The sequence below is a fragment of the Abramis brama genome (assembly GCF_963993115.1).
Source record: "Abramis brama genome assembly, chromosome: 25".
Classification (NCBI taxonomy): domain Eukaryota; kingdom Metazoa; phylum Chordata; class Actinopteri; order Cypriniformes; family Leuciscidae; genus Abramis; species Abramis brama.
The window spans coordinates 22,483,463-22,607,332 of NC_139987.1; the positions used below are offsets into that span (position 1 = coordinate 22,483,463).

The window sequence follows — 123,870 nt, forward strand, 5'->3', positions numbered from 1 at the left end:
GGTTTGGAACAACATGAGGGAGAGTAAATGAGGACAGCATTTTCATTTTTGGGTGAACTATCCCTTTAATGGCTCACTGTCATTTCTGAACAAAACTCCCTTCGTCCTTTGATTCATCAATGAAAGAGACATTTACATCCTGTCAGACACTGAATGCATTTATCACACCTTACCACGTATGAATGAAATAAACCTCTACCTCAGGTAAAGCATAGTTTTCCCAAGGCCTATTCATTGTGTGAAAATGTAGCTAAAAGCCCATCATTTTTTTCTCATTCTCCATAAAAAGATCCATTAATAAAATTGATAAACATGGTCTTGATGTTGATCCTCAAACGCAACAAAAAAACATGTGCGTGCGTGTATACACACAGAAATATATTTTCCTTTGTTCTCCAGAAAATCCAATAAGTTCTTAATTTTTGATAGACGTGAAGTTTTTAATCATATATATATATATATATAAACTGTACATAAAGAAAATAACTTCTGGTTGATGCTTCAACTTTCAAGTCAAAGGATGAGGATCTGAGTTCAAAGGATGATTAATATTAAGTTATGAAGGAAGAGTCAAAGACAAGACATTTTAACAAAGTCTTTATCATGTAAGGGATATACAGTGAATATACAGCAGATTGTTATATAGCAAAACTAGTATATCCACGACTACAGATTGTAAAAGTGCTTCAATGTTTTCACACCAGATGGTGTGGATGTGACCGTCAGTTACTTTCAGTCCATTCCAGCCCTGCTTAGAAACGTCTACAGTACCTTAGGTTCAAGAAAAGCACAATATCAGCAAAGACACATTATTCTCCAGCCATTTTTACCTACATAAGGCCTCAACACAATTCTGTCACAAGGTTCTGGATATTCTGCCTGCTTTGAGACTCAAAAAGGAAGTCAGTACTACAAAAAGCCTAAAACCTTTGAATAGTCTCATCAGCTGCTCCCTTATACAAAAATACAAGTAAACAGAGAGCAAAGGTGCAGTCACATTTAACATTGCACTGCAAAATTTTGCAGGTGAATTCTATTCAATTCAATAGGAATGCGTGTGATTGGGAGTTTTGCGTGAGGGTGAAAACGTTATGTTCAAGTTGGTCACGTAAATTTGCAGCGCCAACCACCAGGAAGTTTCTTGGTTTAAAAGTGACTTCTATTCGAGTAGTTTCATACATGCTAGGTAACACTTTATTTTAAGGTGACATAGTTACACGTTACTGCATGTACTACATTCTATAGGGTAACACTTTATTTAACAGTGTCCTTGTTACACGTTACATGTAGTTACTGTAGTAATAACTATAAATTATGCATAATTACATGCAACTAACCCTAACCGTAACCATATAGTAAGTACATGTAGTTAATTATTATTACACAGTACTTAAATGCATTATTACACTGTTACACAGACACCTTAAAATAAAGTGTAATCTTCTATAGTAATAACAGTAAATTATGCATAATTACAAGTTACTAACCCTAAACCAAACCATAACTCTATAGTAAGTACATGTAGTTAATTGATATTACTCAGTACTTGATTTCACTTAATTTAAGTGAGTACATTGTAACTACGTCACTAACTAATTGTAACCCATCGCTTTACTATTGATACTGGAAAAGGAACTTTTTTGCCTGCAAAATTTTGCCTACATTTCGCTAACGTGACCACACCTTAAACTTCCTTCATTTTCACATTTTACGTCCTTTTAATACTGGACTCAATGTAGAAGTAAGAAATAATTTACTACATATGATATAAAAAAGCTTGCGTAAACCATTACAAAGAGCGTCAAAAAAGAAATGGATGAATACATGTGGGTAATAGACCTCTATATCATAATCGAAAGATGAAATCGCTCTCTACGTGTCTGGTGGCGCGATGCAGAACATCGGAGTGAAGTGGAGCTAAAGTGCTGTGGAAACACCAGATGAGGCGTCACGGGGGCTGAGGTAGTCGTCTCACGATAGACTACGCCAGATTTGTCACAGATACGACCAGCAATGGGGCGGCAAGAAGGGGCGCTCGCAACATTCTCAAACATTAAGGCTTTCCCAAAGGGCCCCGAGGTTGGAACGGGGCCGCCAGGAAGGGGTCCATCACCGCTCGAACACCTACCGTCCAGGAGTGAAGGGGTCCGACGGGGACGGAGCTCACGGCTGCCTGCTGGCCCACGCTGGAGACCACACGATGGGCGGCAATGGGCTGCTGGGGCATCGGAGCCTCTGCGCAATAGGGAAACCGGATTTGACTGTGCACAGGTGGATGGGGCAAGATGGGCTCGTTGCCATTCGAGCATCTCGTGAGATGTTGTGGATCATTCTTCCTGCAGAAGGGCGCCTGGAGGAAGATGTCAGGCTGCGTATGGGCTCGTTGAATTTGGGGAAAGGGAGCACTGGAGAAGATGTCCCTACCGTCTCGCCCACATCCAGGGAATGGGGCACTTGAGAAAACGTCAGGAGAGGATGATGGTGAGAGTTTGAGAGCGGTTGTGTTGAGGAGTTTGGAGTCCAGCAGTAGAAGCTTTGAGCCACTGCACGTGTGCAGAACCTCTTCTTCTTCTTCTGAAGGAACCTCTGAGCTCTGGACGTTACCGGCTCCCGATGCCAATGCGTAACCATTCACATTAGGAAGATCATCTGCAAAAGAGAATAAGAGCACAATAAATTAAAGCAGAGAACGCTTGCTTCCTGGCAAGTTTGGCTGTACTCGCTTGTGATAATGTTTTTTTGAAAGAGAATGACGTTGTTTATGACTAAGATGAATTAAAAAAACAATACGTTTTACAGATTATACTTAAATTTACAGTTAAAAAAAATACATTTAATTAACTAAAACAATAATATTAATATATAAAATAACTGGATTCTGTTTAACTTAATATACTGAGAATCATCTTAAATACACATGAGGTAAAGAGAAAGCCACACGATGAACCAAAGTTCATCACAAATCCACAAACTGAGGTAAATATGAGTAGAATAGAAGTTGCACAGTGTCATACACAGAAAAACAAACCACCACCACTGTAACACAATTAAAACTAAAATAATGAAATATACATTAATTTTACAACATAAGATAAAACTCTAATGTATATAACTGATAAGAAAAAAACTAAAAAGAAACTTATTTCAATGTCCAATCCTGCTTACTGTCCTGCAGAGTTTAACTCCAACCACAATTAAACACTCCTAAAACAGTCAATCAAGGGCTGTGTCCGAAATCGCCCCCTATACCCTTAAATAGGGCATTATTTGAGGGGACAGCCATTTGTAATGGTGTCCGAAACCATAGTGGACATTATCGAGTGCACTCATTCAATCCCACAAAGCACCGCAATACAACCGATGTAAGCTCAACGGCTAGAGAATACCCATGACGCACTATGAGAGTCGCGTGCTGAATGAATTTCCATGTCCTCCAGAAGATGGCGCTGCAGCTGAATCATCCATCCACCCATTAATACATTTTCCAAACCGCTGGTCCAATGTGGTTACAGCGTAATATCATACATGTATAATATAAGGCTCATGTTTAATTAAGGTTTGTACATAGTTTCAATGACAGCATCTTTGCATTACTACTGGAGTTGCCAGTTTGCTATGGTTTAAGTTATTATTAACCAGCAAGCACAAACTATGGAAAAGCGGCAACCCTTCCGGTGAACTCAGTTTTCAGTTTTGAATTCACTCACCCGGTTTCATTCACTCCCTCAAGTGAACTACACGTATATTATTGGACTAATGTAGGGAATAGAGGGTGATTTCGGACACAGCCACAGTCTTGCTAGGCAGACTAGAAACTTCCAGACCGATGTGTTGAGGCAAGCTGGAGCTAAACTCTGCAGGACAGTGGCCCTACAGGACTGAGTATAGACACCACTGATATTGAGGAAATAGATAGTTCACTCAAAAATGAAAATTCATTCATTCAGTCATCATTTACTCTGTATGAGTTTCTTTCTTCTGCTGAACACAAAAGAAGATATTTTGAAGAATGTTGGTAATCAGACAGTTGACGGTAGTCATTTACTTCCATTATGGGAAAAGAAATACTATGAAAGTCAATGCCTACAGGCATTCTTCAAAATATCATCTTTTGTGTTCAGCAGAAGAAAGAAACTCATACAGGTTCATTACAATATACAATCATTTTTTACGAAAACCTTCATCACCAGTCGAACCAGACCATTCAAAGAAACATCATCTATAGAGGTCCAAACAATGTGAACATTTACATGATGACCACATTTATCATCTTCATCAAATTGTTACCCATTTCACATGCAAAGAGGTTAGGCAATCACAAAACAGGTCATTTGAATAAGAAGCATGAGAAACTGCTTGTGAATTCTTCAAATGTGTAGATAATCAAGCCTTTGAGGAAGGCTGTTTTTGTGTTACTGAATGCCAGCAGGAAATTCACAGCCTGAAGCACAGTACCAAATTAGGCTACTCTTGCTTCAAAGCCCTAATTTATTCATGAACTTGATGCCTTAAGAGGTCAATTAAAGTCTCAAGTGATTTTAATCGAATGAAACTCCATAAAATCTCCTGAAAAGGCAAAATAACTACAGGCATCCTGGCAAGTCTAGCTACATTGACTTGTAAAACACTATGCTTGAAAGAGAATGATGGTTAATTTATGACAAATAATAAGAACATACCTAAGATAAATATTTAAAAGGTTAAGGCTGATTAAGGTCTGGAAGCATACAGATCAAGGCTTCTGCAACAAGTAGAACTAGGACATAAAACCAGAAGGTACTCAGGCGTCCATGAATAATGTTTTGTAAGATGCGCCCTAATGGAGGCAGAGAGGCCAATGGTTTTGTCTTGTTTTGTGATTCTGCAGGTTTAGGATTAAGTTCAGCCTTGCAAATTCTTGCACTACCCTTGGCCAAAAAGACTTTTTACGCCTTAGTCGTATAGTGCCATGTTTTTGTGTGAATGTGCAATTCTATTATACAAGTGAATGCTCGAATGACAAAGGAAGAGTGAGAAAGAATACAACAGTGATGAAGAAAACTTACCTGGAGAAGACGCGGCTATGTCAGCCAGACCTCCAGCAAGAAGTCGTAACGTGATAAGAAAGAGAGAACTGTTTTACACCCAAGTAATCCTTCAATATATTATTAAATTTGTCATGCCCACAACATGACTGCAGTCTTACAGGAACAAATAGAGGCCTGAGTCACAAAAAGAAGCTGATAAATATGTTGACCTTTCTAAAAATATTAAAAAAAGGTGGGTATTTTTAGCAATTCAAGAGCATCTGTATAGCGCATTTCACAATAAATATTCACAGAATATAGTTAACAGTTTTAATATTTCAATTATTTTTTTTCTACATCCCCCCCTGGCCATTTTTCTATTTAATTTAAAAATGTAATTACTAAAATATAGTTTAAATAATCGAATTACACATCAATATGTAATGTATAATACAATATAAATATAAATATAAATATAAATATAAATATAAATATATATATATATATATATATATATATATATATATATATAGTTCTCTTATTACAACAGCATTTCATATTTATATATTGGATTAGTATTAGTATTATTCAACAGTGGTTCACATTTAGAAGATTTAAAGTGCACAGTTTCAACAGACAAAAAAAATGAACACCGGCACAACTTACATTCACATTTACATGTTTATTTACCACCCCTTTCTTTGTTTATTGGTTTTGACAAAAATAGAAGGTGCACATGAACCCATTACTGTTCTAACACTGGGCTGAGGGTGTTTGCTACAGAGACCAATGAGGTTCCAACTCTGGGGATAAACATGGTCATAAATATTGTTTTTTCTCTGAACAAAAACAGCACATAAAAGGAATCTTTGATTTTTGCACAACAACACAAGTCAAACACTACCCGCGGGGCAAAGACCTCTACTGAGAACTACAAGATGAAGCATTAGGATTGCATAGGTTAACATGAGAGTCTGCAAACGGCTGTACAGAGGAGAGGCGAGGATATAGAAATCTCAGAAATCCACACCGCCAACAACAAACATCAGTAACGGAGACCCAGCAGCATCTCTTCCTCTGCAAGAGCATCATTGACGTGCAGTGCTATTCTGTGGGTTTTCACCAATGCCTCAACAAAATGCCTCATAAAATATCCCAAGCTCAAGAATTGTTTCTTTTGTTTTTTGGTTTCATTACTGCACTTTAGGGATGGGCGGTATGACTAATATCTTATATCTCAGTGTTATATAACGGTATATAAGAATATATTTATTAGATGGAAATCCAAAAAAAGTTGTGCATGTGCATATATATATACTTTTGGTAATGTTTGTTTTTAAACCGGTTAAATACAAAAGAAAAGGTTCTACATTTGATCTCACTAAGATAAGATTTGTAATGCAAGGTTCACACTCTCACTCACACACTCAAAAATTTGGGGTCAGTAAGATTTTTCTTTTTTGAAAGTAATTAATACTTTTATTTACCAAAAATTAATTAAATTATAAATGTTACATAATTTCTATTTCAGCATTGATAATAAAAAATACTTTTTTTCTTGACCAACAAATTGCAATGAAATAGGAATAAATTATAGTTTAAAATATATTCAAACAGAAAACGGTTATTTTTAAAATTATCGTAATTATATTTCACAATATTATGGTTTTAACTAGGGCTGCACGATTTGGGGAAAATGTCATATTGCGATAATTGAGGTCAATATTGCGATTACGATTGCGATATGCGATATAATAAACAAATGGTTTCATGAGTCAGCTTGCTTGGTTCTCAAGGAAAATAAATGCACACACAGATTAGTGATAATCAGCCTAAAGAAAAAAGTTCTTTAGTCAAGAGCAGTGAGTGTTTTTCTCTGTTCCCTTTGTTCTTTGATTAACTTTAGGACAGATTTTTTTTTTATTATTGCATTTTAACAAGAACAAAACATAATTTACATACAAGAGTACATATAACCATACATGTCAGGGGTAAAGAAAAATAAAATATATAGAAAAATAAAAAAATAAAAAAATAACTTTAGCGACAGATATAATTAGTGGCTACTGTGTACTGTCCGCTGTCAGAGACGCGGATCTCACACGCGCCTCATTCTTTCACGAGTCATCACAACTCTTCATGTTCATCATAAGACTACTCTTATGTTATGAAGACACTCGACAAAAAGACATTTTGGCATAATTGTGTGTGTTATTGTTTGTTCAAGCTCGAAAGAGAACTATATTCTGTCATGCTGTTTTGTGCGCACGCACGATATTAGCGTGAGTCTTTCTGTCTGTCACAGTCAGGACATTCACAGGCAGCGCGTTCATTTTGGCATACATATGTGTTGTTCGTTCTACCGCGAAAGAGAACTTGATACTGGCGCGCGTCTATCTGTGTGTGCGTGTGTCAGGAGGACATTCACAGGCAGCTCGTTCTTTTATGTCTTATCGCGCATGAATGGTTTAAAAGCATTTGCATTAATAAGTGCGTTAACAGTAGGGCTGGGTATTGACACAAATTTCACAATTCGATTCGATTTCGATTCACAAGCTTGCAATTCGATTCGATTTCGATTACGATTCGATTCAATATCGATTATTTTGGATGTCAGGTAAATTTAAATGGTGGCTGTCATAAAAAACTTTCCAGATTTATTCAAACATGCATTAAATATTGAAGAACATTAAAAATGATAATGAATATGTAATATGGTGCATATATTTAAGAAAATGCTCCTCTCTAGAGTTAATTTTTCTAGCTGACTAACGAGTTTATGGTCACATGTTTTTTTCTGAGGTAAATGTGACGTTACATATTGTTTATTAACGTCTTTACACGGTTGAAACACAGACTGAGCGATTCCATGTGACATGATACGGACTTCGATAAGTTGTACTCTATCTTTTAACACACTTTCAGGTGCTCATTCATGTTTATTTCGCGCTGTAACTGGTGTTATTAAGGCGGAAGAGAAGATCATGTGCGCTCCGCGTTGCTGCTTCTCTAGAGCTGAGCTGCGCCAGAGCGATCTCACGCCACAGCGCCAAAACGGTATTTATGTTTTTGAATTTCGTAAGAAAATGGACGTAATTTGAAATCTGATACTTTGTTTCATATCAATAATAACAAAGCACAAAGATTATTGCGATTTATTGGATGGGATGCTCGCTACAATGTTCCATTCATTCATCAACTGAAAACAGGATGACTAATCGATTCTTGGGATTTAAGAATCGATATCGTTTCGTAAAAATGAGAATCGATTAAAATCGAGAAATCGATATTTTTTACCCAGCCCTAGTTAACAGCGCTAATTTATTTAATATAAAATCGCAGCAGTTTGCGTCATATAATCGCGTAGGCTTGACATCGCGATTGCGATACGATTAATCGTGCAGCACTAGTTTTAACTGTATTTTGGATGAAATAAATGCAGCCTCAGTGAGCATAAGAGACTTTTCAAAAACAAAAAAGGCAACACTTCACAATAAGGTCTCATTAGTTAACATTAGTTAATGCATTAGTTAACACAACCTACCAATGAGCAATATATTTTTACAACATTTGTTAATCTTCGTTAATGTAAGCTAATAAAAATGTTCACAGAACATTAATGTTAACATGTACAACTTTTGATTTTTATAATGTATTTGTAAATGTAGACATTAACAGATTAATATGTTTTGTATAAGTATTGCTCATTGTTAGTTCATGGTAACTAATGCAATTAACTAATGTTAACCAATGAAACATTATTGTAATAAAGTGGTACAAAAAAATCTCACTAACAATTAATTAATTCATAAATTATATATATATATATATATATATATATATATATATATATATATAAACGTATGTGAATATTAATATATATTAACATATATATTATTTACACACACACATATATATACGCACACACACACATACATACACCTAGCATCAAATGTAAAAAAAAATAAAAAAAAAATTCTTTAAGTCAAAAATAACAAAAAAGATTCAAAACAGTAAAATTAAACCAGAAACATTTCTGATCAGATAAGCCAAATTTGACAGCATGGGAAAAGCAGTTAATATATTATAGCCATGCAAATATATCTAAGATGATATAAACCGCATAGCAAAATCTCTATCAGACCGCCCAGCCCTACTGCAGTCGCTCTTACGCATCTTGTGAAATGACAACCACCGTCTCAAACTCGTTTCAATGTCATTTACAGATTCCACAATGTCAAAAAGCTGATTTTATTTTATGATTACAGAACGATTACAGCTCTTCGTACAGCGTTACGAGCATTTTCCCTGCTCTCAATCAGGTACTTCAATGTCTAAAGACTCAGTGAATGAGGAGAACCTGTGCTTGAAACCGAGGTGCCCTGCTGCGGGTCCTTAAACCATGTCAAAGACAAAACCACCTCACCACTTTCAACAACTAAGACTAGCTATTTATTTACCTCACGTCCACACATACACGCACACACATACGTACAGTACTGATATGAAGATTGGCCACAGACATGTCTTAACTTCATATTCATAATAGCTGCCATGCTTCGATATGCGTCTGATTCACAAGAACTGTGCAAGAAAGCATGGCATCGGGCGGTAGTTCGGAGGAGGGAATGGTATACGTACAGATTTTCCTCGAGCCTACAACCTGTTTTTGTTGATAAATGTCTTGAGAATAAAAGGCAATGAAAATCGAAAACAAATCCAGCCGATTTGCTCGCAAATGGCGTCAAACCGAGTCACGATGCTTCGAGATTGTCCTCTTTTCTTAACCGACTTTGATCAGCGATGGCCATTGAAGATGAAACCGACAAATTTACATTCGCAAACACGTCTCAACACACAGAACAAAGAGATAAAGTTTCCTCTTAAATAGGTTTCATATACACATATCTGCATTTATATATGGATACTCGATTCATACATTCATTCTCTAACACTCTATTCATATTCACATATAATCTTAACCTTATATGAAATATTTCTTTTAAATTATTCTCCATGTATATTATGGGGTGAGACAGGGATCTCTGAAGGAATGGCTGGACATTTGGACCAGATGCTTTATACACAGGAAGAACAAATCACTTTCGAGGGCGGGAAAGTCGAATACTGCAGATATACATCAATTTACATAGCTTCGAGCCAACGTACAACATCAATAGAGCTATTTACAAAGAAATAACAGAGAAATGATGGTCTGGAGGTGATGAGATGGTGAAAACCGGGGTACCACTGATGGCAATGAGGAGTTTCTGGTCAGCTTTACACAAAGTGTTTAGATCTGTTCGTACTATGCGCTCAGTCTGGATGAAGATAAATTCTTACAAGCTGTGTTTGCCTACCTGCAGATCTGAAAACATCCAGCAAAAAATATTCCTGTCTGTAAACATTTGGTTCCCTTGTACTAAAACCCATGTGTGTTTAATCTGGAGACGAGCTTCCTGAGTGCCATTGAATACACAGATAAAGACTGAAGAGAAGAAGGATCGGGCAAACATCTGATGTTTGAAGCTTGCACTCTTGAATGAGAGGCAGATGAAATGCGTGCCCAAAGGAAGCACAGATATGGATGCCAGAGGAAATCGGATTTTGAGCCTGTAGAAAAATGTCGCGCTAAACTCAAATGAAAAAAAGCTGAACATAAACTCATCAGGGAGAGAAATGGCATGGTGCAGGGTAGGAATGTTGAATACGTCAAATCAAATGAGCGATGATGGTGATGATGACGACAAGAACTGAAGGAATAAAGTGACAGGGAAAGAACATAAAACGTAAGATGTGACGAGCAGGAAGAATGGAAAGATGAAGAACTGATTAAAGGAGGAAATGGACCATGAAAGAGGGTGGAGGATAGGACATATGATAGCAGGGGATTCATGATTAAAGGCAGAAGACTACAGCGGTTGACGTCATCTTCAGCACAGCAGGAATTATCTGTAGGGTCTAGAGGTCGATGAGCTGGTCCACCAATAGCAGGGAACGGGCCAGGTTGGGCAGGCTGGACTCAGAACTGCCACTGTTACTGCGAGAGTGACCTCCTAAAAGAGGCCAGATGGACAGGAAGGTTAGGGGAGGAGGGAAGGGAGGACAGTCAAACCGAGACAAAGAGAGACCGAGGAAGGGGACAGCAGAAGAGAGAGGGAGAGAAAGACACAAAGGTAAGTAGATGTTCACGAAAAGTCAAGAGAGAGTGTTACGAGATCATGCGTAGGGTTGGGAATCGAGAACTTGGGAACTGATTTCCTTTAAACATACTATAAGCTAAATATAGATCCCAAAAAACACGTGAAACATAAGGTTAATTTGCTCATTTTTAGTAGTACCTCTACTACTAGAACCACTACTGAATCTACAAGTCAAGGTAAAAAACGTAAGCTCGTCTCGTGTCGTTATTGTTAACTAATGTCTGAATTGATACTGATAAAATCAAAGAACACAAAAATGCATATTCCTTTTTGAAAGTCCTCACTTGTTATACATATATATATTGCAGCCAGTGTAATCTGATTTGGGGAAGAATGACACTTTTGTGTCAACAATAAATCACAAGTAATATCTTGTACTATGACTGAAACTTTGCATTACTGGCCTTCATAAGATGAATCGCTTTTTGTATTCCTCAACTCTAAGTCGCTTTGGATAAAAGCATCTGCTAAATGAATAAATGTAAATGCACGCAATTACTTTTGTCATGTCATGTGAACTTTGAACTAGTTACACTATTATGCGTGCATGAGGCTTAAATCTGTGAAATCATGGATTGGTGTTTCAAATGACAATGTACAGTTGAAGATATTTATCTTATAAGATATTATAATAAATCGTAAAGTGGAACTGGAAAAATAATTTCTATTCGATTCCCATCCCAAGCCATATGAGTGCAAAATGGCTCATCTGCCTTGAACAAAACATCTCAATTCGGAATTTTCGCAACTGCCAAAAATAAAAAACGTGTGCAAAATATACAGTTAACACATGTACTAGCTGCTGGCTTTCATTACAATGAGAGTGAGAAGGGTCATTCCGTGTCAAATCAAACTAATTTCAGAAACTTGCTGGCTTTCTGTACAAAAAGACAAACATAATAGTGATGAAAGCCAAAATATTAAATGTTACAGATGCACTATTTTGTAGAGGGGGGTCAAAATGACAATTTTTACCTGAGATTTGCAGCCAATTTACAGGATGACAGCATCAATATTTTTACAGAGATTGGTAGGTTTATTAGTAAAATATGTTGACTTTAGCAATCTTTATATCATTAAATGCCAACGGCGATTCAAAAATGGCAAAAAGCACTTTTTGTGTTATTTTGCCTCAAGTTTGCATGCCTAAGAATATTAAGATATCTTTAATACTTTGAGTTACAGGCATGCAAAAAAAAAAGAAAGAAAGATTGCTAAACAAAGATTGCTTAAGTCAGCAGATTTCACTAATAGACTTGCAAATCTGTTTAAAAAATAAATGCTGCTGACATCTTTCTAAAGTCATTTTACACCCCTCTAATTTGGCTCCAAATCTCAGGTGAAAATTGTCATTTTGACCCCCTCAACAAAATAGTGAATTACTCAGTAAATATACATCTGTGACATTTAATATGTTGGCTTTCATCACTATTTATGTTTTAGCCTGGATGCCAGCCGAACTTAGCCCCGCCCACAAAATTTTTAGGTCGGGAAGTTCGGTCTGGACTCGATCCGTTGAGGAGCTATTATGCCCGAACAAAAATTGTTCGGACCAATCAAATTGTCAGGGCGGGCTTTATACGATGATGGACAGATGAGCAACGTAACGTAATCATCCACGTCACCAACGAGCGCTTGGGTTGAATTCGTTTACAACAAAGATGACTGCCGCTGGAGAATTGTTATTTCACGAGTTCACACTTACAAATAAGTCAGATAGAATAAATGCATATTTGGCGTGGTGTCCGAGGAGAGGCTCCGGGCTCGGTATTCGGCCTGAACCCAAAGTACTCCCCCTGTAGTATTCCAGGCTGTGGAAGAACAGGCCGAGAGTGAGTGGAGGGATGCTGAAAACTGTCAAGGAATGTTGGGTGAGTTGACAGAGTGAATAAATATATGCTTCCTCTCATGCTGATAGTGTAGACCGTAGACGGTAATTGTTTGATGACAAGTTGATTGGATTGATTATTTGAACGTGCTCCTCCCGAACTTTGTTTATAAAACATTATGTGTAGATTCCGCCATCACGCGATCTGTTATAGAAGATATCGACAGCGCATTAATTTGAAAAGAGGAACAGAGAACTGCGATCAAGGCATTTGTCGATCGGAAAGTTGAATGAAGAACATACGTCACTTACTCCGTTGCTCTGATTGGTTGTAGGTCTATCCAATTGAGAGCAGAGGCATTTTCCTTCCTGGTTCGGTTGAAACACGCCCCATAATCAAAGCTCAATGGAGCAGTATCAGACTCACATTCTGACTAGAATTTGAGTATGACGACGTCAGGCTATTTATGTTTGTCTTTCTACAGAAAAAATATGATCAAAATCAAAAATTTGAGCCGGGGACCTCTAGTTGGGTTGACACGGAATGACCCAGAAGCAAATTGCTCACTCATTCTCAGAAACAGGATTTGGTTCCTCAAAGCTTTTACCTTGGGAGTTCTTGGAGACCAATACTGGTATGGGGTCAAATTCATCTTCATTGGCTGTCTCAGCGCCCGGAGGCTCAAAGCCTGAGATCAAACAGGAGTCTGCAGCTAAGAAGTGATGAAGGTTGGGGCAAATGACAGTTTATGGGTAAAAGATTTAAGAGGGCGGGTGGTAGGGAGAAAAACAGATGGGTGCGAAAAATACAGCACTGTTAGCATGATGTAAACCCTGAAACTTTAACATTAATGTTTGTGGCTGACACTTTACAAAAGCTAAATGAATATCAAGAAAGACCATATGGTTTGTAAATAATAATTACTTTTCATTTTTTATTCCAGTAAAATGTTCAGTGTTGTCCCCAAGTTATATGCTGCACCAAGGCACATAAGCTATAAATGCCAGAAAAACAAAAACTGATTGGTTGTACCTGGTATGTTCTGGGAGAGGCCTCCTGAGACAGCTGCAAAGTCATCCAGACAGGAGGCGGAGCCAGAGGGGAGTGAACAGCCAAGCAGGGAGTCCTCACCAATCAAAGGGTCTGTAGTGCAGTGCACAGAAACACCAGGGAAACACACGAAAATACTAAATCACAAAGATGCAAACTACATAAAAAATCAGGGGGTTATATTTTATTTTATGTTTTTTGATTAACTGTTTTCATTAACTGCTTAAGGTACAACATTCTGTATCCTTAATAATGTGGAGGGGAAAAGGATTAGGGTAGCAGGATTTTTAATGTGTGAAATCAGTCATAGCCTCAGGCACTCTCTCCGCACAAAGAAAACATTCTGTCACCTCTGAATATCTGACAGGGTGTTATAATGCTAGGCAGAGGCTCTTCTGCCAATCTCTGATGCTTATTTTTACCTGTCAGTGCCGATAATACTGGTTCAGCCTCCACGGGATGCAGGTGAGCCTGAGGGGGCTCCAAGCCAGGAATCAGAGAGTCCAAACACACGTCTGTTTTGACTGGGAGTAAGAGAGAGAGGAAAGTCAAAGAAAACAGATGATGCCACAATCTACATTTTTTAGAACATCATCAAACACATCACTGGCATCTTTTATATCACATTCAAACCATTTTTCTGCATGACCTTGATCACAGTGACTCACTGGACCCTGTCTATTCTCTCAACAATGGACATCATAAGAACTTTCTTTCGCTACTTTGAGCCCTACATGATGAGTAGATTCTTCAAGGTATCTTGGAGAGGAGGGGTGTGCAAGTCATATAAACTAACTACAGGCGTGCCTCAGAGTTCGGTGCTTAGCCCCCTCATCTTTTTTTAAATACTCAAGCCTTTTGTGTTGATTTCACAATGCCAATACAAATTGTATGTGGCAAGAGGAGAAAATTGCAAGCTATCCCAAATACAGGGACTGGATGAATATAAAAAAATATCCTTTGTCTCAGAGAATAGGAAAGTGTTTAGAATAGCTTTTGTTAAAGGAGCAAGCACACAGAAAGACAATCAGTGAGAGCTTACCACCTCTGGTGTCATCCATGGAGCTGCCGAAGGGGTCGGCCATGGACAGCAGATCAGGCAGCATGAGAGAGGTATCTGGAGACTTCAGGCCCTCTATCAGCTTCTCTGTAAGTCAGCCAGTGGAAACAGCGAGCGTTAGCCAGAATAAACACCGAAGTGTAGCCAATGCATAAACAGAGAGGAAAGGGAAAGAACAATGGAGGGTTTGAAAGCAAGACTGGTGATTAGAAAAAAGTAACTTGCACAGAAGAAAATAAACCGCAGAAGAATTATCGATGGGTCTAAATTATACATTGCACAATTTAGGCCAAATGCACAACGTAAAAGACACACTATTTTACCCACTCTTGTAAAAGACCCACTCATAGTCATAATCAAACTTCAGATCTAATATTGTCATATGGAATCGATGTTGAGAGCGTTGAAATTCTGCAGCAGAGCAATGACATCTCAGATCATTATCTATTCTCGTGTATATTCCATTTAGCCAAGGCTGCAAAACCAACTTCCTGTTACAAATATGGTAGAACTATCACTTCTACCACTAAAGATTGCTTTATAAATAATCTTCCAGATCGGTTTCAACTCCTCAGCATACCAGATAGCTTAGAAGAACACGATGTTGCAACAGAAACTATTGACTCTCTCTCCAGCACTTTAGACAAAGTAGCTCCTTTGTACTTAAAGAATTTTAAGGAAAATAGTCAGTATGTTTTTGTATTTTTGAGGATTTGTACATTTCTAAAATATTTTTCTAAATTTCAACATATGCTCTCAATGACAAATACAGAAAAGTTAGTTCATGCATTCATGACCTCAAGGCTAGATTATTGTAATGCTCGACTGGGTGGTTGCCCAGCACGCTTAATAAACAAACTCCAGCCGGTTCAAAATGCAGCGGCTAGAGTTCTTACCAGAACCAGGAAGTATGACCATATTAGCCCTGTTCTGTCAACACTGCATTAGCTCCCTATTAAACATTGCATCCATTTTAATTTAATTCTTGCTAATTACTTAAAAAGCACTAAATGGTTTAGCTCCTCAGTAACTGAGCGTCTAATGCAATCTCAAAATTCTGGCCAGTTGATAATATTGATAATAAGAATATTAAAATCAACTGCTGGCAATAGATCCTTTTCCTATTTAGCACCCAAACACTCTCTTTAGCCTGGCATACACATAACACATTTTCACATTTCGATAATTCACACCTGTTAAAGGATTGTTAGGCTGGATAAATTAGGCCAAACAGGGAGCACTTCCAATAACACCCGATGTACTTGTTTCATCATAAGAATGATCTATGCTAATATTAGTCTCTCTGTTTATCCCGAGATTACCGTAGTCAGCCGTATCCGGTCCGTATCCAGATCAGATGTTGGACCTGCACCTAGACACGACCAAAACGCAGCCCTGAAGGTCAAGCAGAGTTTCTGCCAACTAGATAATCCCCTGTGAAGGCCTCGTCGACACGACAGCCATCGGCACAGATCCTCAGCAAAGACCACAAGAACCAGAACTAGGTAAGTCCTCCGCACAGACCTATGACCAGCTTCGTCTCCATACTGGGCATGATGCCTCTGCTTGCATGCATTTGTGCTCAAATTACCTTCTTTTGTTAAAATGACCATTTTGGCAAGGTATTAATGTAAGCGTATTTGGCTTGCCTTAGTAAATGCAAAAAAGCAGGACAAAAAAAATAATAATCAAACAACAACCAAAAGTTCAGTATAAAAATAAATCAAAAGAAACTACAGCAGTTTTTCAGTTAACAGCATCCAATCAGTATTAAATATCAAATAATCTTGCCGTGAAGACTACAGCAATTATTTCAGTATTTTCCTTTTATATTTGATTTAAAAAAAAAATCTAATTTCTAAATGTCTACTTGAATACTTAATATTTTTTAATGATATCTGATAAAGCTCAAGCAGCTTTATATAATTATAATTTATTTCTTTGTTCCACATTTATTCTATTGCTTTTCATTTCTTTGTTCTTAAATGTATTATTGAGAGTTTATTTAAAAAATGACTAGAAAAGCCTAAAGACTGTGAGTCGGGATTAATTTGTTAATATTATTATTTTTTTGTAAAAATATTGTTCAATAGTACAATAGTGTCCGCTTTGGTATAAAATGTTTTATTGTGCATCACAAAATTTCAACAGAATAGGTATTTGGTATTGTGACAACTGCATGTGTGTGATGAGTACTAAGGTGAGCACAGCTGGCATGGACCTCTGCATTACCTGGCACAGCTAGAAAACCAGCTCCCGTTTCCAAGCCCAGAATGTCAGTAGGTCTTTCAGCTGTATGAGAGCAGAGAAAGAAGATGGACATAAGGTAGTCAAGAAGAGCTGGACATTAACGGGAGTCATTAAATGCTAAGCCTCCGTGTGAATAGAAGAAACACACAGACACTGACAAGCAGCTCAGCAGGGATGCTGAGGTAAGTGGTGGGATGTGATTCAAAGGGCACATCGTACTGGAGTGTTTCATCTTAATAGGAGTCTCCTGCTGATTCTGGAGACCAGTTTGACTACCTCTAGATATACTGAGCATGTGCTGCCATTTAGCGAATGAGGCTAGGAATGGTATCGAAATAAAGAGAGGGACTGGCACTCTCACGCGTACGGAACAAGAAGCAAGGATGTCACAAATAAGGGGATTTGCAGTTGATTAGGGACTTGGGGGGATTGGCAGTGATTCATATTTGCTTGAGAGTTCAATTCACTCAAATATCTTTAAGAGTGGAACATCAGATTAGGGCTGATGGTACACCTACCGGGAGGTGGAGGAGCAGGTTCTGCAGCCTCCAGGTCGGGAATAAGACTCTCAGTAGCAGCAATCAGAGGTTCAACGGGTTCTGCAAACAGCAAAAACAGTTACATTCCCCACTAAATCTGGCTCCATTTGAAAACACTTTTTTTTTTTTTTTTAAGAAACTCTCCCAAGTGGATAAATCTGAAAACGGTATTTGAAACCGATGAAGCATGTTTAGTCATGCATATTGCACCGATAGATATCTCTGTTTACACTGGTTTGTGCCTGCTATGTGCTATTCACTTTCAGTGTTGTTAAAGATAAATGTTACGTTGTACAATCTTCATTACATTCTTGCAAAGATGACAGAAAATGTACTATGCAAAACATAAGAGCAATTGCATTTTGGATGCACCAGTAAATGGTGGGATATTTTGCTAATAAAATGATAGGGTAACACTTTATTTTACAGTGTCCTTGTTATATATGTTACATGCACTTACCATAGTAATAACAGTAAATTATGCATAATTACATGCAACTAACCCTCAACCAAATCCTAATCCTACCCTAACCCTATAGTAAGTACATGTAGTTACTTAATATTACTCAGTACTTAAATATATAATTACACTGTAACAATGACACCTTAAAATAAAGTGTAACCAATGAGAGTGCCAAAAGAACACCATAAGAAATGTATTATGTTTGGTCTCTCTGTATCATCTCAGTGAGTTTTTCTTTCGTTTTACGCATGCACAGTAACATGATTTTGCCATTTTTTTACATTTCGTGTGGACAGAGAGCGTTTTTGGATGAATCTGGATTTATGTAGATGTAGCCTTTAAAACATTGATAACTGCATTCTGCAAAGTGTGTGAGCATGCAAAGTTACCATCAGCTAGCTTGGTGAAGTCTTTGTTGAGCAGGTCCTCAGCCGTGAGTTTGGAGAAATTGTCGTCTCCGAAGGGATTCCAGGTAGGCTGGACCGGGGGGCTTGTCAGGGTAGCGGCTGAAGCAGGAGCTTGGGGGACAGAAACGCTGCCTTGCTGGGCAGGCTGGTACACACTCTGCTGGGAGGACTGGGGAGAGTTGGAAGGGGTGGCACTGGCCGACCTAATTGTGTCCAAACAATGGAAGAAGTGTTCATATATTAGTTTAAGTAGGTTCGAAGGTGACAGAACACTTCTTCTTGATTATGTAGTCTGTATAATGGCAGTGTCACATTGCAAAGGGCTTAAATTCTATCTTTATAGGTTTGATTTCTCACTTTGACTTATTAAGGCTGGCTTCTGCGGTGGCCGCCTGCAGCTGCTGAGTGGACTGGCTGACCGGCACTCCGAACATAGCACTGTGTGTGACATCACTCTGGATGCGCCTGTGCCCCGCCTTCTGGGCCGTCCTCGGGGACGATGGAGGAGTCTGAGATAGGCCAGGGACCACAGGCTGAGGAGAAGATGAAAAGACAGGAGGATGAAGCAACTAAGAACTCATAAGATACAGAGAAATTAGAGTGTGACATGCAAATGAAATTTAAATGCAGCGAAATGGCATGAGTTAAAAACAAAATGAAAACAAAAGGTGATTGATCAAGTGAATACAGATATAAAATAAAAATATAACCAGATGACTTCCAAAATGACTTATCTATGGCAAGATAAATAAAATTCAGACAGGTAGTAAAAATTTGGCGTATCAGACTCAAAATCATTTGTAGTAGTAGAAAAAAAAAAAAAAAAATTATAAACCCAATCCGAAATCACATCTCTTTGTGGTTTGAAATTTCAAAATTGACATGTACCACTAGAGCTATACTACCATTCAAAAGGCGAAATTTACGAAATTAATACTTTTCTTCAGCAAGGATGCATTAGATTGATCAAAAGTGACAAAGACATTTTTAATGTTACAAAAGATTTTTAAATAATTTTTAAAATTTTAAATTATTTTACAGATTTCGACATTTTGAATGGTAGAGTTTATATAGTTTAAAGTAAATGTGAAAAATAGTGTGTAGTAAATGACTTCTTTTGTCCCTCTTTGCATCATGACACTGAAATCAGTATCTAATTACACAGGAGATTTACTACACTGTCTGAACAAATGGCTCTGATTTCATCATTTATTTTCCTTACAAACAAATCAGATTTGAATGCAGTGTAAATGAAGCATAAACACCATTTGATTTTAACTTCATCAAAACGTATTGTTTTAACAAAAACATTGTCCGTCACAGTCTTCAGACACTTTTCAGAGCAAATAAACCAAAACGGGCAAATATCCGTCACACAAACAATCAAAACCATCTACGCTGATCCAAAATAAACCAGGGATGGATGGATGGATGCAAAACAATGGATGATGAGGCACAGCCCCTGCATGAGGTGCTTCAACAGTGAGAGTGAGTCTGCCAGCTCTTTGACAGGACAGGACAGGACAGGACAGAGCAGCATGCACAGGATGGAGGTGATTACCCTCTCCTCTGCGTTCTCTGGGCTGATCTGGGATTGAGGCGCTGGCTGCTGGACAGTGGGCTCTGCCTGTGCTGGAAGCGGGCCACCAGCCGGCTGAGTGGTAGTGGGCTGGACGGGCATGGGCTGCTGCTGAGCCGCTGGCGCCTGCTTACGACGGGCGCTCCGTGCCGGTGCGGTGGGCGGCGCAGGGCTGGATGGAGGAGGAGTGGCAACAGCTTTCTGAGGCGCAGGGTTACCCGCTGCTACTGGAACGCCCCCTCCTCCTGCTGCAGCCGCTGCTATGATGGAGACCGGCTGCACGGGCTGGTACACAGACAACTATACCATGATGCAAACTGTAAATGTGACCTTCACACCCCAGACTGTAGGTTTAATTTAATACATGCAATCTACCGGCTGGAATAGTCATTGAAATCAATTAAATGATGTGATGTCATATAGATCTGACTCTCATTTCTTTTTATCCAGACTTCACTACTTTCTACTGCTTTCGTAGGACTTAAACCCAATATATAGATTAGAAAACACATGCAATAAGATTGGCATCTCTGCCATCAGGGCTATATGTCTGTCCTACCAACGAAAGATGGAAATAATGTTCACAAAGCCTTTTGGAAATCAGTTTGGAAAATCATATAATTATAATTTATTCCTTTTGGAAATCATTTTTGCAGTCACACTTGGTGATATTAGATGCACAGAAATTACACATTCTTCCATGGAGTTAAATGTAATAAAGTTAAAATAGAATAGCATTACATAGCTATTTTTCCTCCATATCTCAGTTATCCTCCATATCTCATTCTTGTTATTTGTAACAATGACATTCTTTTATAATATATTACGCAATTAAAAAAAAGGGCTGTGTATTGTGGGATTGGATTAGTGTAGTGAAATACAGACAGAGTGAAGACACTCACCGTTTTATGCTGAGGGGCAGGAGATGCCAGGGCTTTTTGAGACTGAAGAGCTGCAGCTGGCTGAGCCAAGTTCACACTGACAGCTGGGAAACAAAGAGAACAATGGTGTGGAGTTAGTGGATAGATGTGGTGCATTTTGATATATTTTTATAAAGATAAGGATAAAATGTGATATATTTATAATATGATAAAATGTTAAATTAATAATGACACGAATAAAAACTACAATAAAAAAAAATATTTTATTAAAGATATATATATATATATATATATATATATATATATATATATATATATATATATATATTAGGGATGGAAACGGTTAATCGATTATCGATTAATTGTCGACAAGAATTTACTCGATTTAATTAAATTAATTGTCGGCTAATTGAACATTGCGAACGTGACACGAGATTCTCGCGGGCGGCGAGAGACCCGACACAAACCTGAGGCGGCAAAAAAGAAACCAAACATGAGGCGGTCAAAACGGAGCATGGGAGCATTTCAAATTTGAGGCGAAGGAGGACGAAAAGTGCCACCATTGCGCATATGCTTCAGTTATTGTGTGTGAGAGAGATCTCAGGACTGGTGGGAGCATACTGGCTTTAAATATTGGCTTTAACGAGGAGCAGTGGGTCTGAAATTTTGTTGTGTACAACAATATGTTGTGTCAACGTTTGTCCACATTCCTCTCCTTTCCTACGACGACATAACGTTTCGTCGGGTCATCCGTCCCTTTGCAGATGCGCGTCGGGGTTTCTCTCGTCATTAAACCGCGGAGACGTTGCCTAATGCCTCAGAAAATCCGACCTGCCTGTTTACATGACAGTCGCATTGGCACATATCCGATTTATTTCCACATATGAATGAGGCCTGAAACCGATCTCGATATATCCGAATGCATGCGTTTTTTTCCTGTTTACACTGTCATAGAACACATCGGATCTGTCACATGTGAGCAAAAAACGGAATTTGGTCACATAACGAGGGACGCCCTCTAATTTTACTGTCACCTTCCTCAGGGATGATTTAAGTTGTGTTCAGTTCTATATTTGAAGTTTCCAGGTCTAGTAATCTTACTGTTACCTTTCTCAGACCAAGGGGGATTATAAGTGCTGCTGCTGCTAATGTTTCAAGTTTTTCATTCAAGTAGTTTACCAGATAGATTATTATATGTAGGCTTAATATTGTAGGCTAAGCCTACCCATGTAGATTTTTATTTAAAATGTATGTTTCACATGCAACAGGTGAGCCAGTGCACAATTATTTTTTATGTATTTTAATTTTCTGTAGATAATTTATTTTGTTAAACTACATAAATGCCATTATCTGTACCGTATCCCAACTGTTACAATAAAACATCAATTGAGCAATATAACATGCATTTTTATTCAGTAGCCTATAAGCAATATTTAGCTTTTTATGTTAAAGACACTATTGATACCGTGAGAAATTTACATTCTCAGGAAAATAGCCGCTTATCAGGTAATCGTTAATCGATCGATAAGGTCAATCAATTAATGATTAATGAATTAATCGATAATTTGCATCCCTAATATATATATATATATATATATATATATATATATATATATATATTCATGCATTCATGACCTCGAGACTAGATTACTGTAATGCTTTATTAGCCGGTTGTCCTGCATCCTCAATAAACAAGCTACAGTTAGTCCAAAATGCAGCCGCTAGAGTTCTTACTAGATCAAGAAAATATGATCATATAACACCGATTTTATCATCACTACATTGGCTACCTATAAAGTTCCGTATTAATTATAAGTTATTGCTACTGACTTATAAAGCCCTAAACGGCTTAGCTCCAGTCTATTTAACGGATCTTCTATCGCCCTATAATCCATCGCGCTCTTTAAGATCAATAAATTCGAGGCTTTTGGTCATACCTAGGATATCCAGATCCACCAAAGGAGGGAGAGCATTTTCACATTTGGCTCCGAAACTCTGGAATAGTCTTCCTGATACTGTTCGTTGCTCGGACTCGCTCTCCCAGTTTAAAACTAGATTAAAGACGCATCTTTTCGGCCAGGCATTCATATAATATTGTTAATCTTACAGTTCAAACTACAATCCGGCCTCTAGTTCATAAATGCCAGAGGAGAACTGGCCCCCGACTGAGCCTGGGTTCTCCCAAGGTTTTTTTTTCTCCATTAGGTCACCTGATGGAGTTTTAGGACACCATTAGGTCACTTGATGGAGTTTTTTCGGTTCCTTGCCACTGTTGCCTTTGGCTTGCTCAGTTGGGGATATTTTGGGGATATTTAATTTTATTCTATCAATCAATAAATTCCAGTAGAAACAAACCTTGTTGTATTATTTTATTTTAATTTAATACTGTGAAGCTGCTTTGATACAATCTGTATTGTGAAAAGCGCTATACAAATATACTTGATTTGATTTGATATATATATATATATATATATATATATATATATATATTTTTTTTTTTTTTTTTTTTTTTACATTTAAGCTATATATTTAAAAAGTTTTACATTTAATATTTATAAGTATTTAATGTATGTTTATTATAAATTTGTTTATGACAAAAATATATATTATAAATACCAATGTTGTCAAAGAGTTTTTTTTTTACAAAATCCTCAAAATGTAATTATTTTCTCTGCTTCTGTTGGCTATATCTAAACACTGCACGACAATAGCACTTCTCAGCATCACCCAGCTCAATATTTTCCTTCACGTTCTGAATAGTAAGTATTTTATGAATGGGATTTTATGTTCATGGTAAAAGCACTGTTTGCCTTTACATTACATTTTGTGCTAACACACAGAGAACTGTGATGAATATTTCATCATATTTGTACCTATTGGCTGGGCAGCTCCGGCTGGTAAGTTGGCTCTTTTGCGTGGGGTCAGGGCAGCAGGCTGGATGGGCAAGATGCCTCCTAGTGCCTGAGACTGGGATTGTGCTGCTTTGGGCCGCTGGCGTGGGGTGATGGAAGTTTCAGTTGTGGGAATGGGGTCTGTAAGTCTACGGGACAAAAACAGAGACAAATGAGACCAGGTCAAATTCACAGACCATAAAGCACTATGGAGCCTCTGGACACGTACCTCGCCTTAGTCTGCGTTTGGCTCTTCTTCGCGGCTGCTTCGCTCGCTCTGATTGGCTCAGGAAGTTTAGCAGGAATGGGAGAATTCTAGGGGGACATATTTCAGATTAGTTTTGTTTTTATGATTTCAGGCATTCCTGCAGGCTGACGCACACAAGCACCCCAATCCAACAACTGATCCCAGAGGTAAAAGTGCTGACCCAACAACAGGCCGAGAGTGACCCTGGAGGAGAGGAAGGAAAGAGACTAACCTTGACGTTTTGGACAGGGCAGTCCCGCCGGCCCAGTTTGAAAGCAAAATAGGACACCTGATAAATGTCAGGCCTCTTATCAGGGTCTGGTTCCAGCATGTACCCTGATAAAATCACCACCACAAAGAGAGGTAAAGAGGAGGGAGAGTGGGAGGAAGAGAGAGAGTGTCACAACGTGACAAAGGAAAAAAAGAGGAGAGTGGATGATCGGTATAAGCGTTCATAAGTTGAAGGAAAAGTACATCCAAAAAGTCTTCATTTACTCACTATCAAGTTGTTCAAAACCCATTTGTACATCCATGAAACACAAAAGGAGAAGGTTTTAAAAAAAAAAAACTCCATGCCAATCTTTTCCATGTAATGGGCTGTCAAGATCCTAAATGACTAACAGTGCCACAAAACTGATGGATTTGTGTGAGCAACAGACTGAAATTTTAATTCTGTCATAATTTACTCATGATCATGTTGTTCCAAACCTGTATATCTTACTTTCTTATCTGGCTCCCATTGCCTTCCATTGAGTGAACAAAAAATACAAAGGAAGTCAATGGGAACCGAAACTGTTTGGTTACCAACATTCTTTAAAAAAAAATAGTATTTTATGTTTATTAGAAGAAAAAAGTCATACAGGGTTTGGAACAACATGAGAGTGAGTAATGACAACAGAATCTTTTTTTTTTGGTGAACTGTTCCTGACCTGTATTTAAATTTTCACTTCATTAAAGCTCTAAAATGGACTATCTTATGCTACGTTCACACTTTCAGTCCAAATTTGATTATCTGTCCTATTGGAATCTGATCTCAAATTATTGACGTCCACATTGTGTATAGCAACGTTTCAGATCTGATTTATATGTCTATGCCACTCTTTCATTTTCCGTGGCATAGACATATAAATCCTATGGCATCCTATGGCAATAACATTGCATTGCTAGGCATGCACCAAAAACAAAAAAAACACCATCACCCGAAACATAGATGGCTTTGCAATACAGATGTTGTCTTATATGTTGTCTTATTTACAACATGACACTGTGCGTCTTCTTCCCAAAAGAAGGGAAGATATTTTGTGTATTTTGACTTTGTAACTTCCATAACCTTTAATTAATGACTAGGATTTTCTTTGTATATTCCTCATTTGTGTTCCACAGAAGAAAGAAAGGACTTGAGGGTGAATAAATGATGACAAAATTTCAGTTTTGGCCCTTTCAAGTGAGACCCACAGCCATACTGAGCCAGTGGTGAGACGGAAACACACCTGATGCGAGACACGAGCAGCGACAGACAGATACTTACGGATGAGACGGTGCATGTCCTGTGAGTAACGGGAATTGTCTGGAATGGTGAAGTTGCCATCACAAATGGCCACCTGACTCTCACCAAAGGGCAATGTGAAGAAACAGATTTTATAAAGCAGACAGCCCATTGCCTGAAAGAACAAAGAACCCACGATATTGTAAAGTACGGGAAAAAGACACTCGATTGAGGTCATAATATAATGTATAAAAGCCTTGAATAAGGTTAATTAAACAGTCTTATAACTTCTGTTCTTTTTTGTTTTTTGGAACAAAACAAGCATACATTTAAAATTTACCATACTTATTTTTTAAATACACATTCTGGTCTTATTGCAAACATTTTGTAATCTCTTCTGGAATGACTTTCTTTATCTACTGACGTTAATATAACCAATAAACTAACAGCTATTGATTTAGCAAACTTGCTATTAGTCTGGTGAAAGACAGATTCGAAAAGCTTAAGAAAAGCCAATGACTTTAAAATATCTTCTGATTGGCTGTGATATCTTTAATATATTTACTTACCCAGATATCTGCTTTAGTGGTGATGATTTTGCCGTTGTACAGGTTCACCATTTCAGGAGCACGATAGGATAGTGTTGTGTACCTAAACAAAACAGACAATTTCATAAAGCTCTGCATTATAATTAGTGTTAATATTATCACCTCAAAAGAAATTTGTCATAATTTGCAATAAATACAAGGAATTTTTTAATGGCCGATTTCACCTCAAAATTCTAGGCTGAAGGATGAACAGTACAGACTTATATTATATTATAGACAATATTATCCATCATAATGGTTATTGGCCATCTATTTTAATGTATTTAAAATGTTATTTTTTTCTGGTGATGTCAAAGCTGGATTTTCAGCATCATTACTCCAGTCTTCAGTGTCACATGATCCTTCAGAAATCATTCTAATATGCTGATTTGCCACTCAAAAAACATTTTATGTTTTATAGTTGAGCTGCTAAATATTTTGTGAAAAATGTGTTAAAAAGTTAAAAAGTACAGCATTTATTTGAAATAGAAATCTTTTCTAGCATTAATTTATAATGTCTTTATGGTCTCTTTTTACCAATTTAATGAGTCTTTACAGAAAAAAAGTTTTCATTCCTTTAAAAAAAAATTATATGATCTGTCTCTAGTCTTGATTAACAACATTTTATATTTTTTCTGATCACTCACCCAACAACTTGTCAATAATAGGAATATTAAAGGGATAGTTCACCCAAAAATTAAAATTCTGTCACCATTTACTCACCCTCAAGTTGTTCCAAACCTGTATAAATTTCTTTCTGCAGCTGAACACAAAACAAGATTTTTTGAAGAATGTCGATAACAACACAGTTGATCGGCCCCATTGAATTCCGTAGTATTTTTTTTTTCCATAGGGTGAGTAGGTGATGACAGAATTAAAACTTTTCATTTTACGAGTAAACCTCCTCTGCCTATTTACAGTGGTTATAAAACAAACTGAATTTCACAGAAACAGGCTGATTGGAGAGAATTACTTTTTAATTTCGTCCTCCACCACAGTCACTCCTTCGCTCTGGGGGTTCTGAAACTTCATGGTGGCGCTGCCAAAATCGCACAGTACATAGTGTCCTCTGTCATGAAGCAGGATGTTTTCCACCTACAAGGAGTCATACACAAATTACACTATTATAAAACGGTTAGTTCCAATCCTTGATTCTGATTGGTCAATAGCTGTGCTTTATTCACGATAAAACGCGGCTATGACAGCTTCACCCAACTGTTCTATGTATCACTACACAACACCCCTAGCAACCACTCTTAGCAACTTAAACACATGTTTGATCTCATTGACATTGTTCATTGAAGCTATAGTAGAGTATTGTGAGAGATCGAGTAAGCGAGTGTACCTGCATTTACAGTAGATATAGCATTTTCCTTCAGGTCAGTCATATTCATAATAAAAAAAAAAAATCTGTTTGAATGTCCGCTGCCATATCTTGTCCTTTTAACAGTTCTTTGCCGCCATCTATTGGCGAAATAATGTATGTAACTTTTGTTGCTGTTTACGGTCAGGGACTATTTTTTCCAGCGGAAGGAAGGCTTTTAGTGATTTTACTTCATAAAAGTTGCATAGATCCATGTTTTTCGGCTTTAATAGTTGTATTGTGTGGTAACCGTTTTATAAAAGCAATAAGGTACTCAAGACAAGTGCTGTATTGTACATAGCACTTGTCTCGAGTACCTTATTGCTTACGTACAACATCACATCTTCAACTAATGAAATAATGTTTTGAGAAAAAACAAGAGGAGTCGACCTCTTGATCAAGTGTTCACTAAGTAGTTTTACCAAGGTAACAATCAGTCACAAACAGCTGTTAACTGTGACTCATGTAATCAATGAAACCAAACTGAAACACTTTTTCTTGGAAAAAAAGTGCTGCTCATAAGAGAAGTAGAAAGGAGGGGCAGAAAAAGCTAAGCAGAAAATAAAGGAACCTTGAGGTCTCGGTGGATTATGGGAGTTTTGAACTGGTGCAGACGTGCCACAGCCTCACACGTGTCACAGAAGATCTGGAGCGCTTCCTGTTCGCTGAAGCCCGTCTGCAAACGCTGGTTCATTAGGTTCACCACCTGACCACCTGCACACACACAAACATAGAGATGTAAAACACTACAATACTTCAGAAACACCAAGAAAACCAGGATGGTATTCAAAGCGTTGCGATTGAGAGGTTCCCCAGAGGTTCTTGAGGAGAATTAAAGCAGAGACACTATGTGAAATTAGAACAGTAAATCCACGGTTCAAATATAAACAATTAATTAAAAGTGTTTCCCTAGACATTATATATCTGAACACAAGAACCCACATGTCGGCCTTTAAATCCATCTGTAAGCATTTCAGAAGTCAATTAGCCAGCAAAACGTCAATTTGCCTTCATTTGACTCCCTAGCGAGCATGTTTAAATTTCAATCAATATCTTGTAAATATCAATATCACATGATGGAAGCTCACTGTGAAAGCCGCATTCAATACATCCAATGGGTCGGCCTTTTGTGAAGACTCAAAAGAAAGAAACAAGCTCTTTTGGAATAATGAAAAAAATCTATAATCTTTTCTGGGCTTTACAAAAATTCTAAGGATAACATCTTGCAGTAAATTAACCAATCAAGACATACTTGGAAACCCTTTCAGATGAGGACACTGGAAAAAAAATTTCCAGTAATAAGGATTAGTCTTTTGTGTAGGTGCTGTTAGGAGATGACATACCGGCCTTACACAATTCGAGACTTTGAATTGCTTTCTCAAGGTACAAGAAGATTAGGATATAAGGCCAAGTCAGGCTGTGATGGAGGTCTGAAATCTATCTAAAGAGCGCCTCCTGGTGGATGAATTGTATAAATGGCACAAACACCTTGTACAAGAGGAGACACTGTATATAAGGCCCTGTATACACCTCGTATTAAGATGCGTTTTGGTCGATCGGATCACATGTAGACGAAGAAGACACATTCCCGTTCACACCTGGTGTTTTAATCCATCTCTTTTGTCCACTTTCAACCACTTCTGTCCTGATTTCTTCGAGGGGAGGGTCTATGGGCGGTAAGTTAGTACCATCATCCAAACCCTGGTGCGCACCAAACAAGCGGAGCGAGACCCCTGAAAAACTGCTTCCAAATAGAGATGCACCATTCGACCAGCCAGAAATCTTTTCTTTTTCTTTTTTGTGGCGAGCAGGACGAGACCGAGGGCCGTTGGAGAACGGCGCGAGGAGAGAGAGACAGGCCTGGACTGGTGTTGTGTTTGTTTTATTATTATATGTGACAGCATATCTCCAAAGAAGAGAGCAGATGCGGCAGCAGAACATATACTGTACCAAGCTAAAAAAGTTTACAGTTCACGACATGCAAAATATAGGAAGTGTACAGCGGTAACCAAAGAAACCCCATGTTGCCGCTGTTCTATAAGCGCAACTTACTGTCAGAGAGTGAATCTGCATTTTCAATTAGCCAGCAATTATGTCAATTTGCCTTCATTTGACTCGCTAACAAGCATGTTTATCTCTCAATCAATATCTTGTAAATATCAATATCAGGTGATGGAAGCTCACTGTGAAAGCCGCATTCAATACATCCAATGGGTTGGCCTTTGTGAAGACTCAAAAGAAAGAAACAAGCTCTTTTAGAATAATGAAAAAATCAATCACCTGTTCTGAGCTTTACGAAATTCTAAGGATAACATCTTGCAATGAATGAACCAATCACATTTCTACATACACAACGAGCACATTTAGCCCAGAACACAGCATTGTTTTGGATGTCCAAAGTTCCTTTGCAAAATATAAGTCATAAAAGCGTTTTTCTTTTTTGAATCTTTAGGTTCAGTGTACAAAAAGGACAGTTGGAACGCTAAGTGAACCAGGACTAAATGTACCATTTTTTGCTTTGGTCCGGGCCAAAAGAACTAAACTACAAGTGTGAGCAGTGAACACACACTAAATGAAAGGAAATTTAATGAGACATTTGAAAAGAAGAGCTTATTAGTTGTTAACTATTCTTTGGAATGACGCTTAACATAAACATTGGAGTATTTTTAGCTTTTAGTCGCATCTCTGTTTGTCTTATAGGTGGTACAGTTGTCTAATCGGTATTTAAGTTTACTCTACGTCAAATGTATGTTTGTTTTCCCACACAGAGCACAAGGCGGCTGTGCACAGAGGCATTATGGGTCTGAAAGGCTTACCTCTGCAGAAGTCCATGAGGATAAACACCTCCCACACGTCTCCACCTCCTACAGCCGTGATGCTGGAGTCCAGGAACCCAACGATGTTCTTGTGACCGTTGAGATCCCGCTGGAATACAATCCACAAAGAACAGAAAGTGTATGAATGAATCAGACGAGATGAGCTCAAGCAGGCACACGTCACAAAAAGCTCAGATTTTTTAAATACTATATTAAATTAAATATTGTATGGTACCTGCCATTCAAAAAAATAAAAAAATAAATTACAGTCTCTTATGCTCACCAAGGCTGCATTTATTTGATCATAAAAACAGTCATATTGTGAAATATTATTACAATTTTAGAAAGTAATAATGCAGTTTATTCCTGTGATGTCAAAGCTGAATTTTAGCTCCAGTCTTCAGTGTCACATGATCCTTCAGAAATCATTCTAATATGCAGATTTGGTTCCACAAATATTTTTGTGCAAAACATGATTCTTTTATGAATTGAAAGTTCAAAAGAAATCTTTTGGATCATTATAAATGTCTTTACTGTCACTTTTGATCAATTTAATCTATTCTTGCTAAATAAAATAAATAAAAACCGTACTGACCTCAAACTTTTGAACAGTAGTGCAAGTCATGTTTTTACAGTATAACATGTCTCAAATATAAATGATCTTATCAGTGTTAAAGCACAGAAGACATTTCATCATGCTCACCATGATCTGGATCTCGCGCTTGCAGACCTGCAGGTCGTATTCGTTGTTGACGTACATCCTCTTTAGTGCACAGCGCACCCCCTGATTAGTCCGCACTAAGAAGACGATAGCAAAGCCGCCTGCAAAGCCAAACACACAAAGTTTAAATGCTTTTGCTGAAAACAGATTCAGATTCAGATGTGCCATGTCAGCATTCAAAGCTATTTTCATGGCAAAAATTCAATTACAAAAATACAAATATCATATAAATACAATGAAAACCAAACAAAAACAGCATCATATTATTATACAAGATTTTTTTAATTTTCCAAAACCTTTTCAGGCATAATCTTACTAAATAAGTCCTTAAGTGAGGTAACTTCATAAAAGAGCATTCTACTTGTATTAAGTCCAGGACAATCTAATAAAATATGTTTAACAGGGGAATCTTACAAAACATGCATAAAGTTGGGTCTTCACCTTTAAGCAAAAAAGCATGGGTCAAACTTGTATGACCTATACGACATCTGTTGTAGACCACTTGATCAAGTCTAGTTTTGAGTGATAAAAAGCCTGTTTGTAATTTCATATAGCTTATTATTCTTGCACATATTCCACTCTTCTTGCCACTTATTTAATATGTATCGATTAATAATCGGTCTGATATCTGAGGGAGGAATTTGACATTCATTAACTTCCCGATTAAGAGCTTCCTTCCTGAAAGTCCAACATGGCCTGGAACCCAGCGAAAGATAATACTGAAGAACTGATTTAGTAGATAATCCTTGCAGAAAACAAGCATGAGAACTAAGGAGTGCGCTGATATTTACACAACATTGCCTCCATGTGGAAATCAGCGGAATTTTAATTCTACTTCTTTAGTTTAACTTAGAATTTTATTTTCTTATTATACTATTATAATATATAACTTTTTTTTAAATAGATCATTTGTAATAAATCAAAACAGAAATAATAATAAATGATTGATATTAATATGATTATTTAAAGTCCACCTGCAGTCAATTTTATCCATTAAAACTCATCTTTGATCACCAAAATTACTTATTTAAACGTTTTTTCCTTGAAAAAATGTCTTCATGCCTTAGACTAGCTTGAAAGTAACTCTAAACCCTTGCCTCATTTAGTTCTATGAATATGCAAATTAGCCCCGCCTCCACTCGCTCAACCAGCTCAGAGATCCACCCGTTGACGATCGCACGTTGATGCGATTGGTTACAAGGTAGTTTGTGACATCAGGAACACAAACGATTTCAAACCGCGTTTTTGAGACTGTCTTTGGTTCACTGCAGTTTTAAGGAGAAATACTCAGCAATGGTGTTGACTTATGAATTTGCACTTAGTCTGTCTTAAACCATATTAAAAACACCACATAGACATATAAACAACATTAAAAGCTTGATTTTCACCACAGGGGGACTATTTGTGGTCAAACACTGGTGACTATAAGTTCACTTAAAAAATCCATTATTCATATTTTTGCATGCAAGCATTCAATTGTGTTTTGTTGAGCCAGACATTTTTAGTGGAAGCACTGGGAACAAGCGTATGTGAACAGCATATAGACACTTAGTCTAAGCATTTACACATGGTGTTATTGTCCATGCTGATGTGTCCTGACATCAGAGCCTGTATGTTTGCACTCAGATTTTGCTGTGTTAGCATAATGAGTAGCAGGGTGTTATTCCTCAAAGCAGGCACAGGGGAAACTGCTGGGGGAAAGTAGGACACAGATATTTCTAGCTCTATAGAAACAGTCAATTTACAGTCATACAATCAGTGAGATTATCTGTGTTTCGTTTTTATTGCAGAGCTGAAAGATGCTGAGAGGTGTTTGAACAGCACAGATGAGTCTGAGATGCACCAGGCCTGAGAGCCTATTCGCTTCGTTACCAGTTCCATCTGTGAACTGGAAATTCAATTAAACAGAGTAAACAACTGTTTCCTTTACAACACTGATAACACACGCAATTCATGACGACGCAATGAACGCTCGCTCGCTCACTCAAGCAATTTAATGCTTTCTTCTGAACACCACAAAAGAGGTTTTAGACAAGATTTTCATATTGCTTTTTTAAAAAAATTAAGCTTTCACAGCACATGTAAATGCGTACCTTGAAATGCAATGTAAGTCGCTTTGGATAAAAGCGTCTGCCAAATGCATAAATAAATGAAAGTAAATGAAAGAACATGAGGTAGAGTAAATAATGACAGATTGTTATTGTTTAGGTGAACTGTAAATTCCTCGCTAAAAAATGGATCTTTGAATCAACATTAATATATCAGGTTAGAATTAACACATACAGGTTTGGAGTTAGAAAGATTTTTAAAGATATTTTAGAAAGAAGTGTCTTCTACTCACCAAGGCTGCTTTATTTGATCAAAAACACTGTAAAAACAGTAATATTGTGAAATATTACCATGTAAAATAACTACTTTTCTATGTGAATATATTTTAACATCTAATTATGCAAAGCTGAATTTTCAGCATCATTCCTCTAGTCTTCAGTGTCACATGATCCTTAAGAAATCATTTTAATATTCTGTGTTCAAGAAACATTTATGACTGTTATATGTTTACAACAATTGTGCTGTTTAATATATTTTGTAGAAATGGTGATAGATTTTTTTTCAGGATTAATTACTTGATAAATAGACAGTTCAAAAGAGCATTTATTTGAAATAATATTTTCATTATAAATTATCAAATGTCTATACTGTCACTTGAACAATATAATGCATTTTTGCTGAATAAAATAATGTTAATTAATCATTTATATAATAAAAAATATTACTGACCCTGTACTTTTGAATGGTACAGTATATCTTTTTTACACAATGTGGCAAATTAATGTTTTAAAGTACAAATGCTCAATATAGTCTCACAATTATTAGAAAAACTGCATTATAATAATGATAAAAGAATCAATGAAATGCTTAGATGGAATATAACATGTCACACCGCCGGACATGTCAACACCCAAGTACAGATGAGCAGGGATTTCCAAACAAAGGATTTAGGCCACTAAATAAAGCAGCCAGAGGAGCCGAGAAGAGCAGAGGTCTGACCAGTTCACCGGCAGGACATTTGTTTGGTGGATTCAATTATCTGTAACCAGCTGGACTATAATACTGAACATCAAGAAAGGATTGAAAAGAAAACATTAAGCAGTGACAGAGCAATATTTTAACGAGAATAACTATTCAATATTTGGCGATTTTGAAATGATCAGCATTGGCCAATGATTGGCAGAAGTGCTACTACCTGCCCCTTTAAGTCCAAAATTAAAGGGATAGTTTGCCCAAAAATGATATTTAAGCCATGATTTACTCACCCTCAAGCCGTTCGAGATGCATATGTCAATCTTTTTTCAGACGAACACATTTTCAGTTATTTTAGAAAATGTCTTAGATCTTTCAGTGGTTATAATGTGAAGCAATGGGGTCCACATTGTTGAAGTCCGAAAATGTGCATGCATCCTTCACAAAAGTAATCCATCCGGCTCCAGGGGGATAAACAAAGGCCTTCTGAGGGTAATCCGTGCGGTTTTGTCGTAAAAATATACATATTTAAAACTTTATAAACGAAAATAACTGGCTTCCGGTGGCGGTCGACGCGCGTTCACAGAGATGGATGCTGGCGTATGACGTAGGACGTAGCGCAGGAAGCGTCGTGACGTAGAACGAACGTAGAGATTTGTTTTGCTCTGCTCTCTGGCTGCGCTGTCACGTTTGTTCTACGTCACGACGATTCCTGCGCTACGTCCTACGCCAGCATCAATCTCTGTGAACGCGCGTCAACCGCCACCGGAAGCCAGTTATTTTCGTTTATAAAGTTTTAAATATGTATATTTTTACGACAAAACCGCACGGATTACCCTCAGAAGGCCTTCGTTTATCCCCCTGGAGCCGGATGGATTATTTTTGTGAAGGATGCATGTACATTTTGGGACTTGAATGAGGTGGACCCCATTGCTTCACATTATAACCACTGAAAGATCTAAGACATTTTCTAAAATAACTGAAAATGTGTTCGTCTGAAAAAAGATTGACATATGCATCTCGAACGGCTTGAGGGTGAGTAAATCATGGCTTAAATATCATTTTTGAGCGAACTATCCCTTTAACTGACAGCTTTGGCAATCGAATTACAACATTAAAAGAGTGAATTTTGAGAAAATATAGCGTAAAATAATTATGTGCATTATTAATTTGTGTGTGGTTTATATATATATATATATATATTTTTTTTTTTTTTTTTATTTTTTTTTTTTTTACATACATATTATATACATACAGTATTTCATATCTATCCATCTATAAATTCATTACTTTTCTATTAATTTACCAAACTGCTAACACTTTTACAATTCCCATGATATTTCCAGCTTTTCCATGACCACAGGATGACCTTGTTGGGTAAGTTACCCTAAAAAAGTAATTAACTACTAGCTACTAATAATTACATCTTCAACAGTGTAATTAGATTACTGTACTAATTACTCTCTCTAAAAAGTATTACATTACTTATTACTTTCTAAATCCCATATCAACTTCAACCAGTTGAACAATCCAAGGACAGACATGAAACTGCTCTTTTAATTCCTTCAAATAAATACAAAATTGTAAAAATATGACCAAAGTATTTAAAGGTTACATTAAAAACATACATTATAATTATAATATATATAAATAAATATAAATCCACTATTGGTTTATATAGAGTTGTTCTATAGTCTATACAGCATTTAATGCAAATACATCAGAAGTAACTAATTAAATAACAGAAAATTAAGAGTAATCCCCATTACTTTTTCATGGGGAAAGTAGTTCAATTACAGCAATACTTTGTAATGCATAACACTTGTCCACAATCATCTATAAATGACAGTCACACTGTTTTTGGGGATAACTAGATTGTCAAACCTGGATAATGTTTGGAGCTCAATCTAATTAAATTCACCCAGTCTAAAAAAAAAAAAAAAAAGAATTTTGATTCCCGTGATGTTGATTATGGTGTGGTTAGCCGAAGATCTGTCCTGTTAAGTGAAAGGTTGTAGGTTGAAAGGAAATATCAAACATCAGCATGACGTACCTTCTGCCAAAGTTTCTTCTACAGTGACCTGGTGTCTTCCGACAGTGAAAGCCCGACCGATGAAATTCCCACCAGCTCCACTGCTGGATCCAGAACCTCCAGCTCCACCTCCAGAACCGGGTCCAGAGCCCACCAGCTCCCTCCGGGAGTCAAAGAACTTCTTCATGATGTGTCAAAGATCCCTTAAACACTTATGCAAGTCTCTAAGAAGCTGAAGTGGGAGGGTTGGTTGTTCTGGTGCCAGAGGTCTAGATCAGCTGAGACTGTCAAACATGGACTTGCTGCCCAACTCTGGTGCTGACCACAGCTTAAATGAACCGTATAGCCACAAAAACGTACAAGTAAATGATTGTAAACAGTATATGTACTAAATTAAAGCATCACAGTTGAGAATATCCAAATAAACAGCATCAATCAGCGGTGGCCTGATATGATTAATGTGTTTGTCTAGTGTCTATACGTGTGACACGAGCCCATATCACGATATAAATATTTAAATCCAGCTGAAATCGATGTAAACATTCAGGCCCAGTTGAAAACTGAACCTTCAGATGTCAAGTCAACAGAAATGATTGTTTGGATGGATGAAAGTCAAACTCTCCATCATCAGCCAGCTGTGCAGTTCATTAAAACCTCTGAAAAAGCACCCACTTTTCACAGAAAAACAGATGACATGCGGAGATTAATCAGAATGATAGATCATTTCATAAGTTAAACGCCCATAATCATATTAACTCGTCTCTTGACTGATGAAAATATAATAATTTAAATTCAACATATAATCAGCTAGGCGCTAACGCTAGCATTCCTGCAAAACCCACTCAGACGCGTTTCGCATGTCATCTGCGCGCTCCCGTCGGTGGCCTGCAGGTGAACGGTGAACGGATGCGATTTGATTTAAATCAGACAGAATCGAATTCATGCAGAAATGAGCGTGTTGTTCATGGCGATTCTCGTCTGCGGCTTCGGATGCTGCAGATGCGCCAGCTAACCGGAAAACACACCGGAAGTGTGAAGCCAGGCAGCGCTAAAATAACTATAATAAAAGTCCAAAACTCTTACTAGAAAAACTCTTCATTGTATTGTATATAGTTTTGCAACTCAGTTATCAAAAACACACATAAAATACACAAAAAATACACTATAATTACATATAATTACATATATATTTGACAATGATGTTGAATTCAAATATGACATATTGTAAATTTACTTACACACCAAAAAATATTTATCCATAAATGTAAATGGGCATCACAAAAACCTACTTTTACTAATTTTAAAATATAAATAGGTCTCTACCTTCATACTTTATCAGCAACAAGAAAAAACAAATGCAAAAAGATTGTCATTCTTTTAATCTATTAAATCTATTCATCTATGTCAGCCTTAAATCTATTGATTGATTGATCGATTGAGTCACAGTGCACAACATGTAACCTATAACATTATTTTTGTTCTCTTCTATTAACATTCTTATGATTATCTCAGTGTTTGATTCGCACTTGAGACCCACGAATAGGCATTTTGCTTATGTAGAGGACATTATATTTTAGTGGATTTATCTGACAACGTACATGTCATAGTTTTAAGTTTGGATGTTCTGTAAAAAGCACATTCAGGGCTTTGCAGAGTTACTAAATGTCTGGAGGATTCAACAGGACGAATCCCTCTCCTTGGTCTTTAAAAATGACTGAATGATCAAATTTAGCACTCTTATGGAAATATGATATTTTTAATAATCATTTAAATCTGATTAATTTTCAAATTGTTTGTCAGAAATCAACATCTCAGGAAAATGTTTTAGGGTTTCAAACCAGAGTGACTTTGCATCACGGCATATCATGCATTTTGGAGAGACAAGTGAAAAAATATAAGGATAAGTAGCCTATAAAAAGTTGTACAAATTTTATTACAGAGACAAATAACAAAAGACTTTCTATTTTGTCAAGAGGGGGTCCTATAACTTAAAAATTATATGCAAACGATTGAAGAGACACTTGAGTCAACAGTTAGGGGGTTATGTACAAACAGGTACACAATTACAAAAGTACTTATTTGCTGCAATATGTATAGCTAGCTGCTTTATTGGGTCCCCACGATGGATCGTGCAATGCGATTAAAGGGATATTTCACCCAAAATTTTTAATTCTGGCATCATTTACTCACCACGGAGTTGTTCCAAATCTGTATGAGTTTCTTTCTTCTGTTGAACACTAAAGATGATATTTTAAAGCATGTTGGAAACCAGACAGTTGACGGTAGGCTACCCATTGACTTCCATAGTATTTTTTTTTTTTTTTTTTCTACTATGGAAATTGGTGCCATTAACTGTCTGGTTACCAACATTTTTATAAATACTATCTTTTGTGTTCAACAGAAGAAAGAAACTCATACAGGTTTGGAACAACATGAGGGTAAGTAATGACAAAATGTTCATTTTAGGGTTTCCCGCTTTAATTTTACTTTGGGAAAAAAACCTACTTAAAAACATACACGACTTTAAACGTTACCACAAAGTTTAGAACAAACAGCAATTAAAGACAGTGAATTGGCTATATTGGTTAGCTGACAGAGCTGACATTTGACAGCTTCAGTAAGCATATCCTATAAGTCAACAAGTTCAATCATTAATCTCAACGTAAAATAAAGAGGAGGGGCCGTAAATGAGGAACTGTAACACGACTCAAGCCAACACCCACTAAAGTTGGTAACAAAGCAGAACTCCGAAACATTCTCGCAGATCTCCACACATCCATTTAGAGTGACGGGTCTCGCGCATCTCGTTGAATCCAGCGCTTCAGGTAAGACACACTCAATAGAATTTACAGAATTTAATAGAAAACTTTGAGCGCTTTCATGTTTACCGCGACACTTTCCGCTCTATAATGAACGTTTATAGACGTTCATTTTGTCATTTAATAGGCGAACAGAAATCATGTTATGGAACTAAAAAAGTAGTCGTGAATTGAAGTTTGTAAAATGAAGTGTTATCATAACGTTTTTGCGAGAGCACTAAACGCCCATATTCCTGTCACGTGACTGTACAGCTCATGATCCTCCGATATGTGGCTTTCATTAAAATACAATGAGTCATATTGCTTTGCATTGCAAATAAATTACACCACATGTTTTACAAATACATGACAATGACCTATCTCACAGGAAAGAAAGAAAAATCTGACAATTCAATATGAACTCAAACATTTCTTATCTAATAGTCTAATTCTTCTTGTGTCAAAAGTTTCTGTTTTAATAATTTTGTTTTGATAATTAGTTGATGAATCATAACTTGCAACTGAGCTATCTTCTGAGCTCTGGGCACTAATTTGCAGAATAGACTACACTGCTAGAAAGATGCTGAGATGTCTCAAATACTGAAATATGTTGTGAATGTCAATGAATTAGTGCGACTCAAAATCAAAAGAGGTTTCTGAATCGTGTCAAAGTTGCTCTGCGTGTGTCAACGGGCCCTTTGGATGTAGAGCATGTTGAATAAATTATTAAAAGATCATTAAATGATGCATTATATCGTCATAGAGCCAATGTTAGAATACAATGAGGCGAAAATTGAAAGACTGTCAGCAGTTTCTGGGTTTTAAATGGGGTCTTTTGGGGTTTGCAACAAAACCTTATAACAAAAGGTTGTAAGTTGATTGTTTGAATGGGGAAACTGATACAGAGCAGAAGGCTGTTAATTACCGGTTGAGCCTCTTCTGTTTAATGAGCTGAATAGTAAAGTGGAAACCATTTAGCTTGAGGCATCCTAAGTTATTATTTATTTAACAGTGTCATTGACCTTGTTATTAAGAGCTCAGTCCCACTTATTAAATTTCAAAAACCAAACAAACTGGGCTGGGTTTCCTATAAGCTTTGCAAGTCTAAGTAGATCGCAGAAACCACTGGCACAAACGATCGATTTAGGATGCTTTTGGGAAATGCAGTCTTGGTTCCTTTTAATTATTCTAGCAAAAAGATTACAGACTTTGTCACTTTTCCGGTATGTGTCAAAATAAACCTTTTTTTCTTTTTGCTTTGTGAATGTTTGTGGATTTCAAAATCTATTATAACCAATCACTTTGACAATTTAAAAATGTATTTGTGTTTTATATGCAAGGTTGCCTAATGACTTTAATGCTTATTTTTTATTTCTTGCCTTTAGTGTTCTCATCTCTTCATCTCTTCATCAAACCTTTCCTCCATCACAATGGCAGCGGTAAGAAAAGTATTTTGAATGTATAGAGAGATTTAAAATTTCTAAAATTAAATTGCACATCTACCATTACATCTCCCATATGGGCAGTTATAAAAATTCCGTTACCGTCATCTTGTTATTTACCATTTGCATGAGCACGTCTGAAACACTGACGCGTTTATTCACGCTTCTAGCTAATTCAAAGGCAATTTATTTGATCACATATTTGTAGTCAAATAAAAGTTGCTTTCTCTCATTTATTCTCATTTTGCTTTACAAGTCAAAATTCTGGATATTGTAAACCTTATGATATAAAGGCTTTTGCTTAAATGCGTCAAATTAGTTTTGTAGACAAAAAGATATTGTGTAAATTTTCTCAAATAATGGAAAATAGTTATGTGGAGAAACATCACAATAGAGAATGAGTACACTACTGTTCAAAAGTTTGGGGTCAGTAAGATTTTTTTAAAGAAATTAATACTTTTATTCAGTAAGGATGCATTCAATTGATCAACAGTGATATTAAAGACATTTATAATGTTACAAAACGTTTCTATTTCAAACAAATGCTGTTCTTTTGAATTTTCTATTCATCTAAGGATCCTGAAAATATTGACTATTGACAATAATAAGAAATGTCTCTTGAGCAGCAAATCAGCATATTAGAATGATTTTTGAAGGATCATGTGACTAATGATGCTGAAAATTCAGCTTTGCATCACAGGAATAAATTACATTTTGAAATATACTAAAATAGAAAACAGTTATTTTGAAATTGTAATAATATTACTGTTTTTACTGTATTTTTGATCAAATAAATACAACCTTGGTGAGCAGAAGGGACTTAAAAGCATTAAAAAAATCTTAGCAAACCCAAACTTTGTGTGTCCAAGATTTTGAGTGATACTCTTAAATTAAATTTTTCACACTTATGTTTTTCCCTTTGACACAATCTGATCTTAAAAATATCTAGGTGTCAGTTTACACTTCTCTGTGTAAAGGTGTGGTTCTCTCTTCTTTTTCTGTAGTTGGGCAATCGTGGAACCGTGACTGAGGCATCAGGCTTCAAGCCAGAGGAAGATTCCCAGAAAATCTATGGTGCTATGAAAGGAGCTGGTAAGTGATCAGACAAATCAGAACCGGGCTTCGAGATGAGCATATTTACATGATCACATTTTCTTCCCATTTGAATAAAATAAGAATCACCCCCTGGTTGCATTTTAAATGGTGTCTAAGCATTCATTCCTCATTAAGTGTCTTAACAGGCAGATCAGAGAACTAAATCTCTCTTTATTTCCAGTTAAAATTGCAAGCTGTTATCAGCACTGACACCTCAGCTGGGATTTGATCAAAAAAAGACAAATCTCTTGGCATTTGTCCTGTAACCGAAAAGGTGTTTCCTCATCGGTTTAGACTAGAGCTTGGAATTATGTTGAGAATGCAGCTTTTTAGTTTAATGGACATCAGCTGATTTTAGTGTGAGGAACATGAGGAACTCACACTCACACTGGAGCTGTTTGTCAGAGGCTCGCTTGTTGACCTAAAGTGAGTTATGAGGAACATGCGATTTTATACTATAAATAACAGTGAACATATAATTCTGAAAGTGTCAAAAATGTAAAATGCAGTGCAAAAAAAAAAGTATATCTTGCAGTTTTACAATCAAGCATGTGATTTCCAGCCTGAGGCCTTCAGGGTAACATATAATCCGATACTCTAAATACCAATAAACTTGTAATTCAAAAAGTGTCAAAAATTTATGCAGAAATGAAAATTGTGCAATCACTTCCATGGAACATGAAAGTAAAAGTAGAAGTTCTGCAGAATAAACAATTTAATGTATTACAAAACCAAAAATAATAAGGACACCCTATTGGTTTTATGTATCAGGAGATAATAAAAAAAATCACTTGGTCCTTGGCAGGTCTTAAAATTAAGTAAATACAACCTCAGATGAACAACAACACATGACGTTTTACACTGTGTCATTATTTATTTCACAAAAACTAGGCCAAAATGGAGAAGCCATAGGTGACAAACTAATACACCCTTACTGCTCCATAGGAATTAAGAGGATAAGTAGCCGTCAGGCACAGCTAATCAAATGCATTTTATTAACTGATCATCAGCAAGTGTGATTACTTCTACCTTTTTATTATTAAAAGCAGGAGTTTGGGCAGTTTGCTGGTCTAGAGCCTTTAGGTGTGTGTTAACATAATGCCAGGGAGGAAAGACATCAGCAATGATCTTAGAGAAGCAATTGTTTCTGCCATCAACCTGGGAAGGGTTATACAGCCATTTCCAAACAATTTGAAGTCCATTATTCTACAGTAAGGAAGATTATTCACAAGTGGAAAAAATGAAGACAGTTTTTCCCTTCAACAAAGCGCCCAAACCTTATTTAGTTTAGCGAAAACCAAACACAGTCTCAGCACAAACGCCACATACAACGGTCAAGCACGGTGGTGGAGGGCTGATGATTTGGGCTTGCAGCCACAGGACCTGGGCACCTTGCAGTCATTGAACTCCTATGTATACTAAAGTATTCTAGAGCCAAATGTGAGGCCATCTGTCCAACAGCTAAAGATTGGTCGAAGTTGGGTCGTGCAACAGGACAATGATCCCAAGCACACCAGCAAATCTACACTAGAATAAAAAAAAATAAAAAAAGAATCAAGGTGTTGCACTGGCCCAGTCAGTGGCGGTCTTAACATAGAGGCATAGGTAGGCGGCTGCTTGGGGCCCCCTACCAGCGGTCGTAGTAGGGGGGCCCCCAACAAACCTCAAAATAAAAAAAATAAAAAGGGGGAAAAAAGGCCCTTTATCATCATGAATGCTTCAAAAGCAAGGTACATTTTATTAATAAAAAGAATAAACAGTGCTGGTTTTCCTGGCATTTTAGCAAATTTTGTTATCTGAAACCTTATTCTCTGTTGGGTTCAATCGTGACTATTAGTTTGTGTAGTGCTACACTTTGTGTGTTCTCTGCTTTCCATCTTCATTTTGGAGTAAAGAAGTGTATGCAGGGTTCAAAGGGGAAGTTTTTTTTCTCCTCTCCAAACTTCACTTCCCCGTAGATTAGCTTTACCTGCCTATCCACCATTCCGTCTTTTTTTTTTTCGCTCTCTTTTAAAAATCGTATGGGGGGGGGGGCCCATACATACCTTCGCCTTGGGCCCCCAATTTGCTAAATCCGCCACTGGGCCCAGTCAAAGTCCAGACCTCAACCAGATTGAAATGCTGTGGCGGGAACTTAAGAGAGCTGTGCATAAACAAATGCCCACAAACCACAAAGAAATTAAGCAAAGTTTTAAAAAAGAGTGGTCAAATTTCTCCAGAACAATGTGAGAGACTGACAGTCATACAGAAAATGATTACTTCAAGTTATTGCTGCTAAAGGTGGCTCTACAAGCAATTGTTTGTTACTTAGTTTGTTACACATGGTTTATCCATTTTGGCTTTATGACACGGTGTAATATGTTATGTGTTGTTGTTCATCTGAGGTTGTATTTACCTAATTTTAAGACCTGCTAATGACCAGATGATTTTTATTATGTCCTGATATTTGAAACCACAGAATTCAAAAGGATATCCTTTCTTTTTCACATGAATTTGTGTATGTACAGTGAGGAAAATAAGTATTTGAACACCCTGGTATTTTGCAAGTTCTCCCACTTGGAAATCATGGAGGGGTCTGAAATTGTCATCGTAGGTGCATGTCCACTGTGAGAGACATAATCTAAAAAAAAAAATCCAGAAATCACAATATATGATTTTTTAACTATTTATTTGTATGATACAGCTGCAAATAAGTATTTGAACACCTGTCTATCAGCTAGAATTCTGACCCTCAAAGACCTGTTAGTCTGCCTTTAAAATGTCCACCTCCACTCCATTTATTATCCTAAATTAGATGCACCTGTTTGAGGTCGTTAGCTGCATAAAGACACCTGTCCACCCCATACAATCAGTAAGAATCCAACTACTAACATGGCCAAGACCAAAGAGCTGTCCAAAGACACTAGAGACAAAATTGTACACCTCCACAAGGCTGGAAAGGGCTACGGGGAAATTGCCAAGCAGCTTGGTGAAAAAAGGTCCACTGTTGGAGCAATCATTAGAAAATGGAAGAAGCTAAACATGACTGTCAATCTCCCTCGGACTGGGGCTCCATGCAAGATCTCACCTCGTGGGGTCTCAATGATCCTAAGAAAGGTGAGAAATCAGCCCAGAACTACACGGGAGGAGCTGGTCAATGACCTGAAAAGAGCTGGGACCACCGTTTCCAAGGTTACTGTTGGTAATACACGAAGACGTCATGGTTTGAAATCATGCATGGCACGGAAGGTTCCCCTGCTTAAACCAGCACGTGTCAAGGCCCGTCTTAAGTTTGCCAATGACCATTTGGATGATCCAGAGGAGTCATGGGAGAAAGTCATGTGGTCAGATGAGACCAAAATAGAACTTTTTGGTCATAATTCCACTAAACGTGTTTGGAGGAAGAAGAATGATGAGTACCATCCCAAGAACACCATCCCTACTGTGAAGCATGGGGGTGGTAGCATCATGCTTTGGGGGTGTTTTTCTGCACATGGGACAGGGCGACTGCACTGTATTAAGGAGAGGATGACCGGGGCCATGTATTGCGAGATTTTGGGGAACAACCTCCTTCCCTCAGTTAGAGCATTGAAGATGGGTCGAGGCTGGGTCTTCCAACATGACAATGACCCGAAGCACACAGCCAGGATAACCAAGGAGTGGCTCTGTAAGAAGCATATCAAGGTTCTGGCGTGGCCTAGCCAGTCTCCAGACCTAAACCCAATAGAGAATCTTTGGAGGGAGCTCAAACTCCGTGTTTCTCAGTGACAGCCCAGAAACCTGACTGATCTAGAGAAGATCTGTGTGGAGGAGTGGGCCAAAATCCCTCCTGCAGTGTGTGCAAACCTGGTGAAAAACTACAGGAAACGTTTGACCTCTGTAATTGCAAACAAAGGCTACTGTACCAAATATTAACATTGATTTTCTCAGGTGTTCAAATACTTATTTGCAGCTGTATCATACAAATAAATAGTTAAAAAATCATACATTGTGATTTCTGGATTTTTTATTTTTTGATTATGTCTCTCACAGTGGACATGCACCTACGATGACAATTTCAGACCCCTCCATGATTTCTAAGTGGGAGAACTTGCAAAATATCAGGGTGTTCAAATACTTCTTTTCCGCACTGTATATATATATATATATATATATATATATATATATATATACACACACACACACACAGTGATAATAAGATAGTGTAGTGATAATAAGATAATGTCTTTATATATAAAGATTTACAATGTTACAAAAGGTTTCTATTACAAATAAATGCTTTTGAACTTTCTGTTCTTATTCAGCACAACTGTTTGATAATGGCAACATTGATAATAATAAGAAATTCTTTTTGAGCAGCAAATCATCATATTATAATGATTTCTGAAGGATCGCGTGACACTGAAGACTGGAGTAATGATGCTGAAAATTCAGCTTTAACATCACAGGAGTACATTAGATTTATATTTATATAATATATATATATATATATATATATATATATATATATATATATATATATATATACATATATATATATATATATATATATTCAGAATGTTTTAAAAAGTTATTTTATATACTAATATTTCACAATATTACTGTATTTACTGTATTTTGATCAAATAAATACAGCTTTGGTGAGCATTTAAGAAAGACACTTTCAAAAAATGCAACATTATTTATTATATATGTAATAATTATTATATAACGTTTTTTATATATATTTTATAGCATATTAAAAACCACACTATTCTTTATCAATGTGTTTTGGTGAAGATGACAAAAGGTGAAAAGGATGCAGTTATCAACTTAACGTACTGCGTTAGATTAAACTGAGAGGGGTCATAGCACTTGCATATTGTTGTCCTACTGTTAGTTTAGTTGCTTCTGTTGTTCTCATTTGTAAGTCGCTTTGGATAAAAGCGTCTGCTAAAATGAATCAGTGTAAATCAACTTATGCTGATAATCTCAAAATGGTTAAATAATTGCTTTGAAATTTAATTTTTGCATTAACTGTTTCTTGAAATTAACCACTTTCAGGAACCAACGAGGCAACTATCATCGAGATCATCGCTCATCGCACTATTGCACAAAGGCAAAAAATCAAGGAAGCTTTCAAACAGAGCGTGGGAAAGGTAACATACTCCATACTTTAACTTTTGCCTCATTAACAGCCATCATTCTCTCATTTGCAAAGGGCTTTATGCCAAACGTTACATGAACAATCAGGAAAACGGGTCTCTTCGCATCCGCTTGTCAGAGAAAGTGTTAACAGTATGAACTGACGGCAATATCTATGGTATTTTAAGGAAACCATGCAGCTAACCTAGCTAGTTTTTTTTAATCGTTGGCTATTTATTCAATTTTACTATCTGAATGTTAGTGAGAAGAAAAACATTTTTTTTTATACCAATCAGCATATGCGATGGACGTTGGTTTTGCTCATCTTTGCTCGCTCCTTTGAAGGCATCTTGAATAAAACAGCGCTATATTTAACAAAGCACATACTAAAGAGGTAAATTCATTTACACCGGAAGCAATGCAACCATTTTTTTGTGCATAAGAATATAAATAACAGTAGTGGCCAAGCATTAACAGATCTCACTGTGGACCAGTAAAAAAAATTTTGGCCAAAATTAGGGAAACTTGTTGTTGCTATCTTATCTTTGCGGAAGGTCCTAATGGCAGGGACGATGTGAGCAGCCATCAGGCTGTATTTACATCAAACACACGGTTCACGAGGTGATTAGATAACAGTGTTGACATTACTTGATGATTCTATAGCCAGAATTAAGATAGACAAAGCAGAGTATGTGTCACTGATAACAAATGCTGTCAACCGACTTCAATCATTAACTCTTCATGTCAATATACACACTGAGGGAACAGAGAGTCCATGCAATTTACAAACGGTGTCTTTCACGAGACACCCCTGCTTTATGACTGTTATCGTAACGGAGTATAAAGAATGCAGCACTGGCTTTTATTGAGCTTCCTTGTCCTCTGTTAATCTGTAAACCCTCAGTAACTCGGTCAGTGAAAGTCAGAGTCAGGTCTTGATGCGTATGTTAATGGAAACTTTGAGTGACTAAAGCGCTCTCTGTAGAGCAAGAAAGTGTGAGTCATTGTGGGGGAAGTTCTGGACGGTGTTCAGGACGGTCTTGTGGACTCGGCATGCCTTCCCCACCCAGCTCCCTGTTGGAGACTGACAGCAGATATTACACAAAACACCATTTCCCAACTTCAAATCCATTTGTTTCTTTTTCCTTCTGGGATGTTAGATTTGTAACCAAGTGGAAATTAAAGCATGAATGAATGTGTCTGAGGATAAATATTCTAATTTTAAGCTTTTCTGCACTGGAATTTTTAAAAGCTTGTGGTAAATAACAGTATATTTTAAACCCTCATTCAGGAACTGCTTGACTGCCTGAAGTCAGAGCTCACTGGAAACTTTGAGTCGGTTGTGGTCGGCTTGATGATGCCCGGCCCGGTGTACGACGCATATGAGCTGAGAAACGCCATCAAGGTTAGTGAGGATACAGGGGGGAAATGTGCTGTGCTTTATTTCCAAAATAGTTGGAAAATAGCATGGTTATATGAGTTTTGGACATGTGCCATGGCATCGTTTAAAAATGCATTAGTGTACTGACCATGTAAAGTGACTGTGATTGTTCTAAGTTACTATGAATACTACAAAATACTATTTAAGTCAGTCTATTTTAAAATTTCACTTTTAATTCAATGTGTTATATGCAGTTTCATATTCAATTTTCACTCAGAAATTTCTCAAATAATTACAGAATAACAATTTTGTTTAAACACATAAATGAAAAACATTATATTAAAAAATTAGATTGTTTTAAGCTATTTATAAAGTCACAAAAATCTGAGTCCATCGCAATCTTGTTATATAATCTAAAATGTATATATTTTGTATATATACAGTACTATGCATGTATATTTATTCTATATAATGAATTATATTATAATGCAATATAATCATATAAATTTCTATGCTATTATATATTTTATATTGTTTTTGTTATATTACATATTTATATTTTATTTATATTAATTTATATAATTTTATATTTTCATTTCATACAATATTTTATTTTATATTGTTTTAAGATATTGATGAAGTCACAAAAATCTGAATTGACTGCAATCATGGAGACCTTCATATATATATATATATACAGTGCAATGCATAAGTGAATACACCCATGCTAAAGTTGACTAAAAAGAGGAATAAAAAATCATATTTTGGAAATTGAACTTAATGCCTTAATTTAAAAAATTAGGAAAAATCCAACCTTTAAGGACACCAATTTTCTTTGTGAATGAATAATGTATCGTAAATAAATAAATGTTCTTCCTTAAAATACATGGTGCATAAGTGAGTACACCCCTATGTTAAATTCCCATAGAGGCAGGCAGATTTTTATTTTTAAGTATTTTTTAAAAAAAATTTTTAGGATACTATGCATCCTGATAAAGTTCCCTTGGCCTTTGGAATTAAAATAGCCCCACATCATCACATAGCCTTCACCATACCTAGAGATTGGCATGGGGTACTTTCCATAAGATCATCTCTCAATGCAAATCAAACTAGCTTTTAGGCTAACTGAAATAAAATCATGCCAATCTCTAGGTATGGTGAAGGCTATGTGATGATGTGGGGCTATTTTAATTCCAAAGGCCAAGGGAACTTTATCAGGATGCATAGTATCCTAAAAAATCTTTTTTTTAAAATACTTAAAAATAAAAATCTGCCTGCCTCTATGGGAATTTAACATAGGGGTGTCCAGACTTATGCACCCTGTATTTTAAGGAAGAACATTTATTTATTTACGATACATTATTCATTCACAAAGAAAATTGGTGTCCTTAAAGGTTGGATTTTTCCTAATTTTTTAAATTAAGGCATTAAGTTCAATTTCCAAAATATGATTTTTTATTCCTCTTTTTAGTCAACTTTAGCATGTGTCATGATTCCTGTCCTGTGTTTCCCTTGTCTGGTGTGCATTTTTGTTATTTCCTGTTCTGTGCCATGTTTTGTAGTCCTTTGTAGTCTTTCTTGTTTATTAGTCTCCCCAGGTGTTTCAGATTAACCACGCCCCCTTGTTATCTTGTTTAGCTTGTTAGTCTCTGTATTTAAACCCTGTATCTTGTTTCAGTGTTTGTGGGTTCTTGTTTGTGTATGTTGGCTGTTTGGTTCCTGTGTCCTGTTTCCCGAGTCTGAGTTTGTCTAGTTTTTGGTTTATTAAATAAAGTTTGCTGCATGTGGATCCTGCTTCCTCCTATCATTCAGCCAGCAGCGTTACAGAAGAAGAACCCACCACTTAATGGATCCAGCAGCAGCTTTGGGGAGTCTCCAGCCAAGATGGCGGCCACGTCTGATTCTGGTTCCCAGGATGGCCGCCACCACGTTGTCTGAGAATCTCCAGCCAAGAAGGCGGCCACGCCTGATTCTGGTTCCAAGGATGGCCGCCGCCACGCTTCCTGAGCCTCTGTCTGTTCCTGAGACCGCATCTGTTCCTGAGTCTGAGCCTGTTCCTGAACCTGAGCTTCTTCACGTCACTTCTGCTGATCCAGAGACTGTTCACGTCGCTTCTGCTGATCCAGAGACTGTTCACGTCGCTTCTGCTGATCCAGAGACTGTTCACGTCGCTTCTGCTGATCCAGACACTGTTCACGTCGCTTCTGCTGATCCAGAGACTGTTCACGTCGCTTCTGCTGATCCAGAGACTGTTCACGTCACTTCTGCTGATCCAGAGACTGTTCACGTCACTTCTGCTGATCCAGAGACTGTTCACGTCACTTCTGCCGATCAAGAGCTTCACGCCAGCTCAGAGCCCTCTTCGCCGCTGGTCCTGCCCAGCTCAGTGCCCTCTTCGCCGCTGGTCCTGCCCAGCTCAGTGCCCTCTTCGCCGCTGGTCCTGCCCAGCTCAGTGCCGTCTTCGCCGCTGGTCCTGCCCAGCTCAGTGCCCTCTTCGCCGCTGGTCCTGCCCAGCTCAGTGCCGTCTTCGCCGCTGGTCCTGCCCAGCTCAGTGCCCTCTTCGCCGCTGGTCCTGCCCAGCTCAGTGCCCTCTTCGCCGCTGGTCCTGCCCAGCTCAGTGCCCTCTTCGCCGCTGGTCCTGCCCAGCTCAGTGCCCTCTTCGCCGCTGGTCCTGCCCAGTTCAGAGCCCTCTTCGCCGCTGGTCCTGCCCAGTTCAGAGCCCTCTTCGCCGCTGGTCCTGCCCAGCTCAGTGCCCTCTTCGCCGCTGGTCCTGCCCAGCTCAAAGCCCTCTTCATCGCTGGTCCAGGACTCTTTACCGGGGAGCCTCCCCAAGAAAATTTTGGGGGGGGGCAATACACCTCCGGACCAGCCCGATCCGCCAGGACCGCCAGAGGGGTGGTCTCCTGTTCCGCCCTGGCCGCCCGAAGGGTCGTCTCCGCCGTGGCCGCCCGAAGGGTCGTCTCCGCCGTGGCCGCCCGAAGGGTCGTCTCCGCCCTGGCCGCCCGAAGGGTCGTCTCCGCCGTGGCCGCCCGAAGGGTCGTCTCCGCCGTGGCCGTCTCCTCAGCCAGCACCGCCCTGGCCGCCTGCACAGCCTGCTCCGCCCTGGCCGCCTGCACAGCCTGCTCCGCCCTGGTCGCCTGCACAGCCTGATCCGCCCTGGTCTCCCGTTCTGCCACAGTCTCCAGGCCCTCTGCCGTTCCATGGGCCTGGCCCTCCATCCCGCCCCCGGGTCCGCCTCCGCTCCACCACCCTCCTGAACTATTTCCTGAGGAGCATCTGGAATCTGCTCCTTAAGTGGGGGGCTATGTCATGATTCCTGTCCTGTGTTTCCCTTGTCTGGTGTGCATTTTTGTTATTTCCTGTTCTGTGCCATGTTTTGTAGTCCTTTGTAGTCTTTCTTGTTTATTAGTCTCCCCAGGTGTTTCAGATTAACCACGCCCCCTTGTTATCTTGTTTAGCTTGTTAGTCTCTGTATTTAAACCCTGTATCTTGTTTCAGTGTTTGTGGGTTCTTGTTTGTGTATGTTGGCTGTTTGGTTCCTGTGTCCTGTTTCCCGAGTCTGAGTTTGTCTAGTTTTTGGTTTATTAAATAAAGTTTGCTGCATGTGGATCCTGCTTCCTCCTATCATTCAGCCAGCAGTGTTACAGCATGGGTGTATTCACTTATGCATTGCACTGTATATATATATATATATATATATATATATACACTACAATAAAATATTTATATATAAAATAAAAAAAATATTAATTAATATAATAAATGAAAATAAAACGATGTATAATATATAAACACATAAAATAACTTTATATATTATATATTGCTTTTTATTTCTTTTATATATCTAGCTATTGAAAGTCACAAAAATCTAAATTTATAGCAATCTGTCCACAAGATAATGATACTCAGCGCAACATAACAGGAAACACTTACACACAGATCACCTGACCTGTGGCAGTTATTAATGGTAATGGGCATAATATCGTCCAAACCTTTACCTTCATCTTCATCAGCAATATTCCCTATGAACTTTTCCTGTGTATTGATGCTTTAGGTGAATTCTTCATTTTCTTTTCTTTTGTTCCCCGTGTCCAGGGTGCTGGGACAGAGGAGGCCTGTCTCATTGACATCCTGGCCTCAAGAACCAATTCTGAGGTTAAGGAAATCATCGCTACTTACAAGAGAGGTACATGCTAACATTTATGGATGGAAACTGACAGTTTTTTCCATTGAAAGTTATATTGTGAAAATATATATTTCTTCCCATATTACACTATTTTCATTGACTTTTCTTTCGTCGTTATCACAGTGCATGACAAGAGTCTCGAGGACGACATCTGCGGAGACACGTCTGGAATGTTCCAGAGGGTCTTGGTGTCTTTGCTCTCGGTAAATAAACAAATCGGCGTATTATCTTATTTGTGAAGAAGATTCTTTGATGCCTTCACTCATCAGCTCTTCTGTTTGCCATGCAAACCTTCGCCGTCCACAGTGTCCCACAGGTGTGACCCCTGATGGTTTGCCATGCTGGATTGATAGATATTGTCTTTTCTGCTTTGTTTACAGGCTGGGCGTGACGAGAGCACCAAGGTAGATGAGGCTCAGGCTGTCCAGGATGCAAAGGTGAAGATTTTGACGTGGTTTGCTGTAGCTTTTTGCCTAATAAGCTCGTTCGATTTTTTGTGACGTAATGGGTTTTGTGTATATAGGGTGAATTGAGGTTAATTGGGACACTTTTTGCCATTGAGATGATGGGAAAAAGTGTCCCAGTCAACCTGAATTCCTGATTTCGTTTCCATTTTTAGTCTCTTTAAGCAGAACAAAAAACTATTTGGGGGAAAAGAAACAATTTAAAAAATAAATAATTTTAATTTAAATTGAAGTAATATACAAACAATAAAAATGCACAAAAAAAAAATATATATATATATATATAAAATACAACTGATAAAACCCATAGCGTTCAACATTGTGAAATGAACATTCAGACTACGTTGGTGTTCGCGCTTTATGTTTTTGATTCACCAAAAGATCCGATTCATTAAATTAATTAATTAATTTCGGACTGCACTTGTCGCGCTGATTCAGCATCTGTGATAAGTGTTCTTTTGCTGCCTTCCATTCCTTAAAATAAACACCGCTTGCTTTGATATTTTATCTAACACAGTGACATAGTTATATTTTATATGTGTGGCTGCTGAGGTGTGCAAATACTTCGAATGAATGGGGCTGCTGTATTCTCCATATTTACTATTATTCATGGCTGTGTTTCTGTATAATTCAGTGAGCTGCTTTTTATTGTGTGTGGTTCAGCCTTAAACACACAACAGTCATGCTGATGTTTATTAATCATTAACAGTTAAAAAGGAAATTGCTCAGGTGAAGTTCTCTGTTGTTTATCCCATAGGACATCTACGAGGCGGGCGAAGCTCGATGGGGAACAGACGAGGTCAAGTTCCTCACTGTGCTGTGTGTGAGAAACAGAAATCATTTACTCAGAGGTATCTGTGCCACCAGATAACAGCAATCTTCCCTCCCAGTTATGTGATCGTTCTTATGTAATCTTTGAAGGCAGCATGGGGGAATAACCCTGGAACTCATTGCTTCCACCTTGTGGTGACATAGTTGATGTAGGCCTGCTTCTCATTCTGTCTATTTAAATTATGTGCAGTACAGTGCTATTTTACTAGTGTGTGTGTGTGTGTGTGTATATATATATATATGTGTTTAATTTATTTCATTTCAGTTCACTAAAAAAAATGAAAGTGAAAAATGAATTAAAATGGTTAAACACACACACATACATATACATACATATATACATTTATATATGCGCTATATACAATCAGTGTCCATTTATTTATTTGCCAAGTATCATATTTTGCAATAATGACAAAAATAAAAGGCAAAATTGTCCGGCCAGTACTATTGTTTGAAACCTTTATCACTGCATATTGTTTCACACATCCTTTCTTTACGTACACTGCAGTATTACATCCAACATTTTCTCAAGCCCTGTTCTTTTCCCAGTGTTTCAGGAGTATCAGAAGGTTTCCGGACGGGACATTGAAGACAGCATTAAGAGAGAAATGTCAGGCTCCCTAGAGGATGCATTTCTGGCAATAGGTCAGTTGTGAGTATTGCAATATTTCTGTCATTTGTATGGTTTCAATTGCCTACTTGGATATAAAAAGCATCCGTTTACCTTTGCAGTGAAATGCATAAAAAACAAGCCGGCATTTTTCGCTGAAAGGCTCTACAAGTCAATGAAGGTAAATGAAAACACCAATTGATCTAATATTTGCACACGATAGGGATACGGCCGGTGCTAAAGTAATCATTTCTCTTGTTTCTCTTAGGGTTTAGGCACCACAGATAGCGTGCTGATCAGGATCATGGTGGCTCGCGCCGAGATCGATATGCTCGACATTAAAGCAGAGTTCCTGAAGATGTATGGAAAGACCCTTCACTCCTTTATAAAGGTGGGACACAGATGTTTCACTGAGGACATTTGACTAATTTGACTTAAAAGCCATTAAAGGGGCAGTTCACCCAAAAATTTTAATTCTGTCTTCATTTACTCACCCTCAAGTTGTTCCAAAACTGTATGAGTTTCTTTCTTCTGCTGAACACAAAAGAAGATATTTGAATGTTTGTTACCAAACAGTTGATGGGCTCCATTAACTTCCATAGTATATAAAATAAAACACTATGGAAGTCAACGGGGCCCGTCAACTGTTTGGTTTCAGACATTCCTCAAAATATATTCTTTTGAGTTCAACAGAAGAAAGAAACTCGTACAGGTTTGGAACAACTTGAGGGTGACTGAGAAAATGATGACAGAATTTTACTTTTTGAGTCCCTTTAACAACAGATATTACAATAACTTTAAAACAATCCATGATGAATGAAGCGAAACCAAACTTTTAATTTGAGCTGATTTTCCAGATACACGTACACTAAAATCCCATATCAAAAGTACTACCCAGTGGTTTTCTCAGACCCTCAAATATGATCATGCTGATGCGAGGGCCCCCATCCTAAAAATTAAAAGGCAGCTACTGTATAAATTATTATAATATATAATAAAAAGTAAAAAAAATATATGTGAGAAATTTCATAAAATATACAATATATTATAATGTAATAAAATGCATAAAATATTATTTTATTTCTATAATAATTTTATATTATTATGTTACATTATTATTTATTTATTTTTATAGTTTTTCTCTAAACTTTTCTACAGACCCAAGCACTCCGCTGGTTTAACCCATGGTGAAACCCTGTTCTGTTTGTTTTCTAGGGGGACACATCGGGTGATTACCGGAAGATCCTGTTGGAGTTGTGCGGAGGGGAAAAGTAACACATCTGGCACGTTCATTAGTGTGAAACGCTCTCCCTCACACCTGGCCTCCGCACTTCAAACACATTCCTTGTTTGTAATACCAATTAAAAGCAAACAGTGACGTTTCAAATGAGATTTGTGATTTTTGTTGTTTATTGCCTTGGAATTTATGGGAGCCCTTTATAGGTTGGCACATCTTAAGAGTTTGTCAAATAAATAAAAGGAGAAAAGAACAGCCCATATTGACTGTATTGATCTTTTGTTGTCTCTCTGGAAATTTTTTTCATCTCAGCACACTCATTGAGGTCCATTTGTTTAATTACTCAGAGTATAATTTGTTTAATGTACAACATCTATGTGTACTCGGCCCAATTATACTAATTGCTCATGGTTGCTTGCATCGGCATATGAGATCTCATATGAGACTCTATTTCTGTGTTCTTCTAGATTCTTGAAGTCTCACAGACTACATGCCTCAATTTAATCAAGTGCAGCATATGAATCACATGAGGCTTGGTAGAATTATGGGGAAATTACTGACGAAAAGCAGTGTATTTACACTTTTACCACTAAGTGGCACTGTGCACAAAATATTACATAATCTGTACAGTTTAAAAAAAAACATTTGTTATTTTTCTAGCAATAAACACTAAATGCTAAGACATAAAAAATTAAACTGAATGACTTGAAAATAAGTATTGTTTTTATTTATTTAAATCCTTTTTCTTGGTAGTTTGGTCATTTAAAATGAATAATAAAATTGAAATAATTAGAGTTAACTAAAACTAAAAACATAAATTGTTACTTGAAATATAATAAACTTTAACTGAAATCAAATTAAATTAAATATTATTAAAAATAACTCAATTTATTTCAGCTACAACATTTTTCATTTTCATTTAGTGTAGCTTATTGCAATAAAATAACTTAAAAATAATAATAATAAAAAAAATATATATATATATATATACATTATAAATACATATACTACATATACTAATAAACTAATATACTTTAGTATACTATAATATACTATAGACATATACTAATAAAAATTACAAGAACACAACAAAATGACTAAACCTGTAACTAAAATAAAAATCCTAAATATGAATAAAAACCATAATAGTATCTCAATGCTACTAAAATAACACTGATTTGAATAGGCTACTGTTTGAATATCTGTTATTTTTCTAGCAATAAATACTAAAACAAAAATGTCAGATTAATGACTTTTGTTTGTTAGTTTGTTTATTCTTTTTTTCTTGTTTTTTTTTTAGTTTGGTAATTTAAAATAAATAAAAGTAATCGAAACAAGTTCATTTCAAATTTATGACAAAATGATGCAACCGGCCCTATTGTATGATTTAAATATTCATATACACAGAAAATGTGAAGACCAATTTTTTTGTAACATTCATGGAAAGTGTTTGATACAGACAGATAATGGCAGCCATGATGCCAGCATGTGTGTGTGTGTGTTGGAAAATTCACTCTCAATTTTGAATCGTGTCTATAATCTTGGGCCGTGTGTGTTTGATCAGTGTTATCTCGAGTTATAGCTCGTGTTCTACAGCAGATTGTCTGGCCCTGCAGATGTGTCCAAGTTTTAAGATTTTTGTAGTATCAGAGATGGACCAACATGGAAAGCAATTTCTTCCAAAATTGACAAATGAAAGGCTTTGTTCAAAGATTCTGCAGTGGAAGACAGTCTGAAAACCAAACATCCTGACATGAACGAACGGTATCCAAGCAGCACAGCAACTCTGACAGAAAGCGCTCTCTCTTTCCCGGGCTAAGGATGGCCCACAGCATAAATAAATCTCTACCACTTAAGGCCATGCGATTTTGGTCAAGATTTTGTAGTCAATTTGCAAGAAAGTTTCAGATTTTTTTTTCAGATTTCCTACTTTTATCGGTATCATCGGAGAACCAAAGTAGCCCAGAGAAACAAACACACTCCGTATATGTGTGTGTGTGTGTGTGTGTGTGTGTGTGTGTGTGTGTGTGTGTGTGTGTGTGTGTGTGTGTGTGTGTGTGTGTGTGTGTGTGTGTGTGTGTGAAATTGCGAGCGGCAAACTTCCCCTGAGGCCGGAGTCCATCAATGTCAAGCTAGTGTTCTGCACAGCCACTATATGAATTAAATACACATCAGAATCAAAGAATACTTAGCAAATGATGCTCCCAAAAACCTTTAACATGTTCCCAAGTCAGTTTTCTGTATAAGACAGTTTCGGTAGCCTTATTAACATGGACATCCCGACAAGCCATCTGCCATTCTGTGATATTTTCCCCGTAAACCCGCTCTAATAAACAATCTGTCAAAATGTAAATCGAAAACGTTGTGAAATGTTGTGAAACTCTGTCAGGACTGCCAGAGGGCAGAAGCAAATGAATGATGGGTAATCTGTCTGACAAACATAACTGCGTTGTAGCATCACCATCTACACTCAAAAAAATGAACTAGGAATGTTGTACACTTTACATAATATATTTATATTTAGTTTACTTATAATAATTGTGTTTGTTGACTTGAAATGTTTTTTTCTATTAAGGTCCACGTAATTATGTCTCAACTTAACAGTACAAAATCCTAATGTGTTGTCTAAACACAAACCATTTATGTTAAGTAAAAAAATTCTTACATCCAGAGGGTGGCAGTATAGTGCGACGCCAACTGCCATTTTGCCCTAACTTAATTTGATTGTGTTCAATCTGCTTAATATGTCAAATTTAAGTTTACTTAATCCGTTTGTGTTGGATTACATGAATGATTTGTGTTGCATTAACTGAAACTGGGCAGTGCTTGTTAGTTCCCAGCATGCTTTGCATATGGTTGAATTAAGAGAGAATAAATGTTAAAATTAAGTGTTATTTTATGTTTTTTTGAGAAAATGAGAAAAGGGGAAGACTTGATAGTGTGTAATTGTGTTTAATGTTCAATTACGTTGGAATTATTAGAACCATTTAAAATACAGTGGGTTACCATTGTGGAGAAGTGTGGAGCATTTTGTTTGGCTGTGGACTGATTTGGTTACTTTTAACTGCTTTGGTTGAAGGAGCATGTAAATCTTGCTAATATGCTAATATGTGCTACTGCTAGCAAATAGCTAGCTATAGTATATTCATTTAATTATGTGTCACTAAAATAAATAAAATATGAATGAGTGAATGAAAATAACAAACACATACGTTGAATGCAAATTAAGTAAATTAGTTGGGCTGACACTATTAAATTAAGCTGTGTCCAACCATAGTAAATAAGTTGAATCAACCTTAATAAATTAAGTTGACCCAACGTAAGTACATTAAATTGGAATAACAGAATTGCATAATGCTGAAATAAAGCAAGTTAATCACGTGGAAATCATTTCCATGATTTTTTATGTTCATTCAAAGAGTTATTTTTTTGAGTGTATATGCTGTGAATCTAGAGTAAACAAAACCTAAACTAAGATGCAACAACACAGGAAACAAGAAACTTTCTATAACTAAGTGTAAAGACAGTAACAGCAATGTGTTGTTGGTTGATTCAAGAGTTATAAAACATACACTTTAAAAATGATATTATCAATAAGTTATGACAACATATGTTTTTACATTGCTTTAACTCATCAAAATAAGGTAAGCAATTTTCAACTTTTTTAAACGTTAAACAAGCTCATTTTTTAAGTCAGTTTGATGTAATTTAAGTTTAAATGACTTAAACATCCAAGTTCAATGTACTTAAAAATTTTAGGCAGCTCTTTTTTTTTTATAATGACTATAACAGAAATGCATAATTGCTATCTTTTTTGGTCTAATTATTTAACGAACAATGACATTTTTGAAAGCAATGCTCTCATTCACCATGTCCTTAAAGTACTTCTGTAAAGGCCATTCTGCCACAGGAAGTTGACAATACGGTGCCCGCCACAAACCACATGTTTGCATCCTTCTGAACATAATGTTCACACAGGCGTGGGAAGGTGCGCGGAGCAAGAGTGCACATTAACAGAAGATAAGAGTTTACAAGTGCAACTTCTCATCAAACGTAAATTAATCAAGATGATTTGATAGAGGAAGTTCTTTCTGGGTGAGCTGGCTGAAATTGCTTTATTACTTTATATCAGTTGGTTTCATTTCAACATGGAAATATTTGAAATAGGTATGTAGCAGCAGCTTTGTTTTGGTGTAAAGATGATTCATAAAAAGCAGAGTAGTGCATTAAGAATTGAATGACAGTAGCAATAATGGAAATAGCTGTACATACCAAGAATGTTTACAATAAAAGCATCAAAATATGGCAAAAATCATGCATTATGGGTCAGGAGGAGGAAGTTTGAATAAGCTGGCTGAAATTGCTGTTACTTTATAAAGGCACCAAACTTTCCACATCAGTAAGTGTCTTTTCAGCGTGTAAATACGTTTTTTGAAATAAGTAAACGGCAGCAGCTTTGTTTTTGTGAAGTTTTTTTCATAAAATGCAGATTAGTGCATGAATAATTAATAGATGAAATTAGCACAAATAATACATTATGGGTCAGGTGGATATGTGATCATCCCAAATGACCAGTCTGAAATTGCTTTATTACTTCATAATGCATAAACTTTCCACATCGGCCAGTTTCATTGCAGCAAATATTTTGCAGCTTTGTTTTTGTGACCTTATTCTGCATAAAATGCAGAGTAGTGCATTAACAATTAACTGACATCAACAATAATGAAAATCGCAGTCAATTTTAAGAAAATAATACAATAAAATCAATAAAAAGTAAAAAAATATGGCCCATATATTGCATTATGGGTCATGTGAACATCTCAAATGACAAGAAGTCTGGGTAAGCTAGCTGAAATTGCTTTATTACTTCATAAAGGCATCAAACTTTCCATGCCGGTCTGTTCATTTCAGCACATAAATATGTATTTTGAAATAAGCTGCTGCTGTGTTACATTGCATAAACTTCAAAGTAGCACATGAAAAATATTATGATATAAGTTAGAAGGAGGGGCAAGAAGTCTCTCAAAGCTATATGTTAACAAACAGTTCGCCTACCCAGCAAATGCTCCTCCTAGTGCATGAAGACAATCAGTCTTGCCCAGTTACTTAACTTGCAGTCTGGGAGTTTCCACGCAATTATCTCTCATGTATATAAAGCCTATGAACTTTCGAAATTGAGTAAGCCGTTGATATCTCCATCTCGATGGTGGAAACGTTCCGTCGTTGTTCTTAAATGTAAACTCACCTGGAATCTGTTTCTTACAGGACATTAACTCAGCACGCAAAGGACGACAGATTTTTTTTTTTTTTGCATTTTGCATTTTGGGATTGAAATTGTCCATTTCTCTTTTTCACTGAAAGCTTCCTCTCAGGATGAACGCCGACAACTCCAGCCTGGTTTCCTTGTTCCCAAAACCCTTGCTTGTTCTTCCTCTGGCGCTGGTCATCTTCCTCACGGTGATGGGGAACCTGCTGGTCATCCTGGCTATTGCTCGCAGCCCTCAGCTCCACACAACCACCAACGTCTTCATCATCTCCATGGCCTTTGCGGATCTCATCATGGGCTGTGTGGTTCAGCCCTTGGGCGCCAGCATGGTGGTTAGCGGGAAGTGGCTGTTGGGCAAAACGGTTTGCGACCTGTGGACGTCCGTGGACGTGCTTTGCGTCACGGCAAGCATCGAGACGTTGTGCGCCATCGCCGTTGAGCGTTATGTTGCAATCACAAGACCCCTCGAGCATCAGGTCCTCCTGGGCAAGCGCAGAGCCTGCTACATCGTATGCATAGTGTGGATGGTGTCGTCTCTAGTTTCCTTCGTGCCAATCATGAACCATTATTCTCGTGCAAAGTCCGACGATGCGGTACACTGTTACAATAGCGAAGAGTGCTGTGAATTCCATACTAACTCGACCTATGCCGCCATCTCCTCAGTGGTGTCCTTCTATGTGCCCCTCGTGATTATGGTGTTTGTGTACGGGAAGGTGTTTGCCATCGCGACCAGACAGCTGAAACTCATCGATAAGGACAGACTGCGCTTTCTGAGCACAGGCATGGAAGATTCTAGTGAAAGTATTTCTGCAAGCAAAACAGCTGGTGGTTATAGGCGGAGGTTGACGAGGCATTGTGCAAAAGAACACAAGGCGCTCAAGACACTGGGGATTATTATGGGCATCTTCATTTTGTGTTGGCTACCCTTCTTCCTCTTCAACATCATTAAGGTCTTTAAACCATGGGAGCTCCTCCTGTTGAACTGGCTCGGCTATGCCAATTCGGGCCTGAACCCAATCATCTACTGCCACAGTCCCGAGTACCGTAACGCCTTCCTGAATCTCCTAGGGTGCAAAAAACTGGCTAAGAGGCTATATCGCGACTCCATGCACAAACATCTACAGAGCCTCACCTCATACATCCAAAGCAACAGTCCTGTAAGGATTGATTGCTTGAGTCACGAAGATCCGACTGCAGAGGGTGGGAACATGTGCTCTGACACGTGTACAGTTCTTGAAGTACAAGAGGTAGCAACTCAGCCTCTCAGTGACTGAAATGTGGCACGGATCAATGTAGAAGAGACGTTTAAGGTAAGGGCGAAAAAACTAAAAGTATTAAATTTGAACGATGCCTCAACCCGTTCAAGTTGGTGATACTTATCTAAGGGATCTTCACCTTGAGGATGATCAAATGGCTGGGGGGGAAAAATCCCATTAACATTTTAAACACCAAGAATCCCTAAAAACTGCATAACAACATGCTAAAACTACTCAGAACACCTTATACCAATGCTCTGGCAAGCATTCGCAACACCCTAGCATTACGGCACTGAGTTCTGAAGCAGCACTCAAATTATCTTCTGAATATTCTACACATTTACTAATGCAAAAGACCCCTAAATATATGATCCCGAGCTATTTATTCCTCCTTTACAGTGTGATATAAAAATGTGATATTAAAAATAAAATTATAAAATGATATATTAAAAAAAAACTCTTTCACTGAACTGAAGCCAAGAGCAATGATTAAAATATGATCTGGAAAATATTATGATTAATAATAAATTATTATTATTAATAATTCAAAATAATTTTCCATTAGAATTATTGGTTCACAATAGAGCAGAAATGTATGGTTTTGGTTTAGTTTAGTAAACTAAGTACTGAAGTAATAGTAAAGAATGAACGGTAACACATTATTTTACAATGTCCATGTTACATGTTACTCGTACTTACCATAGTATGCATGCAACTAACCCTTAACCAAACCCTAATGCTACCCTAACACTATAGTAAGTACATGTAGCTAATTATTATTCAGTACTTAAATATATAATTACACTGTAACACGTTAAAATAAAGTGTAACCCTTTATTTTAAAGTAACATACAATAGTTACGCTACTACATGTACTTACTATGGTAATAACAGTAAATTATGCATAGTTACAAGTAACTAACCCTAAACCAAACCCTAATCGTAACTCTATAGAAAGTACATGTACAGTAGTTAATTACAATTACTCAGTTCTTATTTGAGTAAGTGCAATGCACCTTAAAAAAAAAAGCTGAACCGAATGAACTCTAACAATCAAGTTTATCTTTGAAAAAGCCACATGAGACACTCTCACGCTCTATACTGTACCATTTCCATGTGGATGCTGATTGTGGTTTGTAAACTTATCACTTTCACATTCATGTGAAAGCATTTTAGTGTTTCACTGAACTTCCTCTCTGATTAATGATATGCACAGATCAAAACAACTAACACCTCTAACTCAAGCTAATAAGACAAGTGTACTCAAAAGTGAACTCAGAAATGTTCACGGCTTGGGGACCTTTCCCTCTCTACCGCTTCACTTCCTGTCAGTTCTCTTCTAGCATATCTCAAGGCAAAAAAACCCCACCAAAAATAAATCTTTCTAAAAAACATTCTATGGTCATATTCAATACAATTTGATGTGCAAAAAAATCAAATACAATTTGCTGACAAAACAAACAAGCAACCACACAAAAAATTTTTTTTTTTTTTTTTTTTGTGGCTTCGCAGAATTAAATGGGTCACAGCATGCCACATCGTTTCCATGTACTATTATCCTGGATCTGGAGTACGACGGTGATGATTACACAAATTAGGACATAAATCTATACCTATTCCTCTCCAAAAGAGAACCAGAGTAGCAGCCTTCAAGATTTGTCCCACAATGCATTTCATTCCAATCTTGATAGATGTAAAAAGTCCCTCTTATCCTTTACCTCATATCCTTTAAAATACTCCTCGGGTGATATCTGATTAGAAACTGATCAGAACAACACAATTCAAGATGTTTCTGAAGTGGCTGAAATGAGTTGGCAGAGACATTCTGAAGTGTGCGTTGTGAGCATGTGTGTGTGTGTGTGTGTGTGTGAACACTTAAGGGTGAGAAACCCATGGATCTTAAGTGTTCATTAACCTCATTAATGTGAGATAATAATAGCAGACTAGAGGTAGTGCTGTGACTGTTTTCAAAGACTTGAGCGCTTACGTGATGAGCTCATATGTGTTGTATTTGATTATATAGGCTACTATTTTAATCTTTTGTACATCTAAGCTTCTTTTTTTATTTTTTATTAGGCTAAACAAGATTTCTACATTTTCTGAGAAAAAAAGGGAATAGTGATTACTTCGACTTAAATAAAAATGTTAAACAATCATTTTAAATCTGGTCGGTAAATCTTGTGTTTCCTACATATAACAACAAACAGTGTGAACTGTGATACCGATTAGCAAGCAAATGACTCTTATGAACCGGTTCTTTTAAGATTCACGAAACAGCCTCTGCTTGTGAGTCAGCAGTCTCCTAAAAGCATTGTGAGTTTAAATTTTTCTGTAATGTCCGATTTGATATAAACCAGGAACAGTTACTGTGATGTATATTTAGGTTTGTGATACACTACTGTGAAAAAGTTTGGGCTCAGTAATTATTTTTTTTTTTTGTATTCAGCAAAGACACATTCAATTGATCAAAGTGACAGTAAAAACATTTCAAATGTTACAAATTATTTCTATTTCAAATAAATGCTGTTCAAGTGAACTTTCTATTCATTAAAGAATTAGGCAGCAAAATAAAAGATAAAAATACAAAAATAAAAAAGAATTCAATAGAATATAATAAATTTTTCTTGAGCAGCAAATCAGCATGTTAGAAGGATCATGTGACACTGAGGACGGGAGTAATGATACATCACAGGAATATATTATATTTTAAAATATATTCAAATAGAAAAGTCATTTTAAATTGTAATAATATTTCACGATATTTGTTATGTTTTTACTGTATTTTTGATCAAATAAATGCCTTGGTGAGCAGAAGAGACTTCTTTCATTGAACTAAAAGATTAAAAAGTTTTTAAACTAAAAACTCAAATTAAAAAATTAACTTAAAAAATTACAAATTTCAACAAGCCATACCTGTCAGTCACTTAGAAAACGAATATAACACCTTCAACAAGCTGCATGATTTTATAGATATCATTGTCTGTAGTACAATGTTGTGCACCAAAATGAAATAATTAAAGTTTGGGAATGAGCAATAGCTTTAACAAGCACAACTAATAAATGATTAATATAAGCGAAGAACTGAGTGAACAGTACAGTACAGGCAGCAGAATCTGGCACACATATAATATCTCTGTTCTGGATCAGAATTATGGTTCAGTTTGTGGTTGTTTTAATCAACAACATAAATCTTATGCCACAGGGGATTAGACACAAGTGTACGTGAATCACATGTACTTATGGTGATTGAAAAGAACACGAGACACTGCAGACACAAACACATCTGAGAAACATTTCAGCATGATCCCTCTGATGTCACAAAAGACATGTGTTGATACAGAAAAATACATATTGTGCGTAAACAACGAACATGTACAAGTACCAGGGCGCACAGAAACGCACGCACTAGCTCTCTGTTCATCTTCTCCTCCAGATCAAATGTCTAATGATTTCATAATTATTTTCCTCCCACAGGGACATTGAAGATTGGAAACAGATCCTATGATTTTCAAGGGAATCAACTGTACTCTGACGTCATGCTGTTCAAGCGGACCCCGACTGTATTACATGCACACCATGCGTGAAGGCAAAATAGACCAATTTTCATAGTAAAGAGCAACAAAGCGGAAAAATGATATTGAGAACAAAACCGTGACATAAAAAATGATCACGCAGAGTGTTTTTTGAAGCCCTAAAATGCCATCTCTTTACGTTACAAACCATCAGAAAAACAAACAAATTTGTTGTGCATGTGGACAAAGTTTCTTCCAGTTCAATTGGCCTCCGGAGATGAATTTGAATGAAAAATGCTCAGGGTCCAAAACATGAGTAAAGACTGCCATTGGTGATTAAATAAATTAGAGAGCCGCTTGCCCATTGGTCGGAAATAATAGGAACATAATGAGCACATCGCACAAGCATGTAGTTAGTTGGGTTATTTTTCTTCATTTCAAATAGCTCCAAAAATGGTGCTATAACATTTCCAATCTCAGTGGAAAAAGGATGATTGGGATAACACTTTTTCTCCAGAAGTACATGGAATATTCCTTGCAATAAATCACCAAAACGCACACGTGCCACAATGACTGGCCAAAAACAGACAATCATTCAAATTTTTCAATTCTAAATTACAGTTTCATGGAAGGAAATATTGATGGTGATTTTTTTCATCAGCAAGTGTGGCAAAGCATTAATCCTGGATGCTACACACACTCTGGAGTGGATCAGATTGACATTTCACTGGCTGTTCTGTGCCACATCTGTTCGATTTCAGCACTTCAGCACCAAACTAACAGCCCAGATGAATGCAGTGCCAAAGCTTTTGGCTTATAAACACGGCCAAACAAATCATGACAATTGAACAGTGTTTGGTTTTGATCAAATGTGCATGCAAGCTGGCATCATCAGTGTGGTTGGTGGCGAGAACAAACTTCTATTCATCTTCTGATCAGAGCACCACGAGTCGCCTTTACTTGCTTCTTTGATCCTAACTCTGTAACTTTTATCCTCACAAAAAACCTTGTACAGAAATTGGAAGCAGAATGAATAAATGCATGCACATTGTAATATATTTACAAAAATGTATCTATGTTCAAAGTCTTCATGTGGAGTGTTTTTCACGGAGCAATCTTGAAGAGCTACGTGGAAATATTTGATTTTCGAATAACAAGCTGTTTCTTCACGTGTTTTTATCAGTTCAAATCAATGCCATCACAAGGGAAATGAGTCATTTTAATTGAGTCTGTTCTCTCCGCTTGTCATTGTCTTGTGGAAAACATCAAATGCATTAGTTTGATAAAGCTCAACTCCACAACTATTCAAATGGTGGAAGCATTGTAATTAACTGCAATCTCACAAAAGGTCAGAACATCATTTGCAACTTCTGCCTTTAGTCTTTTCCACGGCTGTCTGACACATCCGTCTGAAATGAGCATTCTGAGGTTTTATGAGGACCCTAATATAAAAAAGAATGTTTTTTTGCTGAATAATAATTTTTACCTTCTGGAGGTTTACGCACTGCCGGCTAGTATGCTAATCCAATGAAAAAACACCTGCCGGAGGAACAAGTTTGAAATGGCACAATATTCATATTATTTCTGCATGCACTGCAATAGGTATACTGCTTGCATTATAGGGATTTTCTTTATGCAAATTATGCAGAACTGAACAAAATACTATATCCCACAATATGTGCATTATATGACTTTTCATTTTATGTGTTATGAATGAACTGTAAGTAAAATCAGCCATGTTTTCACATCTTTTGTTTAACTTATTAAATTGATTTGATTAATTGATTTTTCTTTGCTGAATTTTTTTTTTAAATTACAATTCTGATTAAAAATGCAAAATAACTGTATTTATAAAAATCAAATAAAAGGATTTAGTAGAACTATACAATATAGAAAGGTACTGTTTCACATACTTTTGTTTGTATTATTGGTAGTATACAGGCTACTGCGCAGTATGCAGAAAGCAGTGTGCTATTCCATTCTCGTCTGAAAGTGTACATGAGAAGAAACACACTGACAACTGCAAATGCAAATGTGAAAAATGTACCATGACTTTATCCAAACTGAATTAATTTGTGTCATGCTCATGCATAATAAAATGTACATCCCTGAAATTTCAAAGCAATAGTTTATTACGAATGCACTCTACAAAAAAAGCCAAAAATGTAGTTTTAGCATTAATCATGAGCTAGCAAATGCTACTCTTCCAGCATCATATGGCATTCCCCGACATGAGTGCTACTAAAATAGGCCAGTGGTTGAATCACAAGAAAATATAGACAGCATAATAAATAGCATCAGCTTTCAAATCTTGCAGAGTCCATAACACCGTCCGTCTGGATTCGCATTGAGCAGCTGCAGCAACTTAACAGAGTGAATAAGGTCAAGAATTTAGAAAACCCACTTTTGCCAACCTGCTTACCGTAAGCTGACTAGTGCACATTTGTTACATTACAAACACACTATTTAACAATAGCTACATTTTTTGGATACACACTGATAAAAAGGATTCTGTGGTGAAGTAAATAGGCAAAAAAAAAAAAAAAAATTCTACTAAAATAATTAGTTCAGGCAAGAATAAAAAATAAAAAAAAAAGTAAGTTCTATATTAGTACTCAATTCAAGCTTGTATAATAATGTCCCCATCATGCACTGGGGCATGAATAATTAATAAGGTTGAGTTAATTTTCTTCTCAAAAATTATCCATTGAATGTTACTGTTATTGTGTATGAAGTATAGGGCCCTGAAATCGTTTTATTATATTCCCAAATTCTATTGTAATTTATTTATTTATTTCAAATTCCGTTTTTTTAAAATTAATTATAAATTGTATTAATCCAAAAACAAGTCTAATTATTTGAAATCATGTAACTTATACAATTTAACAGCAATTTGTTAAAACTTTATTTCTTTACCAAATCCGGTGTTTTCCGTTTAAATTTTTCTGGATTCCATTTGAGTAGTTTAATTACATTTTAATAAACAAAAGCATGTCTAATTAATTGAATTCACAAAACAACTTAATTTATCAAATTTTCTTTATATTTGTATATTAGTTTTTTAACCTTTTAAAACTTAGTTAAGTAGATTTTACTTAATTATACTACGTATATGTCTGCGTACAGAAACTTGTAAAGAAGAAAAATTAAGTACATTTTACCTATTGTTTTTTTTTTTTCAGTGCATACTGTATAGCTATGATGAAATATGAGGTTTAATAAACATGAAATGTGAGGTCGATAAATTAATTTTCAATTAAATGAGATTCAGGGGCGATTCTAGGATTTCAATATTAGGGGGGCTCAGCCCCCAATGAGGGTGATAAAAAAAAAAAAAACATTTATATTATTGTTTGTAATGTAGCCTATACTAGGGTCCAATACATACAGTAGGTTCACTGCCTTTCAAGTCAATCCCTGAATATTAATTTCATTTCAAATCATTTTAACTAACCAGATCTTATTAATTAATATACATTTAGATTATAGATAAACCTTATATTGGACAATCTCAATGACATTCTGTATGCGGCTGACCAGTGCAACCTCTGGTTTGAAATGAGGCACAAATGTATTTATTATTTTAGAGAATTGTTCAACACCTCTAAAATCACACCGGTGATGACATGAAAGCCATGCAGGCTATTGTTTTTTTGCGTCATCACAATGTGATCGGTTTATGTGATAAACATGTAGAGAACCATCAATCGTTGCATAGGAAGTGATTATCGGGTGATCGATCAAGAGCATCCTTTAAAAAGTCTTTTTTATTATATTTATTATAGTATTTTCAGTTTTACAGACAAATAAACAGTACAATCACAGGACAGGACCAAAGACAACTACACGCGTAAAAACAACAAAACAAAAAAAATACCTGTTAGATTCAGGTTTGCAGTTAACCACAACACTAAGCATATGCAAGGGAGGTCAAAACTGATTTTTGCCCAATGTGACATTATGGACAAGGTGAAATTGTAAAAAATGGACCAAATGAGATTTATAAAATACGTAAAAAATACGTTAAAAAAAATCATTATTCTTTTAACTCTGTTTCCAGACACCAATGCCACTAAAAAACTTCACCTTCAAACTACAATTCTAAAGCAGCTTTCCCATTTATTTCATTATGATTATAGATAGACAACATGTAAAAGGCATGGTACCCTTTTAGAGTGTTAGCTTCCTATAAGTTGGGCTATTTCACAGACACATTTAGTCTGAGCTGACATGATGTTTAATAAAATATTGAAAGAGAAACCTGCCTCTCTCTCTCTCTCTCTCTATATATATATCTCTCTCTCATCACTTTAGTTAGGCCTGTGTAGCCTAATGTTTGCTTTAGAGAGGAAAAAGCTTCTTGAAAATTACTCTCGCTTTCTGCAAAATGCATATATAGCCCAGGCATAAAAGCCTGTACAAACCACAGGCGTGATTGCTCCTGAGAAGCAGGCTGGTGGTTCCAGCACAATGCTTCCTTATCACAGTAGAGCCCTGCTCTCGTCATCACTGATTCATACTCCCGATGCACCAGCACTGCACTCGCACAATACACTGCACTCAGTCAGCATATCAAAGTTGTCAACAGTCTGTCTGTCTAGAACAAATCCAAAGAGTAAAGATTGGCTATGTAGTTGACTGATTTTTCCAAAAAAATGTCAAATTAAATGCATTTATGGTTCATTAATGCCCCCTTCAGGTTGTAATAATTCTCATCAGCTGTCTCAGTGGTTATTACAGTAATATTCGTTAATTTGTCCTTGCCTTAATCTTTGGATAATTACATCATATGCCTCTCTTCAAAATAACATGATAAATAGTGTTTTATGTAATTCTCATGAAAACATGGTGTTGTTTCATAATGCATTTATATATACATAAATACATACATACAAACATATATAATAAGGAGGAAATATATAAATATTAAAATAGTATAGCCTATATGATATATATCAGGGCTCGACATTAACACATGTCCAAGTTTTTAAAGAGGCAAGTGACCAGACAACTATAGGGAAGCATCAAAATGCAAGAATGATTCTGATTTTATTACATTCAGTGAGCCGTGTACAGTTGTGGTCAGAATTATTGGCACCCCTGCATGGTAAATATGATCAAAGATGGCTGTAAAAATAAATCTGCATTGTTTATCCTTTTGATCTTTCATTCGAACATTTCCAACCTTTCACTGCAGTAAAATAATTGAAAGTGGAGGGTAAATCACATTATGAAATAAATGGTTTTCTCCTAAACACGTTGGCCATAATTATTGGCTCCCTTTTATTTAATACTTTTTGCCACCTCCTTTTGCCAAGATAACAGATCTGAGTTTTCTCCTATAACGCCTGATGAGTTTGGAGAACACCTGACAAGAGATCAGAGACCATTCCTCATCAGATCCTTCAGATTCCCAGATCCATGTTGGCGCTTCTCTTCAGTTCACTCCACTCATTTTCTATAGGGTTCAGGTCAGGGGACTGGGATGATCATGGCAGAAGCTTCATTTTGTGCTCAGTGACACATTTTTGTGTTGATTTTGATGTGTGTTATGGATCGTTGTCCTGATGGAAGATTCAACCATGGTCCATTATGAGATTTCTAGCAGAGGCAGTCAGTTTTAAATTTTTTATCTGTTGGTATTTGCTTGAATCCATGTTATCATGTATCTGAACAAGATGTCCAGGACCTCCAGCTAAAAAATAGGCCCGCAACATTAAAGATCCAGCAGTGTATTTAACCGAGTATTTTTTTTTTTATCTTTGTTTGCACTAAACCCATCTGGTGGGTTTGCTGCCAAAAAGCTCTTTCTTTAGTTTCATCTGACCATAGAATCCAGTCCCTTTTGAAGATCCAGTCATGTCTGAAAACTGAATATGCTGGAGTTTATTTTTGGATGAGCGAGGAGGATTTTTCTTGAAACCCTCCCAAACAACATGTGATGATGTAGGGGTGTTTGATTATATATATTTGTAGGCTTTCTGACCCCAAGACTCTCTGCAATTCTCCATCTGTGATCCTAGGAGAGTCACCCTGGTGTGCAATCTTTCTTTTTTTATATTAATGGGAATATATATATTTCAGAGATATTTTACTCATCAAAATTTCTAGGGGTGCCAATAATTGTGGCCAACCTGTTATGGAGAAAATCATTTATTTCATAATGTGAGTTTCCCCCCACTTTCAATTATTTTACTTTAATGAAAGGTCCATGAAATCAAATGAAAGGAATGAAAGATCAAAAGAATAAACAATGAAGATTTAATTTTTACAGCCATCTTTGATCATATTACCAGAGGTGCCAATAATTCTGACCACAACTGTATACGTATGTATAATATAATATATAATAAATAATTGTATTATATAATATATACAATGACATATTGGGTGATATATTCCTGTAAATTGATAACCAACAACCTTCAATACTTCTAAATCATCAGCAGAGACTGATATAGGGCACAGGTGGTACCTTCTCCTCTATTAACTGCCTGAATTCAGTCTATCAAAATAATATCATTTCACCTGCTATTTTTGCATGCATGTGCCTATTTCATTGATGCTGTGTTCTTTGAATAAAGCACATGCCTGCACAACAAAGACGCAGGATAACAAGAACAGATGCAGCTCAAGGTGTGCAGGTTCATCAGGAAAACAGGTAAGAAGAGTTCAAGTGAAGAGCGCTCACAATGCACAAACCTTCTGATCATCCATCCAGACTTCCATATACTCAGGAGTAAAGGAATAAGCAGAGCTGAGATGAATGATGTATGTGGAATGATGGAAGAAGGCATTTCTTGCCCCCAGGGAAGATCTATTGTTATGATGCACAAGCAGCAAAGCACCACACCCCAACTGTTAGCTACCACTCTCTCTCTCTATATATATATAATGTGTGTGTTGTGTTCCAAACCTGTATGAGTTTCTTTCTGCTGTTGAACACAAAAGAAGATATTTTGAAGAATGTTGGTAACCAGATGATTGACTTCCATAGTATTTTTTTCCCCTACTATATTGAAGTCAATGGGTGCGGTCAACTGTCTAGTTACCAACATTCTTCAAAATATCTTCTTTTGTGTTCAACAGAAGTAAGAAACTCATACAGGTTTGGAACAACATGAGGGTGAGTAAGTAATGACACAATTTGAATTTTTGGGTGAACTACCCCTTTAAAGTAAAAAGTTATGTTTTTCCTCTTCAATCACAGTTGATTTAAACGGCTGCTGATATTCTAGACTCCATCTTAGCCCTAATAATAGCACAATCACGAATTCACACGTACATGAAATCAGATGTAGTAATTTATGCGTATTTGGCGTGCTGTCTGGGAGAGGGCTCCGAGCTCGGAATTTGGCCCGAACCCAGAGTACTCCCCATTTTGACTGGGATAGAAAACCACCAGCTTCCTCTTGTGCTGATTGGTTGATTACCTGATCGTGCTCCTCCCGAACTTTGTTACATTAAAACGTCATTTATAAGGCTGGAGTGTGAACATATTACCCAGGGGACAGTGCTCTAACCTTCAAGCATATTCCTGCATGCACCTGATTGAGATTTAATGAAAGGGCCAAAGGGGAAAGTTCATGCCATCAATATTTCACCTTTTCAATGTTTCAAAATCACACCAGATCTATGCAATGCACACATGAATGCAGGAGAGGCAAATCTGTGTTTGTGAGAGGAGAAGAGAGAGAGAGAGAGAGAGAGAGAGACAGAGCGTTCATTAAAGTCAGCATTTCGGTATAAACTTCTCCTGTCGGATATATTCCTCTTGTTACATGGAGGAAACGCCGTAGGCGCCGTGGCAAGCGGAGCAGTCTTGCAATTAGACTGAAAGCTACTTTGGGGTATCGTGGCAACCGTGCTGTTTGGCGCATTCAGGAGGTCTCTTATCGATGGGTTCATCCTATGCGTTCCCGGGATTTTCGATAGGACTTTGCAGTACTCTTTTTTCCCGGACACGACGCGATGGAGTGAATGCGCAACTTCTTCGCTCGCTCAACCGTGGAATAAAACCTGTTGTGGATCTTTGCGTCTGATAATGGCATTGCTAAATGTTCGATCGTTGCTTAATAAGACTTTTATTTTACATGACTATTTTACTTCACATAATCTGAACTTTCTCTTCACGACCGAAGCTTGGACAAAAGATGGCATCCTAAGTCCGTTTACCGACCCCGTCCCCCCATATTGTACTTTTATTAGCACCCCTCGGATGTCTGGTCGCAGAGGGGGTCTAGCGGCAGTTTTCAAGGACAACTTCCATGGCCGAATCATTCCACCTGAGGCATATGATAGTTTTGAGCTTCAAATGGAAATAGCAGCTGATCCTGTTCTGTTTGTGATCATTTACAGACTGCCACAGTCAAACAGTGTGTTTTTAAATGAGTTTGCAGATTTTCTGGGGGGTATAGTAACAAAGTTTGAAAAGATTTTGTTACTGGGTGATTTTAATATTCATATTTGTTGCCCCACAAAGTCACTCTCCAGCGATTTCTGTAACCTTACAGACTGATTACATTTTATGCAGTGGGTGCAGGGATCCACGCACATCAAAGGTCACACTCTGGATTGGGTTTTTACTCATTGCTTTTTTATTTCGGACGTTAAAATTGGTGAAAATGACTTTTCTGACCACAAATCTGTTTTATTTAATGCCACCTTTCCTGGACGATCTGATATTACTGCCCCACCAGTCCGATGAGAAGTTTGCTTCATCTTATGCAGCAGCTCATTTCACAGGCTTAACGGATTCACCGCCCAGAATACAACATGCTGATGAGTACCTCTGTACTTTTAACAATACCTGTCTGAACATCTTGAATTTCAGTGCTCCTATGAAGGCCAACAACATTTAGGTCATAAATGTTTTTATAAATGCGTCTGAAACTACATGTGAATTTTTTTTAACATTCTTTGTTGAGAAAGCGATTAAGCTGAGACCACAAAATTTCCATTCTAATTCGTACATCTATGACACACCATGGAGCCCTGCTACTTGGTCCTCTTTCGATCCTATTACTCATCCTACTTGCAAAAATACCATCAAACATTTAAGACCCACTGTCTGCCTCTTGATGTCATGCTTGCTCACTTTTTAAAGCAAGTTGTAAATATTGTTGGTGCAGATGTACTATTTTTTGTAAACTTGAGTTTGAGCACTGGAATTGTCCCTGATAGTCTTAAACATGCAACAACTGCTCCAATGTTAAAGGCCCCAAATTCAGACACATCTGTCTTGGCACATTTTAGACCAATCTCTAACCTACCATTTATGGCCAAACTGTGGTGTTATTTCAATTACAGGCCTTTCTTAGTACAAACCATATTTATGAAACTTTTCAATCTGGTTTCAGAAAATTACATAGAAATGAAGCCTAGCGCAAGTTCTGCCAGGAAGACTCAATCATGCTCGTCACTTATTACCTTCTCATCTATCCAATCATATCTTACAGTTTTTTCTGAATGCTTAAACCCTAACCGTGATTCTTATAGCACAATTTCTAAAACTATTAATACTAGCAAAACCACTCACTGAGTTTGCAAAACTAAAAGCACAAACACTGCTTTGAACTCAGTTTGCAATTTTGTAACACACACTTTGCAAAACTGTAGGTACAATCCACTGCACAACACTCTTTTTGCGGAACTGTAAACACAACTCACTGCTTTACACTCAATTTCCAAATGATCAACACACTCCTAGCAAAACTATACAAATGTATGGCTATTATTTACAACTATTTTGCCAACTGTCTGGCACACTGTCACATGTGAAAACTGTTTTAGATAATTAGTTCACTTTGCAATCAGCCTAAGCCACAGGTAAGCTGTCCGTGTGGAGTACAATGGAGGGAGCAGGAAGAGTGAGAAGAGTGAGAATTAGAGGAGGCAGAGGAAGAGGACGCGGAGGTGAAGAAGTAGGAGGAAGAGGACGCAGAGGTGAAGAAGTAGGAGGAAGAGGAGGAGGAAGAGGACGTGGAGGTGAAGAAGTAGGAGGAAGAGGATGCAGAGGTGAAGAAGTAGGAGGAAGAGGAGGAGGAAGAGGACGTGGAGGTGAAGAAGCGAGAGGGAGAGGACGACAAGGACAAGGAGGTGAAGTTAGAGGAAGAGGACAAGGAGGAGCAAGAGGAGGGGGAAGAGGAAGGGTAAGAAGAGTAAGAAATAGAATTACTGATAACATCAGAGCTACAATAGTGAACCATGGAATGACCCTGAGGGAAGCTGGCCAACGGGTTCAGCCTAACTTGAGCCGCTACACTGTAGCAAGCATCGTAAGGACATTTCGAAATGAGAATCGGTTAGTACAGTCACTTTGCATTACGTTTTGTAGCACTGCCATACTCTAATGAGAAACACAGCAATACCATACATGTAAAAATACTGAAATTGTTACTTTACAGAATTGCTAGACGTCCAGATGCTGGGGGCAGAGGAAGAATGTTCACTGCAGAACAAGAGACCCATATAGTCAATATGGTAATTGCAAATAATTCCATAATGCTGTGTACTTTCCCGCAACAGAATCCGAATGAAACAAATCTAGAGTCCCTTCTGAAAGAAACAGTGAACGTGTAAAATAACTGCGTTATGACTATGTGCAGGTAAGCTATAGTATCATATAGTATCATTGGTACTGAATCTGGAAGTGCATACTGTAGTAATGTGCATGGGCCTGCTGTGCTGCATTTGTTTTGTCTTGTCCAGAGAGTGATGGAACTAGAGGCAAATGCCATGGGTCATGAGCTGCTTTTTGTGGATGAGGCCGGTTTTAACCTCACTAAAACAAGGAGACGTGGCAGGAACATTATTGGACACCGTGCCATAATCAATGTCCCAGGACAACGTGGTGGTAACATAACTATGTGTGCAGCTATAAGTCAAAATGGTGTTGTTCACCATCATGCAACCCTAGGCCCATATAACACTGCACACATTATTACATTCCTGGACACCTTACATGACATGCTCACTAATGTTCAGAGACCAGAGCAGACTAGATACGTCATCATATGGGACAATGTTAGTTTCCATAGGGCTGCTTTGGTCCGCAACTGGTTTACAGATCACCCACTCTTCACTGTACTCAACCTCCCCCCATACTCTCCATTCTTGAATCCAATTGAAGAGTTCTTCTCTGCCTGGCGCTGGAAGGTCTATGACCGTCATCCCCATCAACTCATAGCCCTTTTACAGGCAATGGAGGAGGCATGTGGGGATATTGACCAGGCATCATGTCAGGCCTGGATACGGCATTCCAGAAGATATTTTCCCCGGTGCCTTGGACTAGAGGACATTGCATGTGATGTAGAAATTTTGTGGCCGGACCCAGAGAGACGACACGATGTAGACTGATTTTTTTTTTTTTTTTTGTGAAATTACTATTTTGTTTTTTGACTTGGAAAAAAACACTTGTGTTTGTTTTGATGTGTGTAAATAAACACCAATACTTGAAGTTTGGATCCCTGTATGTTTACAGAACTATGACAAAAGTATGACCTCAAACTGACATAGCCTACCTTGTGCACAGAGAAAGCAAAAGCCAGATGTGTTTTTTATTCATACCATCAGTGTGTAGTTGGCGCATTGTGTGCTTATTAATGTGATGGCTTGTGTTAACTGTTTGATACGAAAATACCATTTTTACGAAGGTTTGAAGAGTTAAGCAAGGTTTATTAGCTTTTGCAAGAGAACTACAATGTTTTGCTGATTTGGTGAAAGGTTTTCTTATTTGTGTGTTGAGTTTTGCAAAAATAGCCAATAGTTACAAAAAATGTGCTTAAGCCATCAGAAAAAACTGTAATAGCCCAGTATAAAAGGGTGGTACTTACACATGTCTGAGTTCGCAGATGCTGTCGCTTCAACCACCTCCATCCTCCCCAACCACCACCAAAGATGGGACCTCTCCTCCATCCCCCCAACACCACCATGTTGGGTCCTCCCCTCCATCCTCCCCAACACCTCCAGACGGGCTCTCCCCTCCATCCTTAAGCCGCCAGGATGTCCTCTTCCTCCTTCCACCCCACCACCACCAGATGGCCCCCTTCCTTACTTCGCAGGGGGAGGGCTGCGCCCCTGCCTTTGTCTTCAGGCAGGATATGCAGATTCCGTACCCTCGGAATGCGAGTTACGGACGGGGCCTACGCCAAAGAATTTGATTGTTTGCTGAGCTCTTAAATAAATGTTCATTGTCACAGTATTAATTCTCTCCTCTTTCTGGTAGAACTGAATCTGCTCTACTAAAAGTCTCAAATGACATCCTATTGGCTACAGATGCTGGAAATGCTGTTGCTTTGGTCTAACTAGATCTAACCTTTGATATGGTAGACCATAATAAACTTATCTCTCATTTAAAAAATTGCATTGGCCTTAGAGGTATCACTCTTGAATGGTTCCGGGCCTTCTTAAGTGACCGTAAGATTTCTGTTAGTATTGGACAACATACATCCTCCACTGCTTCTTTGACTTGTGGTGTCCCTCAGGGTTCCATTCTTGCTCCGATTCTATTCATGATATATTTGCAGCCCCTGGGTTCAGTCTTTCATAAATATGGGATTTCTTTTCATTTATATGCTGATGATGCCCAGTTGTATCTCCCTTTACAATCTAATGATAAACATGCAATGGGAGCTCTGATTGATTTTGTTCAGGAACTTAAATTATGGTTAACAAATAATTTCTTGACATTAAATGAAGACAAAACTAAAGTGATTCTGTTTGGGCCTAGTGATGCTGTTAATGCCAGTATTTATGACCTTGGTTATCTAACCCAATGGGTCACCCCGTGTGCAAAACAATTTAGGCTTTCGATTTGATTCTGGTCTTAAGTTTGATAAGCAGATCAATGTGGTAGCTAAAGTCGCCTATAGCTAAAGTCAAATCTTGAAAAAGTAATTCATGCATTCATCACTTCCCACTTAGACTATTGCAATTCGCTCTATTATGGGATTAATCTGTCATCTAAGTATGGGGTGATTACAAATGGTCCAGAATGCAGCGGCCAGGCTCCTGACTAGTTCACGTAAGTTTCAGCACATCACTCCTATTTTGATATCATTGAAATGGTTGCCGGTAAAATTTAGAGTAGAATTCAAAATATTAACCCTGGTTTTTAAATCCTTACATAATCTTGCACCAGTCTATCTTGCTGAGTTGGTGCATTCACACAAATCCACTCAGATCGGGACATTTAGGAATGTTGTCCATCCCTGGGTCCAGACTGAAACACTGTGGTGATCAAGCTTTTTCTATGCTTGACCAACACTCTGGAACAAGCTCCCTATAGCCATCCGAACAGCACCATCTCTTTTTGTTTTAAAATGCTTAGATCCTATTTTCTTGAACAGATGTTGTCAGTCTAGAATATGTTATGTAGTTGTATTTTATTCCTTTGTAAATTTGTATGTACAGCACTTTGGTCAACCCATGGTTGTTTTTAAATGTGCTTTATAAAGAAAGAAAGAAAGAAAGAAAGAAAGAAAGAAAGAAAGAAAGAAAGAAAGAAAGAAAGAAAGAAAGAAAGAAAGAAAGCAAGAAAGAAAGAAAGAAAGAAGGCTGGACTTGATTTTATCCATTAGGAATTGATTGAATCACTATAAGTGATTTGGATATAGCAAATCATTTGAATGACTTTTTTATAAAGAAAACTGCAAATTTAAGATCTAGTATGTTATCATACCCTAAGGATTCACCTTGTAATAATGTGAAGAACATTATGAGGAATAAATCTTGTTCATTGACATTTGGTACAGTTAAAGAGGAAATTGTTGAAAAGATGTTGCTCTCTCTCCCAGAGGAAAAAACTGCAGGTATAGATCACTTGGATGGCAACATTTTTAAAACTGTTGCTAATATCTTGTGCAAGCCTATCAGTCATATTTTTAATAGATCTGTGCTAAGTGGGGTGTTTCCGGAAATTTGGAAGCAGTCTAAAATTATACCTTTAGTGAAAGATGATAGATTAGGTCTCACCGAATCAAATTGTAGACCAATTAACATTCTCCCTATATTGAGCAAAATATTTGAAAAGTTACTTTTTAATCAAATGCTGCAGTACTTTGTATCAAATAATTTGCTCTCCAATTCACAGCATGCTTATAAGCCAGGACACTCCACTAACACTGCATTGGTACAAATGGTAGACCAGTGGCTAACTTTTATGGATGACAAAAAGCTTGTTGGTGCTGTGCTGCTGGATTTCACAGCAGCTTTTGATGTTATTGACCATGACATTTTACTGTCTAAGCTTAAGTATGGGTTTTCACATCAGTCTGTGTCCTTGATATGCAGTTATCTCTTTGGTAGAAGTCAGCAGGTATTTTTTAATGGGAGCTTTTCTGATTGTAAACAGTTGTCATGTGGTATTCCTCAGGGCAGCTGTTTGGGTCCATTGTTGTTTTCTGTGTTTGTTAATGACCTGTCACATGCTGTTTCAAGAGCAGATGTTGTACTTTATGCAGATGATGCTACAATGTTTTATGCATCACCTACAATAACTGACATAAGTTGCACCTTGCAGAATGAACTTAATGCCATTACAAATTGGGTGAAACTTAATAAATTAGCTCTCAATATATCTAAAACTAAATGTATAGTCTTTGGTACTAAACGTATGCTTGGCAAGCCTTGCAACTTAAATCTAATTATTGATACATCTGTGGTAGAGCAGGTGAGTCAGACTAAACTCTTGGGTGTGAAGCTGGATAGTCAGCTCTCTTGGGCTGATCAGATTGACCACATTGTGTCTAAAATGGCCAAAGGCATTGCTTTTTCCCGGAGATGTTCAGTATATTGTCCACCATCAGTTATGAAAACAGTTGTCCAATCTTTAGTTCTGTCACATCTGGGGTACTACCCAGTAATTTGGTCCAGTGCTGCACAGGGACATCTGAAAAAATTACAAATCGTTCAGAACAGAGCCGCAAGAGTAGCCCTTGGTTGCTCTTTTCGCTCCAGTGTGGATAAAATGCATACCTGTTTGGGCTGGCTAAAGGTGGAGGACAAACTTAATATAAGTCTTCTCTGTTATATGCACAATGCTCTATTTAAAAACAATCCAAAATCTTTTGTAGATAAATTGGTTTTTAGTGGGTATTGTCACGGACATGTTACGCGTCAGGTGAGCTCAGGTGTGTTAGTATCTGCAAGGTCCAATTGTATGACAAGAACAGTTTTAGTTAGATCGTCATCTGCTTGGAATAAATTGGACTTAAGAACAAGGCATATATCCAACATTATGTAATTTAAGAAGACTCTAAAACAGATGACAATTAATAGTATTACACCAGTTAATTTGTGACTGTTATAGGTACTGACATTTTCAAATGCTGTATGTGCGTGAATGTGTATATGTGGATAAATGTATACATGTGGTTATGTTATATGTATGTTATATTTGTGTATTTTAACTGTACACACGTTTTAGTACTTTTATGGGCCCCAGGAAGACTAGCAACCACATTGTGGAAGCTAATGGGGATCCAAATAAATAAACAAATAAACAAATAAGTGGACTCTATATGAGAGCCCATTTATATGATTTAAGACAACACACACGGATGAACTGGTCATAAAACGTCAGGAACATGCATTTAAAAAGTACTTATAGCCAATTTCAACATGTTCCCCTCTTTTTAAATGTCCTCTTAGAAACAGCTTAAAATAGCTTAGAGTGAGACAAGATAGACCATTTTGCCACTAATACATCCGAATAACCTTGTGTTTAATGCAACAAGCAGAAATGGGGAGTCATACTGGGAAAAACAGACTAACCCTTTCAGCATCAAAGTCTACAGCTGGTCAAAATGTCTTTTCAACAAAACAGCATCTGAAAATGTGTATGAAAGCACGTACACCCTATGCTGTACTGCTCATTGTTGACTAGAGGAAGAGCATCATGCCTTACAGGGTTAAGAGCTTCACTCACGCTCATTAGACGAAGTGACCGTAAAGGGAAATCTGCCCTTAAAGGCATAGTTCATTCAAAAATGCAAATGCTGGTATCATTTAGGCCTATTCATCTTCATGCTGTTCCAAACCTGAACAAAAGACTTGCAGGTTATGGGGGTTTGGAATGGCATGAAGGTGAATAAATGATGACAGATCTATACTTCCACAGAGAAAACAAATGCTCTGTACAATTTCACAAATAATCTGTTTTGATGGTCAAGCTGAGCAAATTAATTATAATAAAACCCATGTGGCATTCAGAGCAAATATAAAGACATGCATTTTATTCTCCGCTCATACTAAAATGTGATCATTTCCCATAGCAACAAGCAAAAGGCTGATCATTAAATATCATTAAGATTTCAGCATCCACAAAAATGTTTTCGATGCTTTTTAGAGACCTTTAATCGGAATCTCAACTGTGACGCAACGAACTGGCGAACACAGAAGAGAGGGAAGAAAAGAAGAGGAACGTGGGAATGAAGTGAAGTAACAAATAGAGGTGGTAGTAATGAGAAAGGGAATTATGTTGTGAGGGAGTGAGGACAGCTGGGAGCTGGTCACTAAAAGCAAAATGGATGCGTTTTGTGAGGAAAGATAAAGTGCACTTTAAACACTTTCTTACAACAGAACTGATGCCATGTTTTTTATATGTCAAATTTATCTATCACCCTTTGATGCCTTCTAAAGAAAACGTAAAAAATAATGTTCTTCTATACAATAACAAGACAAATAAAAGCCATTAACAACCAGAAAAGACACACATCTGCTGATGCCATGCAGGCTAACAGCCAGACAGCAGGATGGTAATTGGCTTGAACATATGGAAGCCACTGAAACCTGAACAAATAAATCTAAATTAAAGGCCAAAGTCACAATTATTCAATAACGATGATAAATGCCAACTGATTTATACTCCGAATATTTCATTTAAATGGCAGGGATAATCATGAGTCCACTAGAACTCTGTGATCAGCATCCTGCTTTCAACTTAAAACTACTATAAATATATCTGCATACATACAATGTACTCACATCATGCCTGTCTTCTTCTAGGAACATGTTTGAAAGCTGTACAAGTAGCCCGACATCTTAGTAGACTAATCTTAGTAGACTAAAACATATTATAGTAACGTCAAATGGGAAATAATATGTGCAATATGACACAAAAACATACAAGAAGATTATAAGCCATTTAGACGACTCTCATATAATGGAATAATGCAGCCTCGTATACATTAGGGAATCTGTTCTGAATATGATGGAGGCCATAAATGGTGTGCTATTAATTTAAAATTATCTTGTGCGAGTAGAAGCTCGTCCTATGATAAAGTGCAGCAGACCAATCTGATATTAATTCAGCTTGTGCTAACGCCACTCACTAAAGACGTCATGCGTCGCATTATGTTTTCCCCTCAAGCTAAGTTGTGATACAGAATGTCCACACACAAACAAAAAATAATAATAATATTTCCCTGAATGTCAGGCCTGTGTGGCTCCTTTTCAAGTGTTTTGTTTATCTCTTCATTACAAGCATGCTATACAGCAGTGGGTCGTTTACTGTTAATAAGAACGAGTCGGAAACCTGTTCAGCGAAGATGTAGAACATTAAAGTCACCATGAAATCAAATTGAAATTTTTTTTTTTTTTAAAGGAATATTGGAGTATTTATTATAAATGATTCCTCCATACTAGGGCTGGGCGATATGACCAAGATATGGCCTAGTATTTGATCTGGATTTCCCCCTTGGGGTTAAAGTGCAATCAGAAACAACAAGCCAAAAAGACAAGATGGCAGGCCCTGCCTTTGTAAACAATGAAAATGTAACATAACATAACATAAAATGGGTGGATTGGGATTGGGGGGATTAAAAAATAATAATTTGCATCACAATAAGTGTATTGTGATTGTCAAAACATTTGGTAACTAAACAGAAGTTTAGTGACTACACAATGTTTACATGGTACAATGACTGGTATGCTACTGTTTTTATTATTGCTTGACACAAATTTCACAATTTCAATTCAATTCAATTCTTGTGATTTGATTCTGATCTTGATTCAATATCAATTCCTAGATATTAAAGAGAAAAACGATTTTCATTCAAACAAGTCGACAAAAACTACACATTCGAGTTAATCGATAAAATCTATTTATCGCCCAGCCCTTCGCCATACAAATCTTTTTCTTTTTTTCATATACCGGCATAATTTTTAATCAAAATTACTTCCCCCCTCCCTCTAGCAACTACATCTCTTCTCTGATGATGCGTTTACTGGCGCAAGGGCGGGGCAACCTCTCACATGACATCACAGTAATGGCAAACTACAACGATCCAATCAATTTCCGATGCCAAAATCACATCCCACCCTACATTTTTTTCTTGTTCGAGAAGCAGTTACCACTCACTATAGTACAGAAAAGAGACTATCACAACTTCCATGCTGACTTTGCATGGAGTGTGAACATCCATAATTTAAGATGCACTAAATAAAGCTGTAGTCTGTAACTTTGTGTTCAAAATTTATATAATAAGCAAGTACATCATGAATCTATTTTCCAAACCATGTTTTTGTCTTATCCTGAATCAATTAAAGTGTTTATATTCTGACTATTTTAGACTGGTACCGCGGAGTAGCCCAGTACCTGTGTCGTCATACACAGAGAGAAGTAGATACACACAGTTCTGTTTATTAACCAGGAGCATGTCTATGTTCCCACAGCCCTATGTTCCCACAGCCCTAACATACCTAAACCTACCCCTCACAGGAGGGAGACTTGTCTGGGATGTTATTGGGCTATCCCTGTACCAGTACAAACACTAAAACCTACCCTTCATGGGGGAATTAGGCTTGATTGTTTGACATACCTAAAACCTACCCCTCACAGGAGGGAGACTTGTCTGGGATGTAATTGGGCTATCCCTGTACCAGTACAAGCACTAAAACCTACCCTTCATAGGGGACATAGTTAAATGAGAGAACATAGGACTGTGGGAACATAGGGCTGTGGGAACATATGGTTGTGGGAACATAGGGGGGCTGTGGGAACATAGGGCCTAATTTTAAAAAATTTAGGTAAAAAAAAAAATCTTAGAAATGTGGGAACATAGGGCTGTGGGAACATAGGGCTGACCCCTATTAGGGGCTAGAACACCAAAAGTTACGGACTGCGGCTTTAAACTGATTAAAACGTAGACGACTGAAAATAATCACACCAAATGGCAAAATGTGTGATAAAAGCACTTGCAACAAATCAAGTATCAGAAGCTGAGCAAATAAAAAAGAAACAGTGCTGCTAAATGGTGGTTTAATTTAGTTTTAGTGTTTATATGTCATTATTATTCTTCAGAGCAGTTGCAGGTGTTTGTTACTGGCAGCACAACACAGCAGATTTCTGGCCTTTAGGCCGTAGAGCTCATCATTTAAAACTAACCACATAAGTGTGAGAAAATTAATACAAGCTCATTAGTTTGCTTGTTATTTTGACCTCTGGGCTTGTATCAAATTAGCATTTTTCCAATTTTACTTTATTTTTTGGATTGGTGGTGTGTTGTGTCAGTGGTTACTGTTTAATGCTTCTTTGCCTGAAAGAAGAAGTTCAACTTTACCCCAAAATTAAAATTCTGTCAGCATTTACTCACCCTAATGTCGTTCCAAAACTGTTTTCTTACACAAAAGGAGACGAAGAGGTTAGTCATGGTGCTCTATCCATATTGATCACTATCAATCAGTGTTAGACAGTTTCATGTGAAAGCTCTTTTATATGTGTTAATCGACTGCAGCTCCATGGCTTACATGACGTCAGATGTAAAACTTGAGATCCACAAAAGCTTTGCAGAAGAGATAAATTGCAAAGACCATTTTTTTAATTAACAGCAGACAGAAGGGCAGTGTACTAAGTATTCAATGACTTTCATTTCGGCGACTTTTTATATGTCTGTAACTGTCAGTACATTTCTGTTCATGGTGTTTGAGGTTCGTCTCGCGCAACCAAATTGTCTTTTGGCACCACTAGCGGAGGTAGCTTTAAACAAAACAAAAACTGTCCACATTTGTGATGTGTAAATTTATAATATAGCCTAATAATCAATTTTGTCAAGGAGCGAGCTGTTGCCTCCTCAGTGGATAGGCCTACCTTAAAAACCCTAAAGAAAAGTGCATGTATTTTGTGGAAGAAACTGTGTTGTGACTGTAAAGATAAATATTACCCTTAGAGAAGCCTGTTAGAGAGCCACGTGTCAATTTATCTGTTAAATAAAATACCTTACTCACCTGTTTAGTAATAAAAACGCCATCTCCATGTCCTTTTTCAACGTTTCAAATCCCTCAGTTCTCGCCATCTCCGAAAAGCCAAGCCAATGTTGATTCTGGTTTTATTAGTGTTCAGTCACTTGCCAGCAGACTTTTTTTTTTAAACGGGTGATTCCCTGGAAGTTATCTGCTCATTAGCTGCTCCATGTCAACATTTCTCTGTCAGTATGCCCTCAATTTTTCTGTTTACTGATACAAGGAGACACGCACGCGGTGAATGACTTAAGTATGCAATTTCTCGCGAAAAATATCACGATATTGGAAGAAGGATATGATGCATTGACTCATTATTTAAATTTTGTTTACTTGGGGGGAAAACTCACAGTGGCCTTTAAAAAACTTTAAGTAGGTAGCCTATATTCTAATTGATAAAATAATCGTAACCAAAACCGTTTCCTTCAACTCCTTTGATGAGTTTCGCGCCTTATAATTATACCCCTTTTGTGGATACAGCGTTGTTTAAAAACGTTGTCGAGTATCCTATATATTCTTATTAAAAAAATTAACCAAAAGCTTTTTTCTTCTTCTTCTTCTTTTTTACCTCCTTTGACGAAGTTCGAGCTTTAATTAGACCCACCCACCCCTCCCAACCCTTCCATTCGCACCCGCAACGGTCTTCACTGACAGGGTGACAGAAGTTGCTAGGCTTCAGGTTTGCTTGAGTAAACGAGTGGCAGTTGTGGAGCACTTTTTCCTGCAGCACATTCGGTCTTTCTGATTTGTGTGGTTTGATTCTCGGAGCAGAAGCTGCGCATCAGATTTTGAGAGACACTCGGAGAACCACACCGGGGAAACGCTGCTTTCACACACTTCTCAGAAACAGTATTGTGTCTCAGGTAATGTATTGTTTTTTATTCTAACGCAAATATCCTGAAGTCTCGTTGATCTAGGCTACTGTTAATTTGACTCTACGTCGTATGTTCTTATTAGTCAAATTATATTTAAAGTATGCATAGCTATATATTTAGAAGATCCCGGGGCTAGTTGTCACTCTCCCCGTCACACAACACAAGGGCTATATCTCAGTAACTAAGGTTTTGATTAAAAAAACAGCATTGGCTCTGCATGTTCGTTTCAAGCATCATGTGGACACGAGAATATCTTTTTAGTTCAGCCCTGAAATAAAATAAAAAAAACATAAAAAAACCAACCCTGCAAAACTTAACAATAGATATGTAGTTGTGATAGCTGTATTATTGATGGATTGATAGATAGATTTTTTTTTTTTTAAGAATTTCACCATCAAATCTACATTTTGGCTAGAGGTATCAAGGATGGATCAAAGCTGTGCATGTTTAATTTAGCAGTTTGTGTGTGCTAGAATGATTAAATGTAAAAAATAAAATACCGTAAATAGAAAAACACTCTATGGATGTAACCGAGAACAGAAGACTTTATTTCTGACTGGTGAAGAAAGTTATATTATCAGCATTATTACACTGACAGTAAGAGAATTATGGTATTGCAGATTCTCACCCATAAATAACATAATTACCATGTCTGGTACTAATTCCTTCTCAGACCATATAGATCCATATGACATGACCTTTATTCTCATGTATAGTCTATATTTATTCAAGTAGCTCTTTATCTGCTATCCTCATTAGATGATTGCATGTGATAAGATGCTGTCCTGATGAATATGATGAAATTCTGTGATTCAAAATGTCTTTAGAGATGTTAATGAACTCCAAATGTATGAATTTTGAAAAGTACAAATATTCCATGCAACCTCTCAATTAACATGATCACACAGCCTGCATGCAAATGAATGATAGAAGAATAGTAAAATTCAGTTTAAAACAGTTTAGCCTGTTGCACTTCAAGAGATCTCAACTTTCTAAAATAATTGAATGTCAACTTAATAGACATATCTCATAATTCTTCCCATATCCACCATGGATGTTTGAAAGGGGGTATTTTATGAAACTGCAAATGTTTCATTTTTGCAAAACTGAACTCAGCAAGAACAGAGAACACAATGCCGATTCATCAAAATGACTGGCATTTGAGTTTAAACTAAACCAATTTAGCATTTACACAGATGACGTGAGCGCAATATTTGAATTTAAGAAGCGTTTACCTGCTACGTTTTGACATTCATCATTCTTGTTTGTCTGACTGTGAAAGTAGATTAATGTAGGAAGATTACAAAAACCCTTTTGAAAAATACATCACTGCAGGCACACTGTTGTGTTTTAAAATGCTGGGATGCTGGAACAAAGTGAACGAGAAGCTTTTTTACGACCTTCATTTTCTATAGTCGCTTTCAAACAGGTACATTAAAGCACTTTGATTCATAAATGAGCAGCCAGTTATGTAACAACATATTCAAGACTGAGTGCGACCTTTGAAAAACCCTTGTGTTTTCATCCAGCAGGTGGAGACAGAAGTGTTTTGACTGAAGGATGGAGGGTTCTGGTTGGCAAGGTGGAGAAGAGCCTCCTGGAAGCCACGTGTACGAGGTGACGGTGGTCCAAAACACCACGGCCCCTCACAACTTTCCCTTCGCCGACGTAGCCCTGCTGCAGACCTTCAAGCCGCTTATCATCCCCTGTTACGTTCTTGTGCTGCTGGTCGGCGTCTTTGGCAACTACCTTCTGATCTACGTCATCTGCCGCACGAGGAAGATGCACAACGTCACCAACTTCTTCATCGGTAACCTGGCCTTCTCGGACATGTTGATGTGCGTGACCTGCGTCCCTTTCACGCTGGCCTACGCCTTCAGCACTCACGGATGGACGTTCGGACGCTTCATGTGCTACCTGGTGTTCTTGATCCAGCCCGTCACTGTATACGTGTCCGTTTTCACTCTCACGGCCATTGCCGTCGACAGGTGAGTGAGGCCACCGGACCTTCTAATGATCTCAGTAATGGCTCAGATGCTAGATATCTAAGCTGAGTGGGGTTAAAGTGGGTCAGATCACTTGAGATGAAAGGATGTCCAAAGGATGTGCACTGAATGATGGTTCTTTTGAAAAGGGTTTTGCGTCTTTGGAGACCATTAGAGGTCTCTAAAGTGAAGTCTGCAGTTTGAGAGAAGGTCACTGTCCGTGCTGTTTCCCCACTACTGCTTTGATGTTTGTTGACAAAATTGAATTGTTTCTTGCTTTCGTAACTCAAAAAATATGTCATATTTCACTCGATAAATCGAATACAGAAAGAAATAATTATATTTTATAGTAGAAAAATTAAGCCTATTTTAAGATATTTGCATTGTGACATTATTTCACATTTTCTCATTACCATAATTAAACAAATATTCTTACTATAATCTCAAAAAATTGTAAAAATTATAATAATATTAATTGTAAAATACTGTTTTTATATTTCATTTAAAAATTTTGTAGTGAATTAATTTATGTTGATTTAAATACATAAAAAACAATCTATTACTGCTTTATCACCATAGTAAAAATATAACTATATTGATTATTTTGAGAATTAAAATGATATTTTAATATAAATTATGATTATGAGAATTATTTATGCATTATTCTTTTAATGAGATTAACAGGAATTAAACGTAAAATGTCCAGAGGAATGACAGTAATAAGAATTTGAATTTAAAAGTGCTTAATGGTACAAAAAATATTAATATGTTCTAAAAACAGGCTTCATTTTCTTTATACAAAACATAATACTTTTTTTTGGGGGGGGGGGGGGGGGTAATTTTTGAAAGAAAAAGACTAAATAAAATAATGAAATATATTTTATAATATAATATAAAATCTCTGTGTTGTAACAGGTACTACGCTACAGTTCACCCTTTGAAGAAGCGAATCTCAATGGCGGCTTGCGGTTACATTCTGTCTGGGATCTGGCTGCTGTCGTGTGTGCTAGTCGTTCCCGCTGTGGCCCACACGTATCACGTGGAGTTCAGAGAAGAGGGTCTGACCATCTGTGAGGAGTTCTGGTTGGGCCAGGAGACCCAGCGGTTGGTGTACGCCTACAGCACACTGCTACTGACCTACATCCTTCCTTTATCCGCAGTCTGCGTCTCTTACTTCTGCATCTCCGTCAAACTCCGGAACTGCGTGGCCCCCGGACACCGCACGCGGGACCAGGCCGAGGCCCAGCGGGCACGCAAGCGGAAGATCTTCAGGCTGGTGTCTCTAGTGGTGGCGGCGTTCGCCGTCTGCTGGCTGCCCATCCACGTGTTCAACGTCCTGCGCGACATCGACATCCGCCTCATCAACAAGCGCCATTTCCTGTTGATCCAGTTGTTGTGTCATCTGTGCGCCATGAGCTCGTCCTGCTGCAACCCGTTCCTGTACGCGTGGCTGCACGACCGTTTCCGCGCAGAACTGCGCAAGATGTTCACCTGCCACCGTCGCATTGGCATTCCCGCCAACCACTGCGCGACGGCGAGCGTCGTACTATGACGTCACTGTGGGCTTCAGAAAAGATAAAAACTCGTGACGTGCCATTTAATAAAGGCCAACAAAATGTAAATACAAGAAAAGACGAGATGGATGGAAACACTTGAGGCCCCTCACAGCGAAATCCTTTTTCATTCTTCACTTAGGGGTAAACAAAAAGTGCAGCGGTATTCAGTTAGCGAGAGTATTTCCACATCAAAGACGGTGGAGATGCAGAGCCACACCTACCTATTATGGTGTCACCACGGACCAATGGAAGTTCAAAGGTGTTTACTGGCCGGCACGAACTTTTCTGGAAAGTTCGCTGTTCCGAACTCCCAAAACTAACTTTGTTTTAGCGTTTGTTCGAAATAATGTCACACCAGTTCGTTCTTCAATTTTGCTTGTGGTCTTAAAGGAATAGTTCACCCAAAAATGAAAATTAGCCCTTGATTTACTCACCTTCAAGTCATCCTAGGTGTATATGACGTTCTGCTTTCAGACGAATACAGTCGGAGTTATATTAAAAAATGTCCTGGCTCTTCCAAGCTTTATAATGGCAGTGAATGGCCGTTTCTGTTTTGAAGTCCATAAAAGTGCATCCATCCATCATAAAAGTAATCCACACGGCTCCAGGGGCTAATAAAGGCCTTCTGAAGCGAAGCGTTTGTGTATGAAAAATATCCATATTTAAAACTTTATAAAGTAAAATAACTAGCTAAAAATATATATATATATATTGCACCACTGGTGCGTCACTATTCCATGAATGGTCTAAAACACAGTTGCCCTCATGTTTTGCCACAGGACGGCAATCTTTTGTCATCTTTGCAGGAATGTAATATGAAGATTGTACAAAGTAAAACATTTATTTTAACAATACTATGAAAATGAAACAGCAGGCACAACAATGCCGGTATAACCATAGTTTTGTGTTCAAGCGTGAATTGTATTATTGACTACTATTTTGAAGTGTTGTGTAATGTTCACTAACTTGTGTGAGGTTCGCTACTCATGTCTTGTGTGCTTTCTTGCTGCTTACTAAGGGGCAGTTTACACAAAACCATTTTCAACTAAAAGCTGAAAACTTTTAATGCGTTTTGGCCGTTCGTTTACATGACAACAGCGTTTTGGTGGCCTGAAACCCAAACTTTTGAAAACAGATTTTATACGACAACGATGCACTAAAAATGGAAAAGTTTTTCCTTTGAGTTTTTTCACATACAGTTAACAACGTTGTCAAAACGATCCCCAGTCACACAGATCCACAAAAACGATTTAAAAGGCTGTAGTATTCATTCCTGGCCAGTAGTTGGCGATGTCACTTTGTAAAAAAGTCCTCATGATAACTTTCGTTAACTTTACATTAAGGAAATCCACTTCAAAAGCTAATTACTCATGGACAGCAATGCCATAGAAATATACAGAGCGACCGCAAAAAAACGGAAGTTAAAAGACAATGCTCTAAAGATGGCGGCGCCCTCGTTTCTCGGGCACATAAGGTCTATAGACTGAACACATAAGCATGATGTCACAGTTTTCACAAATTCGTGTTTTTGTAGTTTACACGGAGATGATAACGGTATCGCTTTCAAAAACTTGCATTTGAATCCTGTTTCCAAAAGTTTGTGTTTTCAGGCCCCCAAAACGCTGTTGTCGTGTGAATGAACGGTCAGAAAGCATCCTTTTTTGTTGAAAATGGTGTTGAGTAAACGGCCCCAAAATGCAAGTTTTTGAAAATTATACATTATCATCTCTGTATAAACTACAAAAATGTGCATTTGTGAAAACAGTGACTTCATGCTCATTTTTAGTCGTTCTCGCGGATCCGTGTGAATGGTTATCGTTTTGAGAGCATTGTTATCCTTAACGCAAAAAAAACTTTTCCGTTTTTTGTACATCGTTGTTGAGTAAACGTACAACTCCTAGATATCTACTGTAGGGGTACAATATGCGTCACATGACTAAACGTGTCATCGTATTCAAATACCTGTTTTCACATCTCACACTACAATGTGAAAACAGCATGTTCAAATGATTCACTTGATTAGTGTGGACATAGCCTTAATGTAATTGAAGAATACTCCATTAGGATGGCTGTGTTAACTCGACTGATTCATTACTGCTATTTATTGACATTGTAACAAATGATTCTAACATTGTTAGGCCGTTGAAATCAACATGAAATGGCATTCACAACCAATTTTTCTTCTGCAATGTTATGTTTTTATGAGTGGAACAGGAAATTCAATGGATATTCATCAGGGAAAGTGTCTCTGGTGACTTCAGCTATTACATTTTACTGCGAGATGACATTGCAAAAAAAAGCTCTTTCTTTGAAATAATACACAATAAAACCAGAAACCTTTCATGTTGACTTTGAGAGTCCAGTAATAACTACTTTTTTGCCATTCACTTTTCCATTAGCAATTTCCTGCTTAAGGATTTGTAATCATTCAATGCACTAGAGCTCTGTGAATGTGCAGTGCAACGTCATCAATGTGATGCATCATGATGGAAACCAACAAAAAAGTAAACTGATTCATCTGTGCTTCGAAGACAAAGCTTCTGCAACAAGCTGTTTAAATTATTGCATGCTATCCATTAAAGAATAAATAAAGATTTCCTTTTAATCAATTGGTGTTTTGGTGATTTTTGGATGTTCAGTGTACACTACTATAATAACCAGACCCTGACTTGATGCTAAGCACTTTTCCACATCAAAGACCGTTTTAATAAATCTGAATGTTGGCGTGGATTTCAGTGTTTGCACAACCTAAAATCAAATCTGTGCGTACGCACGCTTTAGAAATGGGGCTCATGCATCAGACATCAGAATACAAGTCCTTGAATGAGCTCCAATTGCCAGAAAGCCTTTTACTCAAAGCAGCTATTGATCTTAAACGAAAATATCTCCTGAAGGAGCACACAAATACGACAACATAATGAGAACAAGCACTTTAAATCATTGCCATAGTCAAGTAGTCAAGATCACACACCTGCAGGACATTTTAAATGGTCTGTATCACAGCCTCAAGCAAATGAAAGAATGAGAACGGCTGATATTAATGATTCCATCACACACACGACGTGAGCAGGAACAGCTGTGACTTGGACGCTAATAATATCAAGGTCTCGGAAATGAACTATCCTGGAATAATACATTCGATGGACGATGGCAAAGGAAAATCTATTTGTTTTGGACACCTGTTAGAGGCTGTTATTTACATCAAAGGCATCCAGCGCCAATCAAATAATATGAAATCACAGGCTCCGGCAAGATTATAAACTACTTCCTGCACAAGCAGCTATTCATAACAGCACTTATTCAAACCAGGATAAAATGGCATTGCTTTGCAATCTAAAAACAGTACAAAAATAAATCAAAAATAATAGAGAAATATATCAGTTCAGACAAAAATATTTTTATTAATAAAATTTGTAAGATTTACAAAACAACTAAATCCATGTAACAAAAAATAAATAACAATGTAACGAAAAACGAATCAGCAGAAATTAATTATGCGTAAACGATATGACAATTACTCTTGCTTTAGCTCCTTCTGAGCCTTTAGATACAATTTAATCTCACCCGGAGAGCGAATGTATGATTCAATTTCACTGTCCGATATGTCTTCGTCTCCGGTCACTTCCAGCTGTGGAGCGTCCGCCCTCTGCCGCTTGCGACTCTTCACGCAGGGGGGTAAAAACAAGTGCCTTTTACCCCAGTGGCTCGGTGGTAGTTGACAATCCGTAGCTTCTTCATCAGCAGGGTTCTCGCATTCGGCCTGGTCAGAGCTCTCTGAGGAAGGCGGTTCGCAGCGGTTCGGCTCTGATGGGTCGTCGTCACGTTCTGTCGTTTGGGTCTCTGGGAGTTGATTTTGCAGCTGTTGTTGGTATTTTTGAACGGCCCTCGAGAGCAAAGCCCTGCGGTGCTTCAGGATGTCCTCCACCAGTGTGGTCACGGTTTTGGGCTCCACTGGGACGCCCCTCAGCCACGGCAGCTCTCGGCCCAGTTTACACAACACCTCCAGCAGCTCGCTCACACGCTTCAGGGCCGTATCTCGGCTTCTGCGCCACGACTGCTCCGGTGCTTTTCCAATCTTGCAGAACTTAGTGAAGGAGTATTTCATGCGGGCCTGCAAAAGATTAAACAATCGAGAATAATTCGATCAACATTTCCCTGCAGGAAAAACCTGTGTAATGTTTATGCTTTTTTTGCAAAAATAAAATTCACTTTCTATTCGTCACAGTCACTCAAATAGAATAAATGCATGTTTACACTACCATTCAAAGTGTGGGGTTGGTATGTTTTTTTTTATGTTTTTGAAAGTCTCTTATGCTCGCCAAGGCTGCGTTTATTTGATCAAAAACAGTTTTTTTTATTTTAACATATTTTAAAATATAATTTATTCTGTAATTTTCAGCATCATTAGTCCAGTCTTCAGTGTAAGGAAGCCCATTTCCACCACATAATTATGACAAATTGAAAGTGACTAATCGAAACTGACTAAAAAGTCAAAATTACCATTTAAAAACTTAGAAATGGAAATACTAAATTGAAATTATGAATTAAAAATTCAATTATGAGATAAAGTCGAAACTGACATACTTGCTAAATTTAAAATGTCGAATTTGACAAATCAAAATGAACAAAAGGTCAAAACCTAGCATTTAAAAAGTTTTATTAATTTAAAATTTAAATAGTAAACTGAAATTATGAGATAGTCGAAATGATCACAGTCAAATTTATGACAAATAAATAATGAAACGAGTCAAAATGACACAAAAAGGTGAAATTAACATCGAAATTGAGATTAAAAAGTCAAATCATGATATGACTAAAAATTAAAATTATGACATCGAAATTATGATTGTCAAAATTGTGATAAATCAAAATTTATTTAAAAATAATAATAATTATGACATTAAAATGTGAGATTAAAGTCAAAATTGTGACTTAAAAGGTCTATGAGATAAATACAAATTCTAAATTGTCTAACTAAATTGAAATGACATACCAAGTCAAATTTATGACATTGAAATTATGAGACTAAAAAGTCAAAATTGTGAGACAAAATTGACAATTTCAAACTTAGTAAGTCATAATTATAATTTACCAAAGCATGATTTTTTTCCCCTTATGTGAAAGAAATGGGCTTCCATATCAGTGTCACATGATCCTTCAGAAATCATTCTAATATGCTGATTTGCTGCTTAAGAAACATTTCTGATTGTTATCAATGTTGAAAACAGTTGTGCTGCTTAATATCACGTTATATACTTTCAACAAAGAACTTCAACATTTATTTGATATCTTTTGTAAAATTATGAATGTCTTTACTGTCACTTTTGATCAATTTAAAGTGTCCTTACTGAATAAAAGCATTTCTTTTAAAGGGGTGGTTGATTAAGATTTCACTTTTCTAACTTTAGTTAGTGTGTAATGTTGCTGTTTGATCTGCAAAGTTACAACACTCAAAGTTCAAAGCAAAGGGAGATATTTGCTTTTAAAGAAATTGCTTTTTAAGGACTACAACAATCGGCTGGTTGGGACTACACGACATTCCTCCCGGGTTAGTGACATCACCAACCCTAAAATTTAAATAAACCCCGCCCCCGGAACATGATTTATAGATTATCAAGACAGAATATGCTAATCAATGACTAGAAGATAACCACATAAGCTACATAAATTCATCAACTAACCATTCAGAAATGTAATCGACTGACTCCAGTTTGAACATAAACATTGACATTTTCAGTGCATGTCTGTGTGAGGTAAAAGGACACGAGCTGTTGTAGCTCCGCCCCCTGTGCTGAGAGCAGCAGCTCATTTGCATTTAAACAAATGAGACAAAAACGGTGCGTTTTTGCTCACCCTCAAAAAGTGACAATTTTAACACGCTATATAAAAATATCTGTAGGGAATTTTGAGCTAAAACTAAACATACACACTCTCGGGACATCAGAGACTTATTTTACATCTTGTGAAAAGGGCATTATACCACCCCTTAAAAAAAACAAAAAAAAAAACTTCTGAATGGTAGTGCACATTTGTTTTATGTTGCCCGATTTCATCATCTTACAAACTGCATCGTTTTCTTTGAACACAAATGTCTCGCTTTCAGAAACACACACTCATCAGAACATTACGTCACTCACCGAAGGATTCAGCGACTGCCAGGCCACATACACTGATCCCATGAGGAGAGGCAAAGGCTGGCGTCCCGTCACGATCCAGGTGTCAGAAGCAAGTTCAATCAAAGCAGACATCCGGTCCAGCAGCCGCTGGGGGGTTTCAGAGAGCACCTCCTCCACCTGTTGAGGACCCAGCTTAAAACTACAGAAACACTGCAAGTAAACAAACAGACTTTTACATTGATTCAAATATTGTGGAAGTCGTGACGGCGTCAGACTTACTCGTAGCAGAAGCTCTCCATCAGGTCTGTGATGCTTGTAGTGGTGGCCTTAATGTTCAGACTCTTTATGAGCTCCTGATATACCGTGCCTATCACCGAACTGTCCGCCCCCAACAGGTAAGCAACGGTTCCCATGGAAACAGGCCAGTTTCTCTGGCGACAGACGCAGAGTATGCAACAGCCTCCCAACACTTCTTTCTTGGTTATGGTCACATGGAGGAAGTTCGGGAGATTGTAAGCGCGCTCAAACAGACTCACTACCTCCGACTCCATGTCGTTGGTTAACCTGAGGATACGGCACATCGCACGCACCCGAATAAAGCCTGGAAAGACAGAAAAAAAGAAGAGAAAAATTGGTTACACTTTATTTTAAGGTGTCATAATTCTATATTTAAGTACTGAGTAATGTTAATTAACTACACGTACTTACTATAGGGTTAGGGTTGGATTAGGGTTTGGTTTAGGGTTAGTTGCATGTAATTATGCATAATTTACTGTTATTACTATGGTAAGTACATGTAACATATGTAACAAAGACACTGTAAAATAAAGTGTTACCGAAAAATTACAATTGCATAACAAAATACAAAACCATGAAAAGCCAGCAAACCCTTTAACTTTTTTGTACTAAAACTATTACAATTAATTGTAGATAACAAATAAAGCTGAAAATAAATCAATATTAGATGACAATTTATTAGAAAAAAATGTTTTAGAAATGCTGCCTTAGCAACTAAATGAGAAAGGTTGAAGTACTAAAATTACTTAAACTATAACAGAAATAAAAATAGGGCTTGTAAGAACTATTAAGAAAACTGAAAACATAAAAAAAAACGAATTAAAATATTTATAAATAAATAATACAAAAATGGCATACACCAAGACACTAGAAAGGGACCATTTGCATAACAAAAATTGGTAACACTTTACAACAAGGTTCCATTTGTCAACATTAGTTCACATGAACTAACAATGAAAAGTACAGGGGCTGGAGAATGAAACAAACACCTGGTTTTAGACCACAATCATTTATTAGTACGGTGTAGTAGGGCCTCCTTTTGCGGCCAATGCAACATCAATTCGTCTTGGGAATGACAGATACAAGTCCTTCACATCGGCCAGAGGTCACGATGTGCTGGTGGAGGAAAACGTTTTCTAACTTGCTCTACCAAAATACCCCAAAGTGACTCAAAAAATATTCCGATGTGGTGACTGTGCAGCCCATGAGAGATGTTCAACTTCACTTTCATTCGTCCCATGTGGTGAAATGCCGACATTAACCTGAATACCATAGCTTTGGATACACCACAGACCACAAAGACTTGCTGTCCTGGTCACAGATGAGCCAGAGAGACGCACACCAACAATTTACCCTCTTTTGAACTCTGATATGTCTCTCATTATGTTGTGTGGACTGCAATATTTTATGTACAGCTGTGCTTTTGCTCTGCTAATTCAACCTGAACACTCTGCTCTTACTGATGGAATGTAAAATCAGTGAAGATCGGCCATCAGGCTGTGTGCGTACGTGTGAAACCTTCAACACTATTTTGGCTAGTGTTTCAGTTTCATTGTTCAACCCCTGTACCTCTAATGTTAATTTTTCAGCATTTACAAATACATTATAGTTCTCTCTGTTAATATGAGTTGATGGACCTGAGCTAACATTAACTAACAATGAACAGTTGTATTTTTATTAGCTAATATTAACAAATATGAATAAATACTGTAAAAAATGTATTGCTCATTCATTGTTAGTTAATGCATTAACTAGTGGGATCTTATTAAGTGTTACCCAATGATGATTAAATGTGAGCCATTGATCTTACCAGCAATTAGATTTCTGCACGGTTTCTTGATCTCCTCTGTGGAAGCATGATAGGGCACATCTGGATAAAATGAAACAGGCGTTAAAGCAGAAGCTTTCAAGTAGAGTGAATTTAGGATCAGTTCAAAGCTAAATGTCCCGTGCTGGGTTACCTCTGCCCTGGGTCTCATCGCTCAGTAAGGTAGTCAGAAGGCCCTCCTCGACCACTGAGCCACAGTCCTCACACACCCACTGCCTCTGAGAGTACAGATCATCCTCCACCACACTGGACGAGCCACACTCAGGGCAAGTGCTCGGCATTCCTGCATGAGAAGTATATCAGCTGACACTCTTAATGCAAGCATTGCATATAAGAAAACAGAAAATCTCTATAATCATATTAAAAGGCATTTAGCAGCGCTTAGTTTCTGATCAGCAAATGACAAAGATGCAATGTTATGTAATATGAGACAAACGAAAGAGAACCACACTGTTCCGCACGTATCAATACAAACAGACAATATTTATTATACAAATATTTGGGGATTTTGAAGATCTTACTGCTGGCAGTTGCTCTTCAAATGGTCGGCGGAGTATTACTATGGCAGACAATCAAAATGCGTTGCTCCTGTTATGCACATTACAAACTTCTATCATCCTTCCTTGCGACATATGTACGTTTGTTTTGAACGGGTCGCCGCCGCGCTTCTTGATGACGTTATTGGTCCGGGCGGAAAAAAAGACTGTTGTCAATAAAAGTTCCTTTATTATGTACATATGTTCGAGAAATAATAATAATAATAATAAAAAGTGAAAAGAAAATAATAAAATATAAAAAAGAAAACTGTCATCATAATTTATTAACACAGGTCTCTTACATGACAAAACTTAACGCCAGCAAATAATATTCCCTTCTATGCATTTCCGACGTAATAAAGGTTATTTTAATTATTTTGTAGTTGGAAATATTTTATTGTTAGTTAACAAGTTACCACCATCAAATTAGTGTACGACAAGATATCAGTTTAATAAAATAACTGAGATTACAATAAAACTAATGTAAAATGCAATGAGTAAATAAATATACATTAAGTGTGAACTAGCAGGGTAATATTATATTAACCAGTTATCGTTGCGAATGTAACACTAAAATGAAAATGGTTAGTCTTCCTCTCAGAGGAACAGCAGCATGTAAACATTACCAAGAGTGCTGTGTGTAGACAGTCATCTGACATTCACTCAATGCTTTTCATTAGAATTAAAAGCTTAACCTGCCTTCTTAAAAATGCACGTAGACACAATGTTGTGAGGCAGGCCACACCTGTGACATTCTTTATTTCAAAAGCAGAATACATTCTGAGAATAAGAGAATAATAATGCTGTAAAGTTACCTGACAATAGGCATAACATACAAATGATCACATATTCATTATTTACAGATGACCTGATTCTTTTAAAGTGCTTCAATATGTATCAATACAGTGCTCTGTCTACAAAACATTATACAGCTTCATAAACAATATAAAATATTTTGCATAAAGAATGATATATAGCGCAATTTTGTTTACTTAGTGAAAATGTGGGGATCACTTCCATTGAATGCTTTGACCAAAACATTTAATAGATGATAACATGAAAACAGAAAACCAATCAAAGAATATTAGCAATTCAAATTGAAAAAGTGGACAGTAAAAACCTTTGGGGAAAATACTTCAATTGTTGAAATAAATCATATGTTATCAGTTACATGGTTAGGTGGCTCTGCGGCAAGCCAAATAATAAACATTCATGTTGTCACCATTTAGTGTGAGATGTCAAATCAGGTATACATCAACCTGATCTTCAGCTCAGTAGTGTGGTTTAGTGAAAGGCTTCTGTGATTTGCCCACAACCTTGTATTGTTGTTCATCCCATATTTGTGATAGTGCACATTAGATACAAAACCCTTTACTACAAAAATACTGTCCCTCAAACTGATTTCTTCATCGAGGTCAAGGACATTAAGATGCCGGGGTTCTCCTCCATGACACGGACTAGAAGATTGTCTATATACTGCTCCAATTCCCCTATCTTAGAGTCCTTTTGTGAAAGCTGCACCTTCTGCTTTTCCAACAAGTTTATGAGTTCTTCGTTGGTTAACTGGGAGTACGGCCCTGTCCCTTTAGCCTCTGGGACCTAAAAGATAGTTGGAACACAGAAATATCATCTTTAAAAAAAAAAGTCAAGTGAGAGGAACAACATCTTAAACACCATATCAAATTTCTGTTCAATGCATGGTAAACGGTTGCACAATAGTAGATGAGAAACAAAAAGAAAAAAAGCGTACACTACCTTCATCTTGACTTGCATGTCATCTGTAATTGTAGCAGATCTGGAATTGTCTTGGGTCTCTCTGAGGTCTGGATGATTGTCAGTGGTGCTCAAGGGTTTTACTGCATGCGGCCTGACAAGAGAAGGAGAGCTGTAAGTCTTACAGGCAGATCTAAGAATACAGGGGTGGAATACAAAGCAGTCAATCGGAGGACTCTGCAAGAAAATAATTATTTAAAAAAAAATAACAAATACATTGAGCCCTGAATTTGTTGGCTTTAATGCAGTGTTACCCAACCCTGTTCCTGGAGGCACACAAACACTACACATTTTCCAACTCTTCCTAATCAATCACACCTTAATCAACTCATCAGCTCATTAGTAGAGACTTCTAGACCAGAAATATATGGGTCAGATAAGGGAGACATCCAAAATGTGCACTGTTGGTGTGCCTCCACGAGCAGGTTTGGGAAAAATTGCTTTAAATGTACAACTGAAAATTGAAGCCTTTATTTCCAAAGATGAAAGTGTTCATATCTGTGGTTTTCAATTATTGGATAACCATTTTAGAGTTAATGTAAAAGGAGAAGGTTCACACTGAGAAATTAAACACCCCATCCATTTCACCAGAGACTCTGAAAAGACAAAGTTTATACCATTGTGTTTTTAAGAAAGACTAGTTATGTGGAACATCACATTGAAGTCCCCACAATGAGTAATCTAGGGTCCAGAGTGTGATCTGATGTAGACCAATATGCACACTGCAGTCAGGCAATAAGTTACATGAACTTTTGTTGTTGTCTTCAACAGACACCATAATAAATAACCTCGCTACTTTTTGGGAAATTACATAAACATTATAAGAGCCAATTATAAGAGTTTTTGATGTTACTTGTCTAAAGAACAAACACAGTTGGCCACATCAAATGACAACTTCAACACCAAGCAAAGGGTTCTGTTGGTTATCAAACACACAAGCAGTAAGCAACAATTCGGGCAAGACAGGGGTACGAGATCCTGCTTCAGGAGGGCCAACTTCCTGCAGATTTTAGCTCAAAGCCCAAATAAACACACCAGGACAAGATAATCAAGGTCTGCAATATTGTTAGAAACTTCTAGGGCTGCATTACCTAAAAACAAGTAGATCATAGACCACTAGTGCCAATGGTTTCTACGATCTACTTGTGCTTTTGGGAAATGCAGTCCATGCCAGTGTGTTGCGGCAGGTTAGAGCTATACTTTGCAGTACAGTGGCCCACCAGAAACTAGGTGTGCATCATCTCACAAAATATTCATGAGCCAAGATCATTCTAATACTACTGTCTGCTCTCCATTGAAATTGAGTAATTGAAAATGACAACAACAAAAAAACTTCTCTTGAGAGTAATTCTGTGTCGAACATTACTTCAAACTTTTCAATTCTCAAGAACTTTGAATTTTAACTAATGGCTAACAGGAACCTACCGTCGACATCTGCTACTACTTCTAAAGGTCTCTAAAAGTTCTACGAGAGGCCTCACCTGCAGAGTTTGAAGGCAGCAGTATCACCTGTTCTCTCATGTTCACTTCCATTATTCTGCACAGTGATGGACTTAACATCAATCGGTGAAACTCTGGCCTGTGGCAGAGACCGGTGCCCTGACCCTTGGCCTGCTTCCACTCTCAGAGGAGAATGTTCAGTCTTAGTTTGCACTTCATTTTTCTTGAGAGCTTGATTCAAGATTAGAGAAGGGTTTCCATGGGATAGGGTAAAACATGAGGTTGACATGCTACTATTAATAGTTAATGACTTGTCTTGATCTGGTCTGGTGGGTTGACTGGTTGACTTCAGTACAGCTTCTGGTTGCTGGCTTGAGTTCTGTTTGCCAGTTGCTGCTGAATTGGCAGGAGGCAACGGGGCCCGACTCTTTTTGGCTAGGTTGTTGGGTTTGGGTTCAGGTTCAGATGCAGAATTCTTGCATGTTGTTGACTGTAATAAAGGATTTGGAGCTGGACCCTTGTTGTGTTTATTTACTTTGACCTCGGTAGATATAAAAGGGTTGGTTTCTTGTCTGTTACTGGGAAGACTCTGGCTAAGATGTGATAAACTGGTGTTCCTAAAATTGTCTGCGTCAAAAGTCCTTGACTCTTCCTGCGAGACTGGGCGCCCTTGGTTCATCTGGTCTTTTTCCTGGAATCTAGTAGTTCTCCATTCTCCAATTTGAAGAGGAGTCGTAGATTGGTCTGCATGTTCGTTTTGCATTTCTTGCCTGTTCTTTGAGACATCTGGTAGTAAAGGTGCGGGACGTTTGTCTTGTCGTAAACTGCAGGAATCAGAGTCTCCACCTTCCTCAGATGCTCTAGATTGAAAACTTTGTGTGGCTTGAGGAATTGCTGGTGCTCTTGGAGGGATGTCTGGTTTTTCCATCTGCGCCTTGTTCTGGGGAGGCACCGGGGCACGTTGTTTCTTCTCTGATCTTTCTGTGATGTTTCTGAGACTGACAACGCTCTCTGTGTTTCCGCAAATAACATCAGAATCATCTAAGAATGGGTTGGTGTTTGACACAGATGCTTGTAAAAAGAAGTTTCCAGAAACAGAAGAACTGAAGGAGCAGGATAATGAGAGGGAAGATTAAACTCGATCAAACACATCTGTTAAAAGTCTAAATACGTTGCAAGATAAAGCCACTTTGCTTTGCTCAATAGCAATCAAAACCACTGAAAGCATTGAACACATTAAAACTGACCCTATTTACTTTCATTAAAAACCAGGATTAAAATTATGCCATAATTTACTCACTCTCATGTCATTCTAAACTTATTTGGAATAAGTCTATGGACATTTATTACATTTGAGCAACAAAGCTTTCTGAGACAAATTCAGAAGGAAAATCTGAGGACAGAACGTACTTTCTTTAACTGCTAGAGATAACTGGTTTAGATTTAAAGAGCCACCCACAAATTGTGTTGTCTACTTCCAGTCTCCTACACATTCCAGAACCATTATGAAGCCCTCAAGTCTAAACACATGAGTCAGAGAAAATGAACTGCTTGATCAGCTGTTTTCCAGGGAAACAGATTTCTCCAGTTTCCTCTGGGTTAGACCTCAATTAAGTACCACACATGAGTTAACACAATGAGGGTTAGAGACCTTATAAATATCTGTCAGCATTAATGCATCTCAGCAGAAAATAAATGGATAAACAGATACGACAGTAAGAAAGATTTTGTTTATTCAGGTTTTTGTATTTCATTTGGTTAAGGGTTATTCAACATAGTCGGTATGGCAATCATCTTCAGAAAATATGTCAGAGAAAGACTAATAGAAGTTGTACATGTCTATATTATACTTGGGAGTCCTTGAAAAAGTTGCAAAACAACTGCTTCTCATGCCAGACGTTTTTAGGACACGAACAGACACGCTCACAACAACACACACACACACACACACACACACACACACACACACAGAATACTGCATATTTCATAATGGTGCCAAAAGCTCTTAGAGGACGGTGTTAATCATGGCACTGGCAGCGTGTTATGGACCCTACCACACTGAAATTGAGTCTAAGCATACCACAGAAACACTGAGAGACACTTCCATGCCTTTAATATTAATATGTGATCACAGGTCATGGATTTGCCTTCCAGCAGAATTGGTAAAAAGGAGACGTTTGGAGAATGATTTGAAACAGTTCTGTGAAATGATACATGAATGAGTTATGAAGAACATGGACTGTCAGTAAGCTCCAAAGACATTGAGTTGTTAGAGTCTGTCGGATGTCTGTCAAGCCACAAACTTCATGAAAAAGGAGTACTTCCTTTTGGTTCTGATTGGTAAACAAACTTGGAGAGACGGGGATATCAAATTTAACATTTAATTTAATATTCAACAATAATATTGATCTGCCTGCATTGACACTATTATACAAGAACTGAACTGAGCTGGACGATGACATCACCGTTTATATATAAATGAACTAAATTAATAACTTTTTTAAAACAAAAATGAAAGTTTAAGTTGGACTATGATGCTATTTTCTTCTGGAAACAAACTTTTTTGCATTATTTTCCTGTTATTTATTTCCTGTAAAGCTGCTTTGAAACAATCTATATTGTAAAAAGCGCTATATAAATAAAGTGACTTGACAAGCTAAATACATTCAACTGACTGGTCAATTTGCTGTCAAGTAAATTTTAATTTTTAAAATTTAGTAGTTTGCTCATATATATTTTAGAACGGTTTATGCAAAATCCCATTTGTCCAAAATCTACCCCACATACAGTAGCTGCATATTAAACATAAAAAGTGTTCTGGTTGGCAGATTTTAACACTTCCCACAGCATTTTGCTTTCACTGAGGACAGATAAATTACTAAGTTGTCATGTTGTGTTTTAGGGCCTGATTCATGTAACACAAGCAGATATTCTGTGTAAATCATAAAAATAAAATAAAAACATTCTTAGGCAACAATTAATATAAGAATGAATTCACTAAGGATTTACATGAAAAATCTGTTCATGTTTCATGAATAATGCCGAAGGGTGTAGTTTAAATACACAAGCTTCTGTGATTTCAGGTAACAAACTGACCTTGGCTTGACTGCAGACACTTTGGTTGAGCGACTGAGGGCTTCAGGTTGAGAAACGGTGGCTTGCTCGAAGGGATTGGTGGAGCTCTCGTCTACTGAGAGAAGGTCTTCAAAGGGATTGGTGGATGGGATGAAGTCTGAGTTGATCTTGTCAGGTGCTTTACTTGTATTCAGTCGAGCACTCCTGGGTTTCACCTCGGGCCGCTGTTCTTTCTCTTTCCTCTGTCTCTCCATTTCTTCTTTCTCTTGCCTGATTCTCTCCTGGTCTGCTTTCTCTTTTAGCTTCTTCTTCTCCTCTTCCTCAGCCATTTTTCTCACCTGCTCCTCTCTCATCCTTTCTTCAATTTTCTTTTTCTCAAACTCCACCTTCTCTTTTTCCAGCCGTAACCTTTCTTGCTCTTTCGTTTCTTTCTCCTCAGTCATTCTTCTCTCCTCTTCCCCTTTCCTCTTTTCCTCTGCTTCCACCTTTTCTTTTTCCTTCTGTCGTCTTTCCTCTTCTTCAGCGCGTCTTTCCATCTCAATCTTTCCCGTCTCTCCTTTCTTTCGCAGCTTTTCATTCTCAAGTCTTGTTCTCTCCTCTTCCTCCATTTTTCTCCGTTTATCTTCTTCCTTCCTTGCCTTTTCCTCTTCCTCCATTCTCTTCCTTTTCTCCTCTTTGATCCTCTCCTCCTCAACCCCTCTTTTTTCCTCTTCCTGTCTAATTCTTTCCTGTTCCTTCTTTATTCTGATCATTTCATCCTGCTCAATCCTTTTCCTTTCTGTCTCCTCTTTCTCAATCCTTCTTCTTTCCGCTTCCTTTTTCTCTAGCTTCCTCTTCTCTTCCTCCTTCTCCATCCGTTTCTGCTCCTCTTCCCTCTCTATCCTCTTTCTCTCTTCCTCCCTTTCAATCCTTTTTCTCTCCTCTTCCTGTTTCTCTAGCTTCCTCTTCTCCTCTTCCTCCTTCACCATCCGTTTCCGCTCCTCTTCCCTCTCTATCCTCTTTCTCTCTTCCTCCCTTTCAATCCTTTTTCTCTCCTCTTCCTGTTTCTCTAGCTTCCTCTTCTCTTCCTCCTTCTCCATCCGTTTCCGCTCCTCTTCCCTCTCTATCCTCTTTCTCTCTTCCTCTCTCTCAATTCTTTTCCTCTCCTCTACCTGTTTCTCTAGCTTCCTCTTCTCTTCCTCTCTTTCCAACCGTTTCCTCTCCTCCTCTAATCTCTTTTTTTCCTTTTCTCTCTCAATCCATTTCTCCTCTTCCTTTTCAGCCTGTCTCCTTTCCTCCTCTAGTCTTTCCCTAACTTTCGCTTCCTGTTTCCTCTGTTCCTCTTGTTTTCTGTGCATCTCTTCCACTGAATTGTCTTGAGTTTGCAGGTCAGAGGTTTTGAGAGAGTCCACTGAGGTTTTCTGGTCATGACCTCTGCGCAGGTCCTCCATGGACCCATGGCCTGAGCTGTTCAGGCTGAAGGTGGAACCAGCTCTGTTCTCTTGCTCTTTCGTGTAGACGTGACTGCCATTGATGCACACATTGCCGGTACCTTGGGAAACCTTGCTGTCGGAGCTTTCAGTCCGCTTGTGCTTCAGAAATTTAAATTTCTTTTTGCCTTTGAAGATAAAAAGAAATATCAATAATATAACCACTGAAATTTCTCACTATTTAAAGATTTTGGCAGAAACCTGCACAAAACAAAAACAGCAGACGGACTGAATGAAAATGCAAATTCACTCTCTGACAGTAGGTGGCGCTTATGGAACAGCAGTGGTTTATTTAGGTAACACTTGTAAACACTATTTAATGCGGAGGTACGAGGAAAAGAAATTACAATTAATTCAATTTTTATATTTTTCTTATATTTTTAAACATTGTGAACAGAGAGCTTGTTTGTGCCTGGTACAGTATTTGCTCTGCTGGCACGTCTGCTCTCTTCTTCGCATCTGTCTTCAGCGTGTCCCGTCTCTGTCCTGTGCTAACGTCCTGTTTACAGACTTCTAAATATTTCCACACAAATGAGATTTTGGTAAATGATTGCAATGCAGTTTGTGCGCAAGTCCAGAATAGAGATCGGCCAAAATAAAACAAAATGTATGGCCGGTCGACTGGTGCATCTCTATTAATATAGGTCGGAATTTTAAATGAATATGACTTGATTCTTTATGTCATGAGGAAATACTTTATAGTTTTAATTTTAGAATAAATAAATATAATTTGATTCCAACTTCAGCTAAATCAGACTAAACCAGTATAATTAATAATGGATGATATCAACGTTTACATTTGGCAGATACAAGAGCATTTATTAATCAGTTCATGATTTAATGGCATTGCTACCATTAAACTGTACTAACCTACAAGAACAATATGGTAGCTGATATATCAATATTGCAGCAATGCATTGTGTGGTGATACCTTCAGGAGACTCTACATTTAGGCCAGACGATCTGCTCAGACTGATGGCCGAGTCTTTTTCAGGCAGGGTGGCGAGCGTGGACATGGACTGGGACATGTTACGGTGCAAACCCGGCTTGGGTGCAAAGAGAGACTTCAGTTTATTCTTCTTTTTGGCTCCAGGTGTGACGTCAGGTTCTTCCTCACCCTCGCTGTCAGTCAGTACCTGTCCAAATGAAGGCACAATGGCGGAAGCAGAATCTGACATCCCATCTTTCTTTTTCCCTTTAAGCTTATCCTTAAGCTTGCCAAGCCGTGAGCGTGACTTGTCCTGCCCGGAGAGGTCGTACATGCTGGCTGTCATGTTGTTCCTCATGAACTGAATATCTAGGAGCACCTCACCCCGGTCTTTGTCAGCTTTCCCCGTCTTGCCCATCAATTTAAACCATCTGTTGGAAACAAATAGCACAGGATGTTTAGTTTCAAGCATTTTTCATTTCCCAGAGAACCCCTGTCTTCAAAGAAAAAAGAAAGCCAGAGGCAAGATTGAGATAAAATATGAGATTTTAGAATAAGATTGTGTTGTGCCATGTAGTTACACTTTGCAAAACTGGTCAGAATTGAAAAAATGACAAGGTTATTGTGCACTCAAAGCTATGGGATTCCAAAGTCCAAGTAAATATTTGTATGTGATTGTTGACATTCCTCAGCGACTAAACCAGAGTGGCATATTATGGTTCAATAACCTAGACACTGACTTGTTATAACTCAAGGACACTGGCGGAGAATGATTTCAGGGTCAAAAAAAAAAAAAAAAAAAAACTGCATTGGACAGTTTGAATTTAAAACCCTGCATTTTCCTTTTGGGCATCAATAAAATAGGTCCATAAATCTAAAATGCCTAAAAAACAATGTACAGCCTTGAGCAAGCCGTTTCTGAGCAACAATAAGAGACGTATCATGTTGTAGGAAATTAATGACTGAGCTACTGAGCTAACATGACTGTAAGAAACAACAAACTTAGATCCATGAAAAACAGAGGAATAAGATGAGGACACAAGGTTGCTGTAACGACACACAAACCTCATTTTATGGAAAAGCAGTGGCGTATGGCTGTGAGAATTGAGTGGGTGGCTTAGAAAAGCAATTTAGAGAAAGCTCTGTGAATGACACATTACTGACACTCAGGGCAGAAAACACACTTTGGCATATTAGGGTCAGATGAGGAGTTTACGAGGAAAGAAAATGGCAGTTCACTAAAACCTTATAAGAGCCAAACGGGTTTCTTTAAACAACTTTAATCATTGCAAGAAAACCCCATATAAAATATGACAGATAGTGCCTGGCATAAGGTTTGCGATAAAATAAAATAAATCCCAAAGTCTGTGTAAATAGATTCACGTGATTGTTGACATTCCTCAACGGCAATAAACCAGAATGGCACATTACAGTTCAATGACCAAGTGACTGTCTTATTGTAACTCAAGGACACTAGCGGAGGACAATGACTTGAAAAGTCTACTGCATGCATAGAGGGATAATTGTCTCAAATGAAAGTGCATTTTGAAATTAAAATCTGCATTTTAGACAAAATAGGAAAAAGCTTTATATAGGCTAAAATAAGACAGCGTGCCTGACTTCAGAGCAATGAAATGCTTGGATAATTGTCCTGTTTTCTTCTAAGAGGTCCAGGGGGGAAAAAATGGAGAACTGGTAATATCACTATTGAATAGAGTCTTTATGCCTCTCAACAAGCCACTTAAACAGCAGCTGCTACTTTAAGGTCTTGTTTCACAGACAAGGCTTAGATTAAGCCAGGATTAGACATTTAAGTAGCTTTTTAATCTGCCTTAGAAAAAAACATTACTGGTGTGCATCTTGAGACAAAACAATGGCTGACATATTTGAAGATATTTTTCAGTTAACAGCTCATTTTAGTGTGTGAAACGGGGGTTTGTGTTCATGACGACAGAACATGCACTGGACACAGTGAGTAATGCAGTGATAATGCTGTGGAGAAAATAACACGTTGGGCGTGTGTTTAAATACTCTGTGTCTATCTGATGAATAATACTGTGATGACTCTGAAGCTAAATATAGCATCTAACCCTGGGATTATTAGTAAATGATCTCTGCCGCTCTCATACGCCTCAACAACATTTAGCACCATTACACAGCACATCTACGTCAGAGAATAACATACTGGCTAGTAAGAATAGACAATATTGCTAAAAACAACTCCATTTTGGCCATGATATTTATATATTTGCTCTGAAATGGCTCAAAAAGCTGGGGGGGGGGGGGGGGGGGGGGTATCAGAGAGATCATAATCAAAATATAGATTGTTGTTGCAAAGCAGAAGTAAAACAAGAAGTACACCAATTTAGTTTTATAAAATACTCAAGGCTTGTTTTCCACACTGATTTGCATTAAATTAACTTGAATGATTTTTATGCAACACAATATATCTAAACAGCAATATTCACCTATATATTAACTAAAACATTTAAAAAGCATGTAAAATCATTCAAATCATCACAATGTTGGTTAATTTTGTTCTAACAACAAAGCAATATTGAATATGCAATAAAGATTTTATCACCAGGGTTTTAATGTCACTTGACTACATTTCTGAATTACAGCATGGATGTTTTAATGTTTACTACATGGAAATAATCGAATATTTCATATGGCAGAGTTTTGGCTTTACCAGACATAAAACTAAGAGCCTGAATAACTGAAATCATGGTGTAAAGCAGGAATTTCAAGGCATTAAAAAGAAGTGGTTAAAGGGCTGGTAACCAGAAAGTTGCTGAATCAAGTCCTGGAGACACTGAACCATAAGCAATCACAATTATGCCTTTAAACAATACATGTTGAAACCAACTAATTACACAATGACAAGAGAAACGGCTTTGCACATCTGGGAGGTGCTCATTTGACACGACATGTTCGGACAACACCTCACACCCATAGAAATGCACTGATGCAAACTGTGATGACGTTCAGACCGCGGTCAACTGCACACAAGTTGCATTACAGTTCTGTTCACAGAAGGGAAGTTACAACAGGGTGTTGTCTTGTTTGAGGTGTTTTTTTTTTGTGAGACCTTTTAGATAAACTTATCTAGTCAAGAAGCTATTTAAAAAAAAAAAAAAAAAAACGTTAAAATCATGCAATGTCATTACTTTAAAATAATATATTAAAGTGATATTTACTTTTGATGTTACATCGTGATTTCTCCATTACAAAAAAATATTCTTAAAATGTTCCTCATAAAATTCACTCTTAAAATTCTCTTTGGAAACAAGTGTCTTTAGATTTTAGTATTATCAATATACTATTATAGTTTTTGTTAATACTTTGAATTAGGTTTTTATTTTTAAACAGGTTTCTTTAGTTTTTTTAGTTTTAGTTTAGTTATTATAAACTTAGTAATTATAGTACTTCAACTTAAAAAAAAAAATAGAAATGTTGCCTTGGCCAATAGCTGAAATAAAATATTAATTTTTAAATGTTATATTATTTCATTTCAGTTAATGTTTACTTCAAGTACTGTACTGTTTTTTTTTATACATAGTTTAATTAGACAGCTAAATAATCTTATTCTATATTCTCACATTTTACATGGTCAAGCTCAACCATACAGCATAGGACAAAGTTTTTATTAATTTATGTGAAATGTACACTTGTCAAACCAACATGTGGTAATAAAGTTGTAAAACAATTATTATAACACTAATTTAACACATTAAAACATGCTCATATAATTGTTTCTATGACCGATGGTTCATTGACCATTTGTTGAAGTGACTATTTTGTACCCTCCTTATGGAAAGTGTCAGGTAAGATAATAAAAAAAACAAAATAAGTAAAGTTCTTGATAAGCTCATGTTCCGCCCTGAAAGATCCTCAATAACAGCTGTGCCCTGACAGGAAGCACTCGCAGCATCAGATGAATCAGCACTGGATGTCTCATTGTTCCAGTGTGTCTCAACAGCTTGACTTCCTGTATGTGCCAGTGCGCTGATAAGACCGCTGACTGACAGGACTGTTTTATCACACACAGCAGCGCAGGGACCTTGCTTCACTTAGTTGTTGATATTCAACAAACTATCTACGTTGCTCAGACATATTTTGTCATGTGACAAAAACATGATACTTTATAGGAACTTATTGATATTTCCAAACCAGTAACTTTGTGTAACAATACAAAGTGGGTTGAAAATAAACAATGTTGGTAGTATATGTAATAATAATTAATAATTCGTTACATTTATATAGCGCTTTTCTAGGTACTCAAAGCGCTTTACATGGAAGGGGGAATCTCCTCAACCACCACCAATGTGCAGCATCCACCTGGATGATGCGACGGCAGCCATATTGCGCCAGAACGCCCACCACACACCAGCTTACTGGTGGAGAGGAGACAGAGAGATGAAACCAATCAGTATATGGGGATGATTAGGAGGCCATGATGGACAGAGGCCAAGGGGCAAATTTGGCCAGGATGCCGGGGTTACACCCCTACTCTTTTCGAAGGACATCCTGGGATTTTTAATGACCACAGAGAGTCAGGACCTCGGTTTAACGTCTCATCCGAAGGACGGGTAAATGAACAATGTTTACTCGTTCTCCATGTTACCTGGGCCGAGAAATTTATTTGTCAGAAAAAAACACACCAGTTTGAAATGTTGACTACAAACAGTGATTTTCTGATTTTCCATGGCAGAATTCTCTCCATATTTACGAGTCTTTGCAGCCTTTAGTCACTGCCTACAACGCTCTGGATCCTTCACTGGAAACCGCAAGTAACTCCCGCTAAACGGTTACTGTTTGAATTCCTGCACCCGGTAACAGTACAAGTCGACACCATTATGACTCAACGATGGCTAAGAAGTATTTCCTACTAAAGCAAGGCGATATTTGACTCTGGTAAGCCTATCCATAGCAGACTGGTGGAAGCGGCCTTGGACGGCAACATGCCCAGTTTCCAAAACAATTTAAGTCTTCATAATCTTGAATTATTTCTGCTGAGGTAAAAGACATTAAGGCCCTGTTTACACAAGAACACTTGCGGGTGAAAACGTAAAAATATTTTATCAGATGTGCCTTTCGTTTAGATGGCGACGGCGTTTTTGGGGCTTAAAAACACAAAAAAGTGAAACCACCCTCCAGAGTGGAAATCTTAAACGCTCCACTGTCGCGTTCCCATCTAAAGAGTAAAAACGCAAAAGTCTGCTAGACAGTGAAGGTTGTACGCAGGCGCGCGGACTTGGTGTTGTTGTGTGGCAGTGCTTCACATTGCCACCTAGCCGCCTGGAGTGCATACTACATCAAATTTCACACACTTTTGCGTCACCATATGCACGCAGATCCCCCCCCCCAACGCTCATCTAAACGCAGAATAAAAAGTGATAACGCAACACCACTTTTGCGTTTTCTCTTCAGATCGTTTCCGTGTAAACATAGCCTAAATTTAACTTGTTGCAAAAATCAAGCGTAGCGTCAGTTCTGGCGGGTCACGTTAGTCAAGCTCACATCAGCTGACTCTCAGCTGATCCACGTCTACCTATAGGAATACGACGCCTATCACCGTATACATAAGCTCCTTCAGTATTATCAGCAGCTATCGTGTTTCTCAGGAGCGAATTACCCTCCTCCATCCCCAGCTCCTCCTCTCGTCAGTCAGGATTTGGTATTCTGATTCCCCTTGAATCAGAATAAATTCTCGAATGATGTCATACATTAAAATCTTGAATTAATGATATCTGCAATACATTCATGATGGTTCTGTTCTGTTTACCCTAAGGGGGGTTATTGCTGCTCTCCCTCTTATCCATGCTAGGCTGCATAGATGCACGAGTTCTCACCCAGAACAGAACCATACCTCCAATCCAAACTGTATGCTAACTGTCAATCGTATTTGACTATAGTGGTTCCTTCTGACAGAACCTGTAATGTTCAAAGGAGACAAGACGACAACAGACTGCCAACAACGAAAACTTTGTTAACAGTCGGAGAAGACGTGCTCCCATTCTGCCTGGAATCAGGAAAGAGTTACTGTGTCAAAGTCTCAATGGATAAGGTCACACAGAAAGAAACGGCTGATGCCTTTCAGGAGCTTCTGTATTAGCATGAGGCACTTAGCATATTTTAGGCATATCCTCTGAAGCATCCTCTATATGCATGACAGAGAGAAAACTAAGTGCTTTCTTGACTGAAGCAGTTGACAAGCCTTGACTTTATGCCATGCTAACAGAACTGGAGTTATCAGGCAACATGTGTCAAAGCCTGAGAGAGAACTGGGGCACAAACAGAACAATCAGAAACCACAAAAAGGGATGTTAGATATCTGACCTTCTCCAAAATACTGTTTTATTTAAATAAATGCACAATATAACAGGGGAATCTGAGTGTAAGCTTTGTGTGAGTTACACACCAAGGTTCTGATGGGTGTTAAAACACACACACTGATGTTTAAAAGTTAAGGGTTGGTAAGGTATTTTAATGTTTTGAAAGAAGGCTCTTATGCTAAACACTGCATTTATTTGATCAGAAATACAGTAAAACAGGAATATTGGGAAATATTACAATTTAAAATAACCATTTTCTAATATTAAAATATTTTAAAATGTAATTTATTCTTGTGATGCAAAGTTGAATTTTCAGCATCATTACGCCATTGTCACATGATTCTTCAGAAGTAATATGCTGATTTGCTGCTCAAGAAACATTTATTATTGTTATAAATATTCAAAAGAACAGCATTTTTTTTATATAGAAATCTTTTATAACTTCATCAATGTCTTTACTGTCAATTTTGATCAATTTAACGCAATAAAATCATTAATTTAAAAAAGAAATAATAATAATAATTATTATTATTATAATCATCTCAACTGACTCTGAACATTTGAACGGCAGTGTAACTGATTGTTAGCCTTAATACCAAAAATTAATAAATATAAATGTAATGTAAATAATGCCAAAAAAAAAAAATGTTTTATAAGTAATGACATTTATTTTCTAATGTTATGATAAAAGAAAAACCAGGAACTAGTTAAGAACCAGAAACCATTTTATAAGAAAATAATGATATCAGTGAAATTGACAGCAATGAGAAGTACAGGAAATAATTAAAGTTTTGGCAGAAAGAATGAATCAGCTTCTTGGAAATTAAACAATATACTGGTTTCAATACAAGTTATGCTTAATTGATGTAGCATAATGTTGATTACCACAAAAAAAAAAAAAATCTTAAAAATAATTTAGGTTAAACTTACAATTGGAAAAAATAAACAGTAGATTTAAAAAAAAAAAAAAAATAATATATATATATATATATATATATATATATATATATATATATATATATATATATATATATATATATATATATATATATATATACACACAATTTTATTAAAGATTCACATTTTTACTTTTAGGTCCTCCAAAAATTGTCCCCATTCAACCTTCATTTTTTTTTTTTTTTTTTTTTTTTTTTTACGAAAAGGAAGGACGTGATGTAAAATCAATTCATTTTGTGGTAATCGACACTGTGCGAAATGCTGCCAATTGAACTCAACAGCACTGAATCTTGAATATTCAAATTAGATTTTCCAGCGATAACACCCTGTTGATGTCAGTCAGTCACAAGATTGGCAATCTAATCCTTTAAATCACCATAAGAACGGCAGATCAGTTCACAAGAAACACAGGGGTCCAGTATCATACGAGTCCGCTTACTTCGAGACACCTGACTGTGTTTCCGGTTCCTCTGACCTGAGGAGAACAGCAGCCCACGCTGGAACAGGACAAGATATCACTTACTTAGCATAATAAACTCACATCACAACAGGAAACGTCTCAGTCAGACTCAAAAGAACCTGACGGCATAGAAGCCAGTTCATTAGAAAGCAGCTTTCATTCTGACTCAACAGTGAGATGAACTTATAGAGAAAAACAATTATTCGGCAGAAGGCCAGACGTGCGCTGGCTGCCTTTGAGCATGAGACTGAATTAGTTCTCGTAATGAAAATGACCAGACGAGGTGTACTCAAAAGCTTTATGCATTTACAAGCAAACGATGAAAGTCATTCAGGGAGCAGGTGAAGAAAACAAGCTCTTTAAAGCAATCTCTTCAAATCCAGAAGGTCAGAATGCTGTGACGGATTTGTGTGCCACTTTTTAAACTTCAGTTCTGACCTTTGCTGTTTTACCGTGACTTATGTTACAATGATGTCTAGAGCTAAACTAATTTATTCATGAAGTCTGTGCATAATGTACACCGTGTGGCTCTGGATTACAGCGAGATGGAACGATCACCAGATCTTTTGTTGGTTTCACCAGACCTTTAACAAACATTCCAATGGAATGCCAGTGGAATTTCCATCAAACAATCCTAATAAGGTCAAACAAGAATCACATATTATCCCACTGGATAAACTGAATAAATAAACCCAAAATAGGAGTTTCTATCCAACAAGTTATTATCGGTTTGATCTTATTATGAGTTTCCACATTCAATTAGCGTTCATTTAGGATTTTATGATCCTTAAAGAAAACATGGAGGTCTGTGACGGTTCTGGTTGAGGGGGGAAAAATCCTGTTTCCTTCGGTCTAGTCTACCATGACCAAGTGTATGAGAGAATGCCAAGCTCAGCTCATTATTTCCATATGAGGAAGATTTGATGGCATCCTTCAGCACAGAAGTATGCTTGTGAAATACCATTCAAACACTAATAAGAAGCAGAGAAAAGTTACATGCACTTGAGAAATGCCTTAGTTTGTCAGAAGGATATCAGATATCCTCTGCCAAATGTGTGGTGTGTGTGTGTAGGTTATATATATATATATATATATATATATATATATATATATATATATATATATATATATATTATAATAATAAAATGTTTCAGTGTAATGGATTTCATGTGACGCAACAGAACTCAAGAATGCACAAGTCATCAGGATACATGTAGAGTCACGTTCACTCACTCTGGTTTATTACGGGATTTATCGTCCTGGAGCTCCAGGAGGTTGACGGTCGCCTGACCGAGTGTTTTATCGGGTCCCATCAGAGCCCGGTGCATCACACACACCTGTAGGGTGCAGCGCTCCGCGTTACTGGGGTGAAAGAGCGGCAGGTCGAACGCGGCCTCCTCTTTCCACACCGGCGCGACGCTCTTCTCGGCCACCGAGGTGGAGAACTTATCCTTAGCCACCTGCATGATGGCGTACGCGTCGTTGGTGCCATTCTTCCCTTTGATCCGCAACCCCCGCGCCTGGAGCACCGTTACCTGGACGCTGGTGGGATACCACTGCTGGCTTTGCTCTGCCAGAGACATTTCTGTTAAAACCTAACCCGTTTCTGTTGGAACTGACAAAACAACAAGGACGCGCGAGCCGTCCAGCCAGAAGAGAAGTTGTGTCAAAGGTCCGTTAATGTTTCGCTGGAAAAGTTTCACTTATCCTGTGAAGCAACAAGTGAGCGTCATTCTGAGGGCGTGGCCTGTTGTGACGCAACGAATAATTGTTTCATTGGGCAGAGCTGGAAACAATCTACCCCGCACTTATTTTGTTATTTTTTTTATTTTGATAGTGTAAATTTCACATAAATGAAATTCATAAACATAAAATTCATAAATGTGCATTTAAAAATGAAGTGAAGCATTATATTGAGTCAATATTGCCCTCGAAGAAACAAAAAGCTATTCGAATTTTACAAACATGTAGGCTACATTCTTTAAAGTATTCCTATAATACTGTTTATACCTCCCCCTAGCATTTGAAATGTATTGAATTTGTATTGTTTGTTTTGATATTTCTTAAAAAAAAAAAAAAAAAAAAAAAACTGGAAACTCTCTGAAAAAGGCTTAATTTTTGTGCTTCTTTTCTCTCTCTCTCTCTCTCTCTCTCTCTCTCTCTCTCTCTCTCTCTCTCTCTATATATATATATATATATATATATATATATGTATATAGGTTTATGGACTAATCTCTAAGATTTTGTTTACATGCCAATGCCTAAATTAAACCATGACTAATGCTTCTTGCAACTTGTTTTTAGCAACAAGCAACAACTTGTTTCATTGCACACACTAAAATAATTTATGCTTCTTTCAATTATGACTCTTTAATAGAGATGTATAATTAAATTGTCTAAATTTAGACACTAGAGAACTGCACAGTGTCACAAAGCAACAATTATACTAAATTGTCATGCTGGCAGTGACCAGATCTCATTGTTCATGAACAAAGGAACACAAATGAACAGGATCTATTCTGTTCTTATTGCAAAAGAGATTTAAAACTTAAAAGAAAGACTTTTCTGCAAAGAACACAGTCCGCACTCTGATATATAGAGCAAACCAACAGAGATAAGCCATTTAAGATACTAAAACAAACACTTCCACCCTGGTTACTTCAAATAAAGTTGTATAATGACCTACTATATAGATTCAACCAAAACAAATAATTGTTTGTGGGAGTTATACCATTGTGTACCGTACAGCTGCTTTACAGCTGATATTGAAGTTGTGACAAATTTTACAACATGTATTTTCCTTGTTTATTACTGTGAAACTGCTTTTGAAGCAATCTGCATTGTGTAAATCTGCATTGTATAAAGCGCTATATGTGACTTTACTTGTTTCATAATTTATAATTGTATATTAATCTGTTGTTGTTCTACAAAACACCAGGTATTAACACAAAGTCACCATCATACATTACTGATGAACCTTCATTGTCATTCAGGTTATAATAAACATGAGGAGGACAAACACCAGTTCCTTCGTGAGGATAATACGTGCTTGCATTGTTCCTGAAACCTGTCGTTCAAGGCCTTCATAGTTCTGCATGGGGAGTGGAAGTCAACAGGGCACGGCCGTCTAACTCTTTATCATTGGATTCTTTTACATAATAAACTGAGGTCAGACTGCAGGCTGTTCGCAACAGCAAGCAAAAATACATTCATAATAGGCTATAAAAAAATCATCTATGAAATGCCACACTCTTTTTCTTTTTTTCTATGTTATGGCCGTGGGATGCGTTCCAATGATGTCGTCTCTTCCACAAAGATGCCAGAGACTAATTGAAAGCATAATTTCTCATTCAGTCACAGACTGCATGTATTGACTATAATGCAATAGTGAATCATGAGAAAATACTGCCCTCTAGAGAGGACTAAGAACCAATGCAATAAAGGAAAAATTCAGCCAAAAATCTGAATTGTCATCATTTACTCATGGATTTTTGAAACCATATAACTTTCTTTATAATGTGGAACCCAAAAGAAAACTCATACAATGAAAAACACAAAACTACTGTATGGTTTAAAGTCCCCCTGTAGTCACTTTTATCCCTTAAAATTCATCTTTGTTCACCAAAATGAAATATTTAAATAGCTTGAATGTAACTCCTTGACTCATTTAGTATACGTGGTTTTATGAATATGCAAATGAGCTCCGCCTCCACTCACTCACACCAGCTCAGAGATCCACTCGTTGACGATCACACGTTGATCTGATTGGTTACCAGGTGGTTTGTGACGTCAGAAACCGTGTTTTTAAACCGTGTCTTTGGTTCACTGAAAATACTCAGCAATGGTGTTGACTTGAATTTGCATGTTTTGTCTTGTAGAATATTAAAAACACCACATCTTAAGACCACAGCTTAATTTTCACCACAGGGGGACTTGAAGATTTCAGGACATGTTTATGATGCTTTAATGGTGCGTTGTCATTTTTGGAGCTTGATAGCCATGGTTATCATCCACTTTCATTGTTCTGTAGAGTAGAATAAGACAGAATTTTAATTTTAGGTGAACTTTAGATTATATATTTGCCACTATTATAAAAGTTTTGGAGCAACTGTATTTTGATGAGCATCATAAAAACCAATCAATTTGCTAAAAACCAGGGTTATAATAGCTAAAATGCTAAATGCTAATAGCTAAAGAAAATACAAAATTGACTAAAATGAAAATGAAAACTGATAAAAATGAATTAAAATTATAAAAGACATTTAAAAAAAACTTCTAAAAATGACAAAAAACAATGACTAAACCTTTAAATGGCAAATTTAAAAATTTAAACTGACTCAATGTAAATAAAAACTATAATAACATCTCAATAATACTAAAATAACACTGCTTAAAACATTAAAACATACAAATGAACATACTGAAGGGTGCAGGATACTTAAAACGCACTTGAAATTAGACAATGTCTAATAAAAAATAATAAAAAATTAGATTTGAAAGAAAAATCACTTTTCCTTCTTGTTGAGACAATATAATATTTACTTGTAGGATGGAAAAAAATATAAGCTTAATTTAAAGAGGTCATATTATGCCCTTTTTCAGAGTCTTGATTTTGATTTGGGGGTTTACTAGAATAGTAGAATAGAATAGAATTTTCATGCTTGAATGTTCAAAAAGCATTCATGCATGTTCAAAAAGCATGTTTTTTTAATATTTTATATTGTTGCAGCACCTCTCTTCCCAGTCTGTCAGTAACGCTCTGTTTAGTTCCGGTCTCTATGAAGCCCCTCCTTCTGAAAAGTGCAGTGTGCTCTGATTGGTCGGCTGGACCAGTGTGTTGTTATTGGTCAGCCATTTCAGCCAAATGTTACAGTCCTTACCATAACCGCGAGTTTCAACACACTACTAGCGCAACTCAACCAGGCCTCACTCCTTTTTTTGCGTATGTTTTGTGCAGGAATTATTTAAATGAGGGATATTGTGACATGTCCATTCCTGGAAGAAAACTGAAGACTACAATCGAGGAGTTTCAGGGAGTTCAGAATCGGTGCGCACTGATATAGAGAATAACTCCCTTTGGTGTGACTTTGTGCTTTTACCCTTTTCATGCTCAAATAGCAACATTACACACTAAAAAAAGTAGAAAATGTAAAAAAGCATAATGTCTTCTGTTTTAGGGTTCTCACACAATGACGTAGCCACATTTTTTTTGGATGATTTTTGATGATGTGTGGTAATGTGATGGTGTGTGACTCCGCTGCAAACAAAATCTACCTTCGGGTATAAATAAAGTAACTTGAACTTGAACTTGATCTCTCACAAGTGCGGAACCTGTGATTGTGCTGGATCGCTCCAGATGGCTTTGAGAGGTTTTAATGCAAGAATGAATCATATGATAAGAGTGAAATGAAATACTCACGTTCTAGTCCTTCCTGTAGTATTCTGAAAGTGTTGGACCATCTGAGTTGCTGAGGTTGAACTTGCGTCCTGATTCTCCTGAGTTCTTCAGGTAGCTCCAGACTGGATAATTAAAGCTCACCCTGAGACAAGAGTCAGAGATCATGAGTTCAACAAGACATCCTAATGTTCTTTTATGTTCTAGAAATGAGATGTATCACTCATGACAACGCTCTGAATAGTTATAGCATGTTATTGAATATGGCAGTTTTAATGTATTACAAGATGATTGATTAGCTAACAGCCTGCTGCTAACAGACACACAGACACACTGCTGTGATCATGCAAGATTTGCTGCTCCTGCACAAATACTAAATAGACACATAAATCCTGTAGCAGATCTAGGCAGGTGGAGCTGGAGGGTTTCAGAGGAACTCTGATAGCAGGACTAGCTTACAGCAAAAACTGAACCAGACTATTTAAATGTTGAGCAAGCAATCTCATTGGCTGCAGGATCAGCAGAGCCAATCAGCTTGTGCCATGCAGTAATGATGTGATTGCCTGCAGAATGCATGTAAAGGACCTGAAATAAAATCAGCCTGCGCCCTCTGGAGTTTCATGACTGTATATGATGGTATTACTTTTTCCTGGTGGTCTGTGATTTAAATATTGGAATCCAATCAGATGCAAAGTTCTGTCCTGTGGTGGAAACCTTCTGAAATTAATGAACGGAAATATTATTGTTAACAAAAACGATAAAAATTCTCATTACTTGAAATAAAATAAACATCAACTGAAAAAAGAAAATATATACTATACATATGCTATACTACTAATATATTAAAAAGTATATATACTTATTTTATTATATATATATATATATATATATCTGTCTCATATATATATATATATATATATATATATATATATATATATATATATATATATATATATATGAGACAGATATATACATTGATATATATATATATATATATATATATATATATATATACACACACACAACTACGGAGGTATTTAAAAAACAATAATAAAAATGACAAAAACACAAAATTACTAAAACTTAAAATGAAAATTAAAAAAGATAATATAAAAATAAAGTTTAATACAAAATATTAACAAAAACTATAATAGTATCAATGATTAATGATTCTAAAATAACACTGCCAATACGATGAGATATGACATCTTCAATTTGACTTGAACACAAGATGGCAGCAAAGCTTTCAAAAGCCTTCAACATGAAATTTTGTCCATGTAATGGTATTAAACTAAATGTACAAACTTGAATTGAAGGCAAACATTATTCGTGTGTAATATTGGTATTTTCATGTTGTTTCAGCTGTTAGGACTGCAGTTTCTCTCCAGTGGGGCTTTGAAGCTTTGAGAACTGCTGAACACATGAACAATGAGAAACATGTGATGTTGTTCAACAGCATGGGTCTAGTGCACTAAGCTCTTGGACTGGCCCTATCTCGACTCATCGGTTTGCTTTGGCCTGACTGATGCCTCCTGGGTGGAAGAAGAACAGCGGGATTCTGGGAAAAACTGGATTCTTGTCACAATGCTAGCTTTACTCAAACAAGCTAAATGAGCCTTACTGTAGCAACATTTAACATTAACTTTATGTTCACAAAGAGCTGGTCAGTTAACTGTGTGAATAACTAACCGAATGAACAGGCAGTCTTGGATCAGGGTGACCGCAGTGCTTATGCTTAACACTTTCAAAATGTTTTGTTCATAAGAAAATGTGGGCCACATGTGTTCAGCTCACCTTCGAGACAGTCAGAGTCCTCTTGAAGTCTCTTCCTCCACAGATATGAAACCCCCATGGTGGTTTACCTGTCAAACTCATCTGTCTGCCACAAGCTTTGAATCTAAATGCCCTTTAAGAACAACAAAATCGGTTTGTGTTTCTGGCCTGTGCCAATAAGACTAAAGGGGTCAGCCGTGTTTATGGTGTATTTTTAAAGGTCTTCTGGAGCTTAGAGATATGGAGGCTCTGTGTGCATTCACACTACGCATGAACATCTGTACATGATGTTCTCTGCTGATGTCATTGTTTGTTTTTTAATGCCATGTCAGCTTGTGGCTATTTTCATGGCAAGAAAAAATTATGGTAAAACTATACCATGTTTTTACAATTTATTTTTGCTAAAAACTATATTAGCTAGGTTGCCTTTTGATTTCAGTCACTTCGACATTGCTTCGGAATCTCATGCTTTGTTTTCCTAAAGCGTTAGATTCCGATGCAATGTCCCTCATCTCAGGGAACCGAGGTTACATTTAGTAACCGGAGATGTTTAACTTTGTTAAAAAAATTAAAAGAACATGTTGATGGATCTTCTAGTATTAAAAACTTGTGTGTCGTCCTTGAATGGCCTATTCTACAATCTGTTTGAGAACTGATAGAAACTTCGTCCAACATGGGGCTGATTTCATGGAGTTTGTTCATAGTATAACTAGGCTATAGATCCCATGTTTGCCATTTGTTATTAATAGGCTATAGGAATAAATGATTGGTTTTAGATCCATGGGAGGTATACTGTGCAAATTTCGACATCTGCTGATAATGCTAATAACCAAGCTGACAAAAAGCCTATATTTAACAAGTATTCAGAAATTAAACGTTTTGTAAATGAACCCCTTGGGTAAACCATTTTGCATAAAAGTACGCTTATTTTTAATAGGCTATAAACACACAAGTTAGTAAATGGCGCAAAATGTAGAAGGGAAGAAGTTGAGTTCGCCTAGGAATCGGCAGGAACATCTCAAAATACCCCCCAGATATTTTTATATAGCATGTTAAAATTGTCACTTTTTGAGGGTGAGAAAAAACGTACGGTGTTGTGTCTGTTCCTTTAAATGCAAATGAGCTGCTGCTCGCGGCACAGAGGGCGGAGCTTCAACAGCTTGTGCCATTTTGACCTCACACAGACACACACTGAAAATTTCAAAAACTTTTAGCCTTT

The 123,870-nt window shown here is 37.4% G+C and overlaps 6 protein-coding genes across 16 annotated transcripts; 3 read left to right on the forward strand and 3 right to left on the reverse strand.

The window, feature by feature from the left end:
* Positions 1-582: 582 nt before the first annotated feature.
* aak1b (AP2 associated kinase 1b) lies at positions 583-37,465 on the reverse strand. 6 transcript variants are annotated; one of them, XM_084105344.1, is made up of 21 exons: positions 36,453-37,465; positions 31,361-31,479; positions 30,658-30,766; positions 28,413-28,555; positions 27,452-27,573; positions 26,461-26,542; positions 25,934-26,066; positions 24,638-24,741; positions 24,388-24,473; positions 24,141-24,307; positions 21,289-21,371; positions 20,369-20,671; positions 19,165-19,340; positions 18,790-19,010; positions 17,917-17,997; positions 17,381-17,440; positions 15,131-15,235; positions 14,511-14,612; positions 14,071-14,181; positions 13,646-13,750; positions 583-2,649 (listed from the first exon to the last, which is right to left on the reverse strand). In XM_084105344.1, exons 1-21 carry the CDS (start codon positions 36,616-36,618, stop codon positions 2,054-2,056), a joined length of 3,174 nt encoding a protein of 1,057 aa, XP_083961470.1. In that variant the 5' UTR covers positions 36,619-37,465; the 3' UTR covers positions 583-2,053. The 6 variants fall into 6 exon arrangements, with proteins under 6 accessions (XP_083961470.1, XP_083961471.1, XP_083961474.1 ...); XM_084105345.1 differs by having other exon boundaries at positions 15,134-15,235; positions 36,453-37,457; XM_084105349.1 differs by lacking the exon at positions 583-2,649 and adding an exon at positions 10,839-11,062 and having other exon boundaries at positions 36,453-37,457.
* Positions 37,466-39,121: 1,656 nt separating this feature from the next.
* On the forward strand, positions 39,122-55,836 carry anxa4 (annexin A4). Of its 2 annotated transcripts, XM_084105358.1 has the most exons (13): positions 39,122-39,256; positions 40,615-40,668; positions 41,676-41,763; positions 46,789-46,883; positions 48,161-48,274; positions 52,346-52,436; positions 52,560-52,639; positions 52,817-52,873; positions 53,658-53,751; positions 54,281-54,376; positions 54,464-54,522; positions 54,610-54,732; positions 55,557-55,836. In XM_084105358.1, the coding sequence occupies exons 2-13, from the start codon at positions 40,660-40,662 to the stop codon at positions 55,614-55,616; spliced, it is 966 nt and encodes a 321-aa protein (XP_083961484.1). In that variant the 5' UTR covers positions 39,122-39,256; positions 40,615-40,659; the 3' UTR covers positions 55,617-55,836. The 2 variants fall into 2 exon arrangements, with proteins under 2 accessions (XP_083961484.1, XP_083961483.1); XM_084105357.1 differs by lacking the exons at positions 39,122-39,256; positions 40,615-40,668; positions 52,346-52,436; ... (5 more) ...; positions 54,610-54,732; positions 55,557-55,836 and adding an exon at positions 50,063-51,859.
* Positions 55,837-59,537: 3,701 nt separating this feature from the next.
* adrb3b (adrenoceptor beta 3b) lies at positions 59,538-67,397 on the forward strand. Of its 2 annotated transcripts, none has more exons than XM_084105367.1 (3): positions 59,538-59,673; positions 60,844-62,154; positions 65,575-67,397. In XM_084105367.1, exon 2 carries the CDS (start codon positions 60,952-60,954, stop codon positions 62,116-62,118), a length of 1,167 nt encoding a protein of 388 aa, XP_083961493.1. In that variant the 5' UTR covers positions 59,538-59,673; positions 60,844-60,951; the 3' UTR covers positions 62,119-62,154; positions 65,575-67,397. The 2 variants fall into 2 exon arrangements, with proteins under 2 accessions (XP_083961493.1, XP_083961492.1); XM_084105366.1 differs by having other exon boundaries at positions 60,940-62,154.
* Positions 67,398-86,593: 19,196 nt separating this feature from the next.
* On the forward strand, positions 86,594-90,374 carry prlhr2b (prolactin releasing hormone receptor 2b). Of its 3 annotated transcripts, none has more exons than XM_084105368.1 (3): positions 86,594-86,713; positions 88,255-88,713; positions 89,626-90,374. In XM_084105368.1, the coding sequence occupies exons 2-3, from the start codon at positions 88,286-88,288 to the stop codon at positions 90,260-90,262; spliced, it is 1,065 nt and encodes a 354-aa protein (XP_083961494.1). In that variant the 5' UTR covers positions 86,594-86,713; positions 88,255-88,285; the 3' UTR covers positions 90,263-90,374. The 3 variants fall into 3 exon arrangements, with proteins under 3 accessions (XP_083961494.1, XP_083961495.1, XP_083961496.1); XM_084105369.1 differs by having other exon boundaries at positions 86,597-86,713; positions 88,258-88,713; XM_084105370.1 differs by having other exon boundaries at positions 86,610-86,713; positions 88,268-88,713.
* Positions 90,375-93,647: 3,273 nt separating this feature from the next.
* brf2 (BRF2 general transcription factor IIIB subunit) lies at positions 93,648-99,181 on the reverse strand. Its single transcript, XM_084105364.1, has 6 exons — positions 99,029-99,181; positions 98,641-98,790; positions 98,490-98,549; positions 96,662-96,983; positions 96,404-96,581; positions 93,648-94,377 (listed from the first exon to the last, which is right to left on the reverse strand). The coding sequence occupies exons 2-6, from the start codon at positions 98,786-98,788 to the stop codon at positions 93,781-93,783; spliced, it is 1,305 nt and encodes a 434-aa protein (XP_083961490.1). The 5' UTR covers positions 98,789-98,790; positions 99,029-99,181; the 3' UTR covers positions 93,648-93,780.
* A 589-nt stretch (positions 99,182-99,770) lies between these two features.
* On the reverse strand, positions 99,771-117,237 carry rab11fip1b (RAB11 family interacting protein 1 (class I) b). 2 transcript variants are annotated; one of them, XM_084105342.1, is made up of 6 exons: positions 116,717-117,237; positions 107,732-108,159; positions 105,353-106,928; positions 102,298-103,359; positions 100,799-100,910; positions 99,771-100,642 (listed from the first exon to the last, which is right to left on the reverse strand). In XM_084105342.1, the coding sequence occupies exons 1-6, from the start codon at positions 117,064-117,066 to the stop codon at positions 100,436-100,438; spliced, it is 3,735 nt and encodes a 1,244-aa protein (XP_083961468.1). In that variant the 5' UTR covers positions 117,067-117,237; the 3' UTR covers positions 99,771-100,435. The 2 variants fall into 2 exon arrangements, with proteins under 2 accessions (XP_083961468.1, XP_083961469.1); XM_084105343.1 differs by lacking the exon at positions 102,298-103,359.
* Between the last annotated feature and the right edge of the window lie 6,633 nt (positions 117,238-123,870).

Excerpts from the sequence above, each read along its gene's own strand:
- aak1b (XM_084105344.1), bottom strand. The coding sequence starts at position 36,618 with ATGAAGAAGTTCTTTGACTCCCGGAGGGAGCTGGTGGGCTCTGGACCC. Across the intron at positions 24,742-25,933 it reads GGACATGCACCGTCTCATCC|GGTACATGCTGGAACCAGAC; the intron begins GTAAGTATCTGT and ends TGATTTTATCAG. Across the intron at positions 24,474-24,637 it reads GCCCTGTCCAAAACGTCAAG|AATTCTCCCATTCCTGCTAA; the intron begins GTTAGTCTCTTT and ends ATGTCCCCCTAG.
- anxa4 (XM_084105357.1), top strand. The coding sequence starts at position 50,097 with ATGGATCCAGCAGCAGCTTTGGGGAGTCTCCAGCCAAGATGGCGGCCA.
- adrb3b (XM_084105367.1), top strand. The coding sequence starts at position 60,952 with ATGAACGCCGACAACTCCAGCCTGGTTTCCTTGTTCCCAAAACCCTTG.
- prlhr2b (XM_084105368.1), top strand. The coding sequence starts at position 88,286 with ATGGAGGGTTCTGGTTGGCAAGGTGGAGAAGAGCCTCCTGGAAGCCAC. Across the intron at positions 88,714-89,625 it reads ACGGCCATTGCCGTCGACAG|GTACTACGCTACAGTTCACC; the intron begins GTGAGTGAGGCC and ends GTGTTGTAACAG.
- brf2 (XM_084105364.1), bottom strand. The coding sequence starts at position 98,788 with ATGCCGAGCACTTGCCCTGAGTGTGGCTCGTCCAGTGTGGTGGAGGAT. Across the intron at positions 98,550-98,640 it reads CGATGAGACCCAGGGCAGAG|ATGTGCCCTATCATGCTTCC; the intron begins GTAACCCAGCAC and ends CATTTTATCCAG. Across the intron at positions 94,378-96,403 it reads GGCAGTCGCTGAATCCTTCG|GCCCGCATGAAATACTCCTT; the intron begins GTGAGTGACGTA and ends AATCTTTTGCAG.
- rab11fip1b (XM_084105342.1), bottom strand. The coding sequence starts at position 117,066 with ATGTCTCTGGCAGAGCAAAGCCAGCAGTGGTATCCCACCAGCGTCCAG. Across the intron at positions 108,160-116,716 it reads AAATCCCGTAATAAACCAGA|ATGGTTTAAATTGATGGGCA; the intron begins GTGAGTGAACGT and ends TGTTTCCAACAG. Across the intron at positions 106,929-107,731 it reads AAATGTAGAGTCTCCTGAAG|GCAAAAAGAAATTTAAATTT; the intron begins GTATCACCACAC and ends TTATCTTCAAAG.